Source organism: Mustela erminea, chromosome 16 (assembly GCF_009829155.1).
Source record: "Mustela erminea isolate mMusErm1 chromosome 16, mMusErm1.Pri, whole genome shotgun sequence".
In the NCBI taxonomy this organism is placed as follows: domain Eukaryota; kingdom Metazoa; phylum Chordata; class Mammalia; order Carnivora; family Mustelidae; genus Mustela; species Mustela erminea.
Genome location: NC_045629.1, coordinates 62,321,921 through 62,466,099, shown reverse-complemented (window position 1 = coordinate 62,466,099; position 144,179 = coordinate 62,321,921). Strand labels below are relative to the sequence as shown.

Here is a 144,179-nt window from a genome sequence, read left to right as displayed (position 1 = left end):
ATCTCAAATAAGCCTCATTAAAGGGATAAGCAATATCATTGCCCCATCTCCCAGGTGGGGAAAGTACAGTTCAGTGAGAAGAAGTAATTTGCCCAAGGTCACATAACTGGGAGATCCCAGGGCCAAGGTATGAACTCAGCTCTCTCTGGCAACAAAGCCATACTGAATACTTAATAGGTTCTCAGCATACTTGCTGATGTCTAGACAGAAAAGGAAATTATTTTCTCTCTTTTTTTTTCATTCTTTCCTACTTTTGTTTTTCTCTTTCTTTTCTAAAGACTAGTAAAACCTCTCTTTCAAGTTTTATAAATACATTTTGTTTCCCTTTTTATATCTGGGTATTTATTTTGCTTGTGAGCACTGTGCTATCTCTGATGATGATCCAATCCTGTCTTAGATACAGGAACTTTCATTGAAAATGAAATGTCCACAGTGATTCATCTTTGCAGCAAATGGGTAATGTGTACTTTGGGGTTTAAAAATAGAGATGAGTCAAGAAAATCATATGTTTCCTGCTTTAAAAAAAACTTTTCAAAGATTTGGGTGCCCCTCCACCCCTTACCATCATATTAAACACGATGACCATAATTGGGGTACACATCCAAAGAGAACCTAAAATAACTCCTTCCTTTCCAGTTTTAACATTTAGAAATACTATTTATCAAAATAATAATTTCAGCTATTTCTAGCTACATTTTGTGTTAGCTCAGGGACTCCAGTGTGTCAACAGACACCATGTGGAACCTGCCACCCCATGGAATGTCCTGGGGGATTGGCTGATGTTGTCAAACTCTCTCTCTCTCTCTCACTCTCTCTCTCTGGAAATGGGTATCTGAGTGAGGCATGAGGGTCCCGGACAAGGGCTGCCTTCCTGCTAAATGACTCCTGTGTTATGGTTTTCTCAGGACTCTGCCTGTGTGTGTTTACATGTGCTCCTTCAGAGTGGGTGTGGCAGATGAACAGCAGGCAGGCTGGTTAGGCTGCAATCTGGAAACTTGGAGGAAAAACCCTTTCTTTTGCTCCTCCTAAATCAGTGCTTCCGCGGTTTGGCCATCCCGTCCGCTGTTAAGCTCCGCGTCCTCGGCTCATGCTGACCGCAGTGAGGTGCGGATTTTCAGGTTGATTGGCAGTAGTATTCCCCTTATGATGAAATCTCATCAAAGTTCACCCTGAAAGAACACACTGGGCAAAAACTTTATGCTTTTTAGGTGAAGGGAAAAAAGAGGAAGTTTTTAGAGAATTCTTTGAACTAAGAAATATTCTTTGTATTTGCAATTGGATTCTTGTTTAGAGAGAAGATTCCGTGTCCAGGGATCTTACATGTCTACTTTGTGAACAATAACTATATCAAAACAAGAGGAGAAGGAAGGGGGTAAAGAAGGAAAAATGGATGAAAGTTGATATGACTGAATGACCCTAAAGACATACGAAACTACAGGGGCATCCCTAGGGGCTTAGTCTCCTCTGAGGATGGGCCTTCACCACACTGGGGGCTCTGGCAGGTCCTCTTGGTTCCATGTGCGTCCCTGTCTCCTTCTGTGCTCAGGCTGACTGCGAGATTTTGCACGTCATACTTCCAAGTCAAGGTTCCCAGATCGGCTCTTCCTTCCATTCCAGGATCTATACCTGGCATGTTCAAGCAGGTGTGTCACATTGCAGGATGGCTGTCACCACATGATGTGGTGGTGTAGTCATGCATTTATTCTCATCCCATGATAAAAGTTCTTGAGGATGGTCTGTCAGCTGCCAAAACTGTCTAGAGAAGAGACAGGCAGTGTTGTCTCTACTCTGCTCCTCCCTCACATGGAGAAAATATAATCTTGTCTCTGTCTTCACCCTGCCAAGTCCCTATATGTATTTTGCACATTTAATATGTTAACTATCAGGTAACAACATGAATGCTCCTGGATTCCCTGCTTCACACATATCACACTTAAACACACCAAGAAAACACCAAATTTTCAATTGTGAGCAATCAGTTCTGGGAGAAATACACTAATATTTAAGGGTGCAGATACTTCAAAAGGCTGATTTAGAGATGATACAACCTTGCTTTGCTTCAGGAGAAAATGAACACTGTTGGAGAAGGTTCGAGAGATCAGCAGAGAGCCAGACACTCATAGCAGTTAATGTTTTCACAAGCAGTAGCATCTCACACTGACCCTGAATCTGCTCTTTATTTTCCTGTCACTGCATCTTTGCTGCATCTTTCTCTTTTATCTTCACTTCCCCGTAGAGACTCAGCAGATCTGGTCAGTTTCCCCTGAGATGTTCTCCTCATGGTCATGGTCTTTCCCTTCTCTGATCCAACACTGAATTTTGGGCTTCTGTGGGAATCATGATGCTCTTCTCTGGGTTTTTTTGTGTACTTGACACCTTCACCTTGAGTTAAGGACTTCGTCTCACTTGCTTCTCATGGAATCACGTTGCCTCGCACAGCACTGCGAATATTCATGGCTGCTCAATAAATGTTTATGGAATGAATGGAATGAGTGATTTGACATTATTTTGTAAATGCAAGAGATGGGGCTGTAGGTAAAGAACGCAAATATTGACACTCAGAAGATTTGGATTCAAGTTTATGCTCTGCCTTGTATCACCTCTGTGAATTAGGACAGGGGAAGATCATTTAAATCTTTCCCCAGTAAAACTGAGGATAATAATGCCTACTGTGACCTCCTTAGGATTATTATATATCATAAGAGTTGATGCAGGTATTGGAGTTTTGAATTGTACATTGTGAAGAGATTTTAGTTAATACTTGAGTAGTAACCTACTTGGTAGGTCTCCTTGTATTCCAGTTTTCTCTTCCTCCTTATGTAATACTCTAATGCTAAGAAGACTTCTGTCTTTGGCATCAGAAAGTACTGTGGGTCTCCCATCCAACAAGTGCATGATGGATCTGTGAAGACTTGGATCAGTGCTTGTTTTCCCACTCTGGCTCACAACTGCACTATGACCACCTGAGTGTCAGAGTAGAAATTAGGTCTGTGGGTACATGAAGTGACTCTGTTAAAGAAGATTTAAAAAAACCTGGTATGTGTAAATAGGGCTAGAACTTGCAATGTTGGGTTTCAAATGTACTACATTTTTCACACAAATGAATTAACCAGTCATATAGTTCCATAGTTCTACTGGGACCTCAATATGGGTTAATCAGTCATTAAACCTATGAAATAATCCTTTTTTTTGCTATTGCTAAAGTATTGGTGGTGTTTTCTGGTTTGGGCAAGGCTAAGTACAGCTTTTCCACAGGGTGTTTTGAGATGTAAGAGGACTAATTGAATAAGTGTTAAAAATAATTGTTGAATGAATGAACTCCTGATTAGCAAAAGCATCAGGGTCTTCTCTTCACCCCTGGGAAGAATATTCACTGGCATCTTTTTTCAAGGGTAATACTGGTAATCTCTAAGTTGAAATGGGAAAGGGGAGAACTCAGAAGTAGATATCTTCAAAGAATACACATAACCAGGATTTTTCAGTGTACAGTAGGTCTTATCAGTACTGTTATATTTTGTGATATTTACAGCAGTGATTTTTTTTAAATTGAGTTTTAAAAATAGAAATCCAAATACAGAGGACAGAGAAAAACTCTCCATTGCATCAGTATGAGCATTTTATAAGATTTTTTTTTTTTCTTTTGGCATCCTGATCTCTTTGAAAATGCTCTCTTCTCTACTTATGGGGAAAAAATACACCTACTAACAGCCTGGAGGAATTATGCAATGTACTTTGCACAACTCTCATGGCCTCAGGTAACAATGTAAATGAACCTTATTAGACAATTTTTTTTTCACTGTGCATGTGAGAAAATTATTTTTAAATGAGTTTTTTTTTTCTTTTGGATTCAGTAAAACTGCTCTCCTTGAATGAAGAAGAGCCACATGAGAAGGAATTAGGGCATGTTACAATTCAGCTGTTTGAGTCAGATGTAAAAAGAAAAAAAAAAAATTGGCATTTCTGAGGTGGAAAAAGCTAGGTCTTCCTTCTCAGGAATCACAAAAATAACTGCTGAAAACCCTCACACTTTCCAAGAGAAACTTCTTTAAAAGTTATGTGTAACTAAAAATAGGGGGATTATAATGGAAATCAGTGTGCATGCGTGAGAGTCCCAGAGCAGCAGAAGAGGCCCGGAGTGGAAGCTCAGGGTTTGTGATTTTCAGTCTGTCCGCCCGATTTAAATCTGTTGGCCGGGAAGAGTGTTTAACCCTGGGAGTCACCTGTAAGGTGGTGATCTCAAAGAAGTCTCAGTGAAATGAACTTTAGGTTTATCTTTGGGTTTTGAAGAAACCCACTACCCACACAAAGGAATGATGGTAATTGTTTTAAAGACTTGTCAAAAGCTTGGCTCCTGACTGTCCAGACTTGGAACAGCATAATACATTCCTGGAGTGGCGGAGACATCAACTTTGAGAGCATTTGTTTCAAGACCTGAGATCTTCATTGTGATCAAATCTTGAGAAAGATCTTAACCCAACATGACTGGTTTTCTAATGGGAATAGAAATACTTACTCTACCACAACGAAGAATGCGTGAACAGTCTTCTAAAATACAGTAATGTCAGGGTTTGAGGGAGGGAGTACGAAGAATAACAGCTTAACGGGGAGAGGGTTTCCTTTTTGGGAGATTAAAAACCTTTTGAAACTAGATAGAGGTGTGGTTGCACAATATTGTGAATGCAGCAAATACCACTTTGAAATGGTTAATTTTATGTTACGTGAATTTCACCTCAATAAAAGAAAAATACATTTGTAATTCAAGATAGAAGGTAATCTCTCACTTAGTGCAAGCATCATTGCATCATTGCTGGCAGATATGTGGAAGGGTTTTTTAATGATTTTGGATGGAATAGCTGCTATTTATAATTCCATTTTTTTTTTCCCAGAAAGAAGGCATTAACAGCTTTCATTGAAAAAGATAAGTGGCTGAAATAAAAGTGACATCTACACATTTAGAAGAGGAGTCATTATTTTGAAAAACTGAGTTTTTTTTTTAAATAAACTAATATAGTAATTATTTTTGTATTGATTTTCACTTGAAGAAATAGGTTTAGTAAAAAGAGGCACAAATAGGTGAGTTGCAGCATTATTGCACAGGGATTAAAACTTGACCTTCGTTGTGTTGATGACACACAGTCCTTCTGAGGCATCTTGACTCATCCACATTTCAAAAAGCACTCCGTTGAAAGGAGTGTGGACTCAGGAAGAATTCAGCATGACTGAAAATTGATAAAAGAGAGCTCAAATCAGCTTGCCCTGTATATCAGGACATAATCACCTTATTCCAAAATGCCCCTTTCCTGGGGCAACACACAAGCCTTTTTCATTTCCCAGTTCCCCTCTTTTCTCAAGTCCACCCCCAAGCCCTTCAGTAAAACTGCTAATCTCCCTCTTGAACCTCTTCCTTATTTCTTGCTTCCCCTGAACTTCCATGCTTCGGTAAAAGCATTCCAGACATGAAATGTCAGACCAGGTCAGGACCAGAGAAGGACCCAATTTTGCAAGTACATCATTTGTTTCTAATCTAATGATGAGGCTCACACCCAGATCCCTCTCAGTTGTGTGTCTCTCCAGGTGGAGCTCCAGACTCTTGGGTGCCAGATGATTAAGCCCTGCTTCTAGCAGGGTTTGGAAGCAGCTGCTCCCATATCAAACCTCTTTTTCTCTCAGCCAGTTGCGGCAGAGTCTACACCCAGCTGTGATTCGAGGTGCTCGCTGGCAGCTCTCATCTCCACCGACAATCTTTCATCTCGATTCTCTATAAACTTTTCTTAATATCTGCTTGTTAAACCTGACAGAATGGCATTAGAACAAAGCTAACCTGGCTGCTGAAATGCTGGCAGCATCATGTGTCAGGCCTTTTTGCTTCTTCCTTTGATAAAGTTTTGCCCAGCTATTATTGTGGAGGCCTTGCTGGATGGTTCTGAGGCCTCGAAGCAGAAAGGCATCCATCTGCTGCAGAAAGCTCAAAGGGTGATGTGGTCCTGGGGCGGACCCAGAGTTGAGTCATGTATTTCTTCCCCCAAATTATTCCCTGTGAATACCAAATCAAAACGCCCCATCTCAGGTTATGTAAGTACTTTTAAATCCTTTTGAAATAAAACTCTTAAACTTGGCTGTTCCACTTAAAAATCCCAGAGGCGAGGCAGTGCTAGGCAATTTGATACAATGGTCTCAAGGACAGTTGCTTTCTAGAGGTCTTAGAGTAAGTTAGTATTGGCGTGAAGAGAAGTGGGATCTTCTAGAGAAAAAAACAACCTTGTTTGTGGCATGATATGAAGTCTCTGTCCCTCCCTGAAACCCCTCTGGTGCTTAAAGGAACATGATCAGAGATTAGAGTGCTATCTGGACAGTTGGGAGAGCAAGGTTTGCAAATTCACATTGCTAGGAAGAGACCACCCTGTCTTCAGACTGGTCAAGAACCCTTTCTATTCTTAGAATAGAATGCCCACTGCTGCATGCCCACTGCAGCTGAGTCCAAGCTCTGAGGCTTTCTCTTTGGGAATGGCTTTCCACCTGAGGTCTTCATACAGATCTGTTGAAGGTTGAGTAAGAGCCATGGGAACTGCTGTCTAACACTTAAATAGTATAGCCCTTGCCAGAAGAGTAGGTGCTCCACAAATGGGCTTTGTCATTTGACTTGGAGGTATGGTTGACAAGGTGAGTTAGAGGGAATGGTCAAAGTGTTCTTCCCTGAAAAGAGTATCAGTAATTTAGCTTGACAGATTTAGCCCTTAAACTCTGGAGTAGCTTCCTCCCCATCCACCCCAATTCCCACCACTGGCCAGGAAAGGACTACATGGTAGTGTTTATATGCTGTCCGTTAGCATGGTCTTCTCTCTCTGCTTTATAGCTGAGTTTTTCATATTCACTTATTTTAACAAATGTGAAGGCACATACTAGATTTGAAATATTTTTGTGATCATTCCTGCCTTCACCAGAACCCAACTGGTCTAGATCACAGTGAAACCTCTATGAAAGTGGTTGGCATTACATCCCTGGCTGTGGGTATCATTTGAAGCTAAAAACTCAGAACACTCTTTTTATCTCAAGTGCTTCTTAATATGTGTTATGTATTTTAAAGCAAGAAAAGGACATTTTCTCAGAGCCGTGGGTCAACACTTTGGAAACAGTGCTATGGCATAATACTAGTTAAACTCAGTTAATGTCAGTTTCAAGTTCAAGAACAAACAAATGAGATGCCTGGTTCTTCACTCCCCCCACACCCCATGCTCTCCTCCTTACAAGCTATGCCAGGGAGAATTCCCATCCCCAGACTTTTCTCCTTATAAGGTGTGGTTTCTGCCATTAAGAAGTCTGCTTGGACATGGAAGACTTCAAGCACTAAATTATGTCTTCTGCTCCCTGCTCACTGGCAGCAACTGTGCCAAGGTCCAGAAGGGAACTGGGTAGGTGTGTCCTAATAGGAGACTGTGTTCCTCCTTTAATTGCTGTAAAAGCTTTTGAAGCCATTGTCTGGTGGATCTAAGGAGATTGATCCTGGAGGTGTGAGCTCCGACGGCAAGTCAGGAGCTCAGAGTTATAATTCTTGGGCTGGCAATGACTCACTGTAGGGCCTGCGGCAAACTCACTCATCTTCTTTATGCACCAATTTACTCATCTGCAAAACCTAGGGAAATTAACACACAATTTCCTGATGGGATATTATATGGTTTAGGCATTAATAATCATGGCAAATAAGTTTGATGGCAAGCACCCCCAGAGGTTTTACCTGCTAGAAGCCTCTATGAATTTTTAGTAGGCTTTGTTGGTTTTGTTTCCGAGTCTGGACTTCCGTCCTTGGAGGTCTTTAAATCTACAGTAAGGAAACCCAAGTTCCCTTGAAGTTTTGTTCTAATCCTGGTAAGCACAGATGATTTCCTTTAGGATTGTGTCACATGGTAGTTTGCAAAAGAGATCTTCTCACCTACCACAAAGACCCCCCACTGCTACCCTTCAGGCAGGCCCAGATGCCATGCAGGATGGGAACCAACTTCTGTGGTGGGACCACGTTGTTTCAGAGACCATCTGTATGAAAGCCTCCTCGTGGTCTTGGCAGAGCTATTGCGTCAACCAAGAAGCATCATAAAGACGTCCTCCTTTGTTGATAGTCTTCTTCCCTGTCTGATGAAACAGCCCTTTTGGGGATTCAAAAAACTCAACATGAAAAACAATGTGTCAATAAATGGAAATTAAATGAATGTGTTAGCATTAATTTGTTACATTCTACATGTGCTCCTCTGAAGAAGTGGTGTTTATATTCAGGGCCAGATGTAGGCTTCCAGTACGGTAAAGTAAGAAAGGACCCAGGAGAAACGGATCCAGCAGCCCTCACATGGCGTCCATCTCAGCTGCATCCTCCTGTACTTAGTTCACGTACTTCTCTCCTTGGAAAGGAGTGCAGTTCCTAAATGTTCAAGCCTCTGGGTGGACTGGCCTCTGCTCTTTGTCTTGCATATTTCAGGTCTCTTGGGTCTGAAGCATATTTCTGTCTCATCTACTTAACTCTGCTGTTAAATCTCTGCCACCATGCCTGTCTCTTCAGCTCACCAGATTTCACACTCATTTGCCAGTGGCTGTGAAAGGAAATGACAGCAGAATTTCTCATGGACTTGGCTCCTATCCAGTGTGGAAAACTTACTGAGTTGATGTCTCCCAGAGCCCGTCTTTAACTCAGGTGTCCCTGTTTCATTGGGCTCAGCAGATTTCCTACATCTGTGGTGTATGACATTGTAAAGAGTTCAATCTGGACTCTTTTCCCCCTTATGTGTCCCCATTCCATGTTTAAGCCAAGGAGCCTCCCCATAGGTTTGAGACTGAAAAAGTGCAGATTGTATCAGTCCTGCTTTTAGCAGTGCCCTGTGGAATAAGACACCTCCTGCTCAATGTTCCCTCTACTGCTTTTAAGGTGTGAACAGACGAGCAGGATCCATAAGCTGACAACCATGCTGTGGGAGCACTAGAGATGGTGAGCAGAGCTCGGGGCTTAGGGCCCTGGAAGAAGACGACGGAATGCAGGCATTTCATGCTCATTCATTCATTTACTCCTTCTTTCATTCGTCCAGCAAATAGTTACCGAGCTGTCTCGTGCTGTGCACCAGGTTGGCCATCGAGACATGACAGCTGACACCTACGGAATAACTACTGCAGAGTGGCCCAGGGCTAAGTGTGAGTCTTCCGTAATGCTGAAGGACCGGGCTGTGGTTATCTCCCCGTTAAGGGGAGGAAATCGGCACTCCAAAGTGTTAAGTAATGACACACAGCCCGCAAGTGATGGAGTCTGCATTCAAATGTAGATAGTCTCACTCAACGTCCTGAGTTCTTAACAGCCGCTCCACACTGCTAGAATACACGACTCTTTACCGGACACTTTCGGGGATATCAGGACAAAGAGGACATATTTCCTGTTCCCTGGGAGTTAGTGGTAATAAAGGGAACAGATATTCATCGTGCTGCCACTTGCGTAGTTTGATCTTGGACACATTACTTCCATGTGCCTCGGTTTTCTCATCCCTCAGTGCTATAATGTTTCCTATTTCTTATGGTTATTTTGAGGATTAAATGTGTTAAGATATGTATAACACCTAAGGCAATGTTTTAGTCACCCAAGAATTACTGGTTATTATTGCTTTTGTTATTAACTGTTAATAATCACCAGAATAACAGTATTCAGTGTGCAGCTACTGTGTATCAGACACTGTTAATCACTTAGTGATCGGTCTGTGGTGAATAGGCTGTATTGTTGATGTCCCTTTCTATTCTTTCAGTGAAGTGAAGGTAGCCTAAAGAATAGTTCTAACAGCAAGGAAATGAGAGAGCCTGGTAAGACATACTCTTTCCTCCTTAAGACAAAGAACACAATGTTGAGATAAACCTTAACTCCCCTCTCAGTCCCCCAAGAACAGAGTATCTTGGATATTGGCTTAAGGAGAAGGGGGTTAGAGAAAATGCCATAGTTGATATAGGGGAAGTTATTTGAGAGCAGCTGGGGCAGTGAAGGGAAACAGAGATGAGCAGTTGGCCGCCCATGAGCTCCCCAGGCCACTGCCTCTCCCCATTTCTCTAGTGGATCACCCCAAAGATGTCCTCAAAGCTCACTGATAGGTTTGCCTGTCTGTGTGGCTGGAAATAAGGACAGAGTAGAAGACATTGGGGCTCTCAGGGAAGGGCAGCCCAGCCCTTTCATTTTGCATTTTGTGTCAACTCAGTTGACTAAAGGGCAGACTTCAGTTTTCTCTTTCAACACATAGAGTCTGTGTATGAACAAGGGGGAAACAGTAAGACCTGTTTTGCAGGAAACGGGGTACCTTCACATTTATTGCACTGTTCTAGAAATGTCCAGGTATATAAATGCAAGAAGGAACAGTCTCTGTTCTCATGGAATTTGAATCCTTTTCTTCCCTACCACATTCAGCCTAGAGATGCACTTATTCAACTCTTTGGCCTTATAGATAATATTTCCATGACATTATCTAGTTTCTGCCTCCACCCCCAAATTCAATTACCTGAAGACTGCGACTTATGTAACTACTTTGATTGAGAAAGAAGAGCTTTTGAGCAGGAGATAGGAGTGGGATTTGAAAGCACCTTTAAAGATCTTGTAACTGATTTTCCTGTTTTGCTGGTGGTGAGAATCCTGGAGTGTGACTGAGTTGCCCAGAAATGATGAGCTGACCGTGTACTCTTACTACATTCGCCACAGTGACATGTCCCTTTGGTTTCTGCAAAGAGCAACTGAAGGTCCAGGGCCACAGAGTCTGAGGCAGACTGCGATCCCAGCCATGCTCTGCCTCTTTCTCCTCACTTCCTCTTCACCCTGAAAATGGGCTTCCTTTTAATATTGCAAAATAACAGGGGATATCCCCCTTTTTCATGCAAGAGCACCATTTCCACCTCCTACAGCTTTCTTTGTTTCAAATTGTTCATTCTTGGCAGTGATATTCTTAAACCAGGGAAGAATGAGGAAATTTCACTGTCTTGGTGAAATTACCTCATTTAGGAATAATTGGTATTCACAGAAGAGATGCACATTTTCATCCACCTAGTAATGAACAAATTAACAAGACACCTACTGAGTTGTGTTAACAAAATTACCAAATGTAAAAGGAACTAATTACTATCCACTTCATCCAGACGAACTCAAAACTGCATTCATAATGGGCTTTGTGGCTGACTTGATGTAGACTGTGGGGAAAGGAAATGAACAGGTGCCTGGTGATCAAAGACTCTGTGCTTGGTGATTGTTTTGGAAGTGGTCCCTGCTTCTCAAGAAAGCTGAGATTACTTCTAGGGACCTTTCTTTCTTGCTAGTGAAGACATGCACAATATGCACACTTTATTTTCAGAGAAAACTGATTGTTACCATAAAATAGGAACCCAAACCTACAGAGATGAATATTTAGAAATAGTAATCTTCTATGAAGAGATAATAGCCAGCAAACTGACGAGGAGTTTATGGAGTCAATTAGCCAAATTCAGAAGGAACCCCTGGCCTGGTGCCTGAAAGAATTTAGAATTGGGGAAGATTTCTGAGAAAAAAATGAAAGTAGGACTCTCATATGTATATTGGAATTTTGTTATTTACTCATATTGAATATTTCCTTTTTTGAGGTGTTCAGGATAAGCTGATGGCAATATTACAGATTAGACAATTCAATTAATTAATTAATTAGGCTTAATTGCATATGATAAAATATATATATTTCAAATTTAAAATACAGTTCCAGAGGAATCTGAAGTAACTTCTGGACTATTTAGTTTCAACTAAATATCTCAGCAATTCAAGTGGGAAGTAAAAGAACAAAATAGGTTATTAGAGATGTTAAGATGAGGTCGAGGAATAAGAGGGGGCTTTAGTTTCTTCATGCATTCACTCATCCATTCATCCATCCAATAAGTCTTATTGATTGACTACTATGTGCTAGTGAAGTTCTAATGCTGGGGACAACACAAGAAATAAGACAAGTGAAATCTCTATACTAAAACAACATAAACTCTGGAGAATAAGAGAGATTTAAAAAAAAGAAAGAAAAGGAAGAAAAAGATGATTTTGGAGAATGAGAACTAGTATAAAGTAAACAGATGATGTGATAAAGTCAGAGGGTGGAGGATGAGACAACAACATGAGGTAGAGTGGTCAGGGAAGAAGTGGAGGTATGTTCTTCTGGTCAGTCTAGTGTTTGCTAGTGTAGATTTCAAATGGGAACAAGTTTGAGGAGTTCATTAACCAAATCCTTACCAAGCATAGATTTTTTGATTAGATTTTCTGCACCTATCATATTTTCATGGCTCAGTTACACGTACGCGGACACTGATTACACTTCCGTGCTCTGTAGCAAATTCCACTGCTCTCCCCAATGCCCTGGCCCTCCACGAGGGGAGGGCAGGGCACTCTGCATTTGCCTATGGAGAACCAATGAGGTAACTTTACTGAGAGTCTCCCTGCTTTGCTAAATGACAACATATTGAGTGGATCTCACCACTAAGACAAACATAGTTAAGCAGATCACTCAGTGTAACTGCAGGAACAGGATCTCAAGTTCTAGGAAGAAACCCCTCAATCGGAGTTCCTACCACATGAACACATACACTCAGGGAAGCTGGTGGAGCTGCAGGCTGGGATCAAGCCCCCTGCACTGAGTTAGGGCTCAGCGAATTTTGGTTGGATGCATTAGTAAGTGAATGAATGATTGAGTGAATAAATGGAATAAATCTCTAGCTCTTGGAAATGATCTCAGACATGGGTATATGGAATCAAAATATGCCAGTGGAAGAGCCACCATCACACACACACATGCACATGTACACACAGATCTTATACTGGTAAGTTCCCCAAAGTGAAGCTGGGAAAAGGTGCGGGGGGCCTTCTCTGGATTGGTCTGTCATAGAAGGTTTGATATTAACATTTTTCTTCAGAGGAAGATGGATTTGAGACTTATGTTGAAGAGTTTAACATCCTACTTCTGAAAATATGTAAAATGTCTTTTCTTTTATAGGTGGAGCCATCTCAAAGTAGGGCAAGTATGGGCACATTAGATCTTCTTTTTCAATAAAGCATAGAGATGAAAACAGGAGAAGAGGGGTGTCATCAAAAACAGAGACCCAGTTAGTAGTTTGGTGACCATTGTGTGGCAATGGGAAGAACAACAGACCAGGATCCAAAGAGCTGGCTGGTGGCTTTGGACAAGTGACATAACCACCCTGAACTGCAGTTTTTAAAATATAGGTAGTATATCACATCAATGTTCAAAGTACGGTCTTTTGAGAGTGGAATTATATTGCATCTTCATACTTCTCTTGCAAATGTTCATAATCACCTTGGCCTTCAGTGTCTGAAAGTCTTCTAATAGAGACATCTCCTTCACTTTATTTAAAAGAAAATGTTCAAAACTTTTTCATTTTGATCACTATTGACGTATTACGGACCTGTTTTTCCAATAAATGCAACCCCAGGATGTTGCTGCAGACCCTCTGATATGTGCACACATGACACACACGTGCCCTACATACATGCTGCATATCCACATCTCCGTTTCAAGCAGAAGAGGTCAGTTTCTTCCCCGTTCCTCCTACTTTACTGAACCATTATGATTGATGCCCACTCTAAGGTCAATTCATCTCTTCTTTAAAGCTCTTGTAAGAGAAATTTAGCCCCATTAAATCTCTTGGCAAGAGTCACAGCTTCCTAAATGTTCTAAGGAGCAGTTGTCTTCAAGCGCAAAATCAGGTTTTTAGGTAAAAGCCTCAGGCATAGAAGAAGCTGTTATTATCCATAGGTCTTTTTGTTTCTTTTTCTGAAATGGAGTTATCTTATCTTGGATAATTCTTTTTATGCGTATGTAGAGGGATGTCAGTCTAAGGGGTGTGTGTAAATAGGTGCCATCTGCTAATTGCAGAGCCCAGCTGAGGGTGACACAGCTTTTTAAGGCTCTCCACGAGTTCTGTCGGCTTTATGATCTCTAAAGGAATAGAATGGTTTTCACCTTCTTCCTCATCGTTTTTTGACTTGGTTACCACTGGATTTTCAGTTCTAAACACAGTTTCTGGCATAGAATTGATAGATGTTCAGTAAAACAACTGTGGAATCAGTAAGTGAGGCTGAGGAGGGAAAAGAAGGGAGGGAGAAAGGGGGAAGGAAGAGTGGAAAAGAGAAAATCATGGTCTTTTGTATCCCCTGCTATTATCATCTGAGTGGTTCATGCCTGTTTTCCCTATTTTATATTGTGCTGTGCTCTACCCCAAAAGATTTCTACCATCACCCCACTGAATGCTTATTTAACTTCCAATTATCTTACAGCATCTGCTTTTTAAGCTGATGGTGGCCCCTTATTACCAGAGACACTGTGGAAGTAGCTAAAGGCCAATCAATAACATGTTGATACTTGTGGAGAGATTCTGCTCCAAAAACATAATTTTCGGAAATTTTTTTCTATCATTTGGCTTGAAGCACAGCATGAAGTTGTCACAAGAGGACATTTGCTCTGGGGGTGAGTATGACATTGATAGGATCTAATTTCACACCCAATACAACAGGTTGAAGAGCATCACTACCACTTTGCAAACCTTGAGTTTTGTCTGCTGCCTGGTGCCTTTTTGTTGCCAGACTCTATTTCCTAGTTTGCTCTGCCAAAACTGGCAGGCTAGCAGCTTTTCAAAAAAATTAGGCAGAAGATAGAATTTGCTGTAGCATATGATGAAAGATGGGGAAAAAAATGAAAGTACTGAAATGTCTTTATACAAATGCAGGGACTATAGGAGGTTGGCAAGAAGATAACTGTGCATCTGAGTGAAGGAGGCTATGACTACATTTAGATAAACAAAATCTGCTGAGATCATGTTCATTGCTAAGATGCCATCCTTAAAAGATAAATACCTAGGGGGATTGGATAAAGAGAAAAATAAAGTTGAAGAGGTACCATCTACATCAAAGTGCTTTTACAAATATTAATGGGGCTTAGCTTGAGATAATCACAAAATTGAATTGTGGCTTATGAGGCAATAGTATATAAAAGCTTTACAATACAATTGTCTGTTTCCAAGATGCTTCTGGTTTTGTGGTAGATGCCACCTTCTTCAAAGACTATCTAACATCAGGCTTTATTTATTGTATTTAAAGTTATTTGAATGCATTTACTTATCAAGCATATAAATCGAGGATCCAAAAATGCGAAGAACAGATGTAGTTTCAGTTTTAAGGGATTTTGTAAACTATTGGAAGATTCATAGACAACCCTCACACAAGGCAGAAAGTACTCCTTACCAAGTGAATTGTACCAGCAAACTTACTAGGAGTTCAGTGGAGGTAAGTATCACTTCTCCCTCGTACAATCAAGGGAAGTCCTTTTGTAGAAGGTGGCATTTGAACGGGGGCCTGGGACGCTTGGTAGGATTTCAGGAAGAGGAGATAATATCTGGGGGATTAATGGCAAAAGGAAGCGAATGAGCAAAAGTGAGAGGACAGAAAAGAATGTCTTCTCCACAAGTTTGCTTCTTTGCTTATTTCTTTGTCTCAGCTGTTGGCATCCTCATCCCTATCCGGACACCAGGGTGGGGAATCTATGAGTCACCGATGATTTTTAATTTTCTTTCCCTCTCAAAATCTAAGGAGTCTTTGAGTCCTACTGATTTCCCTGCTCCTACTGGCAAAAATTTGACCCTCTTCCTCCATTATCACTGAACTGGCCTTAGAGAGATGGTTATCACCTTGTTACTTAGATCAGTGTAGATGCCTTTCTCTATTCTTTTTGTTTTCAGATTGTATCATCGTAATCAACCCTTTAGAGGACTTTCTACTAAAGACACGGTTCTGTAACTAATCCCATGATGTTGCTTCTGTTTAAAATCTCTCAGTGATGCTCCATTGCTCACAGGATGAAGTCTAAACTCCTTAGCTGTCATGTGTGTCCTCCTTGAATTGGTTCCTGCCTACCTCTTCAGCTTCATCTGTCCCCTTTCCCTTCACAATGGTCTTTTCTTAGTAAGTACTGGGAGGTTAGCATCATTCTTTTTAGAGGGAAATAATATACAAGAGAAAGTTTAAGTTAGTTATTCTTTGCAGGAAAGATCGAAGAACGTAATGATCATAGACGTAATGTGAAGTCAGTAGACCTGGATTTGGATTCTAAATTTACCACCTAGTGGTTGTGTGACTCTGGGTAATATACATGACTGCTGTAAATCGTACACATTCCTCATGAGGATTAAACTCAGTAATGCAGGCAAAGTACTTAACAACATTGCTAGGACGTAGTACACTTATACGTATCTAATAAGTATTCGTTTATTGTCTTTATCTCTCCTTTTTTCATTTCCCTCCTTCCTTCCCAGTTTCCTTTTCCCCTCCCTCTTCTCTTCCTTTTTTTCTCTCCCTTTCCCTACCTTCTATTCCTGCTTCCTTACTTTCTCCCTATCCCCATACCTTTCTTCTTTCTCTTTCTTACTTTTCCCCCTTTTCTTAGAAGCTTCTTAAATAGAAGCTAGAGAGACTCTCTTTAGAGGAAAGAGGACCCCGTATCAGTGTGTGAAAAAGGATTTTTGAAATAGATTCCAGATCCATGTCTGAGTGAAATGTATTACAGAATCTTAGGACATCATGGAAGAAACAAAATCAAAAGTAAAACTGCATGAATGAAATACAACATGGATGCAAAAAGAATGGAAATACCTTTATAACAGATGTCTTTATAACAGATAGAGTGAATTATCACTGTGGTGTATGATTAAATATTCCTCTCTACTATGAGTGTTTAGGGTTGTTTCTGTTAAAATTAACGCATCAACAGTACATTTATTAAGGTTCTAATATTTCCAACATAGAGCTCATGGGCTGTCATATTTATTGGATGCAATGTGTATAATAAGGCCTAGGGCCCATGCAAGAAGTTTATAATCTTGGAAACTAATACATTCACACAAAAATAATTAAACTTCCAGTAAGACTTAATGCATGAAAAGTTAATATGACTGAAATTTGGGAGAGAACTGATATAAGAAGTATGAGTTTGTGGTGTTTTAGGTATTTTCAGCACTGCCTAGACAGAGTGTAAGAATCCAAAGAAGTAAGGTCAACTTATAGGTAATGTCTGAATGATTGATTGTTCAGGCAGAATCTGCTTTGGGGAATATGTATAGATGCAGACTTTTTTTTTTTTTTTTGAAAGTTTTTATTAAAACCAAAATTACATTTTGTCAAAATGATTTTTCTGCATATAACTAGACTTCAAAGAAGAGAAAGACAGAGAGTACAAAATCATTCATTTTTTAAAAAAGGTTTTATTTATTTATTTGACAAAGAAACATAGCGAGAGAGGGAATACAAGCAAGGGGGGTGGGAGAGGGAGAAACTGGCTTCCCATTGAGCAGGGAGCTCAATGCAGGGCTCGATATGGGACTCGATGCGGGGCTCGAAGTGGGGCTCGAAGCGGGGCTCGAAGCGGGGCTCGATGTTGGATTTGATCCCAGGACCCTGGGATCATGACCTGAGCCAAGGGCAGCTGCTTAATGACCGAGCCACCCAGGCGCCCCTATAATTTCATTCTTATAACAGCCCTTTGAGGCATATACCATTGTGTTTGTCCTAGTTTGTAGAGATCATTCTTTGTCTCTCTCTTTTATTTATATGCCTATTAAAAACTTTTCTTAATATATGTTCATTATAGTTTGTTGTAATAGGTATGCATTACTTTTTAAGTTTTAGAATGGAAATTTTAAGTTAAGAAATATGAGCCATGCAAAAGTGGAGAAACAATCTAAGTATTAGAAGAGAAGTATTTTGGTTAAATAAAATAGTTGTAATTTCTCGAGAAATGAATTAAGGAAAATAGAAGATGTCTCAGATGAAGAAATGATTTAAATTATCGTTAGCTAAAAAATTATCTGAGTAGGATAAAAAGGTGCATATTTAAAATAAGTGGGGAAAGGACGCAAGGGCTGAATGAGTGAACTTTAGTGGCGTTGGGTTAACCGTTACTAAGGAGGAAGAAATTCTCTAAGAAAATACCTTCTTAAAGTCAAAGAAGAAAGGCCATGGCAATATGATGAATATAAAATGGCAAAATTCCCAAACATTTTTATTTCTAATTTTATTTAAACAAGAGAAGTGGAGATAAGAAAGTCTGCAATTAGAAATTAATGAAGACCTTTTGGGAAAAAGAAAAAGTAATTGGCAGAAATTCTCAGCCAAGACTTGAAATATGGAAAGTTTAGAAACCACATGAATCCAAGGGTGAAAGGGAATTGGTATCACTTATAAAGCTACTTATAATTACTTGTGAAACATGCCAGAAGATTAGAAGCTTCCTAAGATGAGTGGGGAATGCAAAAGTAGCTATGTTAATATTGGGCTTTCCCTATAGGTGTGACATCAGTGCTTAGTAAAATGGAGAGAGGGTCACAAACATTTTCAAATAGGTGCAAATCCTTTAGAAGTCAGCATGATGGAAACTACCCTTTGGAAGTAAATAAGGCATTTGTTAAGAGGGCTGTACTGATTATTAGCCTTTGTAAGTCTTTAGAGTCTTATGGTAAATAATAATAATGATAGCCAACATTTATTGCCTGTGTGCTGTGTGCCAGGTACTGCTTTATAAGCACTACTTATGTATACATTTATTTAATTTTCAAATAGTCCTATGAGGCATAAGAAGTGTCACTAAATGAGGTAGAAGATTTCATTCACTCATTTGGCAACTGTTTAGCTCCCACCTTGTTTATGTTTGGCACCATACTTAATAATGGACATATCCTGGTATTGATGAAAAAAGATAAAACTTCTGCTCTTTTGATACTGGAATCTACTTCCAAATATTAGGGCTAGTGCTATTAGAGCCAAATGTAATGGCCAGCTGCACGTTGCTTAGAATGTACCCCTGACATGCCTCAGACATCTGTCAGGCGTCTGTTTAGGTCATTAGGTCTTATTATCTGATGGGAGGCCATTGCTGATCTCCATGTTTAAACATTCTCCAATGAGCTTAAGAATCTTATAGCCAGAAAATTAAGATGAGATCCAAGATGTGGATGTAACTATCTTATTTCCTTATGGATCTTGGAGGACACACTAAAAAGAGCTCTTTAGGGGTATTATATACTGAAATGGCCAATTTTGGAGTCAGACTGTTTAGGTTTGAATCCCAGCTCTGCCAGTGACTTTGAACAAGTTACTTAATCTCTCTGTAAGTGAGGAAAAATAATAAGCACCATTGTAGAGAGTTGTGATAAAAATTACATGAGATGTTACAGGTGCAGAGCAAGTGTGGGAGAAGTGTTAGGGATGACATAAGGATGTCATTAATGATGATGATAATGATGGAGACAATGATAGAGAACAAGGAATATAGAATAAAGAAGTTTGTCCATTGTTGGCCCACTCATTCTCTCTCTTCTTCCTTCCCTAAAGCCAACTGCTTGATTTTTGGGGTTGCTATACTACACAGTTTTCCACTTGTTCCAGTTCATTGTGCTTATCATCCTTGAGCAGAGGTGATAACATGTTAAAAAGCAATAAGAATCGCCACTATCCATTGAGTCCATTATGGTCCAGCCACCACCCTCACTCCAAATCATTCATTAAATGTGTTTAATTCTCTCAACAATCCTACCAAAGAACCAAGATTGAGACAATTTAAGAAACATCTAGAGAGAGATGAGAGCAAGAATTTGAAATCTTGTCTGAGTCAAAGTCCACACGTTTTCATTTTACTCTGCAGTAGAATACTGAAAAGATAGAACTGTGTAAAATTTATTAAGTGCACAGTGGTTACTAGATGTGATAAATCAGAATATTAGAGACTCCACTGTCCCTCTCTACAGGAACAGAGAGAAAGAAGATGTGAATGCACCAATGAGTAAAAATGTAAAATCTCTAAACATACAAAATAATCTTTTCCCTCTTTCTTTTGATGTGTTATTCATTCTTTTTTCCTAAAATGACACTAAATTTAAAGATCTGGTACAGTACTTCTTAATTATTAACCCTTAAAGTGCCTAGATTTCCACTTTTTATTAATTTGTATATTCCCGTACTCCCTCCATGGGAAAACTTCTATGTGAGGTATCTTTTTCTTGAATTGGTAGAATCTGTTGAGTGTCTTTTCCCCAAGTTAGTGGAATCTAGAGAACCATAGAGAAAGATAGGAAAGATCAAGATGCTTCCTTGGATGTTTCCACATTAAATGTGGATTACAAACACATATTCAGTTTGAGAGAGTATCTGTAAGAATTCTCAAGTGTCATACCTATTTTCCACCACAGCTAGGAGAAGAGGTCTAAAAATAAAACACTGAAAAATGATCTGAAGTAAGAAAATAAACAATTTGTTTTGAATAATTTCAAATTTATATCTCGTGGTTTTGATTTACATTTCCTTGATGATTAGTGATATAGAGCATCTTTTTATGTGTCTGTTGGCCATTTGTAAAAATGTCTGTTCAGGTCCCCTGCTCTTTTTAAATTAGATTACTTGGGGTTTTGGTGTTGAGTTGTGTAGTTCTTGACATATTTTGGATATTAACCCTTTATTTGCAATCATTTGCAAATATTATCTCCCATTCAGTAGGTTGGCTTTTTATTTTGTTGATGGTTTCCTTTTCTGTCCAAAATATTTTTATTTTGGTGTAATCTCAATAGTTCAGTTTTTCTTTGATTTCCCTGGCCTGTGGAGATATATTTAGAAAAATGTTTCTACAGCTGATCTCAAAGAAATTACTGCCTGCATTTTCTTCTAGGAGTTTTGTGGTTTCAAGTCTCACATTTAGGTCTTTTTTTTTTTTTTTTTTTTTTTAAATATTTTGTTTATTTATTTGACAGAGAGAAATCACAAGTAGATGGAGAGGCAGGCAGAGAGAGAGAGGGAAGCAGGCTCCCTGCTGAGCAGAGAGCCCGATGCGGGCCTCGATCCCAGGACCCTGAGATCATGACCTGAGCCGAAGGCAGCGGCTTAACCCACTGAGCCACCCAGGCGCCCTCACATTTAGGTCTTTAAACCATTTTGAGTTTATTTGTATGTATAGTGTAAGAAAGTGGTTCAGTTTTACTTCACACTTGTCAGAATGGTTAAAATAAAAAAACACAAGAAAGAACAAGTGTTGGCGAAGATGTGGAGAGAAAAGAAACCTCATGTCCTGTTGGTGGGAATGCATGCTGGTGCACCTACTGTAGAAAGCAGTATGAAAGCTTCTCAAAAAATTAAAAATAGAATTATTATATGATCCAGCAATTCCACTACTGGATATTTATCCATAGAAAATGGAAACAATCAAATAGGTATATGTACCCATATGTTTATTGCAGCATTACTTACAATAACCAAGATATGGGAGCAGTCTGTGTCCATCCATAGATAAATGGGTAAAGAAGATGTGAGATATATATATATCACACATGATATATATATTCACAATAGAATTGTGCTCAGCCATAAAAGAGAATGAAGTCTTACCATGTGCGGCAACATGGATGGACATAGAGGATAGAATGTTAAGTGAAACAAGTCAGTCAGAGACATAAATACCATATGATTTCACCCATATATGGAACTTTTTTTTTTCCATATATGGAACTTAAGAAACAAAACAAATGAACAAACAAAATAAAAGATAGACCCCCCCCAAAAAACCCACAACACCCCAAAACAGACTCTTAAAAATACAGAGAACAAACAGAGGGTTACCAGAGGGGAGGTGGTTGGGGGGATGGGTGAAATAGGTGATGAGGCTTAAGAATATACTTGTCCTGATGAGCACTGAGTAATGTATAGAATTGCTGAATCATATGATATACCCAAAACTAATATAACACTCTATGTTAATTATACTTCAATAAAATAATAATTTCAAATTGATAGAAGAGTTAAAAGAAACTTACAAAGCTCTCCATATTTCCTTTAACCAGAGTCCCTCAACTGTTATTTAAGCATTTGCTCCATCATCTTTCTGTCTGTCTCTGTCTCTGTTATTGTTATTCTCTCTCCAGGACAATCACACACACAGACACACACACACACGGAGTATATCTCCATGTATAACACTGGTACTCTAAACTATTTGAGAGCATATTCAAACTACAAAGCCCTAATAATTCTAAAAACTCTGGTGCATATTTCCCGAAGTCAAGGATGCTCTGCTACGTAGCATCATACAAACCTCCAAATCAGGAAATCAACTGATATGACACTACCATCCAATTAACAGATTCAATCAAATTTGGCAATTGTCCCAATAAAGTTCTGCCTTGCTGGTTCAGGATCCAATCCAGGAACACTCACTGCATTGAGTTGTCACATCTCTTTGTTCTCCTCCAAACTGGAAGAGTTCTATGGTCTTTCCTCTTTTATGTCCTTGATCAATTCTCAAAGAGTACAATTCTTAACATTCTTAAGTTGTTTCCTCATGACCAGACTCAGGTCACACTCTCTTGGCAGAAACACTGCGGGAAAGATGCTGTGTTCTTTGCAGTACATCATATCAGGGGCACATAATACCCATCCATCACATCTCTGGTGATGTTAACCTTGAGCATCTGGCCATAGTGGTATCTGGCAAATTTCCCCATTGTAATGTCAACATCCTGCTTTGTAATTGGCTAGCATTTTTCAGTAAAGTATTCTGAGAGTACACACTAGTCTGGCTTCATCAGTCCTCCGCCCCTGCCTGAATAAATGCCATTGTGAGAGTTATCTAATGTTATCTTTCTTCCACATTTATTTGTTGGTGTTTTATTTTAAGAAACACCTTTTGCTTTTCTTGCAGATATATTAGTATGGACCCATATGTTCCAACTTAACCTAATAGGTTATATTTCATTATTATCATTATTTTGATGCTCAACCTTTTCCTCATACGGCCAGTGGCAGTCCTTTCTTGTGTCTTTTTGACATCTTTCCATCATTCTTTGAGCATTTCTTCACTTTTTTTTTCTTTCAAGATTTTATTTAAATTTTATTTAAATTTAAACTCAATTTAGTTAACATATGGTATAGTATTAGTTTTAGGGGTAGAATTTAGTGACTCATCACTTGCATATAACACCCAGTACTCATTACAAGTGCCCTCCTCAAGGCCCTTTACGCGTTTACCCCATCCCCCCACCCACAAGCCCTCCTAAAATAAATCTTAACCTTTACCACCAAATGATACCAGTTTTAAATTTTATTTAAATTTAAACTCAATTTAGTTAACATATGGTATAGTATTAGTTTTAGGGACTCATCACTTGCATATAACACCCAGTACTCATTACAAGTGCCCTCCTCAAGGCCCTTTACGCGTTTACCCCATCACCCCACCCACAAGCCCTCCTAAAATAAACCTTAACCTTTACCACCAAATGATACCAGTTTTTCAGTTCTGAATTACATGCTTTGCCTGAGTTTGTTCTGAGCATAGCTTGGCCCCTCCTCTGCTTTATTTTTAAAGTGTTCTGATGTTATACTCTATATTCCATTAATTTTTGAGGAGGAGGTAGCAGAGTGCAGTTGCTTAGAGCAGTCTTAGAACAAAGAAAACTTGAGTTTTTAGTATGGATTTGTAATTTATTAGTTTAGCACTTTGATCCATTGTCTCATCAAATTTTTGGCCAAAGGGGCCACTGAAGGTAGGGGTGGCCTCAGCGGGACATGCAGGTTTCTCCCACTCGGAGGGTTCCACGCAGCTCCAAACAGCGTGGTTTCCTCCTGGGTGGAAGGCAGAGTCCTGGGGTGTGGCTCAGGGGTCCCCAGCCAGTCTGGAGGGCTTGGCCTCTGGGGACAGAAGCCTAAAAACCCAACCTAGGGTTAGGGTTAGGGCCTAGGGGCATGGCAGGCCCAACCTGCCAGCACAGAGGCAGGCTCCCATTTTGTATTCCTTGACCGACATCTTCTAGCTCCCCCACCCCACCCCCCAGCCCCTGGTAACTATCATTCATTCTACTCTAGTATGTGTCGTTTCGCCGGGTTTACTGAGTTTTCTTTTCAGTTCCCAAACTGTATCATTTCTTGCCTCCTAGCTTTGTGGTTAGCATTTCCACTATCAGGAATACTCTTCCCCTTTACAGATCTTTCCCCATTAACCTTTGTTTTTTCATTTGTATCTCAGCTGAAACATCACTTACTCTGGGAAGCCTTCCCTGTATACCTACATCAGGGTTCGTTTCTTTTCTGCATGGTCCCACATCATCCTACGTCTCCTAGAATTGCCCTTATGGTACAGTCTTTGGCTATTCATTTGCTATATCCTCCATCATAATTACAAAATCCTTAAGGGCTTGCCTACCTATGGTCTTAGCACAAAACATGTTGGATCATAGTAGGATGTGAGTAAAAATTTCTTCACTTTATCACTGGGTGTTTTAGGTTCATTTCGTCCTTTCCCTGCCTTATCTCTGACATCATTGATCTCCCAAAGAACCCACGTTCCTTTTTGTGGAGAGGAATATTTAGAAACCAAGAAGTGGGTATTTAGTGTGATCAGTGTTATCAGAGTGTTGTTAATTCCTGGCTCTTTCAGTGGACAGGGCTAGAAATTTATTTTTATATGTATATATGCATATATATGTACATTTGTATTATAAAATGAGGAAGCAAAGGAAGGTAAAGAAAAGGAAGGGGAAGGAAAAACAGGATTTTAAAATATAGATAATAACCAGTTTGGGTCACACACTTGTGAAACTTGAATTGCACAGAGGGAAAACCATTAAGAAAATAATAGGGACAAAAACATGATCTTTTAGTGTAAGGGCTCTAATGGCAAAGAAATATCAGGAAGAAGACTTTTGGTATACAGAGAAAAATATCCATTTGGATAAAACCTAATACTGAATATACACATTAGACCAAATTTTTTAAAGGGATGAGAATTTTTTCTGTTAATTTGGATTTTCCAAATCCTCAAAGTAGTCGTGTGCCCAGTTTGAGCAACTCCTTAGAAAGAATTCAACAATTTTTTAATTGGATGCATTTGATGGGTACATTTTCTGAAAGAGATATATAAAATCTCCGTGAAATATGATGGCAGTGTTAATCTGCAGCAGAAGTCAGGGCTTTCTAGGGTCTTTATCTAGGTGACACAGGTCATGGCAAATTAGAAGGGGCTACAAGATGAATTCCTAGGGTAAAAGGTAAAGCCATGCAGAGGAAGCCATATGGTCTGCCAGGAAAAGGCCCCATAACAAAAATATTAATAATAACACAGCAACAACTGTTTTGTGTATGCATGTGTTTTAGAAAGATGTATGCAAATGTAAACAAAACACATTAATTTATTTTCTCTAAAGCATAAACAAACATTGCCTTGTTTGGCAGAATCTGCAAAATGCATATTGCTCCCTTTGGCTTTTTTCTTTGCTACAATAGAAGTATGTTTTGTATTAAATCCATTGTTACTAGGAAATTAATCCCAAAATATGCCAGTGTGGCTTTCCATAGTATTGAAAATGCAGTCTCAGCTAAACACAGCAGCCCCAAGAAATTAAAAAAAAAAAAAAAAAAAAAAAGGTAGAGTTTTCCCCTTAAGTTGAATGCAGTGGGACATGTAAGAAGATGCTGGACGGGGAGAGTTTGAGCATCATAACCTTGTGGGGAGCTGTTGGTTAACAAGGGTATCAAACCACATGTATATCTAGGAGACCTCATACAATGAGGCATCCCAAAAAGGATAGTTTGTCTTTAGAGTTGTAGGAAGGAGGAATGTTGGGATGCTGAGGTTAGCTACTAAAGTCTCCAGCAATACATCCTCGTAGACATACTTATTTTTTTTCCTTTTATTAAAAAGAGTCAATGAATCAGTAGATAAAGGGAGGGCGAATGACATAATCAATCTTGACTTTAGGCGAAGAGTTGATGAAGTGTTTACAAGAACTGGAGTAATCATTAAGCCTGAATGTGCCAAGGCAGTCACCTGCTGCATGGCCTTGGTGACAGAGTTGTGAAGACACAGGGAAGAAGTACAGACTCCGAGGGAGGGTCTTCCAGTGTCTGGGCCATGACATGCTTTCCATTAACTTCATAACCAAGTGCTGTACGAGCTTCTATCTTTAGGCGTCCTTGGGCAGACTTTCAACAGAAATGTTTTTGGATACTTCTCTGTTAGAACAGTGAGGCTGCGATGAAAGTCAAGGAGAATTACAGCTATTGTCCAGAGAACACAGGCTGAAACACCCAGACTTTTATTATTGAGAAGTTGCGGTACATTTGGACTAAATTGTTTGATACTGGCCAATTGTTCTTATGGTGTTCTGAGGACACTTTTCATCCTTCCCCAGTGCAAAACTGTAAGTTCCGTGAGGGCAGGTCTTTAGTTATTTTCCTTGCTGAAGTATCGTCATTTTGAGAAAGGCATATCGTAGGGGCTCATCGGGATTTGTTGACCGATTGGCTCATCATCAGAAACATCAGTGGAATGTTGTTTATTTATTTGGCACCAACTCACGTGCCACTTTCCTTTTCTGTATGACAAGGGCAGAGGTAAAAATCAGCATGTAAACTCAGCTCAATGTGGTGGTGCCTTCTTGGCCAAGCACATATGATTTCTGCCTGTTTTCCATAGCGAGCAGTGGGTAGGACAAAAAACCCTTCTGCTCTCATGTGGGGCCAAAGCTCCTTGCATGGTAGGGCCTGACACCTGCCTTAGCAAATGTTACGAGGTGGAATTATTAATGGCTGCAGCCTTAGCCTGCACATCACCCCTCATACGATACATATTCCTAAACTCCTGTAATGGGAAATAGGAGCTTCAGTGACTCAAGACCAGACCAGAAATTGATGGACCTTACAAATATTGCCGGGCTGCATAACACGGAGCCAAAATGATTGGATATTGTGCAATGAGATAAATAATTCAAACAGACCTGAAGGCTGACAAGAAGGATTTCAGAGGTTACGGTTGCAGACGTCTTCCAAATGAATGAAAAGAGAAACTCTTCTCTCATTGATGATGTGGAAAATAGGAAGAAGAATCAAAACTGAAAATGAGCTAGAATCTCTGTGAGAGCAAAACAAGAAGATAGATTTTTTTTTCTTTTTTTTAACGTTCCAGACTCCAGACTCCTGTGAGGTTCTTGCATTGTTTGTTTGCCTTCACACAAAGACATTCCCTCAAGTGAGAAAAGCTATAAAGAAAATGCTAGTCCTGGGGTCCTTTGTTAATTATGCCCTAATAGGAATCCAGTACCAACTGTAACCCAGAAAGAAATCAGATCACAAACATCAGGATTCCATTGTCCAAGTATTTCCAGACAGTATCTTAGCATTGACCAAATTCTGAATTTTGGTTAGAATTAAGAGAAAAAATTTAATAGAAGGAGGTCTCCCTTTGGGGAGACAGAGTTGGGGGCACCTCTATTATGATACCAGATTTGATTCTTCCTTAGCACCTTTTATGTGAACATCTTGAAGAATCTTGCAAGTGCTGCTTAACTAATTCTTCACACAGTCCTGTGAGTTAGTAATTTGGCCTCCCAAATCTCAGGTTGAATGAGTGAGGAATAAGAAGAAATGCATCTTATCACCTGAGAGAGAAATTTTTCTTGTTACCAATTCTCTAAAAAAGTGTTTGGGCAGGGGAAAAACAAAACAAAACAAAAAATAAAACAAAACACACACAAAAACAAGGAAATCCCTAAACTTTTGTAGTCAGATTGCAAGAAAAAGTTGTTACCATTCTTGTCCTTGTGTTTAAATCCGTAGAAGAATAAGCTTGGGACATAATTTTTAAGAACCATAGAACTCTCCTTCTGTTCTTGATAAATTCATCTGTGAATCTCTTTTTTATATTAGTTTTGCTTCTCCTGATCATTTATTTACATGTCTTTGACCAAAAAGAAAAAAAAAAAGTCTGGTAATTTAATATATTCTGTTGTGTAGCCACATCTGATGCCACAGGGTTAAAATCTGGACTTAACTTCTTGAAGAAGGAAAAGTTGTGTTCACCGGGCTGTGCTCCAATCAGGACTTTTTTTTTTTTTTTTTTCCTTTCTGTGGCCATGTGTGCTTTGTCCATCTACAGGATTTTAGACCCAAGTAAGTAAACATGGTTTGGAATAATTTATGTAGAGCATGTTTGGTAAATGTCTGAAATTCACTCCAGATTGGAGAGATTTCTTAGGAAGACAACAGCCACTCCCTGCCCAGTGAGTCCTACATACGGTAAAACCCATTTGCCATCACACATTCCACTGATCTGGAGCCAAAGTCCCCAGTGTGGTGCTGGGGGCTGGTTCAGTAAGGCTGCTGAAGCTTGCTAGGGGAATTTAAACCTCAGACCGGGGTATGGGTTTTTCTCTTATAATGCTTAGGCCCTCACTCTGTGGGCATGCCAAGTTCTTGAATGCATAGGGATCATTGATTGGCCTATGCTTGACACCTGTCCCACAAAGTGGTCGCATTTGAAAATGTAGTCATATGCTCTCACTAAGTGTGAGAAATCATGGTCCTCATGTAGTCCTCAACACTAGTTCCCAAGAGGAACTTCCTTGGTAAAAATTTATATTTAAATGGTATTTCTTTCTTCTGCGTTCTCTGTTTCTTCTCTCATTCCTTCTGTTTCTGGGTCTCTGCCACACAGACAGACAGATAGACACACAGACATGTACATACGCACACACATACACATCCAGGAACCAGCCTGAGATGCTGCAAGAACCCATCAGAATGAATTCCTTCCCTAAGATGGAAGCCAAGCAGGTCTGTCTTAGAAACCAGCCTTGGTTTTGGTTGCCTCCTTCCAATCTTAGTGATTCTTTGAAAGCCTACAGCTCTGCCTCTCTTTCTCAAACCCTACCTTCATTGGGATCTCCAGGAAATCAGGCAGAAGCCCTTCCACTGGCCCAGAGGACTTTCATAGAATCTGAAAGCCTTGGTTGTAGAACAAACTCTCAGGATTTTCATGACCCGAATTTTATAATTATCTACATAGTTGTGCTTTAGTTAAAATCCTCGAAGGCTACCTTTGTAATTGCACGGAGAGTTCAGATTTTTCTGCCAGTGCTTAAATATTTCCACCCTACCTGGAAAAGATTAAAGAGTTAAATATATGATCACGCTACAGATATTTTAATTCAAACTCACTAATGTGAGTGGATAAGCTCTTTATATTTAGAAGAATTTCTATCAAAGTTTCCTGTTCTCTGGGTAGCATGCTAGAATTTATGCACCAAAATCTTGTTGTATCAGTTTTAAACCTTGTACTTTGGCAATTATTTTAAGAGAATATGAGGAAAACTCACAAAGACAGTCGTCTTAAATTCATTTGCATTTTATTTGTTCTTATTTTGTTTGTTCTTTCATTTGAACTGTTTTATTTTTCACTCCGATGTGTACAATTAGTTCCATTGTCCAACTTTCTTTGAGTAAGACCAGCCAAATTTCATTATTATGCTATACAAAAGCATTTGTCACTGGCCCCAAAATATCTTGTTTCACTCAGAGACAGCATAGATAGCAAACAGTCTTTCCCGACGTCAGAGGGAGAGGTTTAAAACGCCCAAGCTGAGGCTGCCTGAGGGTCTGACATGCTTTTGAAGGTGTAGAAGCCAGCTCTGCTCAGGCTGGTAAAACAGAAAAATATCCCCAAAGACCCAGTCAGCTCACTTCTTCTCTTCTCCCTCCAAAGGGTGAAACTGAACACATTCCGAAACCAGGGAGGCAAGAATGCACTTCTTCCATGACTCCTCCAGCAGGGAGGACGTGCGTTCTGTTATCAGAACTCATGAAGGGAAGGCACAGGTCAGAGACTAGAATATATTTCTACTTTCACTGGACTTGTGCTTAGGAAATCAAAGACCCCAGCCCTCCCCACAGTAAGAGGAACCACAGTGTCAAGCGTCCAGATTTTGAAAGAAATATGACTTGGTTCAAATTGTAGTCCTGGCGCTTCCTATCTTGTATCATGAATGAGTTATTTAATCCCTCTCTCAGTTTCCCCGTTAGTAAAATGAAGATAATTATAGGACCTCCTCCGCACCATGGTTCTGAGAATCAAATGAATTAAGTGGGTGCAGACATTTTTTTTAAATATAAAGTGACATAGATATATGAGTATTCACTAGCATCTTTCCAGATAGTTTGAGAAATTTGTCCAAGGTTTGGTTTTGATAAAAGTTCAGATTGTGTAATGCTTCATAGGTTTGTTAATTCCCATGTCACTCAGTTTGTCTTACAGTCCTTTATAGTATCTTCTAGCAATATTTTTTACCTGCCTCACTTGTAATTCAGCTAAAATTTAACAGAAACACATACTAATAGAAGAGTCTCATATTAGAGTATTATGGATTGCTAGAACATTTTCAGATTTTGCTCCCTTTGAAGTCTGATAAAAGATTTTATTGTAGTCACTGACTATAAATATACTGCATTTTGCATTCTGCAGGGTCAATGCATAAAGCACAAACATTGATAGCAACAATAAAGGAGAATGTTCCTATTTCCTTTTATGTTAAAAAAAATTCCTCAATACCCTTCCCAAGTTACCTTGACAACTGCTACATATTATTATTTAAAATGCCTAGTTCTGAGTCCCTCAATTATGCAATTCACTGTGCAGCTTCAAACACATATTAACACGAAATGAAGGGAAAACACAGGTTCCCCTGATACTGTCTGAATACAAGAATAGTTTCTGATTGCTTTCCTTTTGCAGTTGGATTTTATTTTAGTGACCGACTGGAAATATATCATGCTTTGCATTGATTTTTAGGGTCAACATAAACACAAAAGATATCAGAAATGTTTCCTCAAAACTTTATTTCCTAGCAACCAAGTCTGAATTTTAGCACAGCATCTTCAGCAATTAGAAACCAAAGTTGTGACAGTCACTGAAGTTTTAAATTTGAAATTGGCCACAGCTGAGAGGGTAGTAATAATAGTGGGCACTTGGTGTTAAGAAAGTTTATAACACAGTATTCACAGTCAAACTATTTCTGGAGGAAGGGACGAAAATTCATTGTAACACAAATATAACATAAATTTCATTCTAGAAATGACATTGTTACTTTATCAATATGACAAAACAAAACAAAAGAAATTTCCCCTAAGTCTTATGCCTTTTTCTAATGGAAAAGATCATGGACTAGAATTCCCACCCCCAACATACACATACACTTAAATAAGACAAAAATCCTGGTGGTTTACTGATCCTATTCTAAATAAATATCCTATTTAGAATGCAATCAGTAAATGAAAATCATTTAGAATAGGATCAGTAAAATATGAACACATTTTATACCTTGAGAGCCTTTTTTTTTTTTTTTTTGGAGGGGGGATATTCTTACCAAATTTTAAATTAATTACTTTTTTCCCCCCTATTTTTCTATGGAAAGAAGAAAACTGGTTTACTTATTAAATTATGATGATAATGACAGCATAATAATAATAGCATTAGCTACTTCTGAGTGCTTATTATATATTAAACAAGATGGTAAGCTGTTTATTCATCAACAAATTTGATTCTCAGATTAATCCTATAATGAAGTACTATTATTACAGTTTCACGGAAGTGAAACTGAGACTTGGGGGTTATTTAGTGACTTAAAGATTAGAGAGTTAGACATCTGACAATGCTAGAATCAGGATTTGACTAGCTCCAAAGACTCTTCACCTTTCATTCTCTTTCTCTCTCCACACACATGCTTAAGAGATACTAAACTATCATGTACGCATGCATGCTTAAGAGGCATTAAACACACATCCCCTTGATTTTTTTCTTTAATAAAATTTAATTATACTCAGGCCACATTTTATCCATACTTATGTTTCACAAGATTTATCTTGAGAAAGAGCAAAAAAGTGGATTCTGGATACAAAAAGTACATTCTTCCCTTATGGTTTATTCTCCAAGTAGACTTTAAAATGCCCATATAGGGCACCTGGGTGGCATGGTGGGTTAAGCCGCTGCCTTCAGCTCAGGTCATGATCTCAGGGTCCTGGGATCGAGTCCCGCAACGGGCTCTCTGCTCTGCAGGGAGACTGCTTCCTTCTCTCCCTCTCTCTGCTTGCCTGTCTGCCTACTTGTGATCTCTGTCTGTCAAATAAATAAATAAAATCTTTAAAAAATAAAAAATAAAAAAATGCCCATATAACTGGCTAGATTTAACATGTGTTGGAACTCGAAACTAATTGTTAATCATACCTCTATCTCCTCCAGATGTTGAACCAGCTGATAAATATACATGGAATTTGATAGAGATCAACATATTAGAATTATTTCACATAGCTTAGAACCAAGGCCAAATCCTAGTTTCTGACTCTTCTTGAGTGGAACTTACTCACCTGGTCACAGAGCAGCAGGGCAGTGACAGTCCTGCCTGGCCGGGATGCATTATCAACAAGCCCAGTCTATACCGCCATTCAAAGCTCAAAGAGCTCAGAAAAAGCCAGAGCTCTTCTTTAAGGGATAAGCAGTATTCTTGGGGGAGTGAAAACATCTTCCCTAATAGAAAACAGATTAAAAAGTTGTAATCTTACTAGATTCAGAAGTTTGCAATTGTTTGTTTCACTAGGAAATAGTTTGCATTACAGTTCATTGTAAAATTGCTGGAGTGAGACAGTAAGTTTAAATGCTGTCTCTTCTGTTTCCTAGCTCAGGCAAATAAATACCACAAAGTCTCAGTTTCTTCGTTGCTACCCTTCAGAGTTGCTGTGGATCTGAAGATTAATGAGAACATTCATGGAATATGGTATTTTTTATATTGATGCACAGTCAATATTCAATACATGTGTGCTATTATTATTAATAAATAAAAGATTATTTTGGAAACATGAGTCATGCTGAATCAAATTCAACTTCCTCTAACTTGTTTTGAATTCCTACTTTATAAAAGTCTTAATATTATTTTATGTAATCTTTCTCAAACCCTGAATTTCTAATCTCAGTACCTGAATTGGAAGTTCAAAGAAACTAGATATCTCATTTATGTTCACCTGGTTAACAAGGAGAGCTGGGATTTATACTCATTTCTTCTAACTCGATCTACTTGCACTATCCAATCCTATCCAACTCAGATCATATTTCAGCTTTTCAGTCCTTGAGTCAATTTTGTAAGAGAAACATGACATACGGTAAGTGCTTGTAAAAATCCTTGTGACTTAGGAACATATTTCTAAATAAGAAGCACAAATTCAAAGTATTTTGTTCTACTCAGGATATGTCTGTGATCCTGTATCAACAACTTTATTGCTTCCAGGGGACAGAGGTAACTACAACAGTCTTTATCCTTGATGACTTTTAAGTTTAGTAGATTTAATGGGCAAAAATGATGTTTCTTGCCACAAAACCCATCATAAATGCTACTCTTTCTCTAAGAGTTTCCTAATTCTGCAAAATGAATATATTCAAAGGAAACCTTAAATCTCCTAAGATTTTAGTTATATACAAATACATGAGTGATCTTTCTTTCTAGATTCAAAATCTATGGCGTCAAGGGATTAGTGTTATTATCTCTAGCTTTGCTATAACACTATCTCATAGAGTGGTTTTACTCTATCTCTCTAATGAGACCCTCTAAAATACTTGTTGAATTCAGTATAAGAGACTTCACTCATAATGTAATTTTAGAACAAAGAAAACAACTATAAAAAGATAAAACCGTAATTCAAGACAAATTTGGGTTAACACAGTCTAAACTAACATCAAACTAGGAAGGAAGTGACTACAACAAATAAAATGTTTCATCTTAGATAAAATATTCAACAAATGAAAATTATTGGAGTTTGGGGAATTAGCTATGACTCTCTTTTCTTCTATGGTCTTAGTCTGAAGCCATCTCATTTTGTATCTGGTGCAGGGAGTGCATTTATCAAGAAACTGTTGATAGGTTTAGCTATGGGGAATGGGGTGGTGATCTCAGTCACTCCCATCGGGACTGAGATTGCTTCATGAAAGCTAAAGTGAAAATGGGATGATGTTGGATTGAGGGAGAACAGCCAATAGAGAAAGTCAAGAGTATTGCTCCCCGGGTTCCATGAGGTCCAGCTGCTTTGATAACACCAGGGGAAAGCTATAACCCTCAGACTTGATGGGGAATTCAGGTGGAAGCAACAACTCTTGGGATCATGAATAAATTTTTGAAATAGGAAGATTTATTTATACTCTAATGATTCATGCTTTTTGAGGGTGAAAATGCTTGTTGTAGCATTCATTTTCATTGTGGCTATTAAAGGGATACTCACATATGGAGTTGTTATGTAGTAGGTCATCATGCGTACCTCTTACTGCAGAAGACTCCTAAGGCGCATCTCAGGCACTCATTTTAAAAGATAGCTGGGGTTATCCTTTAATTGGGTGAGTGATTGTTTCCCAAGTATCTTCGCAGCCATGGTGACTAGTCCCTTTACCTGAGTATTACATAAGTATTTCTTCATGATATTTATATTAATTAATTGATTTGTTCATTTGTTCATATAGTCACACAATCACTGTAACACCAGCCTGAATTTGTTTTTTTTTAAGTTTTTTATTTGACTATAATTGACACACAATGATACATTAGAATCAGATATAGGACATAGTGATTCCGTACATCTGTAATGTTATGTTGTGTTCACCACAAGTGTAGCTATCATCTGTCACCATACAACACTGTTGCAATATCATTGACTATATTCTCTATGTTGTACCTTTTATTCTCATGACTTATTTATTCCATAACTGGAAGCCTGTATCTCCCATTCTCCTTCATCATTTTACTCATCCCTTCACCCTTCTTTCTGGCAATCCTCAGTTTGTTCTCTGTATTTATAGATCTGATTCTGCTTTTTGTTAATTCATTTGTTTTTTTTTTATGGTGTTGTATGGTATTCGTCTTTTTTGATTTGACATATTTCACTTAGTGTAATACCTTATAGGCCTATCCATGTTGTGAAAAATGGCAAGATTTCATCCTCTTTGATAGCTGCATAATATTCCATTATATATGTGTATACCACATCTTCTTTATCCATTCATCTATCAGTAATACTTAGGTTGATTCTAAATCCTGGCTATTGTAAATAATGCTGCAATAAACATAGGGATACATTTATCTTTTGAAGTTAGTATTTTCATTTTCTTTGAGTAAATGCCCAGTAATGGAATTATTAGATCATATGGTACTTCTATTTTTAATTTTTGAGAAATTGCCATTCTGTTTTCCACAGTGACTGTACCAATTTATATTCCTACCAATAGTGCATTAGGGTTCCTCTTTCTCTACATCCTTGTCAACACTTGACAACCCTACACCCTTGTCAACACTTGCTATTTCTTATCTTTTTGACTTTAGCCATTGTGACAGGTGTGAGGTGATATCTCATTGTAGTTTTGATTTGTATTTCCCTGATGACAAGTGATGTTGAGTATCTTTTCATGCTTCTGTTGTGCTATCTGTATGTCTTCGTTGGAAAAAAAATCTTTATTCATGTCTTCTGCCTATTTTTTAATTGTAATATTTCTTGGGGGGATATTGAGTTTTATAAGTTTTTTAAAGATTATGGATACTAACCCTTTATCAGATATGTCATTTGCAAATATCTTCTCCCATTCTGTAGATTGCTTTTTAATTTTGTTGATTATTTCCTTTAGGTGCAAGAACTTTTTTTTCTGATGTAGTCCCAGCAGTTACTTTTGCTTCTGTTCCCTTGCCTCAGGAGACGTATCTATAAAAATGTTGCTGTGGTTGATGTCAGAGAAATTACTGCCTGGGTTCTCTTCTAGGATTTTTATGGAAAATATTTTCAGCATAATAGTATTCATTATTTTTTCACCACACCCAGTGCTCCATGCAATCCGTGCCCTCTATAATACCCACCACCTGGTACCCCAACCTCCCACCTCCCGCCCCTTCAAACCCCTCAGATTGATTTTCAGAGTCCGTAGTCTCTCATGATTCACCTCCCCTTCCAATTTACCCCAACTCCCTTCTCCTCTCTAACACCCCTTGTCCTCCATGCTATTTGTTGTGCTCCACAAATACGTGAAACCATATGATAATTGACTCTCTCTGCTTGACTTATTTCACTCAGCATAATCTCTTCCAGTCCCGTCCATGTTGCTACAAAAGTTGGGTATTCATCCTTCCTGATGGAGGCATAATACTCCATAGTGTATATGGACCACATCTTCCTTATCCATTCGTCCGTTGTAGGGCACAGTTTGGCGACCGTGGCCATTGCTGCTATAAACATTGGGGTACAGGGCCCTTCTTTTCACTACATCTGTATCTTTGGGGTAAATACCGAGGAATGCAATTGCAAGGTCATAGGGCAGTTCTATTTTTAATTTCTTGAGGCATCTCCACACTGTTCTCCAAAGAGGCTGCACCAACTTGCATTCCCACTGACTGTGTAAGAGGGTTCCCCTTTCTCCACATCCCCTCCAACACATGTTGTTTCCTGTCTTGTTAATTTTGGCCATTCTAACTGGTGTAAGGTGATATCTCATGTGGTTTTAATTTGAATCTTCCCGATGGCTAGTGATGATGAACATTTTTTCATGTGTCTGATAGCCATTTGTATGTCTTCATTGGAGAAGTGTCTGTTCATATCTTCCGCCCATTTTTTGATATGATTGTCTGTTTTGTATGTGTTGAGTTTGAGGAGTTCATTATAGATCCTGGATATCAACCTTTTGTCTGTACTGTCATTTGCAAATATCTTCTCCCATTCCGTGGGTTGCCTCTTTGTTTTTTTGACTGTTTCTTTTGCTGTGCAGAAGCTTTTGATTTTGATGAAGTCCCAAAAGTTTATTTTCGCTTTTGTTTCCTTTGCCTTTGGAGACACATCTTGAAAGAAGTTGCTGTGGCTGATATCGAAGAGATTACTGCCTATGTTCTCCTCTAGGACTCTGATGGATTCCTGTCTCACGTTGAGGTCTTTTATCCATTTTGGGTTTATCTTTGTGTACGGTGTAAGAGAATGGTCGAGTTTCATTCTTCTACATATGGCTGTCCAGTTTTCCCAGCACCATTTATTGAAGAGACTGTCTTTTTTCCACTGTGTATTTTTTCCTGTTTTGTCAAAGATTAATTGACCATAGAGTTAAGGGTCCGTATCTGGGGTCTTTAATCCATTTTCATTTTATGTTTTTGTATGTTAGAAAGTGGTTCAGTTTCATTTTTTTTGCATGTTGCTGTCCAGTTTTCCTGATACCATTTATTAAAGACACTGTCTTCTCCATCGTAAGTAGAATACGTGTGTGTGTGTGTGTGTGTGTGTGTGTGTGTGTGTGTGTGTGTACATTCTAGCTTCTAGTAGATACAGCATATTGTATATATATACTTTAGGGAGCTGATGATGGGGTGGGATGCAACATAGTCCTGTGTTCCTCATGGGCCTAGTTCAAATGGATTCATTAATTACATTTTCCAACCCATTCCATTGACCATGTAATCCATGATAATTTGTCCAAGAAATTATGGCAACAGATTTGCTGACAGTCTTAGTTTTAAGTTTTTTTTTTTCTGCTTTTATGTTTTGTCCTTTTTTGAATTATAACAATTATATTATTGAGAAATCTGGAGCTGTTTCAATGGAATGTTAGTAGATGGCATTTTAAAATCAGAAATATCTTGTGAGATTTCAAAAAAATCATTGAGATCACCTTTCCCTCACAAGTTCAAAGCAAATGACCTGGTCCCATGCATGCATGTACATTTCTTTTTAAAAATATATATTATAACATAATAGTAATATAATATAGTTTTTTGACTCACTTGACTTAAAATGTATTAGTACCAGGCAGTTTTTAAATGTTTGTCATGTCCTTTTAAAGTGTCTTAAAATTTATACTCTGGTACCAGTTAAGATGAATATTTAAAGTCTTTCGTCAGCCAATCTCTATCAGATTTTCTAAAGATAATTGAATAAAAATATATACTGGTCTTTTTCTTCTATTCCTCAAAACAAACGAACAAACTTTGGATACATGTTTGGACTGTAAACAGGGAAACCACCAGTCATACAGCAGTTGCAAATTTTAACAGTAGACTAAATATCTAGGAGGAAGTAAATGTACAAAGTGAAAGTGTACAAAGAGAAATTGTGTGCCAAAAAGGGCATTAAGTGTACACACAGAGTATCTAGAAGAAAGAGAAAGAGGTTGACAGGGTGCAAGGAGCACTAGCTTTGGAATTTGAAGACCTGAATTTATACATTTGTGTCTCTTTTTAATTAGGTACACTGAATGAGCCATTTAATCTCTCTGACCCTCACATTCTCAATCCTTGAAATGAGTTCATTATAATATTTATCCCTAACAGTTATCACAATGAAAATATATCATAAAATGACATAATTAAATGTTATAAAAATGTCAAAATGAAATATAATATGATAATATGGATGAACCTTGAAATTGGAATAAGCCAGACACAGAAAGACAAATGTTATATGATTCAATTTTTTTAAGCTTTTATTTAAATTCCAGTTAGTTAACATATAGTGTGATATTTAGATTCAGGTATACAATATCGTGATTCAGCAATTTCATACATCATTCAGTGCTCATCGCAAGTGCACTCCTCAATCCCCATCATCTATTTCACCCACCCTCCCTACCCTTCCGGTATCCATCAGTTTGTTCTCTATAGTTAAGGGTCTGTTTCTTGGTATGCCTCCCCCCACCTTTTTCACCCTTATGCTCATTTGTTATCCCTCAAATTCCACATAAGAGTGAAATCACATGGTATTTGTCTTTCTCTGACTGACTTTGCTTAGCATAATGCTCTCTGGATCCATCCATGTTGTTGCAAATGGCAAGATTTCTTTTTTTATGCTGAGTAATATTTCCTCGTATGTATATATACCACATCTTCTTTATCCATTCATTCATCAATGGCTACTTGGGCACATGTCCATAACTTGGCTATTGTAGATAATGCTGCTATAAATATTGGGGTGCATGTATCTCTTTGAATTAGTATTTTCGTGTTCTTTGGGTAAATATCTAGTACTGCAATTACTGGGTCATATGGTAATTATATTGTTAACTTTTTGAAGAACCTCCATTGGCTGTACCAGTTTGCATGCCCACCAACAGTGCAAAGGGTTTCCCTTTCTCCGCATCCTCACCAGCACCTGTTATTTCTTGTGTTGTTGATTTTAACCATTCTGACAGATATGAGGTGATATCTCATTGTATTTTTGATTTGTATTTCCCTGATGGTAAGTGATGTTGAGCATCTTTTCATATGTCTTTTGGACATCTGTATATTTTCTTTGGAAAAATGTCTATTCATGTCCTCTGCCCATTTTTTTTTTAAGATTTATTTAGAGAGAGGGAGAGAGAGAGAGAGAGAGAGAGAGAGAGAGTATGAGTGGGAGGGGCAGAGGGAGAGAGAGACAGAGTCTGATGCAAACTGGGCTGATCATGGAGCCCAGTGTGGGGCTCACTCTCATGATCCTGAGATCATGACCTGAGCCAAAACAAAGGGTCAGGTGCTTAACCAAATGCACCACCCAGGCACCCCTGCCCATTTTGTAATTGTAGTATTTCTTGGGGGATGTTGAGTTTTATAAGTTCTTTATAAATTTTGGATACTAATCCTTTATCAGATATGTCATTTGCAAATATATTGTCCTATTCTGTAGGTTGCCTTTTAATTTTGTTGATTGCTTCCTTCAATGTGCAGAACCTTTTTATTTTGATGTAGTCATAATAGTTTATTTTTGCTTTTGTTTCCCTCACCTCTGGAGAAATATCTAGAAGGAAGTTGCTATGGCCAATGTCAGAAATTACTGCCTCTGTTTTCTTTTAGGATTTTATGGTTTCCTTTTCTAATATTTAGGTCTTTTATCCATTTTGAATTTATTTTTGTGTATGGTGTTATAAGTGGAGTAATTTCATTGTCCAGTTTTCCTAACACAATTTGCTGAAGGTATTCTTTTTCCCACAGGGTATTCTTTCCTGCTTTGTTGAAGTTAATTGACCCTTGTAACTGTGGATTAATTTTTGGGCTTTCTATTCCATTCTATTGACCTATGTGTCTTTTTTTTTTTTTTTTTTTTTGCCAGTACCATATTGTTTTGATTACTACAGCTTTGTAATATAATTTGAGGTCTGGAATTGTAATGCCTGCAGTTACATTTTTCTTTTTGAAGGTTGCTTTGGCTCTTTGGGTTCTTTTTTCTTTAAAGATTTTATTCAGTTATTTGACAGCCAGAGAGACAGTGAGAAAGGGGACACAAGCAGAGGGAGTGGGAGAGGGAGAAGCAGGCTTCCCACTAAACCGGGAGCCTGATGCGGAGCTCGATCCCAGGACCTTGGGATCGTGACCTGAGCCAAAGGCAGACACTTGACAACTGAGCCACCCAGGTGCCCTTATTCGGGTCTTTTGTGGTTCCATTTTAGGATTTGTTTTGTTCTAGCTCTGTAAAAAATGATGTTGGTATTTTGATAGGGATTGCATTAAATGTGTAGATTGCTTTGGATAATATAGACATTTTAGAAGTGTTTGTTCTTCCAGTTCAGGGGTATGAAATGTCTTTCTATTTATTTGTGTCCCTTCAGTTTCTTTCATCAGCGTTTTATTGTGTTCAGAGTTCAGGGCTTTCACCTCTTTGGCTGGGTTTATTTCTAGGTATCTTATTGTTTTTGGTGCAGTTGTAAATGGGATTGTTTTCTTAATTTCTCTTTCTGCTGCTTCATTATTAGTGTATAGAAATGCAACAGATTTCTGTACATTGATTTTGGCATCCTGAAACTTTACTGAATTCGTTTATCTGTTTATAGCACTTATTTGGTGGAGTCTTTCAGGTTTTCTACAGATAGTATCCTGTCATCTGCAAATAGTGAAAGTTTCGTTTCTTCCTTACCAATTTGGATGCCTTTTATTTCTTTTTGTTGTCTGATTGCTGTGGCTAGGACTATGTTGAATAAAAGTGTTAAGAGTGGACATCCCAGTCTTGTTTCTGACCATAGAGGATAAACTCTATTTTTTCTCATTTAGGATGATATTATCTGTGGGTTTTCATATATGGCCTTTATTTTGTTGAGCTATGTTCCCTCTAAACCAGCTTTGTTGAGGGTTTTTAATCCTGAATGGATGCTGTACTTTGTCAAATGCTTTTTCTGCATCTATTGAAATGGTCATAATGTTCTTATCCTTTCTTTTATTAATATGGTATATCACACTGATTGATTTGTGAAAATTGAATCACCATTGCAACCCCAGAATAAATCCCACTTGATCATGATGAATGATTTTTTTTTAATGTATTGTTGGATTTGGCTTGTTAGTATTTTATTGAAAATTTTTGTACCAGGGATATTGGCCTGTGGTTCTCTTTTTTAGTGGTATCTTTATCTTTTTGGTATTAGGGTAATGCTGGCCACATAGAGTGAATTTGGAAGTTTTCTTCTTTTTCTATTTTTTGTAATAGTTTGAGAAGACTAGGTATTAACTCTTCTTTAAATGTTTGGTAGAGGGATGCCTGGGTGGGCTCAGTCAGTTAAGCATCTGCCTTTGGCTCAGGTCATGATCCCAGGGTCCTGGGATTGAGTCCTACATTAGACTCCTTGCTCAGTGGAGAGCTGCTTCTCCCTATGCCTGCCTCTCCCCCTGCTTGTGTTCCCCACCACTGCCCCCTACCCCCGACAAATAAATAAAAGCTTTAAAAACAAAACAAAAAATAAAAAATTAATTAAAAAAAACAAAACAAAACAAAACAAAATATTTCGTAGAATTCACCTGTGAAGCCATCTGATCATACACTTTTGTTTCTTGGGAGTTTTTTGATTTTTGACTCAGTTTATGCTGGTTATTGGTCTGTTCACATTTTTATTTCTTCCTGTTTCAGTTTTGACAATTTAAATGTTTCTAGGAATTTATCCATTTCTTCTAGGTTGTTCAGTTTGTTGGCATATAGTTTTTTATAATGTTCTCTTATAATTATTTGTATTTCTGTGGTGTTTGTTGTTATTTCTCCTCTCTCAGTTGTGATTTTATTTATTTGGGTCCTTTCTCTTTTCTTTTTGATAAGTATATCAAATTTCATAAGTTTGTCAATTTTATTTATTTTTTAAAGAATATTTTATTTATTTGACAGACAGAGAGACAGCGAGAGAGGGAACAGAAGCTGGGAGAGTGAGAGAGGGAGAAGCAAGCTCCCTGCTGAGCTGGGAGCCTGATGTGGGACTTGATCCCAGGACCTTGGAATCATGACCTGAGCTGAAGGCAGATGCTTAATGACTTCTCTATGTATGATTCCATTTGTATGAAATATCTACAATAAGAAAAGTTGTAGGGACAGAAACTAGAATAAGGTTTACTAGGTCTTGGGGGAGAAGGAAATGGGGAACAATAGCTTAATGTTTACAAAGTCTCTGGTGTGATTAAAAAAATTGGAAATAAAACCTGGTGATGGTATTCAATACTGAATGTAGTTAATGTTATTCAGTGTTACACCTAAACATAGCTAAAATGGAAATTTTTATGTATCTATTTAAACATAATTTTTAACTATTAGGTTTAATTTTGTTAATTTATATGTATTCTTTATTTTTTCTTTAAAAAACTATTTATTTATGACAGAGAAAGAGAGAGTGAGAGAGGGAACACAAGCACAGGGGAACTTGAGAGGGAGAAGCAGGATCTCGGCTGAGCAGGGAGCCTGATATGGGGCTCAATCCTAGGATGTTGGGATGATGACCTGAGCTGAAGGCAGATGCCTAGCAACTAAGCCGCCCAGGCACCCCTCTTTTTTTTTTCTTCAAGATTTTATTTATTATTCATGAGAGACAGAGAGAGAGAGGAAGAGGGGGAAGAATGCTCCCCAAGGAGCAGGGAACCTGATGCAGGACCCAATCCCAGAACCCCTGAACCATGACCTGAGCTAAAGGCAGACACTTGACCATCTTAGCCACCTAGGTGCCCTATATGTACTCATTAAACCAGCTGTGATACGACCTGTTTAATACTAATTGTTAGGGATGCCTGGGTGGCTCAACTGGCTAAGCATCTATCTTTGGCTCGGGTCATAATCTCAGGGTCCTGGGATGGCCTGCACTGGGCTCTCTGCTCAGCAGGGAGTCTGCTTCTCCCTTTCTCTCTTTCTTTCCACCCCCCCCAGCTCATGTTCTCTCTCTCTCTCAAATAAATAAAAAAAAATTCTTTAAAAACCTAATTGTTAAATTTACACTGGCATTACAGAGATTGTGTGACTTGTTCCACTTAGCATAATGCTTCCTAAATTAGTACCTCCATTTCTACATCCAGTTGGTGATTTTAAGTCCTTAAAAATGGTATAAACTTAATGTACTTTCCTTTTCTTTAAACTTTTCATATTTTCTGTATTTTATCCAAGAGCATTTATTACACTTGTAATTAGAAAAGTCAATAGACAGTATTTGAAATGCTTTTAAAAGACAACTTCAGAGAGAAAGGAAGAACTTTCTAAGCAGAAGGGATGAGTCAAGAAGAGCTTGGTCTATTCAAGGATCTGCACATAAGCTCATAAGTGTGTTCCAGAAGAAAGCTAAAGAGTGGCCCCCAAAGAGGCTGTGGGGCCGCAGCCAGATCACATAAGACCTTGAATGCCGCACTGAAGATTTTGCTTTTGGTCTAAAAAAAAAAAAAAAAAAAAAAAAGCCATTGAAAATGCACAGGAAGTTTTGTGTTAAAGAGATCATTATTCTATCCATTGACACAAACACCAGGATTGTGTCAATCAGGGTGCTGATCATTTCTTTCTTGATCATGTAGAGCCACCTTTAAAAAGCAGCCAAAGGAGTACTGTGATGACTCTGATTCCCAGAAAATAAAAGGAACTTAGTAGTGTGTGTGTGTGTGTGTGCGCGCGCGCGTGCACATGTGTGGTGAAGCATGTGGGATGGGAGGTAATATTGAACATTTGAAAGACAAGACTTGAAAAGTATTCGTAAAATATTAGATAGCAAACTTGCTTTTTCTACAGAATGTTCATATTCACTAACCATAAGTTAACCATTATTTCACCTTCCTCCTCCTGTCATTTTAAAAAAGAAATGGCTGTTTGCATCAGAGTTATGTAGACTACAATCATGTGGCCTGATCATTGGGAGTAGTTTATTTATTTCTGTTATGACAGCCTTTTTGTGGGCTCTTCATCTTCAGAGCCATAAATAGTGGGATGACTTGGATAAGCAAACTGAAATGGAACAGAGAAAGCACAGAACAGAAAAGCACAGCTCTTACATGTCTTCTGGACACCTTGTTTTCACTCTGGTATGCTTGGGGTTCTGGGATGTTATCCTCAGAGGTGAATAATTTATAAGATCAAAATGGATTACTTTCTATGTCTTAGACTCTTTGGTTTCATTTTTCTCTCTTATTCCAAAAATGGTTTGTAGGTAAATCATCACTTCCATGGCTAAATAATAGCAAATTGCCACCAAGGCCCATTCCTACCACTGGCAGCATAGCCCCAGGGTTTCACAACTCAATCAGCTATCTCTAAATCAACAGAACTCAGCTCTGGAGGAGAGTGATCTGGGAAGCTTTTCTTTTCAATTCTCTCATATGTTTTGTTTTAGCTTAATGTGTTTGTCTGGATACTTAGACACCATGGTGATAGGCGTCATAGAAATAAATAGAAATAGACAGAAAAGAGCTAAAAAATAAAATGAAAACTTGGGAAGACTAGAAATGACACTTGTATCTGTGCACTCTTTTTTTTTTTTTTTTAAAGAACTCAGTGAGGGGGAAATTAAAAAGGGACTTTGTGTCAGACAGACGAGTTAGTGAATAATTTTTCTAACAGTGTTATTTTGCTGACACTAGACTAAGGGAGCTCATTAGCATGCTGAGACTATTTAACTCTAAAAAATAGTGCTTTAGCTTTTGCTTTGCTGGATATTCTTTCTATCTCAGCTCAGCTCAGCATTAAAATAGTGGTAAGCCAGTAAAATTGGGCAGTGTGATGTGGTGGAAACAGAAGAGTCTTTGGAGTTAGAAAGAGAATAGTGTTTGAATTTTGGCACCAGCCTTTATTACCTAGGTTATTAATCTTCCATTAGGCTTACTCTTCTTATCTCTAAAATGTTCATACTAATACCTACCTCAGCCATTTGTGGCAGGTCAAAACACCAAATTAAAGCTTGGGTACATAAAAGTTGCATAAGTGTTCATTTATGTGTTCATTTTAAGTGTTCGTTCTGTTTCCCATGGTCTACAACCATATAAGTTGTTCAGTTTGTTTAGAAAAGTGAGTGGCATGAAAGAAGGAATAAGACACCTTACCTTCTTTGTGTCTGCTGAATGAATGGTTGCCTTACAAATGTAAGAATTACTATTGTTTGCCACCCTGTCCCCTGTCTCTCCAAGACCAAAACCAAGACCAAGACCAGTTTCCAAGGCTAAGAGTCCAGAGTGGGAATCTTTCCATCTGAGTTTTCACAGATGCAGCCTGGTGTATCTGTATGAAACACATACTTAGAACTGAGGCATCAGATCAGTCAGCTTGGGGAAAGCAGGAGTTCAAGAGCTCAGAAGTTAAAAGAGCCACACTATGCTCTCCAGTAAAACAAAATAATAGAAATGCCTGGAGAAGATCCAGTTGAAGGTTTGGACCCTGACATTTGGGGCAGGGCGTGGATAGGTGTTTCCCCTTCATGATGTTAAACGTGAGTCCAGAACTATATGCAATTGCATGATTTTGTGGCTTTAGAGATAACCAATAAAATATTAAACTGTTTTCATTATTCTATTTCTGAGTGACACTGAATCCTTGAAGAATGGCGAGTAGTAAACTTATTTCTTCTTATTAGTCTACCAATGCTCTCACCGGCCCTGGGGGAGAGGAGGACTAGAAGAGTTTCTAAGGAAGGTTCAGAAAGCCAACAGCAATATAGCTCGGTCTCTCCCCCAGCCCATACACCAGAAAGAAGTCTTTCATTTTGTGACAGTATCTTCTGACTGCTGTGATTTACTCAAAAAATATGGAAGAGGGTTTTCTTTTTTCTGACATTATTATAAATGATTTAAATTGGTAAAAGTCCAGATTTCTTGGGGGTCATATGATAAATGGAGCTTGAACCCCCTTGTAGATGCTAAACTTATTCATAGGAAGCTAGAATCAGTTCAGAATCCAGCATGGTATAGAAGTAGTTTTCATTGCTTTTTTTTATACTTCTTACATCTCTTAAGCATCCTGTATTGCTGAATTTCCTAATATTTTTGTTGAGAAAACAAACAAATTTAGATGTCCTATTTTAGCTTTGTACATAAACTTAAATCTAAATCCTCAAGTATCATGTCTTCTTATTCCTAATCAAAATAAAGCTCTGGGAGTAATTGGTGGGAACAACATGCAAGCAAATGGAATGTCAGAAAAGTCTTTTCTGTAAGCTTGGGCTGATGCCGTTAGCCCCAGGGAAGAAGTAGCCTATTCCAGAATGAGAAGGCATGTGGCCATACAGATTCCTGGTACTGATGTCCAAAACCAAACTGAATGCATAATGACAACAGTTTGTATCTTTGGATGAGCCAAGGCTGCTTTCTAAACATTAGGCAAATTCTCTTGGTTGAAAAGGAAGAATCCAACTTGGGAGAACTCCATCAGTCAACTTATATGTGTCGACTGCCTACAATGTTTTTTTTTTTTTTTTTCTTCCTGTTCTCAGGAATGTTGTGGGGGTTTTCAAAGGAGAATAGCATGGTTTTATCCAAAGTAACTTACACTAGTGAGGAAAACAGAACAAATATCCATGAAAAATTAGAGAATAGTCGAATGCTAATGTATGTGCTGCTGACTTTAAGTTTAATAGGAATTCTTAGAAGGGGAAGATCAATGTATTTAGAAAGAATTGAGGGAACTTTTCTTGGGAGAGACTGGAGCTGAGATTTTAACAGAGTGAATACTTGCATTGGGCTGTAATGCATGTGGCAGAGAGGGGTCAGTGAGATGAGTGCCAGGAAGGAATTGAAGTAAAGATGCAAATGGAAGGTGGATCAGACTATTTGGGTTTGATGTGGAAAGCTATTAAACAGTTTTGAGCTGAGGACTGATCTGATAAAAATTATACTCTTTTGAAAATACGTTCTAGTAACTGAGTATAGAATGAAGTTAAGTTGATGTTGATCTCAAAGAGACTTTTAATAAAAATGAAATTAGTCCTCTGAAAGTAAGAAAACTGGGGTGCCTGGGTGGCTCAGTCTGCTAAACCTCTGCCTTCAGCTCAGGTCATGACCCCAGAGTCCTGGATTGAGACCCACATCAGGCTCCCTGCTCAGTGGGGAGTCTGTTTCTCCCTCTTCCTATTCCTTGGCTTGTGTACACACACTCACTCTCTCATTCACTCTCTTTCTCAAATAAATATATAACATTTTTAGAAATAATAAAAGTGAACTGGTAGGAAGGGGTAAAGAGTCATATATTTGAACTTTATTATCAAAGCTGTGGTTCCTCTGGGTCAGAAAAAAATCATAGTGGTTAATATCAGGCTTAGTTTTGATCCTGGGCTGTGCACTTCATATATGTTTCGCCTTGCCTGAATGACCTAAGTTCTCTAACTAGGTTCCTTACTAGTTGTGGTAGGCAGAATTAGAAGATGACCCTCAATGACCCTTACTCTTACGTAGTTCTTTCCTGTTGAGTGTGGACAGATCCTGTGAATAGAATGAGGAATCCCTTGATTATGTTACATTGTATGGCACAGGAGATTTTACGATGTAATTAAGGTTATTGATCAGTTGATCTTGAGTTAAAGTGAAATTATGCAGATGGGATAGACCTAATCATTTTAACTCTTTAAGTGTGGAGTTAGAGGTCAGAGACAGAGAAATCAGAGAGACTGAAAGTGCCAGAGGGGTTCTCCTGCTGTCCTTCATGAGTTCTGCTGTTTCAAAGACATGAGCTTGGAAGAGGAACTTGAGCCTCAGACGAGACCGCTGTTCATGTTGATACCTCAACTGCAACTTTAGGAGACATTGAAAATGGAACTCAGCCACATTTTGCCCAGAATTCTGACTTATACAGTTAGTGTTATTTTAAGCCACTGAGTTTGTGGCAATTTGTTATACAGCAATAGAACATCAATACACAGGGTGAACAAGGATAATGAGAATACTCCGTCATGTTGAGAGAATTCAGTGAAATAATACTGAATGTAAAATGTTTAGTGCTATGCCTGGCATGTAGTAGGTATACAGTAAATATTAGTTATTAATCTTGTTGTTTTTATCATTAACTTATGAGTATCAATAGGATTATCAGAAATATGTTCTCAAATTAATAGTTATCTTAAAGGAATGAGTGATGGAGTATGTAGATCGTAATGATTGTGTTTCTGATCTCCTTGAGTACATCTGCTGGTCAGATTGGTTAACCAGTTCTCTTCCTCATGCTACCAAACTGTTAATTATTCCACTAGAGTAAACTCTAGCTGATTGTTATAGTTGAAATAATAGAGCACAATCCTGACTGCATTAAAATCACACATCCATAGGCCTAATGTGTTTGGCATCATCAAGAATCAATCACTGGGACTGGCTATTAATACAAGTTGTTAATACATGCCATTAGCAATCTTGCATGTCAAACAACATGTACAGGGGTAATATCCATGTACTAAGGAGTGTTATTCAAAATTTTTAGCAACTGGTATAACACAGGCATTGTAGACAACCAGCATGGCTATGCTGCAAAGCTAAATACCAACTCTGAACGCACCATAAAAACATTAGTTGCACTCAGCTTTCGATGACAATGAGTCTCCATGCTGAATCCGCCACCATGCTGGATGATGGGTGCTAAAGATGGACTCCCACTATTAAGGACTTTACAGTCTATTAGAAGAAAGAGAAAGGAAAGAAAGTCATTGATGACAATACAGTGATAAGTCATACAGTACAAGCACACACTGAAAGTTCCAAGCTTAGACAAAAACGCACCAGGGAAGAAGTCCCTTAACTTAGCCTTAGCTGGAGTCATAAAACAAAGTGCTGCTTGGAACTTGAATTCAGTCTTGCATTTAGATCAGTGGGAATTATTCAGACTTGGTTGGAGGGGAGGGTATTCCATGCAGAGTGGAATACCTGAGTATTCCACCTAACTGGGTTAATTGGCATGAGTGAGAATGGTATACTTGGAAAACTTTTGTAGAGAATGGCTGGAGTGAAAATCACAGAGGCCATATTAAGGAGTATTTTTTTATCTGAGGATGTGGAGAATATTTTAAATATGGTTTAGACAAGTTAAGATTTTTATTTTCCAAAACAAAGCTAGCATTAATGTGGATAGTTTAGAGACAGACAAAATCAAAAGCAGAAATGCCTGTTAGGGTGACCCTGTGATAATAGACAGGGAAGCAATGATGGCTTGAATCAAAAAAATCCTGGTGGGACTATTAAAAAAAAAAGAGGATAATTCAAAGAATTACTTGGAAATAGAACCAAATGGAGTTAGTAATTTCTTAGATGTAGAGGTAGCAGGCATCCAAAGAATTAGGATGTCTTTCAATTTTGGATGTTGGTTGATTTTGTGGATGGTTGTGCTATTTACAAGAGAGATAGTTCATAAAAAAGAAGAGATTGAGGAGAGGCATACCAAATTTCAGGTGCCAATAGGATAGCCCAATGGAGATGTCCATGGAACAATTGCAAGTCCTGGTTTGTAACGCAAGTATAGTCAAGGGTCTTTCCTTTGTAGCAATACTCAAGCTTTACTTCAGGTGGCCACCTCTTCCTCATTTAGGCCATGTCTTCTGGAGAAAGTTGACCCTTCATTCTCTAGAAGTAGGACCTGATTAATGTAAACCAGTCTGGCACATTCTGTGAAGACTGTTCTACTCCTCTCTTCCCCTTCCTCCCTTTCTCCCTCCCTCTCTCCCTTCCTTCTTTCCTTCCTTCCTTCCTCCCTTCCCCTCTCTCTCTCTCTCTCTCCTTGTCAAAAGAAGATATATTCTTTTGTTCTTTCATTTCTTCTTTCTTCTATTCACAATCTTTGATATTCTAACTGGTACAAAAAGTTGTTAAGAACTGTGAAAGGTCTGATATTTTATTCTACTTTGAAATTAACAAGTTAGCTTGCCACAGTTTCATGGATCATGGATGATGCTAGAAGATGTGAAACTCTTGGATACAAATGAAGGACAGTTCATTACTCATAGCAGTAGCAGTAGCCAGAGTATCATCATGGTTTATACTGTTTTCCACATGGTTCCAGTTTCCACAAGGCGATATGAAGAAGTCACCTATTTCTCCGTGGGTTGCATTATAGGAGTGGAAATCTGAGCTTAGGAAACTCCAACCTTTTGTAACAGGCAGTGTGCATGGCTGCCTTTTTTTTTTAGGAGGAGACACTATGTGTATGTTTCAAGGCTGGTCTCTATTAAGATGATAGTTTCAGACAAAGGGTAGTCAGCACCTTACTTCACGGGACATGAAAGAATGTGAGAGACCCATGGAGAATGTTCTTCCAATAGGATCGTCAGCACTGAGGTGATAACCGTAGGTTGAGTATATAGAACATATACACAGTCTAGGAAATGAAACTCAGGAGCCGGTAGCATTTTAGGAGTAGATAGATAAAGAGGTGCCTATTAGGAAAGCTGAGAAAGGGCAGCGAGAGAGGAAGGAGGAAAGCCAGAAACCAATGGAGAAACCAGTGGTTTCATGAAGCAGGAATGGGTGTCAGTGCCAAATGTTACAGAGAGGCCAAGTAAGATGTACCAGTTGGTTTTGGCAATTAGAAAATGACTTCAGCAAGTGGGGGTAGAGTTCAGATTGCAAGGAGTTGAGAAATGAGGAGGTGGAGGCAGTGAGAAGAGAAGCTACTTTCAGTAAGTTTGGCTCATCGAGAGGCTGACCCTCTGCCAGGCACATTAAAGGAAGGATGACAACATAAGGGTTAGTTTTTTTTTTCCCCCCAAGGTTTTCATTTCCCTTTATGAAAGAAAACACATCATGACTCTGTACCTGTGGCTGTAAGTGTCATCTATATGGATGCAAAACACAACACTCCATCAAGGCAAGCATATGTTTCACACTCCTCAGCATTCAGGTACAGAATGACGATACGAGGCAGAACACAGAAATGATTTCCTATCATTTGGATACAGTCTCAGTTGTGGAGAGGGTGTGGGGCTGTGGGGTCTAACTGACGTATGTTCAAATATAGATTCCGTACATTATTAGCTGTGGGATTGTTAGCCTGGACCTACATGTCTTCATTGTTAAAACAGAGCTAGTAATAAATAAATGTGGGGTTCTTCAGAGCAGGTAAAGCGCTGAGCCCTGGGCCTGTCACATTCGTAGTAATTATTTTATTATTATTTTTTATGTCTGATTCTTTTTTTTTTAATCTTTTATTTTTTATTTTTTATAAACATATAATATATTTTTATCCCCAGGGTTATTTTTAAAAAGTGGAACCCCTTAAACTACTTTGAGGACAAAGACTAACACCGGGATAGAATTAGTTATATTACCTTTTGGAGACGGGGTAGGGGCATTTTGGGACTTGAGATTTAACTCCTAGGCGGCAGTTTTCCCCAGGCAGTACCTAAGGGAGGGAAAAAGAAATCTCCTTCCCATCAGCCTTCTCCATCTCTGCCTGCGACCCTCAGGCAAGCTTGTGAGCCCGTCCTGTGAGGCTTGGGTATCAGTTAATTTAACTTCAGTTTCACGACAAAATTATTTCATTTTTAAATTCATTAGACAAACTCTATTATTTTTTTCACCTTGGATAAATCATCCTTCATACAGAGAAAACATTTGTAGCTCTGTTACTGGAAGTATAGTAGTAATGCTTGCTATGCTAGTTTTATGTTTCCACAATGATTTTTTTTTTTTTTTCTTTCCCTCAGACTGGTAAGTGCAAGGATGGGGAACAAAATTGACAATTTAGAGACCTTATGTAGGCAATGGATTCGTTTTTTTCACTATTTAACATACAAAAGTGATTTTATTAAATTGACGTTAAATGCATTGTTACGGGGCATTTATGACATCTCATTTAAAGAATTGCTGTGAATCCTTAGAGAGTGCTGATTTGCAACCACCAGGCTGTGTCATGAATGGGACCTCCAGAATGGTACTTAGCAACTAATTAAACTAAAAAGACAAATATGAGGCTTTTACATTTTTAATTTAAAAGCTTCTAAATATAATTGTTGCTACAATGCTATCAAAGTGCGGTACAACAGTCTGCATTTTAAACCTCTAAATCTCATTGTCATAATTAATTTTGTAAATAAAAAGGTCTGTGCTGGGGATAGGGGAAACATTGTTTGTTTTTTAACACAAGCATGGTACTGGTTGTCTCTGCAATTCAGTAATGTTTTAGTGTGATTTTTCAGATGAATTATTAATTTACTTATGTCAGTAATTTTGTCCACATATGATTTAGACTTTAAAAAGTTCAATTTGGAGCACTTTGCCAGCTACAATTTAAAATCCCCTTTTATTTCTGCCTTATAATCTTTAAAGATGATAAAATTAGAATTCATGCAGGCTTGAGTCTTACTGAGTTATTTGTGGATGCTGTTACTCATCAATCTGAATGCATCATTTCTTTCAGGCCACTATTTCACTGGAGAGGAATCACGAGTTAAGTATTAGCAGTCATGTCTTCAAAGCCTGGTTGTATATGCTCTTGCTAGTCCCTTAGACTCTGACGATGAAGAGGTGGCTATGGTTCCTTCTCTACTTACTAGAAGTGCTATAGTTAGTATCAGAACCAATGACTGCTGGAACAGAAAGCAAGGAGGGCGAACACCTAATCCAATGGCTTAGTCTATTTTACAGGTTAGTAAACTGGCATCCAGAAGTAATGAATCACCCATGCCTTCCCTTAGGGCAGAAAAATGTATTTGCTAATGTATTTGAACTCCAAGTTCAGTGCAAATGCTACTATATTAAAGATATTTATGCAATATCTAAGGATATATTGAAATCACAGCACAGTGTGTCTTTGAAAAACAACGGGAGAGTAATTAAATCATCTAGAATTTTTGTCATCTTCTTTGCTTTAACACTGGGTGTTTAGAGACACTGAGTTTTTAATTTATTCTTCATTTAGATGTTTGCTGTCACTTAGAATCAGTGTATGATGTATAAAGGGACAAATAATAAAGTGTTTAATAAACTAATAGCCAGAGCAAGTAAATCAGGATGACGTCTTTATTGGGTTTTTAAAAATCCCATTAACGTGAATGAAGTTTTAAATAACCCTCTTAAAACTTAGTTCATTTCTTAACACTAAGGCTATTTTGGAAGAAAAGAAATTCCCTCAAGTTCTCCACAGCATATACTGCAAAGATCTTTTAAAGCTGATGAAGAGTTGATGAAATAACATCCCAGTTTGCAAGATTGCAATAATGTCCCAGATTGCAAGTCTTCCAATGGCTGAGGTTCACATACTTTTCCTGAGAAAGCCCAGCATAACATGACTGCATTTATAGACCGCATGACGTCTGTACTATTTAGGAATTACTTATTTTAACACAGTGAATGGGCAACAGCAAGTTAAATATTAAACAATATTTAAATTAGAACATAAATATAACATGCATTATTCAGCACTAAGATAAGCTGATATTCAGATCAGACAGAAGGTCACTGCCCCTTGATGATCTTCCTCTCAAATTCAGGCAGTACCAGTTCTTTATAATGAAATCAGCTTTTTGCAGGAGCAATTTGCATCCAGTTAGGGAAAAGGGACACATCATCTGTTTGCAACACAAGCACTTTGTGCTGGTTTGATCCCTTCCACTGTGCAAGGTGATGATTAACCATGCTGCCTCTCCATATGCATATTCAGTTTTTTTGTTGTTGTTGGTTTTTTTGTTTTTTTGTTTTTTCCGGGAATTTCCCTAGATGAGGGGACCATAGAGGCATTTCCCACTTGGCTCCCAAATCGTGACCCCTCCACGGTGCCGGTGCAAATAGATCAGGAATTTGCCTCCTCTTACCTGACCTCTCATATTTTGCTTTGCCTTTGCTTGACGGGGAGTCGGAGCCCTAATCAAAATTAACAGCCCGTCCTGAAGTTGGGCATGTTGACACCGTTCAGCAGAGGTGGGAGCCCGGGAGGTACAATCTTCATGGCTTGCTGCTCACACGGTTTTCAATCAGTTTCTAAACATACCCCAGGTGCACAGTAGTTCCCCTCAGCTCTGATTGATTGAGTGCCATGCATTTGTTTGCAGCTCTCTGTGCCCTACTTTGTAACAATGCTAGCTGGAATGATTAAGGTGATTATTGCCAGTCTTTGTGACTTTAGTAGTTAGATTAACTTTAAGACATGGAATTAAGTTATTTTTCCTCAAGGGTGTTTAGGTAGATGGATTTAAGAAAAATAAATTATAGGCTACAGAACTTTTGTTCTATTGGGTGATATACTCAGTGAATTTGAATATTAGAGTCCAGGAGTGCCACCCCTAAAAATTGCAATACTTGCAGGAATTCCCAAAAGAAGTTGATATCGTATGGCCAGTCTCATGTCTTTGGAATTGTTTTTTCTCTCTCTTTCCTCCTACAGGAGCAATTATGTGAATTGCTTGTCCCCCAGGGGTAATATGAGAGGTGAATCACTTCTCTCTTTCCTTCTTCCCCACAGAGATGATGAAGCATTTGCCAACTGCCAGCTCTATTAAGCCCAGAAACTTGGGGGAACTTGCCAGTCGGACAGTATCAACACTACCACTTCCTCTTAATTTGAATAGTGGTTGAAGAGATAAAGGCCAATAGATCAAGAAGAGGCTACATTTATAAAACATTTCTTTCCCAGTTTACAGAAGACTTTTATTTTGTTACTTTTTTCTTTTTTTTGTCAAGTCACAAAATTATGGGATGAGTTTATTTATCAACTCTTATGGAATGAGTTTATTTATTTATCAACAAATATTATTGAGCTACTGAGCAGGAAGGTGCTAGGGGTATAGTCAACACCCTTATAGCATTTTCAGTCTGGTAGGAAATAATGGTATTAATCAAGGAATTACACTTAAAAATGTCAGCCGAGTGTGAGGGAACAGTCAGAATATTGCACATCATATGGTGAGGGGGATCACATATTACCTGGAGGGAGCATATCAAGGAAGAGAGAGAATACCAGCTCCCAAGAGATTAAATATTGGGTAGAATATCACCATGGACTCCCTTTATTGAGTCATAACCGGACTTCCCAAGCATGAAAAGCAAATAGTAAATATGACATGGTGATGCAATTTCTTTCTTTTATGGTGATATTTTTAACTGGTACAAATTGCTAAAGAAAAAAAGCATTACCATTTCACAAAATAATCTGTAATGCTGAATTTGTTGGGATGAGATTGCATCTTCAAGTTTTCTTAGAGACTCAGAATGTCAATTCAGAGAGGTAGTTTCATTTGGGTAGCGATTTAAGTGGAACTTTTTGAAGTATAGTGAAGTATCTTCAGGTATAGAGGTATAACATGCAATCGCATTTCACGATAATGCTATTGTAGAAAATTTTCTGATAGTACTTTTTACTACTCAATTTGTGTTTAGACCAATTCCAAAATGCACATTGCAAATTACTGTGTACATAACCATTTCATAGTGAACTCATGAGGAAAATTTGAATTTTAAATGGTCTCAAGTGGAAGACCATGAGCCCACACAGTTCCTTGATTTGTTCCCCTGATATTGGCTGCCAGCTTGTATTGTGTGTGTGTGTGTGTGTGTGTGTGTGTGTGTGTGTGTGTGTTGAAGTCTTTTCTGTTGAAGCAGAAAGAAAGAGTCTAATGAACAAGAGTATAGGAACCGAAGTGTATCTTAATCCTGGTCTCAGTTTCTGGCTTTGTGAATCTGGACAAGTTTATCTCTTTGCTTCTGCATCTGTAAAAGTGTTAATCATTGGTTGTTACAATGATTAAGTCATAGATGCATTTTTAAAAACTTAGTTTATTCTCTATCTTAATGATAGATCAAAAGAGAAGGCATTTCCCCATACCATATCAGTTTTATAGTAACCCATTATGAATTTAGCATTCATTACTTTATCTAAACTATTTTTTACCAAGTCATTGGCTGAACTACCCTGGGACTAATGAATCATATAAAATCATCATTAGATGTGGCTTTTTTCCTGCCACTTTTTTCTTTTCTTTTTTTTTTTTTTTTTTTAAAGATTTATATTGATTTATTTGAGAGAGAGAGAGTGAGAGAGAGAGCATGAAAGGGGGGAGAGTCCGAAGGAGAAGCAGACTCTCTGGTGAGCAGGTAGCCAGATGTGGGGCTCTATCCAGGGACTCTGGTATCATGACCTGAGCCAAAGGCAGTCACTTAACCAACGGAACCACCCAGTTGCCCTGCCGGGCAACATTTTAAGAATAAAATTTTATGGATGAGGTGGCATTTGACAGGTCTGGTTGAGGAAGATGTAGATGTTAGGCCCTTGGTCAGGGTCTTTCCTCCGCCCTTGGAAGTCCTCAGGAGAGTTGCGATGAATCCTCTCCTCTGCCTCTCTCACTAAGAGACAACAGGAATCTGTGGAAAGAAGTTGAGAGACTTTGAAAGCCTAAGTCACAAGCGTCGTACCTGATTTCATCCTATTTTCTCCCACCAGACCTTTATCTGTTCACCTAAAGTGAGCCCTGCCTCCACCATGGGCTCTGTCTCACGCTGTGTGAGCTAACTGATTATACCTTGCTTTGAAGTCAAAGAAGTCACATGTCCAAGGCATGGAATCCTGAGGCCATTCTTATCTTGAATTCTAATGTACTAGAATTCTAATGTCCCCTGATTTTTCCTTCATTGCTGATGTTTAGCATCTTGGCCTTTTTAGCCCCAGATTTGAAATGGTATAATGGAAGGGGCATTGGGTTTAGACCCAGAAGACCATTTTGCCGAATTACATTATGGGAAAATTATTTTACTTCTCTGTGTCCACCTCTTTTTCTTCTCAGTTTTAATGTCTTCTTCTTCTTCTTCTTCTTCTTCTTCTTTTTTTAAAGTAAGCCCTATGACCAGCATCATAGGTACTTGAACTCATGACCTTGAGATCAAGGGTTGTATGCTTTCTTGACTGAGCCAGCGAGGCACCCCTTCTTCTCAGCTTCAGTATGGAGATAATATTGCATAGCTTCTAAGACTGTCTTGAGGATTAAATGCTAGAGAGCTGTGCATGTGGAGGAAAACAGTAGACACTCCTGAGCATTTAACTGAATCTGAATTTTAAGTGACCTCCCAATAAGCAGTCAGACTTTCCCAGGCTGACTACTTAGTATTTTCTCTGCTTATGAAATCTTGTGTTATTTCCCCTTAAAATCATCATCTCAAAATAACCCTTATTAGATAATATTTTTAAAATAACCTAAGTAAAAATGTTTTAAAAGTCAATCCAGAGAAGATTTTACTGAAATTCTTCCTTATCTCCTCGCAATTCTAATTATTTATTCCCTAATCAAATGTCTTTTTTTAAAATAGCAGATTTTCAAGGCCATAGGTATTCCATACAGAAACTAACTTATTATTTCTTACCATAACCTTTCATAATAAATAAGGATCTGGTAGAATTTCCCTTGGAGTGTAATGGGAAACACCGAGCTGTGAAGATTTATAGTAATAGTTTGTTCCTGTATGAAAGATACTTATTGCATAAACAATGAATTCTGGAACACTGAAAAGAAATTTAAAAAAAGATTAAAAAAAAGAAAGGGACTTATTTAAAAGTGGGATAATCCAGCAAAAACTTATATATCCACAAAAAGTTGTCATATTTAAGATAGTTGCTTTATAAAAACCTGAACTTATTTCAAACTGTATTGCTTTGAGATCTCTTCTTGATTTTTTTTCTTTTAAAAAAAAAAAGGTTTTTAACCTGCATCCCCAAAATTGTAATGCTTTATGGTCACAGGCCAGGTTTATCAAGGCAAATGAATCAGTGAGCAATGTTACTCTGACAAACCATTTACTACCATTGACAGCCCTTATTATGATTTTGACTATTCTAAAAGATCAAATTCATTTTCAAAAGACAGTGATTTGCCAGTAATGACAGAATCCAAATGAACGTGTAAGGGACAATACTAAAATGAACATTCCAAAACTATTTTGAGCAATGCCATCATTTGTGGAGTAAGAGCCTAGTTTCCAAATTAGACTACCCTGAAGTGGACAGCACTCATGGGATTATATGAATCATGCTGTTCTTGTTGTTTCATAGAAATTAATCACTTTAAAGTTACAGCTCACATAACACTTGATTTCCAGTGTCTTCACAAAAAAATTCAATCAGTGATGTAATTGATCATTTTGGAGAATTGAATGCCAAGGAGTCCTGAAGAATCCATCAAGCCTAATTCTCCAGAGTGGTTGGAGGTAGTGATGGGGATCTGGTGTTGGGGAGGGCCTGTGGCATCTTCCCAATCAGACTTCACCAAAGCAGTTCCAATTTTACTAATTACTTTGTTTGACTTTTGGGGCCTTAGTAAGAAAATTTCATGTTAGTACAGAGTTTTGTGCTATAGAAGCTTAAAAAGTAGATGAGTTTTATCAGGACCCCATTTAAACAGTTCCTTATGTCATTGAATGCCAGAATGCCAGGTTTACAGAGATCACTTTAAGTTGGTTGTTTATCCTTCACATGGAAGAAATACAATGTAATAATAACACAAACGAATGTCTTCACTTATTTATTAGCATCTCAGTGGGTTAGAATAAGATAGTCAGCTATTTGACTTTCAGTTTGACTACCAAGAACTGTTGACAGATTGTTCACCAACTGGTAAATGACCACTAACTAAATACCAATAATAATAATGGCTTTATGTTGGACCTATAAATAGGAGATCTCTTAGACGAGATTTCCCCATTATAGATAATGGTGTATCTCTCAGCTTTTCATATGGTGTTTTGTTGTTTTGTTTGTTTCTGATTTTGGTCATCTTTGTCAGAAAATGGAGAAACGTCATCTTATAGCCATTGCTTACCAAGAGCCACCATTTCTAGGGCTACCATCTGTGAAATGCTGGCTTCATCTGACCCTGGTCTTTGCTTTGTATGTTTATAAGAAAACCCACCACAATGGGCATAATGGCAGCAAAGAGAAAGGCAGGGTTTGTTTGTTCCGTGTTCACTTCATCACCCCAGAAATTAATCAGAAATACCTGGTTATCATCAGAATCCATCTTCAACAAGTAGCCGTAGTTCAGTCTTCTCCCACCTTTTCCTTCCTGGGTGAGTGAGTCTGAACTCTAACAGGAAAGGCATGGGAACGGTAAGCCATGCGTATTCTTATCCCTCTGTCAGTGGCTTAGACGTCATTCCACTTCGTGAAAAGAACGAAGGATTTGGAGCGAGAAAGATGTGGGTTCATCCATCTTGTAGAGTTAGGGTGGGAATTAAATATCATTAAGGACAGACTGAAACAAATGGCTGCTGATACTATTTCATTAGTAAAAAATCCTCTCAAGCACTCAGGACGATCATGTAAAATATGTGAAATCTAGGTAAATGTATCCCTATTTGTAGGTTTTAAATAAGCTACTTTAATGTCAGGCTGACAAAACCTATGATTCCTAGTAGTTGTTTTAGTTACTAGACTATTTTGCTGCTTGTGATGGGTACAGAAAGTCCTTGCAGGAGGAGGGTGAATGGGCATTATGGAAAGCCAATGCCAGAACAACTTCTCACTGTCTCACAACATTTTGTAGTTCCATTTTTGCCTAAAACAACAGATTACTTAACAAAGTCATTTATGAAAACTCAATTGATAGCCACCCTCTCCCTAATTTGACCGTTTTCAACATTGTCTTGTTCTAACTTTACCAACAACTGTTATATTCATCAACAAAAGCAAACAGGCCTGAATGCACGATGTCGTCCCGCTGGGTTTATTTAATGCAAATATAGATCCATTTATAAGTGAATTTTCTCTAAACCTGTGCCTACTATCAATCTGATCTTATAAAAGATCAACAATATGAGACATATTTCTTATATCTTGTATTTATCTGATGTTCTGAAGATACAACCCAGCGCTGAAATAGAAAAACATTTCATCACCTTTGGTAGTTTCTTTTCCCTACTCTGTGATGCTTCAGTTTTAAGGCTTATTTTATAAGTTCTGTTTGGACACTACGTTAACCCTCAGGCCACAGAGTATTGGCAAAGGGCTGATTTCGCGTTTCCCATTGGCACAGCTGCCGTTCACAGCAGCTCTCCCTCCCTCTCTTTTGTTTAAATTGGCTCCAGCGTTTCTTGCTTAAGGGATTTACCAGAATGTGGCCATACCTGGGACCGAGCTAAACTCAGGATAAAGAACTGGAATGGGAAGGCTATAAACTGACCACTGGAAGGGTAACATCATTCTTTCAACTATTCCGAAAAACACATGCATACCACGAGCCCTGACTTTTAGAGGTGGAAAACGAACTGAACATATGGTAAAGTTAAAATTAATATTAATACATGGAAAAGCGATTTCCCCAAAAGACATTTCATTTTAAGATTGTCCTCTACTGGAATGATTTATTTGACTCTCTAATCTACTTGGAATGGGCAATAGGTGGAAAATGGTAAAGAACACTTAAAACAGAAGCAAGAACGCAATGACTCTTGTAACTAAGAAGTATATAGATTCAGATTCTTCTTTGAAGGCTATTTACACAGTTGGCTATACAACAGCAAAAAAGAAACCTTTGATTTCTCCCTCTTTTGAGTCTCAGATTAAATAACGTAAGAAAAATGCTTAGCAATTCATGGCTTTATTATAGTTTATTTATGGCTTTATTTGCATATTTATTAGTCAAAACGAACTTGAGATGGAAAAGGAAACAGATCTGACTTGTGGAGAAACTAGGTAAACCAAGACAATTCTGCATCTGAAGGAGTCTTAAGAGACGGTGTCAAATGCGGCACTTAACAATGAAATACTGTAAACTTAACAATGAATACTGTAACTAGACCGATGTAGACTCTTTTCTATATCTGGATGACATTTCATTATGGTATCAGTATGAAAACTGATTAACTGGAATTGTTAATTCAGTGGTTGTCATATTGTATAATTTGAGCCTTTACCAAATCCACCAAAGTGTCCCTCTCTCTCCAGCTTTTTCCATCTGTCTCTGTTTACATCATTATAAACAAAGATTTTATTTTATTTTATTTTATTTTATTTTATTTTATTTTATTTTAAAGAGTATTTATTTATTTATTTGACAGACAGAGATCACAAGTAGGCAGAGAGGCAGGCAGAGAGAGAGAGAGAAGGAAGCAGGCTCCCTACTGAGCAGAGAGCCCGATGCGGGACTCGATCCCAGGACCCTGAGATCATGACCTAAGCCGAAGGCAGTGGCTTAACCCACTGAGCCACCCAGGCGCCCATAAACAAAGATTTTAAACAAAGCTGATAATTGTCCTTCAGTAACATATTTTTTTTCTTGTCCTAAGGTTTTTGATATGATAGTCTATTGGCTAGTAACCAAAATTGATCAGTACAACAATAAAACTGCAAAAGCAAGCAGACTCTGATCATGATTCAGTAAAGATAGTTGCGTAAATGTAACATTGGCAGTAAATATTGGCTACAAACTGACGCTATCACTAATTTAAATAACAAACTTGTTTATTTACACCTTATGAGCTATGCCAGCAGTACACAAAGGGTGGCCCAGAGTACCCTCGAAGTCCCCAAGATCCTTTCAGGGGATCTGCTATGTTGAAATTACCTTTATAATAATACTAAAAGTGATGTTCATTTTTTTGCTCTCCCACAAGTGTACAGTGGAGTTTTCCAGAAACTGCCCAAGATTTAATGGCTTCATCTTTCTGATGGCCAATAACAATATGTGTGCTTGTGGATTCTTGTGTTTAAAATTTCTGTTTTGGGGTGCCTAAGTGTTTTCTGTTTGTAGGCACCATGGTTAAGCGTCTGCCTCCAGCTCAGGTCATGAACCAAGGGTACTGGGATGGAGCCCCATGTCAGGCTCCCAGCTCAGTGGGGAGCTTACTTCTCCCTCTGCCTCTCACTGAACTCGTGCTTGCTCTTTTGCTCTCTCTCTCTTTCTCTCTCCCAAAGAAATAAATAAACCCTTAACAACTGTTTTTGTTTTTATTTTGGTTACAGTAAATAGTTATGGATAACTATAATCAACATAAAATCTCTTTGGAGTTCCTCAGTGATTTAAAACATGTACAGGAGTTCTGAAATCAAATACTTTGAGAATTTGTGTTAAAGCAACATAATGGTAAAAAAGGGGTAAGATGCAGATGTTACCTAGGCTTTGTCTTAGTGTTTTTCTGTATAGTACCTAAGACAGGAAGAGAAATTCTTGTCTGTTATTTCTAGTGATCCAATCAGTCCATTCATCATCCTTTGGGTTTGATGGCTGTGTTTTTGGAGCTAAGTTCTCTCTGCGCTCAGTGCTTTAGAACCAACAGTTTTGTGTAAATGAAAGTGCTGGCCTTGGGATGCATTATGCCAAATTCGTCTCTCTCAAGAGTTGTGTAAAGAGGAAATGTCTGCATTTGTATTTATGAGAATATGCTACTTGATGGTGTTGATAATTGGCCTGTTGGAGGTGGCAAGATAAACATTCTTACTCCTATGGCATGTACTGTGATAGAAAACCAGCAAAGGAATCAGGGAAATACAGAGATTATCACTTTGTAATATGTATTTATGTAACTTGGTTATGTAATTTAAAAACTGGTGATCTCAAAAGAAAGAACATAAAAATACGGTCCTAATGACGGGGTTTTATTTTTTAATTGATGAGCATTGAGGTTTTAAAATACATTTTATAAATGAAACTTAAATCTTTCACTTAAGGCCTCAGTTATATCTTGCTTTCAACAAACATTTATCAGGCATCTACTGTATATGCTCTGCATTTCAAATGCACAGATAAGTACTATATGGCCCCTCAGAGAGTGTACAATTTACAATCCCAGATGCAAAGTGACATAGAGGCAGAGATGAGAGTCTTTTCTTCTGCCCAGCATCACTAAGGAAGATGTTGCAGAGAATGTGTAATAGGTGTGGAAGATGAGATCTGTGTTTCAGGTAAGGGAACATTATCCATGAAGACATAGATGCATTAGGATTCTAGGTATGTACAAGGATCATTAGCCAGTTTAAGCAGGTTATATGGTTAGGAAGGAAATGGGTTGGGAATTTAGGTTGGGACCAGATTATGAAGAGATTTATAGGCTATTTTAAGTGGCTTGAATTTTACTTGATCATCCACAAGAATTGCACACCCAAAGGTCTTGCATGGGCCAGGCAAAAGAAGTGATAGAAGGGTGCACTATGATCCCCATCCTTTTGTTGTTTTGTTTTCTAATTTTGAAACACATTTTCTTTGTCTTTATTATAGGGATGTGCTGAAGCAGGTATGAAAGGCCATTGTTGATTCTCAACTTTGAGTTCAGTGATTTTATATCGGTATCTTCAAATCTAACACAGTCACAGTATTTATACCATGGAAATTGGCAAATATGACAAATCAGAGTATTTTCTCTTCCTCTCTCTTTTTGTTTTTTATTTTTTTTGCTGTCTACCAGCACACCACTCTTTTCCACTTGATGAATGTGGAGAGAAGTACTTACTTCTCTATCTTTCTAAAATTGAACAAGTAGCCCAGTAGGAGTAACTGTCAAGTGCAAATTTGAGAAGACCACGTGGACTGCGGTGAACATCAGTGGGAGTACCCTTCCTTGAGTAGAAAAGCAACTTCTCCACTCTAGTCTAGATACAGAAAAGGGCCAGTATTTCCAGCATCCCAATTTATAAGTAAAGACAGAAATCTACAGATACTGAGATAAACTCTCCCAAGTTTTCAATATTAGAAACTAATTAAAGAAACGTAGTTATAATTACCAATAAACTAAATTTCATTCTGTCTTTGCTGGAGGTAAGGAGAAATCGTTAAAGGTTTTTAAGTGGTGTGAGAACACAGTGGGTTTTCATTTCAGAAAGGCAAGTCTGGAGAATATGTGGAGGACAAATTGAAAAGAATAGAGGCTAATAATAGGAACTCCAGTCATGGAGATGGTGAAGACAGATTCTGTAGTGCCAGGGAGAACCCTCTTGAGGGCAAAGTCAAGGGTTCCATCCCTGCATAAACCAGTTACATTGCTCTTTTCCAGCAATGGCCTATACATTTCATCTGGACAAGCTTTTACCACAGGCACACTAAGATTTAGTCAACAGAGTGATTGAGGACCAGTTTTCTGCAGAGACACTCTGAAAGCAGACAGCTAAATGGTGGTGGGTCAGTAGATTTATCCTCATAAAGGACAGCATTAATATTGATTCCACTGCTTGGGGTACCTTTGGAAACAGCAGAGCATATGCTAGTGTGAAAGATGTTACCTAGATCACGTTCACGGACTTATTTGCTTTTCAGATTTAAGCCCGGATATTGGCAGATGAGTTTATCTGTGCTGCATACCTGATGACTGCATTTCAACAGAATGAAAGATTTAAAACAAAACAAAAGTGCTTTTGAGTGTTCTGCAAAGCCAGTGAAAATGGGCCTTGGCAAGGATTTCCTCCAAAAGATGCCCAAATTCCCCTTCATTTCTACTTTCCTTACTGGTTTGGGTAAATAAAATATTTATGATTTCGTTATAAAACCTCCCAAATACTAAGCTCTTTCATATGTCCACAAGGTGTGGGAATTTTCAGAAGGACTAGAAATACCAAGACTTAACCAAGGCCCTTAAATGGAAATGTGCTACTCTTGAGTCCCTCCTGATGTTCTCAGTTTCCCAGAAGCCTAAATTATTACCTGATTAGAACAGTGCAGTCAAGGACATATATGGTCTCCTGTTGAGTTTTCCCTTTGGAAAATACCTAGATCGTGTCCTTGCAAAGAAGAATCTCCATATTAAAAATTATTTGATGTTTTGTTTCCAAATTTATAATGACTGGATTCTGTTGACTACATGGTTGATTTAATTAGCTATATTGTATGTTTTAATGATACATTTATATGGCAGTTACTTTGCCACTACTAATATTCTTCGTCATTACTTATTCTGGTCCTAACTCTTTCTCAGCTGAACACAACGAGCATCACATCAACTGCCAGGCATCTCACACTTCTCTGGACTCCAGTTGCCCCCAGCCTTTCAGACTCTCAAGTGCTTATTTCCATGCCTTCATTTTTTGCTAGGTAAATTGGGGCAACATAGTAGATGCCTGATGCTGCCGTTGTGGCAATTAGTTGAGAAAATGCACATAAAATGGTTGGCTGGCACACCGGAAATATTCTACAATGTGGACTATGTCGGTATTCCCTGAGAGCATCGTACTCAAGATAGCACTTTGGTTATAGGAGATACACATAGGACAGGGTCTGGCAGAGCCCTTCCATGCATCCTCTATCCTCTCGCCCTGTGTCGTCGGAACACATCACTCTCTTAGCACATTAGTGTGTTCTCCAACCTGGGAGCGTTTCCAAGCCTTCATGTTGCAGGTTTTTATTACATATGCAAGACTGATTAAATCATTGGCCATGTGAGTGAATTCAACCTCCAGCCCATCAGCTCCTTGGAGATCAGAGATTGGTGAGGCCCAAAGTTCCAACCCTCTGATTACATGGTTGGTGTTTCTGGTGACCAGTCCACATTTTGAGGCAATTTAGGGGCCCACCGTGTGTCACCTCATTAATATAACAAAGATGCTCCTATCACTCTAGAAATTCTAAGGGTTTTTGAAACTCTGTGCCAGGAGCCAGGGTCAAAGACCAGACATGTTCTTTATGACACAGAGAGAACATTTAAATTTTACCATTCATTGGACTTTCAGCCTAAATAAACATACTGGACCAGTTTCCCCACTATGGAGCCTCAGGAATACTTTTTCTAACTTTAGGTGAGTTCCAAGCCCCAAAATGCACATCCTGATCTGCCTCCTCTACTCAAGATTGTTGAGCTTAGTTTTCCAGGATACTAACCATCAGACCCCAAATTCTTGTTTACTGTCTCTTCTATGAGGACTATTGGATTCTCTTCGGAATGGGACACATGGTGGACTCTTGATCATGGTTCTTCAAACACAGGTAGATTAGGATCCTTTTGGGGAGTCTTCCTACACAGACAGGACTTCTGTCTGGAGGAGACCAGTTCAATTCTCCTATGCCAAGCCATCTTACAGAGCTTTTAGGTAAGACACGGTTGTTCAGAGGAGCAAGATGCCTGCCAGGGAAAACTGACTCAACTCTTGGGGGCTGAGGTGGACTGCTATATACCCACATGTTCGGCCGGTTATACTGTTATGGGATAATAGACATTCTTTGGTCACTTTTCAAAATTTCTTTTGTCTTATTTCTCTCGTGGAGCTAGGAAAAAAAAAATCTATTTTCAGTTTCTAATATCCTGTGCTAATTTCACTAATCCTAGAAAAACTGGCAACATTTTTTGGAAATTAGCATCCCAAAGAAATTTTGATTTCTTTGGAACTTGGGATCTCACTGCAAGTTCTTTTATTCATTTGCACCAATTCATATCTAGTGACATGTGTGAATTTTCCAAGTACATCAGATGTCATTTGCTAAATAAATGGTATTCTCTAACTCCAGAAAAATCAGTAGTCTCATCTGTTTGAACACTTAACTTCAGAAATCCTTTGTTTACTCTGACCTTCCATAGAATCCAGTTGACACATGGATGCTTAATCAAGTACTTAAAACAAGCATAAATAACAGAGACTTCACATGTGTAATATTCATAAACTCCCAGATTTGTTTTTCAAGTTTCTTACACTAGAACATCTAAAAAAAGGTCATTTAGGACATAGTTTAAATTTTAACACTTCAGCCTTAGTTCTTGAAATGGTTTTGGGAAATCATACAAAGAGCATTATGTAACTCTGGGGTGATGTAAGCAGATGTTTTATATATTTGCATAATTCTATCATATATTTGTATAACTCCAGAGTTAAGTAAAATTACCCTGTTAAATTTCAGAAACATTTGTGCAATTCTTTTCTTTCTTTCTGTTTTTTCTTCTTGCTTCTTAAAAGTCAAGAAATTTTAGTGCTTAAAAAAAAATGGATTTTCAAGACTGAGATCATAGTTGTATAACACCAAACACAAATGGAGACATAAAATATATTAGGAATGAACACTTAAAAAATTTCCTGGAGTAGCTAAATCACAGAACTATAAAATTTCTGGATTGGAAGAGTCTCCTTAGCTTTTCACTAAATACAGAAACTGCTTCTACTGCAAGATCAAACCAAGCTCAAACTTCTATTTGCCTCTGATAAGAAGGATGGCAAATGAACACACTGGGATATATTTTTAAATGTCATTTAGGGTAGAAGTGTATTACTGATTCTAGGTTTGCATAGTTGATGAGCCCTTTATTCATCTAGAAAATTTTCATAATATATATTTTTAAATAGCAATTTTTGTTTGGAGAAAGGATGGTTGTCCTATTTGTTTCTGCTTTTATTTTGTTTTCACACTTAAGGTGGCTGCCTTTATCCAGTTTGGCTCTGGTGCGTTTTGAAACTAAACTTTTAAAGAAAGATGTTACCTGTAATCACTCACTATTTATTCCTACATAGAATGAATCAAGTTTGAAAATTTTGAAATCTGACATTTTAGGATATAACATGAATTCAGAATAAAGGCAGTAGATGAATTTCATGTTAAGAATAAAATAATACTTTTATCCGGACTGCTATTTATATATACTTTTTAAGAAACACTATAAAAATGTCATATATGTAGGGCAGATGTAATCTAATAATAAAACATGAGCTAGAGATTTGAAAGCCTCTCTACAGTGATCACAGTTATTTAAAAAAAGTGAAAGTGCCCCCCATCAGTGTAATTTCACCTCATTTCATTTTATATATGATTATTTCATTTTATTATGTGCTTAGAATGTTGTTGGGTGCCGTAGAAATTAAAATATAACTCCAACAGTAGGCAACCAGCAGTTATTTGCCATCTACTGTGAACCAATAAACTGCTAGGTGCATCACATAAATGTCTTATTTTCCCCATGTTAGGCAATTGAGAACCAGGGAGATTAAATCACACAATTGGGCACACAGTTGTGACACGTTATATTTTTAGCCCACGTCTGCAAAGCACTCTTTGCATATTGTTGAAGAATGCCCTGTCCCTGCTCAAAAGAGGCTCACAGTCCTGTTGGTGACATTGCAGTCACACATGAAGCCACCAGAATTGCATTCAGATCGGGTACCAATTTAAATGGTACTGATGAGCATACCATTCATTGAAGAGTTCTCTCTTCAATGAAGACTTTTTATGTTTACCTTCCATTTATGTCTCAAATTCTCTTTTTAAAATCATATGCTCTTTCTAACTTTTTTTTTTTTTAAGATTTTATTTATTTATTTGACAGAGAGAGACACAGCGAGAGAGGGAGCACAAACAGAGGGAGTGGGAGAGGGAGAAGCAGGCTTCCGGCTGAGCAGGGAGCCCAGAGTGGGGCTCAGTCCCAGGACCTTGGGATCATGACCTGAGCCGAAGGCAGACGTCCAACGACTGAGCCACCCAGGTACCCCTCTTCCTAACATTTTTTAATTAAAGTTCTCAGTGGTGAATATTTGACATTTTAGTGGCACACATCTGTTTTGTAGTTATCTTATAATCTTCTGACTTTACTTCCATCCCAGAATGTTTATGGAACAATGTGGAGTATCTTTATCTATCAGAAGTTTTGCAGGAGAAGAGTAGTCAAAGCAACAGAATAATTGTATTTATCGTGGCAACAAAGAGTCCTGGGGTCACAGGTTTTTCTTAGGGTGGCATGGATAGCTTGGAGGATGAGAGAGGAAATTCTAGTCCGAAGAGGGCTATTAGTTAACCCTGCTGCACCATTAGTTGTACGTGACACATGTATGTGTTGTGCTGCAACACATCTGTACTAGTCAGCATTCTCCAGAAAAACAGGACCAATAGGTAAGTGTGTGTGTGTGTGTGTGTGTGTAAGAGAGATCTATTTCAAGGAATTGGCTAACATCATCGTGGGGCTGCCAGTCTGAAGGGCAGGCTTGCAGATGGAGACTCAGGGAAGAGTTGATGTTGCAGTCCTGCATCCAAAGGCAGTCTGGAGGCAGAACTCCTTCTTCTTTAGTCTTCTTCTCTCAAGCCCTTCAACAGATTGGATGAGGCTCACCCATAGAATGGAGAGTAGCCAGGTTTACTCAGAGGCTACTGATGTGAATGTTAATCTCATTTAAAAAGGTACCTTCACAGCCTGACCTAGACCAGCATTTCACCAACTATCTTGCACCTGTGGCTGAGTCAGGTGAACACAAAATTAACCATGATACCCTCTTCCAGATATTCTCTGAGTGATTTAATTTATGTTAGGCACAGTTCTTTCTTTTTATTTGAGGGAGAGAGAGCACATGAGCGGGGGAAGAGGCAGAGGGAGAGGGAGAAGCAGGCTTCCTGTGGAGCAGAGAGCCTGATGTGGGGCTTGATCCCCAAACCCTGGGATCATGACCTGAGCCAAAGTCAGACACTTAACCAACTCAGCCACCGAAGCACCCCTGTTAGGCACAGTATTAGGTGCTGGGATAAGGGCATGTATAAGTGAGAAGAGACTGACCAGCTTTTAAGGTGCTTACATTCTCCAAAAAATAAGTTGACATAAATAAGACAGATTTCAGGGTGTGAGAAGAGCAATGAAACAAATAGCCAAGGCGACAGGATAGAATTTATGGACATGCTCTAAGGGACTAGAACCTTGGTCACTTATCTGATTGTGACCCCGACGACATGCATTTTATATTCCAATGCAGTAGGACACTGATAGTTCACTGAAGCAAAAGTGTCATTAAACTATTTTTTTCTTCTCATGTGTGTGTCTGTGTGTGTGTGTGTGTGTGTGTGTAACACACTCCAGTTATGATTATTAATTTTTTTCCCTCCCGCATGGGTCAGCCTACTCAGTGCTTTATTTGGAGTGGTGAGACATCTCTCTGAGGAGGTGACACCTGAGGTGAGATTTAAGCCTAAAGATACAGCGTGAGCAGGACAGTGGGTGGCTGGAGCAGACTGACAGGGAGAGAAGCCAGCAAAGGAAGATTGGAGGCAGGGCTGGATGGATTGCAGAGATTCACTTTTACTGGAAGTAAAATGAGAGGCAGTCACATGCTGTTGAAAGGTTTTATATTGGTAAGTGACATCATTTAATTTTTATTTTATTTATTTATTTTTTTGGTCAATTATTGTTCTGGCTGTTATTTAGAGAAGGCCTTGTAGCAGGATAAGGATGGAAGCTGGCAGGATCCAAGCGAGAGGATGATATTAGGGATGATCATGAGACGTGAACAAATACAAACATTGTAGGAAATTAGATGGTTTTGAGTGAGAGACTTTGGGAAGGGGAAGAAAAGGAGGTTTTTAAGATATTGGATTATATCTCTTAATTCAATTATGTCTTTTGTCACAAGTGCCAATTGAGGTTAAAATACTAATGAGTTACTACTCTTCAAAGACTCTCTTTGCCCCTTAATCCCCAAATCCTAAATCATAAAAGAAAAGACCTTAATACTTTGGAAAAAATAAAGTAAATTAAGGCTTTTTAGGATAATTCAAATTAGCAAGTGAAGGGAGTTGTTTGGATGGGCAGAAGTTTCAGGACTTCTTAATTGTGAAATCTATGACCCGTGTACTCAATACATATATAATGTTGGCACTGCTGATGATGTTTCATTGAGGAAATGGGGAAATAACTTTCCTTTATATAAATATTTGTGACCATTTTATATTTGGGAGATCTTGATTTTCCGCTTTTCTCTTGAAAAGTCATACATTACATTGCATTACTGATCAGTTTCTCAGTATCAACGGAGAAAAAAAAACCCAGTGTAAAATCATCCTTATGTTGAAATGGTTATCCAGAAAGAAACATTTATGCTTACATGATCATTAAGCTAGTATTTAGTATAGGTGACCGGATGTGTATGTCTGCATGTGCATAGACATTACATTGGAAAATCAGAGAGAAATTCGAGTTTTCAGCAAATACTGGAAAGTGAGATTTTCTTACTGTTTAAAAAGTCAAATGTTGTAAAATGATTCAGAAAATGTGAAATGTAAGGATCCTTATAATTATTCTCCCCAGCCCACTGCCTTCCATCCATCACTACTAGATCACTGAAACAGCCTTTTAGCTGACTTCTCCACCTTGTGTCTCTAAATCCATTCTTTGCACTACTGTCAAAGTTCTTTTCCAAGAAAACAAAACACCTGGTCCTTGCCTTCAGGATAAATTCCAAACATCTTAGAAGAAGAGAACCAACATCTCTTAAACACTGAGTGGAGGATAGGCTTAGGCCTAAGTGGTTTATGTATATTATTGGCCTTCCAGAATGAACCCTGAACCGCATCTCCCAACATGTCCATACACCCTTACCTCTGATCTCTAATTATAAGACAGAATCACACTGTATTGACTATTACATCTTTCTAGACCGCTAGAGGTCTTTGAGGAAAAGGATGATGCTTATTTGTTTTCCACTGTGATTACCAGAGTCGGTGGGAGATAGTAGGAACTCAGTAAATGAAAGAAATTTATACTGTGTTTTACAGACTCCTCCTTCTGTCCAAGAGCAGCCCTTCTGGAAGCTTCAAAAGTAATAGTTGCTAACTTCTTGTCCCCTGCTCAGTGTTTTGTATGTTTCTCTTCAGTTTACTAGCTGTGTGGATATGAACAAGTATCCTTAAATTATGTAACTTGCCCAAATTCTGTCTAGTTTCTGTGTCCATGAAATGGGTAGCAACCAAACTTGAAGAGATCTTGCAAATATTGAAACAGGTAGTGTATATAAAGTTAGTTATATGTTAGTAATATTAATGTGTTAGTAATATCAATGTGCTTAATACTTGATAGATAATATTGTGATTGTTACTTTCTAAAGAATAAATCAATATTTTAGTGCTTCATAAATTTATAAAGGACTTAAGTGATTCTGGCACAAAACATTCAAACCTTTTTTAAAGAAATTAGAATATAGCTACAATGAGTATCCCTTAATGTGTTCTGAGTCTGAAAGAAATTAGGTTGGGCTTTAGAAAAAGCAGGGGGTTAAGAAAAGAAAATAATATTTTAAACTTAATTTGCAAACAGGGCAGGATCCAACCATTCCTATTCATGGCTGTTGCATTGGAAAGTCTGGAACTTTTTTTTTTCAACTGATAGATTTTTCTAAATTTATATGTAAGGTTGCCTCTGAGATCACATTATTTTAATGGTTGTCATTATTATTATCCATTTAAATACAGTGGAATTTAGTTTGAAGAGAAGCTATAACCTTTCTTTATTTTAATTCACATGCTGTACAGGAAAACTATGACTTGCAGGTTCAAAGGAGAAAGTCTTTAAAAGGGCTTGTAAAAGGCCTCATAGTCTTCTTGGACATCAAATAGCTCAGCAAAACAGCATTATGATGATTTAAATGTAAATGAATTAGAAACACATGGATCACATTCCCTTGGAAATACACATGGGTTTGGAAATTAAGGGGAACTGCTTGACAAAATGCACTGCACTTCACTTAGCACAAAATGTTGAATAATGGGTTGAATTTTTTGCCAAATCCTGAAGGCCATGGGTTCGTCCCATGGATTAGTTTCACAAACCCTTGTGGGTCTTGAGGTTCCGTGCCTTTGAGAATTATATTCCCTGTCAAGATCAACTCCTGTCGCTAGCGCTTCTGTCCCCCGTTCCTCACCGTGTACTCGAGTGTGCAGTTATGAAAGAGAGAGCAGTTAGAAGCGCGTGGAAGGAATGGGGTGCGGGGGGAGGGTGTAGTTGGAGTTTCTCCCTTCCCTTTTTTCTTTTCGGGTTTCCTCTTTTTCCTCCGGCACTTTCCCTTCACTCTTTCTATCCTTTCTCCCCTTCTCCCTTATTTTGTCGTCTCTTTCTTCCCACGTTCACCTTTTCTTCTTTCTCTCTGGAGTAGAAGAATGGGTAAAAACAGGATGCTTTTAAGGGAAACCTTGCAGTAGCATGGAGGAATGAATTATCTATTGTCTTAGCATTTCTTTTCTTCAGGATTACTCCCTATAATTAATTGCTCAGTTCCATCAGAGAACAGAAAAATCTGTAGTCTACCTTAGGGATCACTCAGCTTTTAGTATGGCATAAACAGAAGTGTTTGGACTTACTATATTGTGTTTTAAAATATTTTAGTGCCTCATGAAAGTAGCATCGCTCTGATTTAGCTTATTTTGGAAGGCAGTTTGTCATTTATTATATCGATTCCAGGGATAATTAATTAACTTCTATAAAATGAGTTGACACATGGAATATCAGAGAAACTAAGGCTCATGCATTGCTGCCCAGCCTGTGTGAAAGCAGGTGTCCACAGTAACAGGATCCGGCTTTTGTGTGTGTGTGTGTTACCAAAATATACTGCCTCTTGATAAGCAGGCTACAGAATTGATAGTTAAATCTATCCGCGTGGATTTGCTTCCCATATGGAACTAATTGCCTCTGGAATAGCTAAAGCCAAAAGATCTCTACGATTTCAAAAGCTTCTCTTATCTTTCCTCTCGTATGGCTGTTGACAGGAGCGAAACACATCTATCCTTATTTATTATATTGGTCTCATCAAGTGAAGGACGTGTTGATGGGGACTGTTACAGAACCAGATGGTCCAAGTTGGTCTTTTATGTTTCAAGCATTTCCCCTCCTCAGTTTTAAAAGTCCAAACAAAGGCTGTCCTGCACTTGGGCTGATCCCCTAGAATCTCCCTTCTTAAAGGACCCAGTCAGTCTCTTGCTGGTAGCTGAACAGGCCTGCTTGAGGACCCGAGCACTGGGTTTCTGGGTCCTTTCATCCTGTCTCATAAGGCCTCACTCGCTCTATTTCCTTCTGTGTGACTGGACACTAACTAGAGGATAATGAGCTTTTCTGTCTGGACCCTGACAAGAGGTCCTTGTCTCTCACTTCTCAAGTGGCCACCATGGTACTACCTCCCCCTCTTTCCCCAAATGCAAAGGTCAGAGACCTCTACATTTGAAATCTTGACAACTAACAGTATTTTACTCCCCCTCTGTCTTTGATTGCGCTAAGAAGGCAGCGCTTGACCTGGCGTTTCTTTTCTAAACCACTGCAGAAAGTGTAAAGATAAATAGGTAGCAATCATCACTGTGGTACTCATTGTCTTGTCATCTTCTCAGTTCACATTTCTAGAACACATACCTGTGCCAGGAGTAGGTACTTTCGATGTATGAACCCATTTAATTTTCTCAGCCATTTTAGGAAGCAATGGCTATTCTCATCCCCTGCTATAGAGAAGGGAAACAAAGCATGGGAGATGAAACTGTCCCACAGAGTCTTCAAGTCAAGAACAAATGGTATCAAATTTCATAAAGGCCATGGGGCAGGAAGTACATAATACAGCAGGTCCTCACCTACAGCTGAATCTTCAACCCCTTTTTCCCTTTTCCCTGAATAGGTGGAAAAACTTTCAGAAATGGAATATCAGCCATAAAAGCCCAAAATCATGGACATGGGAAATGCTGCTTGAGGAGGGAAGGGAGAATTTGTCTCTGGCGCTGCTCTGTGCTGCACTGGGGAAGTGACTTATACTTTCTTTGGTGCAGTGTTCTCATCGGTGAAATGGAAATAATAGGGTACATTCATGTTAGGATTGTTGTAAAGATTAATACGTGACTGTTGGAAGTATCTGGCACCAAATCATTCCTCTAAAAATATGCAATTATGGTACTATTATTCCACCAAGGAATGTCCCCAAATGCCCCCCTGATGCGATGTGTACTTGTGAGAAAGAAATGGGCTACTGGATAACTCTGGAACTGTGTATTACATTGTCTAGTGAGTTCCTCCCCCTTAGTAGCCTACCTTATACTCAATGTGTCCAAAACATTTTTTTTTTTATCACATCTACCAATTCTTCTGCTTTTCCTATTTTGATTGGTGGCACCAGCATGTTCCAGTATAGTGGTTAAAGTGAGAAACCTTGGAGTGGGCTTTTACTTCTCCTACAAGACCATATTTTTCTCATCAGACCAATCATTAAATCCTCTCGATTCTACTTTTAGAATGTCTTTTAAATCCATCCCCCTTTGTCAGTGACCACCACCCAGACTGAGACCATCTCAGTAACCATCAGGCAGTCTTTCCTATGACCCTTCTCTCCTCCATTCCAAAGTACCATCAGAACATTTAAATATATGTATAAAACTCCAATGATGTTATTCTCATGAATGTCTCCCCATTTCTAGAGACTGAATCTCAAGCCGTTGGTGTGTACAATATTTTTATTTGCCTTAAAGACACCATTCATGTATTTCCATACCACTGGTTCAACAGTCGCACTTTGCCTTCTATTTGAAAGATCTTTCTGAGAGGAGACTAAATCTCTCTAAGCTTAAGGTTCTTAACCTTCTCAAACCCCTACCCTGAAATGTTGTAGTAGCTCAGAAAAATGTAGGAGAATAAAGGGAAAAACAGTCCTGAGGCACTTAGTGTAGTTTTGGCTTCACAGTGTGAACTTGGGCAATTTATTTAACTTCTTTGTGCCTTCTTCCCACTTTCATAAAGTAAAGAGAGTACCTATAGCACAGAAATATCATGAGAATAGAATTAACCAGCAATGTGTAAAATGCTTAGGGCAGTGTTTATTATTCCTGTCTTATTTTTCTTATTAATCCTTTAACTCAGTTATAAAATGCCATTGACGCTAATTTGTGTTACAGACTGAGAAGGGTTTGGGGGGGATTATTATAGTTTACAATGTACATTTTATACCATCTGAGAATACTGTTGCATTGAAATAGCATATGTTGAGGCAGAGACCCAAATGTCATCGCTTCGTGAAGACAGTCCCCATGTTCTCTGTCTTCCAGGAGACTGACCTATTCTTATCTCCTGCTTCCTTAGTAGTTTGCTCATGTTTCTATTATAGCACTTTGCTGGATGATACACGAAGCATCTGAATATGTGTTTGTGTCTCCCGCTAGAATGTGAGACAGGAGTTGATGCCTTGTTCACTTTTTATATCTTCTCAACCCCTGTTATCCTCCCTGCCACCCTGAGATGCCACCTCTGTGCCTGGCAGCCAGTAGGCATTCAGTAAACGTTGACTGAATGCATTCTGAATTGGGTAATGAGCCATTGTCCCACCTTTGTGGCTGCCTTCATAAATACCGAGGGTTTAATTTGGGTCTGTGGCCATGTTGGATGAGCTTCAGAGACCAGAGTGTTGTCACAGCAGTGGGGACTCCACACATTTGGCTTCTAGAACATTTGACAAGAAAAATGTCTGCATTTCAAGATACCTGAGGGCTTATTCCTGTTTTTCTCAAACAGAGTCAGGCTTTCATGTGGTCTTACACTTGCTTATTGATACCCAGTATTTTTCTTTTGGGCCAAATGTGGCAACACATTATTTATTTGACACTGGGTGGTAATCCATTCAATTGGATGGAAAAGAACATATTAGTCAAATGAAACTGATGTCTGGTAGCCATGCACACTCACCCAAATAATCTGCCCCTGGACCTGGTTCTCCAGCTGCTTGACGCCAAGCCATATTCTCGCTCAGGGATTTATTTTCCCTGGCCCTGCTGGGATACTAAAACCAACTTTCCGATTCAGCCTTAGCCTCAGCCTCCAGCCTCTGGACAATAGCAATACTGTGTGATGACTACCGAGGACAGACTAAGAGGGATGACTGTTTTAAACAGCACTTTATGACTCCTCAAGCTGGACTGGAAAACATCACCACAAGGAGAAAAAGGTATTCGCCAAGGAGAGGGGATGTCTCTGTAGTCAGAATCTGAGCTGGAATCAAAACCACAGACAGAAATAGGGCCGAGGTCCTACAGCGTAAATTCCAGGAACTGGGAAGGAAGCTTGAGGACATGGCCATCAGGCTTTCAGAAATGGGCTAATTGCGCAATATTCACAATGAGCCAGAGAGAATGATAAAATAACAATAAGATGAGGGATTTAAATCTGTGAGCTAATGATTTGGGGAACAACCCTCAAAAACTGTGGTAATAAAGGGAAAAAAATCATTCAGCAGCATCATGATGTCTCACTATCTTTCTGTTTTTCTATGTTTTCCCTTCTCAGTCCCTCTCTCTCCCCTCCTGCTCAGAGTAATGAAGCACAGTAAGTGTGCGGAGTGTTTATGGGGGCCACGTGTGCTTTGTGATAGCCTTATCCCTGACGAAAATGCAAAAGATTGGCATGTATACCTAGAAATTCATTGATCTAATTTTGCTTTCAAATTGAGTGTCCAAAAGGTCAACTCCACTCTTGAGTCTTGATTCTGCACTACAAATACCATCTGAAATTCATTTCTAAAATGGCCAGTGAAAGGAGCAGGATCTTGGTAGAAAAATTCTCACTTCTTAGGAGCCAACAAGAAATATCTAGTCATTAGCTAAGGGTCAGCAAGTGACTTTTTCAACCTGTGTTTGGCAGAAATATTAATATTTAGGATTTTTTTGCTTCGTCAGGTCAAGTCCAAGAGGATGTCCTAACGAATATGTGTGGGGAGTTCTGCCATTCCAGAACAGGCTGCCAAAAGTTTAGTATTCATGCAAACCCAAAGGACCTCCTGGAAGAAGCACTGTCAGACTTACCATTATTTCCCAGAACCAAGACTTCTAAACAATGAGAACAAAGGCTGTCTTAATCCTTGGAGCTTTTAACTTTATATGGCAAGGAACTCATTGGAAGGGAGGGTGGAGGAAGGGTATACCATATCTATTTTACCCCACATATCAAAGAGAAAAAAATGGCTGTTACTTTTTAGAGTTGTGTTAAGGAGGATTCAGAGGCTCGATGAAGACTCAGTGAGAAAGAGTAGCATACTCAGTAAGCAACATCTGTCACTTTTGGTGTGGTGCTTGGGTTTCATATTGCTCCGCTGGGGGAAAGAAAAGGACTTTGGGATGTGATGCTATATGGTGCCGCTCCATTAGGATCAGCTCAGTCAGGGAAACTCCAACTTTTATAGGAGAGTAGTCTGTAAAAAACAGCAAATTTCATCATGTTTATACTAAGTATAGTAGTGTAGTAATATATAGTATAGTATGTATTAGTATATATATGTGTGTGTGATATAGTAATGTGTTAGTATGTATATAAATAATACATATGTAATATATAATGTACAACATATGTGTCTCTATATATTATTTATATAGTAATAATGTAGGAAAATCAAAAGAATACCATTTTGGGAGCCTGAGAAGAAAATGTAAAACCAGTGGGGAAAGAGCTCTGCCCATTTTTGTAGGAACACTGTTCTGAGAAACCTAAGCAGGTCAATTCTTGGCTTAAATAAGAGGGAACTGAGCCACAAGTTAGCATCAGAAATAAGTCACCCAAAAGATGTAGTAGAGGCCACCACTGAAAACTTCAAGTTAAAATGATAAATTCAACTCAGGAAACCGTTTCAACTACCTGAGTTCGCTTGGATCACCATAGTATTTATTCCCTGTCTAACATATTTCTGTTTGTTCCTGACGTTTAGACCTGCACTGTCTAATGCAATGGACTTTAGTTATATGTGGGCTTTTTAAATTTAAACTTTTTAAAGTTAAATAAAATTAGAACGTCAGTTCCTCAGTCATATTACCCTCACTACAAGGTTTTAATAGACACGTGTGGCTGATGGCTGCCATACTGGACAGCACAGATATGCTTTTAACTTTATATGGCAAGGGGCTCATTGGAGGGGAGGGTGGAGGAAGGGCATACCATATATATTTTATGCCACATATCAAAGAGAATAAATTGGAAGCACAGATGCTTCCATCATCTGGATAATTCTATTAGACAGTGCTAATCTAGACCATCTAATCTAGAAAGAAAGGGAGTCTGAGTTGATGGAACTACCTTCACAGGACTAAGGATAGTTTGCCCTATTTATTCAGAACCATTCCTCCTTTCTGCTATTGCTTTCTTGGCCATTTCTTGCCCAGTCTCAATGCTGGACACATGTAATTAATACTGAGTTGATGTGGACCTGCTGCTGCTATGTTAGATGTTTGAGGAGGAGGTACAGTATACTATCAGGTGATTTGGGGATTGTCTATGGTTTTTGTAGATGTCAGTAGCTTTAAATCTGGCAGGAATTTGTGATCGGATAGATTCTAAGTGTCGATCTCTCTTAGCTCAGTCTTCATAGCAACCCTTCAAGGCAGGCAATTCCATTCATTTTTAACAAATGAACATGTTAAAATGTTAAGAAACTTAACAAAGACACAGAGCTAGGAAGTGGCAAGCAGTGACATGATCATGAGTTTGTAATTGTGGATGCTTTGTGTTATAGCTTATGGCTTACTGGGGAGAGGAAACATGTACATACAGAGATCATCTTAATAAAAAGTGTCAAAAGGACAGATTCCTTGATGAGGACGCCAATTCTTTTCCTGGTGACACTTCTACCTGATTTAGAGATGGGACAGATGTTCTGTTACTTGTTTAAAATACAGTATTTGCCCCCTAATTATTTGGAAGGTGAATAATCTTCCAGAGTGTTCGATTTAGTACTCAGGAGCCCCTCATCCTATATTAACAGTGACATTGGTGATAAGGAATCTTCTGAATAGGTGGGTTCTGAATTGCATGAAAACTGTTCCTGGTAATTGTCATGAGATTTGCAGATTTTAAAATCTGCCGTGATCCAACACTGGCACTAGGATGTTGAAAAACCAGTGAACCTTTCCAGCGTCGTTAGACAAGAAGCACTGTTCCAAAGAGAGTAGTGAATTTTCTGTGCTTCTTAGAGATTTTCTAGTCGTCTTTATTTCTTGCTTTGCCTAGCAAGACCTTCTCATTTTCCTGTAGCAGTACCCCAAGCTATTCTGACAGCAAAGCTGTTTGCTGATCAAAGGATAGGTTCATTGCCTCTAGAAACTCCTTTTTCCATCTCACCTTCCATGTTGCTTTCCGGGTGTGTGAGAGCTTATATAGCTGAGTATTGGCAGTCTTGCAGAGATGTCCTTCATATGCCTGATAACATAAAATCCTGAACACAAACTGTTTCTCTATGATTTTTTCTATTTTTTTCTTTTTTAAAGACAAGAATGTGTGCCCATGGGTGGGGTGGTGGGGGTTACAGAGGGAGAGGGAGAGAGAGAATCTTAAGCAGGATCCACACCCAGCATAGAGCCAGACCTGAGGCTCAGTCTCATGACCCTGAAATCATGACCTGAACAGAAATCAAGAGGACTCTTACTGAACTGAACCACCCAGTTCTCTGTGATTTGTAATGTCACCTAGAGTTAGCTGGGAAATGGGATGTAGAGAAGAGGAGAAAATTCTTGAGTTTTACACTGAGACTTGAATTTACTCTTGAATTTACATTGACACGGAGAATTTCAAAATCGATTGACTGGATTTGAGCCACTTGCCTAACCCACTGTGGCTTCAGAGTTTCTGTCTTAAAAGTTGTTGAAGTCACATTATGCTATAGCCCTTTGAAAACATGAATGACCCGATGTCATTGTTTTGTGAGATTACATGCTCTTAACTTAGAATTTATTTGTTTACTTTGCCTTTAATTTAAAAACATTCTTCCAATCTGTATTACCATGCTGAAAAATGTGCTTGATAAGTTATTTTCTAATAATTACTCAAGCAAAGAAAGGGTTGTTTCATTTTGAAAAATATATTTTCCTTATTTTAGTTATGGTTTCCACTTTTATTTTCTACCATCTTTGGAAAACTGATCAAGCATCAGAGTGGTATTAGCTTCCTAAATGGTGTCACCAGAACTTTGCATTTGTAGTAGTATTGTCCAAGAAAGAAGAACAGGAGAAAAAAGGATGGTTAAGATTGCCTATGCCAGGCTAACTGAAATCCAGTAGTGTTTTACCATTCAGGTAATAGGAATTCTTGTCTCTCTAGTACTTTCACTATGAATGCATTTATCATTTCCCATTTGCCAACAAAGACCAAACTTCAAATATTAAAGAATAATAGTTGTTGAAATACCAGTAACTTTTCCATTTTGCCTATATAGGTAATAATGTTTCATGTGTGTTAATACATAACTAATGAAATCTTTAAACAAAGTTTCACAGTTCATCTGCCTGTTTAAGGACAGGCTGTGAAGGAGTATTTAAAAATGTCTTTCTTTTTGCAGCTCCTTCATATGTTACCAATCAAATCAAGCATAAAATTTAAAAATATTAGGATATAATCTTTCCCATATATCATATTTTCAGGGAGGGGTTTTTTTTTCTTGACTTATAGATGTTAAACTTTGATCCATCAGAGAAAGACTATACCTCTCTTAACTTCAATGATACATAGGCAATAATATCCATAAAAAACACTTGGAATATTTCCTATTTTGTGTTATAAGTAAATTCTCAATGTAATTATTTGAACAAAATAACTTGTTCTTAGGTATCAATGTCCCTGCTAAATTATTCTCTATTTTTTAAAAATTCCACATTTACCACGTACTATATACATCCTCAGGATTTGGGACATTTTCAAAAACCTCTGTTTTTATTTATAAAACATTTGTTCATAATTTTGTAATTAGAAGCATACGCACTGGAGTTTTTATTTTAAAACGCTTTTCTTTTTTTTTCTTCTTTCTTTCTTTTCTTTTTTTTTTTTTTTAATTCTTTCAGCTCAGAGAAAACTTTCCATCACCTCTCTTTCTTCAAACTGGACAATTTAAAGAACTGCATTTTCCATGTTACCCATATTGCTTATCCCAGAGAAATGTTTTTGTTTCTTTTATTTACCAACTACACAGAGTTGGCTTTTTCATGTAATTTTTCGCAACTCACAGTTAGTGGCCTTGCAGAGAAGCACACATGCGTAGGCTGCTGTCACTGAGGTAGTTTCATTTTTAATCTCTAGCACATCTCTTCCCTGATGTATCCCACTGTTTCCATTTAGATCAAAACAAAAAAAGCATGTTCTTGTACAAAGGAGGGCATCAGTGTGTTCAACTGGTTCTCCGCTGTCACTCAATTTGAAGTCAAGTCTAAGTTAAAAAAAAAAATCTATGGGTTTATAAAAGACATTTCTATGTGTGTATTCTGATGTCATTGCTAGCTGTATAGCCGTAAGACTGAAATCTCCATTTTCCTTCTCAATCTTTCTTTCATCCTTACTTCAGTTTCTATTGCTAGAGTCCGTGTTCTCAATTTCCAAGCTATAAACTAAACAGTCAACTTTGATTTACAAGTCTGATTCTTTCCTAGAATGTCTAGATAGTCTCTATTTTTTACCTTTTGATAGTCTTCTTGCTTTGATTTCTAACTCCACTCACCTCTGCTACCCAGGTACTTACTCTTTCAAGCAAGTACCTTCCGAGGGACTTGCTCTGTCTTTTTTTTTTTTAATTTATTTTCAGAAAAACAGTATTCATTATTTTTTCACCACACCCAGTGCTCCATGCAATCCGTGCCCTCTATAATACCCACCACCTGGTACCCCGACCTCCCACCACCCCCCGCCACTTCAAACCCCTCAGATTGTTTTTCAGAGTCCATAGTATCTCATGGTTCACCTCCCCTTCCAATTTCCCCCAACTCCCTTCTCCTCTCTAACACCCCTTGTCCTGCTTTTAATTCATTTTTCACCCCATCCCAGTCCATTCCACCAATCATTTACATGCAAAGCTATCTGATGAATATTTCTAAAATATCATTGTCCGGTTTCTCCTTTCTCATTCAGAGCTCTTTTGTAATCATTTCAACTCCAAACCCATTAGTCAGTTCCTTCTTCAGACTTTATTTGATACTCTATGTTAAATACTACTAATATTAACACTTATTGTCTTAACCTATTTGGGCTACTACAAGAAAAATACCACAAACTGGTTGGCTTATGAAGAACGAACCTTTATTTCTCCTAGTTCTGGAGGTTGGGAAGTCCAAGATCATGGTGCCAGCGCATATTTGGTGTCTGGTGATTACCCACTTCCAAGATGGCCCTCTTTTCACTATAAGCTCACACAGCAGAAGGGGCCAGGTGGCTCTCTTGAGCTTCTATTGTAAGGGCATTAATCCCATTCCTGAAGGTTCTGCCTCATAACCTAATGACCTTGCAATGGCCCCATCTCTCTCTGTCTCTCTCTCTTTTAAATAATTAACTTTTCTTCTTTTTAAAAAAAGATTTATTTATTTATTATAGAGAGAGAGCGAGAGACAGCGCACAAGCGAGTGCGTAAGTGTGAGTGGAGGGCCAGAGACAGAGAGTGAGAGGGAGAGGGAGAAAGAGGACTTAAGCAGACTCCTCACTGAGTGCAGAGCCTGATGCAGGGCTCCATCTCTCTGAGATCATTATGAGCAGAAACCAAGAGTCAGATGGATAACTGATAGACTGAGCCTCCTAAGCGCCCCCAAGGACTCATCTCTTAATATCACCTTACAGGGGTTAGGATTTTAACATATGAATTTTGGGGTGGGGCGCACAAACATTCAAACAATTACACTATAACTTATAGGAGACTTCTGAATCTTTCAGTCTGCTAGGTATTGAGTTACATGCTTTAGCACCATAATCTAATTTAACCCTTTCCACAAGTACTGGGTATTATGTCCATTTTTCACACAAGGAAATAGCAATTCAGGTAGATTTGAATAGCTCCAACAAGGTTACATGGTGATAGAGGTAGAACTTAACCAAAGCTATATTTGTAACCAACATTCATGCCTCCTACAAATCTTTGCCATGAAGCAAATTATTGTGTAAAATTTTCTTAAGTGTGTCTTGAAGGGTTTTTTTTGCCATTGTTCTTTTTTTTTTTTACACCATTGTACCTCGAATTCCCTTCCTTTCTCCAATGAAATGTCATGTATTTTTCAAGCCTATCACAAGCTTCAATTCCTTTCTATTTTTTTGATATTTTTTTAAATTTAAATTTTTAATATAATTTTATTTATTTTTTTACAGTGTTATGTTTCATGTGTACGATATAGTGATTCAAAATTCCGTACAATACCCAGTGCTTATGACAAGTGTCCTCCTTAATCGCCATCACCTGTTTCACCAACCCCCCCACCTCTCTCCCCTCTGGTAACCATCAGTTTGTTCTCTGTGATTGAAAGTCTGCTTCTTGGTTTGTCTCTCTGTCTCTCCCATCTTTGTTTTCCCTTTGCTCATCTGTTTTGTTTCTTAAATCCCACCCATGAATGAAATGATATGGTATTTGTCTTTTTCTGACTGATTTATTTCACTTAGCATTATAATCTTTTGTTGTTGTTGTTTTTGTAGCATTATAATCTTAAGCTCAATACATGTCATTGCAAATGGCAAGATCTTTTTCTTTTTTATGGCTGAATTATATATTTTGTGTATTTTTATATTATATATTAATATATTTTATATATATATTTTATGTAATCTATATATATCTCACATCATTTTTTTTTAGATTTTATTTATTTATTTGACAGAGATCACAAGTAGGCAGAGAGGCAGGTAGAGAGAGAGAGGGAAGCAGGCTCCCTGCTGAGCAGAGAGCCCAATGTAGGGCTCGATCCCAGGACCCCAAGATCATGACCTGAACAGAAGGCAGAGGCTTAACCCACTGAGCCACCCAGGCACCCCTGTCTCACATCTTCTTTATCTATTCATCCATTGATGGACACTTGGGCTGCTTCCATAATTTGACTATTGTAGATAATGCTGCAGTAAACATCAAGATGCACATATACCTTTCCCTTTCTTTTCTTTTTTTTTTTTTAAAGATTTTATTTATTTATTTATTTGACAGAGAGAAATTACAAGTAGATGGAGAGGCAGGCAGAGAGAGACAGAGGGAAGCAGGCTCCCCGCTGAGCAGAGAGCCCGATGCGGGACTCGATCCCAGCACCCTGAGATCATGACCTGAGCCTAAGGCAGCGGCTTAACCCACTGAGCCACCCAGGCGCCCCTCCCTTTCTTTTTTAAAACCTAACCTAACTACCTTATTCTAAAGGTAGACATGAAATTCTTGGACACATAATTCAGTTTGCAGATGAATTTTCAAAATCTCCATAGAAGATTTATTATTGTCTTGGGCTAGTATTGATACTTTTTTGTTTGAATTTATTTTTTGCATACTTTTATGTTGTAGTATTTATCCAGGCATAACATAAGTAGCTTGACCTCCCTACACTTTCGTAAGCATAGTAAGTGACAAGTATTTGATGATTTGGTTGTTTAAGAAATTCAGTCACATTGGTTGCCCACAGTGGTTGATCTGACTATATTGATCAGTTCTGTCATGGTGGTAAAGTCAGCTGGTTTATATAAAAAACATCATGGCCTTGGGCGCCTGGGTGGCTCAGTGGGTTAAGCCGCTGCCTTCAGCTCAGGTCATGATCTCGGGGTCCTGGGATCGAGTCCCGCATCAGGCTCTCTGCTCAGCAGGAGCCTGCTTCCTCCTCTCTCTCTCTGCCTGCCTCTCTGCCTACTCGTGATCTCTCTCTGTCAAATAAATAAATAAAATCTTTAAAAAAAAAAAAAAAAAACATGGCCTTGACACACTGTGACTTCAGAGGCAATTTAGACATTCATCCAACAGAAAAATTATATTGGGTCATAAAATTTAGGACATAAAGGTGAATTCTGAAATTCATAGTTTTATGGTAATACTAGATTTGTTATACAAGTCAATGAGAATAAAATTATATATAGAAAAAAGTTTTCAAAAAATCTTTTGTGAAAAGGAAGTCAACAAATATTAAGCAATACTTGGTAGACCAAAGAGTGATTTTCTGTGTATTGCTCATAGTCTGTGTTTAATATGTAATGTACAGTAAATCCAGATTGTAAGAAGAAAGCTGATACCTCCTCCCTCTCCCCCCACCCAACATATTCAGCTATTAAATCTCTACACTACTCTCAGATTCCTTAAAAATTCTGAGTCCAACCCATCAGCCAAGGCAGAAAACTAGGAAACATCCTGGCCATGTTGTGATCCTTTCATATTACCATTCAGCTTTTATCCGAACACCGCCAGTAACAGGAAACTCGGCACTTTGGAGCAAGTCCAGCCTTGTGTGAGGCATTTACAATTGCTGAACTGTTCTTTCTGATCCTAAGCCTCAATCTTCCTCTCTATAACATTGCCCCAATGTCCCTTATTCTGAACAATGTTGTTTTATATTTTAGATGAAATAAAACACACTTTCTGGATTTTTCCCAGTGCAACTCCTCTGTTTGATGAGACCTATTCTGTCTCTTCTTAATTGCCCCCCTCCTCTCCCCTCCCCTCCAGGCAAAAGTCTCTAGTTCATTCAACTAGTAGTCATTTGACTTAGTTTCCAGATGTGTTCCCATCCTGGACTTTCTCCTCTGGATATTCTCCTCCATCGCAAGAATACAATAAGCCAGATGTGGCCTGAGGAGGGCAGAAAACCCTGAAACTATAACTTCTCATGCTTTAGAAATGGTATTTCTGTCATTGCAGCCTAAGTTTGCATTAGCTTTTAAAACAGTAGCGTTATACTCATGGCTTTTATTGAACTTGTGGTCTAAAGCCTCAGGCCTTTTATTTTTCCCCAGGAAGTGTAGTCAAGCCATGTATTTCTTATCCTGTCCTATGTAATTGATTTTTTTTAAAAACTGTGTATAAGGATTTTCCTTTATGCTTTTTTGACTTTTATCATGTTGGTCCCCCAGAAGTGCATGATGGGACAACTGAGAGAAAACCACAGGATTCTTGGCTGCTCTAGATGCTGAGAATCTGGAAAGGCTCTAGTGAATTACAATAGGAGTTCCACTCAATAAACCCCAAGCTCTATGGATATTAAAAGCATAAAAACAAGCAAACCCAAAAGAAAGCCCCCAAAGCCTCTTGCTGCTGGGAGCGACATTTTACCTTCAGTAATACCCAAAATGAGAAGACAAGGAGGGAAAATACCTAACTCCTCAGTAATTGAGACCTCCTACTAGGACTTTGCTTTTTAGTCCCAGAAACTTCCAGCCTTCATGAACTTAGTAAGAGACCTAGTAGATGGTGATGTATTTAAAATATGATGTTTCCATGTTTTCTCTTCTTGGGGCCAATTAGTACATATTCAACAGTTTCCCCTTTCCTACATGAGCACATAAATTACCTTTTGCTCCCAAGCCCCCTGGAATGTCAACGACTTCCAACTGTTTGTACTATCAAAGCTCTTGTCTTTTAAAAGCAATTCTCTCTCCCATGGAGGAAGGGGAAGAAATATCTCTCTCTTCCTAATGTCCAGATCATTGATAAAAGTAGCCTTTCCTCCAACAATTATGTGAGTTTCTATATCCACAGTCTCTTCTTCCTTCCCTACATTTACCTCTCTTCTATTCATGATTTTATGGCTTGCTTCACTCCTTCAACATTTAATAGGAACACTGAATGCTACTAAGCATTGCACTTAGTTGATGAGGCCCGTCTAGCATGGGAATGCCAGGAAGGTTGAGAAGCTCCCCTTCAAACTCAGATAATCAATTTTGTCAGATGATAGGGAGCTGCAGGGTGTACGATATCCAAGTTCCCTTGTATCTGGGCAAAATAATGTTTGTGGTACAGTTCTTGCTCTGGAGTCCCCCATGGGATCACGCTGTGGCTAGAATTCTGTAAACCTCTCTGTCTAGCTTCATCCCCTGCCTATCTAGCTTTTTTCACTGAGAGTACTCCCACTTTAAATTATTTGCACACAATTACCATGGCAGACTGTGCTTCTTGGTAGAACAGAGGCTTCAGAATCATAGCACTTCTTTAAAAATTAAACACCGGAAGAGCAGATTCAGTTTAACTCAACAACATTTACAGAGGATGATCTAAAAAGCTAAATTTCTTCTTTAGACTAGAAGCTTTTCGAGGCCAAGGATGATGTCTAATTGACCTTTTCTACCCAGCAGCTAGCCTTTGCCACACTCAACATATATAGCAGAATGTATATTCTCTTATGGAGGCACTGTGATGAACAAGATGTGACCCCAATAAAAATTAAGGTTACAGTTTTAGTGGGAAACAAATATGGCCCAACACATTATAAACAGGTTTGAATGTATAAAGTACATAAAAACCCAAATGCAAAATATTATGGGGCGTGGAGGAACAAAAGAAAAATTTCAGTTGAAAGTAAGGTACAGATTGGGGAATGAAGCTGAATGAAAGATGAAAATGATTTTAACAGAAGAGAAAATAATTATTGCTAAGCAAAGATCAAGTAACGTCTAGATGCAATGTCTTGTGCTAAGTTCTTTACAGGTATTACTTTATTTTATGTTTACAGACTATCTTTGGTGTAGAAATTATTTTTAGCTGTGTTTTACCAAGGAGGTTTTGAGACATGAAGTAATGTCTAAGCCCACCCAGCTAAGAAGTAATGGAGCCTAGATTTAAGCCCATTCCCTTAGGGAAGGATATTGCAAGAAGAGAGAATATGATAACCGCAGATAAAGAATCAGAAAAGTAGTCTACCAAAATGGGCTTAACTAGATACAATAGGAAAAACAGTCTAGTAATTGGGATCAGATTATAGGAGACTTGGAATACTATGGCTAAGAAATTGGACTTTATTCTACAAACTATGGGGGAACATCGGAAGGAGATTTAATAGGAACGTTGAATGATAATACTTAAGAAAATGAGTTCAGAAGGAGGCGAAAAGATGAACAAGTGCCTCAGGTTCTTCAAAGGAATGCAGCTACATCAACAAGTTTAATTGTATGCATGTTCCTGTCTGGCCCCTTTCTACCTGGTTTTACTGGATCTGGTCAAGTGGCTCTTAGATTTATAAATAATTTTGTCAGGAGACTTGATTTTCCACAATTTTGATATTACGGTGCTCTCCAATTTGACTTTATTATCTGTGCTACTTTGTCTTCACCCTCTTCTAAAAATCCATATGGCATCTATTTGTTTATTTTGGTAACTAGTATGAAGTTCTCTTGAAAAAAGGCAAGTGAGTAATGCCTTGCACCATACTAAGCAAAACATTTTAGTGATTGTCTTCCCCGATCTCCCTGAAAGGCTCTTTGAAATAACCTAGCAGTTGTGCCTTGTTTCTGATCTGGTCTTTGCTAGAGTCTTCCAAGTAGCTCTGTAACTTTGGTTTTCTTTCCTCTTCCTTCTCTTTCCAGTCTTTTCATTCTAGTGTTTTCTGTCTCTTTCTGTTTTCCTCCTCATTCATTGTCTAGAACTTTGGAGAAAATACTCAAGTAGGAAGGTGAAGAAGTCTCAACAAGTTATAAGTTTCCTCTCTATTTCTGCTTTTCTCCCTTTCGCTTGCTCTTATTTTGCAATAAGTATTACAGTATTCATAACCCAACTCTTCTTTCAATTGGAGAGACTGGCAACTGGAGAGATTTGCCTTTGCAGGAGGGACAGTTTCCATTGAGCTCCAAGTGACAGGATGAAAGCTGAATGACACTGATTTTTTTTCCTCCTTATTGAGGCCTTACCAATAGATGCAGTCACTTAGGACTACTATATTCTTAAATTTCTTGTTTTAAAAATTAAATATTATTAATTTAAGAGGAAATAAAACATCCCAAGCAAGACTTGCTGCCTGCCTATAATACCTCCAAAGGAAATTTCTGCTTCCAATTTCCATGTATGAGAAGGACTCACACTGCATCTCAGATGGTCGTAAGAGTGTCAATGACTGTGATAAGACTTTCTGTTCTCCCAGCTGAGAAGACAAAGAATTGTAATGGGGCAGCCTGTTTCTGCAAAGAGGAGGCCTGTGGGGAAATTTTTATTCATTTTCTGTACCTTGCATTATTCAGCCAGCCACCTGATGTTCTTGTCATGTAGTAAATCCAGAAAATTACTGTTTGCTGAAATTTCCACTGCCTCCATTTATGTAGAGGCGTAAGACAGTTGTTTCCTGAGTCTGGACTATTTCTGATTACAAGTCTGCCGATGTTTGATTTCAAGTCCATCCAGTCACATTTCTAACCTGACTTTTTTTTTTTTCCTTCAATTTTGTCACTTAATGTATTGGCAACTTTTTAAGTCAGGAAAATAAATAAGCCACAGTTAGCGTGTATTTTTCCTATAGAGAAATGGAGTCTGATGATCCAAGTGGTGTGTGTGAGGTTAGAGAAGAAAGTAGAGCCGTATCCTGGAAGACAATGCAAATAATCTTCTTGCCTGGGATTGAATTTGCTGCTATTTGTTGCCTCATGACCTTAGATTCTTATTATTAATTTTTGCCTTATGGCTTAGAAAGAATTGTACAGACTAATTTTCTGTAAGTTTGTTGCTTTATAGCTAATCAGCCTAAACATAATTTTGTTTATTCAGGACAATTGTCCCTTGATTGAGTTAATCTAACTCTAATCCACATGTAGCAAGTGTTATAGCAAACCAAAATGAGCAAAACTCTCTAACTCTGGTATTTTTTAAAATGTATAATTCCCAGAGTACATTGTTAATGTTTTCATTTTATTATTATTATTAGTTCTATTTTGTTAATATTTTTGTGACTACACACACACAAGACAAGACACCCAGTTGAATTTAAATTTCAGATAATCCATGAATAATTTTAGTATAAGTATGTTCCAAAAATTGCAAAGGAGATACTAATACTTGGAAAATTGTTCATGTTTTATCCGAAATTCAAATTTTAGTGTTCTGTATCTTTGCTAAATATAACGAGCCTGTTTACTGGGAGAATTATAATTTCAGGTAATTTTGTTCTTTTCAATAAGTTCATTTTAATAAATGTACACATTTAACTCTTTTGTAAGTTTTTATACAAATAAATTAACAAGTTAGGGGAAAAATCTTATTTTAAGCTATATATTGTAGTTTGTGATTCTGATAATATAGTCAATATGGTTAAAGATCCTTTGGAAACACACTGTAGTTATCTATTTATCTGCCTGTGACTTCCATTAATCTGTGACATCAAAAAGAGAGGGATCATAGTTCATTTTTTTGTATTATAATGTTCAACATAGAAGGACCTCAGTGAATATTTCTCTAATAGACTGCATGATTACAAAATAGTTGGCTGGCACAGCAACAAAAGTGTGTGTGTGTGTGTGTGTGTGTGTGTTTATGAGAGAGAGAGAGCCTAACATGTAATGGATTCTGACTTTGTACTAGCAGTCCGCTAAGAGCACAGTGCCAAACACTAAGTTGCTATCTTCTTTTTATAGAGAATCTTTTCACTGGAGTGTGGTTCAAAGCCAACCAAAGTCCATCTGTAAGAATACATCAGTCAATTTATGTATCAGCTAGATACTGCATCCTCCGTTTAGAGACTCCAAAAAGGATGAGTTAGCAGAAGTTCTTCATACAGTCCATGTTGGTTTTCTCAAACTAAATCTTCATTTCTAAAAGCCAATTTGTAATATGGTTAGCCGTATAACTACAATACTAGCTCCTGTCCCATACACTATTTTAGAATTCTTCATTCCCCTACTGAGTGTCCCTTTTTCTCGAACCTATGTAGGCCTCCACTAACAGCATTTGACTTAAGTGACAATTTGTGATTTTCCATGCAAATGCCATAAATGTGTACCTTAGTAGAAATTTACGTACCTTTCCTTTTTACAACTCTGACACCATGCTGTGTTCTTAAGCCTAACCAGCCTGTGGAGAGGCTCCCATGGAGAGGAACTGAGGTCCCGCCCGGCACACTGCCCTGTCTGAATTCTCAGCTGACCGCCAGTTCTAACTGACCAGTTGTGTGAAGAGTCATCATGAAACTGCACCTTCTGGCCTCCAGTTTAGCCTTCTCAGCTGATACCATGTGGCACAGAAATGTTCCTTATCCAGATTGCAGATTCATGAGCAAAACATAATTTTTGATATTTTGAGCCAGTAAATTCTGCAGTAGTTTGTTGTGTAGCAATAGATGACAAAGATTTTGGTACCTAGAAGTAAGATGTCTGCTATAACAAAAACCTAAAATATTTTGCTTTGCCTGTAAGACCCAAGTTAACAGGCAGAAGCTTCAAGGATCTTCTTAGTAAAGCCTAAGGGCCTTGAGGAGAGAGTAAACAGAAGCATAAGTGGCCTAAAGGAGACTGATAGCAAAGGCTTTAAAGAAACTAAGGAGAATGTTATTGGAAGTTTGATAAAAGGAAACCTGTGGTCTGTAGTGGCACAAACTTTGGCAACTTGATGGCCTGTAGTGACTTAGAAAATAGGAAAGAAACTCAGTGATATAGTTGAATATTTCCAAGAAGAATACAGAAAGTAGCACCTGGCTTCATCTCACTGCTGGTGATAAAATGTAAGGAAAGAGAAGTTAGCTAAATGAACTTTGAATATAAACTCAAGACTTGGGGTGTTTGAAGAAAAAACTCTTCCTCATCTGACCTCCCTAGACAACAAGTTCAAGTTCTAGTCAACAAGTTCTAAATTAAGGGGGCCTTCAGGCCCAAGGTTAAATTGAGGATGGGACCTTTAAATCCCTTGCTAAGATTTCAGATATATTTAAATATTGATAGAAATTTTCAGATAGAAAACAGCCTCCTTACGGACCTTTCAGGTAGAAAAATAGGCTCCTTAAAGACTGTAAGTGTACAATTTACAAATTCTCTTCTTTAACTAAGAAGGCTTCTAAGAATCTCAAAGATCTTGTTCCATAGAGTCTCTTAGAGAGTACTAGGTAGAGAAGGAATGAACTAAAAAAAGATTTACAGGTTTATAGATAGGACCTTACTCATATGGGTTTTATGAATTGATACATAGGAAACTCACAATATTCTTTTAAAGAATTATATCAGCTTAGTCTGAAAAGAGCAGAGACAGTATGAAATGAAGAGAAGCCTTTGTCTCTGAAATTTCTACGTGTAGGAAATAGGCAAACTGCTAACACAAGCTGGTTTTGTAAAAAAGAAAATATGACTCATAAGGCAGAACGGAGAATCCAGAGGGTATTGCCAGAAGATAGGCAGAATAACTCCTACAGTGTTGGACTGAGTTCCAGTCAAGGAACTGGCAACATGTACTTGGATGGATGTCAGAATTCCAAAGGAGCTATGTCTGCGGTATGCAAATCCTATGCTGATCCTACCATTGTATGTTGGGTATGGAAAGGACAGATAAACTTTCTCTTTAATTTTTAGGTTTTGGGTTGAGAATAATGGTACTTAAAAAGATATGCCTGAGGATGTTGTGCCTGAGGAGCTTGATCCACAGCTGGATTTGATTTGGGTTATGAGATTTTGAACCTCTAGCTTAAGCCTAATGCCCTAAGATGAGACTGGGGATTCTTTGGGGGAAGAGAGATTAGTGTGGGAAAACTCTTAAGTTGTGATCAAATGGGAGACTGTGTCATACTGCATTTTCCAGAGATAGATACACATCTCTTGTATCATGTGTTGTTTTAAAGCCTTAGCACTCCATCATTAAAAGTGGACCCTGTGGCCCCTCGCCTTGAACTTAGGCTTTTGCAACTGTCTTGACCAATGAAGTACAAAGAAATTGCAACATCCAAAGATGAGTCATATAGATACCATATTTTTGTGGGACGCTTATTCAGGGACATAACCACAATGCTGTGCGGGGGTCCTTGGAGTCCATAGATGAAAGTAGATTTTCTGGTGCCGACTCATGCCTTCCCAGCTGATGCTCTTTGGAGCATAAGCAAGTTAATTTCACTGACCCCTGCTCAAATTGCTGATTCATAAGCAAAATAAAATATTTTATTTTTGTTTTGTTTTAAGTTGCTAAATTTTGGGTTGTTTTGTTATGCAGCAATAGAAAAATAATATGCCAGATTATAATTTTGATAAAGTCTGAGTGTTTCCAAGGTCTCCATAGTGACACATTTATCAAACATCTCTTAGAAGGAGTCTGCTTGCTTTTGAAAAAAATGTTGTATATTCATGATTTAAATTCTTTTAAGTTTTTGTATCACATGCCCAATTTTTTAAAAAGTCATGTATTGCCATAAGGCTTTTGAAACAGACTAATATTTACTGCCTCTCTCCCTCTCATCTCATTTAACTTCTCAGTTCAACGTCTTTCAGTGCTGATATTGGGCACTTAAAAACTAATTGGTTAGTACTGTGGGCTTACAGGGCACTCAGGTAGCCCACAAACTTTTAATTGTTTATTTTTCTCTGGGCTAGTTGGTTAGTCAGTAGGGGAGCTTACAGTTTTGAGTCCGAAGGGGCATGTGTGACTGGTACTGTCTTGGAGCTGGAGTCTTTCAGTGAGTACTTTCACTTTATTCTTTTGTTTTCGGTATTGAATTTAAATGATAACCTTGTCCCCGGGCTCTTAAAGCCAGAGCTTCTCTTGTTCAGTTACCCTTAAGCAGTGGTTTTCAAGCATTAGCACATATCAGAATCACCTGGAAGGCTTGCTAAATGACAGATAACTGGACCTCACCTCCGTAGCTTCTGATTCAGTAGGTCTGGAGTGAGGCTGGAGTACATGCACTTCTGATAGGTTCTTAGATCTGAGGCCTGGAGACCACACTTTAAGACACCCTGCTCTCGAGCATAATCCTTTGGTTTTGCGTGGAGGTAAGTGAGATGTCTCTTAACTGCACAGCATGGTGGTCTAACTTATAATGTTTTTAGACAATCTTTCTGTTTCACCATTGCGAACTCAACTCCTGATCTCAGTAATACATGTGGCCTCTAATTCCCGAGACTTTCTGGGATTCTATAGGGGAAATAAGCAAAGTTCTACTTTGGCCTAGCCTCCCCTCCCTCTTTCTAGCCTCCTGTAGGATTATTGGAATAACTGGCTTGCTCTCCATTAGATAGTTTGTCATTTCTCCTCTCTCTTCTACCTACACTTTCCGTCTCTAAATTGTTAGGATAGGGTTACTAATGACCTTATTCTCCGGGATAAACAAAGTCTGAGTGTCTTTTCTTTTTCTTCTTGCTCTTTTGGGGTTTTATTTTGAAGGAAATAAGCAAAAGAAATTTTTTACATTATTATTTTGGTGGAGTGTTATTTTGAGTACATAATGAGAAGAAGAATTCTTATCATTTTGAAACTGTTAAGTATATCCATGATATTTTGATTTGTGCTACGTTTAGGTTTAGAGGGCATTTTTGTGAGAACTATTTATTATTGAGGTAACATCATTTGCAAATGGGAAATCCATGGTATATAGTAACTTTTGGCTAATCAAAATAGTCAATTAACTTGAACAAAATAATTACAGTTGCCTGAGAACTAGTTTGTATTTAAGACGCACTTTGACTTTGCCCTGAAAATTATAGCTAAAACAGATATTTTGCCCTTCTGTTTTCTCACATCAATTTTTATCTTTTATATTGCTAGAATGTTTTTTGTTTAATTTTCATTAATTCCAAATTTCAAAATGTGAAATGCAATCTTAAAAATCTAAAACTGTGCTATCTAACGTGGTTGCCACTAACAACATGGCTATTTAAATTTAAATTAATTAAAATTAAAATTTGGTTTTCCAGTCATATTATCTTCAGTTTTGCTCAAATGTCACATGGCTAGTGGCTACTGTAATAAACATTCAGATTTGGAGTATTTGCGTCATTACAGAAGGTTCTTTTGGACGGCACAAATATCAAGTCTCCCTTATTTACATAATGGGGGGAAGAAAGGAAAAGAATGACTTTGATTTTGAATGAAAACACTCATCTGTCTGTCTTATACATTTTACTCAGGATCTTTTGTTTGAAAATATCAGTGTCTTCAGGATCTGTCCAAAACAGTCAAATAGCACATTTTTGACTTGATAGTGGTAATGTGGAAGATGGAAGTGATTTACTCCAAAGTGAGGGGTGGATTTGTGTTAAATCATTCACATGTTGTTAAGAGGGAGAGATACTCCTGGGACTAGAGGCTTACCTCCCACCCAGCCCTCTCCACCCATTTCCCTACCTGGTTAGCGTCCGGAGGAGATGTGTTGAAAGGCTGAGCCACTGCAGGTGTGCCTTGTCAACTGGGACTCCAGCTCAGTTTCTCAGATCAGCACAGTGTGTGGCGTATGTGCAAAGTGCCTGCTTTCAGCTGGAAGTGTGTGAATGGAGGCTAAATGGCTGGTTCCAAGGCAGAGCAACACACTCATGGATTCTGGCTGTATGTTTGTTGACCTTTGGATCCCAATTTAATTGTTTATTGATCAAATAAACATTAGAGGCTATTCATTGGGTCCCAATGGGGAACTATTATCCCAGGCAAAGAATGATAAATATGTTTGTATTTCTGTGACTAATTTTTTATAATTTTTTTTAAAAGTACTCTTAATCCTGCCAATGCAATTGAAACATTTCTATTAATTATTTGCTCAATAAAAAAATATGTACATAAAAACAAAATTGCCTTATAGAAGTATCACAAAAAAATATTCTTTGGAAATCAGTAGGGAGAAATCAGAGAGAGAGAGGGAGGGAGAGATAATGAAGTGTTGATTTAGGTGTCAGATATGTAATCAACTATATTAATTTTATAAATTATATTAATGACATTTAGTTGTCAAATATTTAAGTTTTCTCTTTCCATTTGCTTGGAAAAATGATCTTAGAACATTCTTTTAAAATAGCTGTAGCTTTTTTTTTTTTTTTAACCATAGAAAACAACCTGAATGCCCTAATTATATTCCTTATTATTGAGTTTGTTGGAAGCTGGTGATATTTACCTGGACTTGTGAATGAATGTCTGGTCTTAACCTAAGCCAAGGTTAGGTGTGGACCATGATGAGTCATTGTTTGAATAGGTAGAAACGGCTTTCCTGATGGATATATCTAAGAAGGTATATCCTCCCCACCCCCGCTGTTTGCTTGTAGACACTATTTTCAGTGAGTGGGGTAATCAGACTGCTTAGCTTTAGGGTTAAAAACAAACAAGTTAGTAAGACCCATTTGGAATCAATTTGGAATGTTACAATTATAGATGCAGGTAAGCTACAAATTAACAAGATAAGTATCATGGCAGAATTACCTCTATGTCTCGGTGAGGATATATTATGCTTTCTGTTTATAACGCTCGTATAGGAATAGACAAATAGCAACAAAATAAGTATAATAACCACTATTGAAGACTTGATTAATATGAACTAGACACAATGTCAAATATTTATATATTATATATTATATGTGTATATAATATATATTTATATATAATGTATTGTCCTTACAACTGTCAACAATTCTGGGGAATAAAGATTGTTATTCCTATTTTACAGGAAAAAAAATTGAAACTTATTTTTAGCACCTTGCCCAAAGTATCAGCTAGAAAGTATGCTGTCTAGGCTCAAACTTGTCTGAGTCTATAACCCACTTTCTTAATCATTGTGCCAAGCATTCAATACAACTAGTGGAATAGAATTTAGGGGTGTTGGGATTATGGATCCTGAAGTATTGTGTGGGCTAGAAGTTAAATGGGTTTTAACAATATATTTTTTAAGTTTTTGAGAAAAACAAATTTTCTAGGAAATACAGTATATCTCTGATATATTCCAAGCACCTATAGTGAGTGTTCAATGAGTAGTTACTGAATTAACGAATTAATAAATTAAATGTTTAGGGTCATTGTATAACTGTTGTGACTTGGGGTGTCCAGGGAGGTCTTTAGGCTGATGTATGAATATTTTCACTTGCATGAGACACATAGCCTGGTATATGTAGTTACTGTGTAACTCAGAATTTCTCTGTGTGTATTTTATATACAAATAATATAATCTTCACTCATTATATGAGCTATAAATTGGTGACTTTAGAGGTTTTTTGGAAGGCAGTGTGTATTGCATTAGAGAACCATTCTATCTCTAATTAGTAGAGACTACTAAATTTAGGGATTGATAATGTTGAATAAAAGCAAAGCAAATTCATTGGTATGAGTCTATTTCCAATATCCTTATTGCCTCAGAATGGCCCTCAGTTAAACTGTGCATGTTAGAATCTTTTGGATCAAGATCATATATCTCCATGAGTAGTTAAAAACTCTTAAACCACTGAAATATTTTAACTGTCAATTTGGATAGTATTTTACTTTCCTTTTGCTGCTTTAACCATTTACCACCACCATCTTTGCTGCTTAAAAGAACATAAATTTATTGTTTCATAGTTCTGGAGATGAGAAGTCCAAAAATGGATCTCACTGGGTTAAATCAAGGTGTGGCAAGGCTGTGTTGATTTCTGAGGGCTCTTGGGAAAATCCATTTTCTTGCTTTTTCTGGTTTCTGGAGGTGCCCACATTCCTTTCCCCATAGCCCCTTTCTGTCTCCAAAGATAATAATGACCAGTGGAGTCTTTCTCAGATTTTATCACCTTGACACTGACTCTTCTGTCTCCCTCTTCTACATTTAAGGATCCTTGTGACTATTGGACCAATGTGGATAATCCAGGGTAATTTCTCTAGTTTCAGGTTAGCTGATTCATGAACTTAATATCATCTTCTACCTTAATTTCCCTTTACAATGTAGCATACCATATTCACATGTTCTAGGAATGGGGGATGAGCATCTATGGAGGACTAGTATTCTGCCTGCCACAGGTAGAAGCAAGAATATGGAGGTATTAAGTAAGAGACTTGCATATAATCCTTAACTCTGCATAGCTATTTGATCTTGAGCAAATTACTTAAATTCCTTGAATTGTTTGGATGGCTAAGTTGAGTTAATAACTACGACTACCCAGGGTGGTAATGGAGATGCTCTACGTGTCAGAGAATTCAGGAATCTTCAATCTGTGAAAGAGAATTCTCTTGTTTGTCATCCTATCATGAGAAAAACTTCTCAAGGCATATGGTAGGTTATAGCATTTTTAGATATCCTTTATTCTTTTCAAGTGAAAAGGGTAACATTCATCCACTTAATACCTTCTTTATAGCTCATTACCCAGTCCTGTCTAAAACAAGATCATTGATTAAACGCTTCTCATCTGGTTGGTTTTTTTTGTTTTTTTTTTTTTGTTTTTTTTTTTTTTGTGCATCAGTTCACCATAAAGGTACCACGTTATGGCATAGTTCTTAAGGAAACAAGATTAATGATCTTGTAACAATTAGAGAAAAATGGATGGATAAATTGTGCTGACCAGGAATACAATTAAAGTTCAAGAAAGAGCTTGATCTGTAAAGAGTGATCTAATTGCTGGAAACCTTAATGCAACTGAAAGAGTGTTGAAATAGGTCTTCAAATAAAAGAAACAGAATTAGCAAAAATCAAAAACAATGGATAAGAAGTTTGTGAGGGAAAGGAAGAGCACTATCTAACAGAATAGAGGCCATGTCTGTTAAAGTCTTAATACTGTTCAACTTGGAATATGGAAATGTGTCATATAGGGACTTGAAAGCCAGGCAAGAAAGGTTAGAAGGAAAAGGGGGACATGAAGGTTCTTGATTAGGAACTGTTGGACACGAGCTTATAGAAACCAAGACAGGCATGGAGTTGAGTAATAATTGCCCCCCCCCAACCAAATATAAACAAGAATTGATATTGACCAATGCATGAATAATCAGAACTAAGTCAATCTCTCTCTCTCTCTTTCTCCTTCTCTTTTTTTCTCTCATGCAAACATTTTTTGCTTATAATAGAAACTTTTAGGGAAAGAAAACAGGACCCATTGACAGACTAAGAGGTGTTCTTAGAGCTATTAACTGATTATGAAAGAGTATAGGGAAGAAAAAAGGGAGATGTGTATTAAACAAAACAAAGCAAAATTCTGCATTTGAGATAACTTTCTTTGTAATCTGATATGGTCTATATTTATGAGTTTTAATTTAATGATCATTTCTGAAAAGAGTATGTGTGTTTAGAATTCTGGTGATCTTTATAAAAATAATAAAATTCAAGGAACCCCAAATTTCATCATCTTTATTACTGGACTCCTATTCCTTACCTAATAGGGATTTTGGGAGGATTAATGTAAATAACCCACCTTCATCAGTGAGTAATTTCTAAACAAATCTATGCAGCAAAAGAGAACTCACTGACAGGATATGGGGTGGAAGAGGGAATGAAGGCAGTCCTGAGATCTAGGAAGAAAGAACCAAAGGGTCACATATTCAAATTGCTACCATTAGTATATCTCATTTCCACATGATTTATGTCCTTGCACTATTTTGTTCAGGATCTAAGTTCCCAGAGGAAACAAAGTGTCTTATGAGCTCAGGGTCACAGTAAAAATTCCACTGGTCAAAATTAAACAGGCAAGGAAGACTTTATTTGATGCTACTGCAGTGGGGGAGAAAGACTGGAACTTACTCTGAACTTAACTCTGCTGAGACAAAGGGAGTAAGGTCTCTAAGTGGTGGGGTGAGGAGTAGATTGCAAGCCATTTGTGTATACTAATTGGCTTTACCCAAAAGAAAACTTTCTTGTATTTTCATGACAAGAGGTAATTTATAACTTGGAACACAGGCTCCCACCAAAATTAATGTCCCAATCTACCACAGAGACTAGGACATGGGGGTGCTCTTTTCCTTGATGATTACATTTCAAAGGGATGGCTCCCAGATCCTTGAGAGTGAGTCTTGGGTTGTAAACTGGCAAGAAGCTTGAAAAAGATTTCCATCTCATAGCGTTAGAGAAAGCATTTTTAATTATAAGCTTAATAAGGAAAATGCTCTGAGGGAAGCATTAATGCCATCTTGGTCACCAGTAGAGGCCATGAACCTACCTTGGTCATAGTGGTGAGAAGGAAGGTGTGAGGAGGCATCTTGAATTTATATTCCAATCAAGACCACATGGAATGAGGAAAAGAGACATTTTCACAGCATTGTGTTCAGAGGAAGTAAAATCTTACCATCGCACACAATTTAAATCTTTAGTGTGGCCCTTTAAACTTGCCAGATGGAACATTGTATTGCATGATCCACAGCAACCGATCTTAAAAAGCCTTTTTATTCATCAGTCTCCCTCACGGTGATGCTCCCGGGCTCCCAAGATTCCCCAAATTGCTCCCGTTAATCTCTCCTCTTATCCCACTCTCCCCCTCATTTCCAGATCTATCTGTTTTTCTTCAAAGGACACTTTTCTTCTCCTCATGCAATATTTCAGACCTTCCTGCCTTCTCCAATTCTGTTTTCCCATCATTTATTCTTTTTTTAAAAAATTTTATTAATTTTATTTACATGTAATGTCTGATTAGCCCCAGGGGTACAGGTCTGTGAATTGTCAGGTTTACACACCTCACAACACTCACCCTTTCGCATACCCTCCCCAATTCTAATGAACAAGCGTTATTTATTCTAATGAACAAGCAACACTGCTGCTTCCTTAGAGTCAGAGCAGGCACATTAGGATACGGGTACTTGGCCTTTTATGCTTCGATCCCACAAATCTAGAGACCATCCTATGGTTAGTATATATGTTTGTTGAGGAAAGTCAAGATGAGAAGTTCTACCTTGTTCATTATATCTCCTCAGCACCTACTTATATGGGATCTGACTCAGAGTTAGTATCTTACTTTTTTTTTTAAATTGAGCTCTTGAGAAACAGAATTTCAAGGTTTTAAGGAATCTGTGATTCTTTAGCAGGAACAAACAGGAAATGTTCTATGAATGTGTTCAGCAGCTGTCCAGCACGACTCAGGTGTCCCCCAAAACTTTCCAAAATAATGATGAAGAATGAAAGCATTACTTGAGTACCTTTAGTAGTACCCTTACTATCCAGTTTCCCAGCTGGGAGGGAGTATTCAAGGAGCTGTCAGGAGAAGAGAAGAGAGAGGAATTGGAAGTGAAAGAAAGGGGAAGAAAGAGGGTTTGAACATGGCTGCCACTGGCACCGTCACCCTCCCAGACTTTCCTTTCCTCTCAGGCACCAGACCAGGTCATTGGATTCCAGACTGTCTGGGAAAATACCAGATGTGTGGTGCTAAGGTGCCCCCTCTACCTTTATGTATCCATAAAAACTGTTATAATAACAATACCATCTTGTTTCCAAAAAAGTATTGAGTGGTTTAGCTAACTACATTTATATGGCAATCTAATTATAGTGTTTCTTTTCAGTAAAACTCTTTTAACATGTTTTTCAAGAGATCAGATACTAAAATCCTTTCCACAGGTTCAAAGGAAATCCCTATATTGGGAAATGGAGAAACACATAGAGTGAATATAAAATGTAAAAGATTTGCAAAGAGAAATTTCTGAGCAACTCTTTAAGATATTTGTGTGCTATGTAAATAAGAAAATTGCCCTCAGAGTACACATATATATAATATAAACCTCTGATAACTAAGAGTTGTGGAGCAAGATGCTTTTCTTTCTGGAGCACTGTAAATACCCCTCAGAGTATGAGGACTGCCACAGTGGCCAAACTGTGGAAAGAGCCAAGATGCCCTTCAACAGACGAATGAATAAAGAAGATATGGTCCAGATAGACAATGGAATATCACGCCTCTATCAGAAAGGATGAATACCGACCTTTTGTATCAGCATGGATGGGACTAGAGGAGATTATACTGAGTGAAGCAGAGAGAGTCAATTATCATATGGTTTCGCTTGCTTGTGGAGCATAAGGAATAACACAGAGGATATTAGGAGAAGAAAAGGAAAAGTGAATTGGGGTAAATCGGAGGGGGAGATGAACCATGAGAGACTGTGGACTCTGAGAAACAAACTGAGGGTTTTGGAGGGGAGGGGGCCGGGGGGATAGGCGAGCCAGGTGGTGGGTATTAAGGAGGGCACAGATTGCATGGAGCACTGGGTGTGGTGCATAAACAATGAATCTTGGAACACCGAAAAAAAAAAAAATTTAAAAAAATTTTTAAAAGAACTGCAAGATCAGTGGGGAACACATTACCGTGGCAGAAGTGCAAAAGAACCATGGCTGGGAGCCACTGTTTGACTTTTCCAGTAGTTGTTCGAAGCTTTTGTGTGTTCCCGTCCCTGCATCAAAAGCTTGAAATCTATGAGCTCTAATGATAGATTTACACTGGGATTCAAAGGACAGCCAAAATGCAACAATGTTCTCAGGTTGCTAATCACAAACGCTAATTTAATACAATGAGAGCCAAGATCAAGATTTTAAGTGTTTAAGCCTCTAGCTAGAGCCCATAGGACGAGTTAACACAGTTCCAATTTTGTTCACATTCAGGCTCAGGAAACTATGTCTCATCCATTTGAAAACATCACCTTGGAAACACTAAATAAAGGGCAGGAAACCATATACCAGCTGGAGAAAAAAAAAAAAAGTTCCTAAGCAAGGTCTGTGTAAAGGTGCCATCTGACTTAGTGATGTCCACAAGCTCACTCACCAGAGGAGGGGGGCGGATAATCTGCAGACTAATGTTAAGATGAGAGACCGAGGGACTTCATTTCCAGCCCATGTTCTGAGTTGGTATGATTCTACTTTTGCATAAATTAATCACAGAACTATAATATAATTTCCTGCTTGGGTTCCAAATTTAGAACCTGATTCTGCCTTCTAGTCTGTACTACAGATCTTTCTAACGCAAGTCAAGTATTTAAAGGAGCTGACAGCACTAACCTCAACCCATAATGTTTGATCTGCTTCTTGTTTCTCATCTTAAAAGCATTGCTCTCCGATTTTCCCTTTCTTGCCTGCTCAGTGGTAGATCTCCCAAAAGATGGATAGTTTGGGTGGCTTTGGCAAAATGCTTTTATGCTTTCCCTCTTACATGATAGCCTGAAATGGTTAGATCTGGATTCAGTTTAAAGCGCACAATTTAAAAAAAAAAAAAAAAAGCCAGAAAGAATTATTTTGATTCTCTCAGACTTCATTATACATATCAACAGTACATTTAAGGAAAAAGGCCACTCTCTTGATCATTTTTATAAATAAATGTTTTGAAACACGAAAATCTGTCTTATAAAAGGAACTCATAAATTGCTAGTTATGTCTGAAGGGGCTGAGTCTAAACCTTCAACAACAAATTTTTTATAATGCTTTATTTCTTTATGGCAGGATCAGGGCCCGTCATCTCAGGGTCTCAAAAACCTCTCAAGACGTTCTCCACGTCCCCACTATTGCAATTTTAGTTTACGGTTTTATTTCTTGCTGGGGCTTTGGCAGTAGCTTTCTGATGAACGCTCTAGACTGTGGTACTGCATCTTCCACGTTACCTATAGAGTGCTTTTTTTCCTTAAATGTAAGAATCTCATTGTGTCCTGACCTTCTGGAAACCTTCCCATAAATCCCCATCCTTCCCAGGATGCATTCCAAATCCTTGGTGTGGCACACCTTTTGGGGTGCTTTCCTTGCCCATTTTCTCATCTCCACTGCCTACAAATATGGCTGCTGTCATCAGCTCTGCCACCATGCTACAGCCTCTCATGCCTTGATCTTGGCTCTCATGCCTGAAGCAACCTCTGATAGGATGCCATCTTGCCAGATCTCTGCTAACTCTTGCAGATCCCTCAGGGTCTACTGTAGTAAATCACCTGTTCACAGTCAGTGAAGAAAAAATGGCTAAAGTTAATGGATGAATATTTAGGTCAGTGATAATTGATATTAGCCTGTTTCATATAGTAAGATATACTTTAATTCTCCTTTTGTACTAAGCTTCTTCTGAAAGTTCAAGTTTTGTGTCATTTTGGACCGATAGATGGGGTTAAATGGGAGAGAGCTATGACAGAAATTATAGACACAGAGTTAAAGGCCAAAACAATAATAATGAAGAAAGTGAGTGAGAAGGAGAACTGTAAACCCCTAACAGTTCTCAGAAAAGGGGGTAACCTTAGGATTTTCTTATAGTACATGGTATAGAAATACAAGCCTTGCTATCTATAAAGAGTGACCCCTACATGTGGTGGACTTGGGGATACATAATGGCAGACATTTGACTCATGTGCCAATCTGTCTATCGACTCCTCAGCCACCTCTCATTTAGCTATGATTATCTTTAGTTGATAGTTGCAGGGAGGGGCTTGTGGAAGAATCTGCTTTTTCTCCTGATAGTTAGTAGTAATTGTTGAAAAGAGCAGTTCTCAGTGATGAGGCCATCATCCTTGGCAATTTCAAAACTCTTCGTGTTGACTCCATGAAGTCTTCCTACTTAAACCCACAGAGACCGTGTTTTCTCTCTCTGTCCTGGATTTGACCCTCTCATGTTCCCAGTTCCCCCAGATCATGAGAATGTCTGATTCTGAAATTTTCTTCTTAGCCAAAACCAGACCAACCTAAAAAATTCTTACGTGATTTTCTTCTGAGTGAAAGAAATGGCTTAAGATAATGTTTATTTTTGTTGTGTTTTTGTTTGATTTTTAAAATACTATTAACCAGCATTGTCAAGAGGACAAGCAAATAGACATCCTTAGACACCACTGTTAGGGTAAATTGGTATAAGCTTTTTGGAAGAAAATTACAGTATGCTAAAGCACTTCCACTCTGCTGAATTTATCTTAATTAGAAATTAAGAATGTCCACAACAGTTAGCTCATACATTTATTTTTTGCCATGTTGATTTTTAATCATAAAAACTGCACATTACCTAAATGTTGAAGTTGGAGATTAGTGTGATCAATTTTGATACATCTATACAATGGGAAAATTTTCAACTATTTTTTTTAATTTTTTATTTTTTTATAAACATATATTTTTATCCCCAGGGGTACAGGTCTGTGAATCACCAGGTTTACACACTTCACAGCACTCACCAAAGCACATACCCTCCCCAATGTCCATAACCCCACCCCCTTCTCCCAAACCCCCTCCCCCCAGCAACCCTCAGTTTGTTTTGTGAGATTAAGAGTCACTTATGGTTTGTCTCCCTCCCAGTCCCATCTTGTTTCAACTATTTTTAAATGTTAAATGACAGAAAAACTCTGAAACGATATATGCCAGTAAAGAATATGAAATTCTTTATTGCTTTTTGATGAAGTTCATGTCCTATTTATTTACTTATGTGGATGTGTATTTCTTAACTTTTCCAAAATGAACCTATGTTAATTATCTAAAAATACCTAAAATTTGCCGAAGCCATCTACAGGAAGTAGGATTCTCAGTGGGGATGGGTTGTATAAGCCACAGCCAGTTAAAAGCAAACCTTGGAATGGGAAAAGGGCTGATTTTTGTTTCCCTGCTAACTTTTTCATCTGCATTCATATTCACAAGACATGACACCATTAGGCCAGATTTATACATCACAACGTGAAGTGGAAAGTAAGCAGTAACTAATTAATCTGTTTTATAAAGACAGAGAAGAGAGGAAGTGGTTTACCCAAAGCCCCTTCAGTGCTGATAATAGTCTTCATGAGTAGAGTGCTAATCTATAATTCAGTATTTTCTCAGTTTTATGTTCTTCACATAACAAGAGTTTATTTTTTTATGGTCACCAAATTGAAGATTTGCAATCTTCTATCTGTACATGGCTTATGGAAATTTTGCTCTGTCACGATTTATTAAAAACATATACCAAATATCTTGACCAAATGTTGTATCAGTATAACCAGACTAATAATAATGCTTAAGATTTAGGGGTTTTATGAAATTTGGAGAATTAAGGTTGAGTTTAAAGAACGTCTTAAGATTGCACTCTATGATATGTTACAAACTAAACACTTGACTATCGTATGCAAAGTTACTATCTACTCTCACATAAAATATGAGACTACAAAAACAATAATTCCACTAAAAGAATAGACTACACATGTCCCATTCAATGAACCTGAGTGATAATATGGAATAGTTTTTAGTGGTAAATACTATGAAGGATGCGTGCCTGAAGCTACTATTGGAATTTTTTTAGCAAAAAATGGAAACTTTTGTACATGAGAAATCACTCCATTAAAAAATCTTGAAGTTTGAATCTTAATGGTAGCTTTTGTCAAAGAGATTTAAAATTGAAACAATCTTTTAAAGTGGCTAATCATTGACAGTTTAGATTATCAGTGCTTACGAGTGAATCTTGGTTGTGAAATTTAGTCTATCAGATGAAATTCACTTGATAATGGCAAGTACTCTGTTCTGCCTCAAGTTGCATTAGCTTGATCTCAGAAAACTAGCAGATGAACTTATATATAGAAAACACACACACACAGAGCTCAGCTCCACATGTGACATTTTGACAGCGTACAAATATAGCATGTTTCAGTGTCAAGTCTGCACTTAACCTCAGTTTATTAACTTAAGCAAATTTGTAAAGGATCCAAGCAGATAATGTCTTGGCAAAACTTAGAATGGAATATCTGGGTCAAAACCTCATAAACCTATTTCATCTGATTTCACACCTATGAAACATTGATCCAGAAAACACACAACCACCAGAGATCAGCTGTGCCTTCGAGATAAGTTTTCAGCAGTTGCTAATAAACGTGTGATGCCCCTGGCTTGCAGTATGCTTACTGGGAAAAGCTGAGCACAAAGAGGAAGGGGGGAATATTTTCTGTGTTGTCCTCTCCTGTTTCTTTAGAACTCTGGGCACATTTCACGGTCTTTTTTGGTCTGTCTTTCTTTGAGATATATGAAAAAGTTTTCTTGCTGCTGGAGCCTTGTGTTTATTACCTTGGCTGGTGGCAAACGGAGGGGATGAAAGACAGGAAGGCTCATTTAAAAGAAAACCCACCTCTTCTTTTGAGAGTGACTTATTTGGAACTTTTAAGATCAACTTGTGATAAGTGCTAGAGTGGTCAAATAAATAATACATAGTCAGGGACACCTTGTTATTCAAGAAGGCTTGTTTTTGTTCCCCTATTATATAATCTTGATATAAGCACAATGACATGCAAAAGATATAATAAAATAATGGTTGTAAAACTGCACTTGGATGCTTATCCAATAAGCATAATAAATAAATAAATAAATAAGGATAAATGCTTATCCTTTATTCATGAGAACTAAAGTCTCTGTTGTAAATAATCACCCTCAAATCTCACACTATAGAGAAGACAAGACCCGTGTGAATAGAGCCATTTTAAAACCTGACAGAAGGGGAGTCAAGTGTCCATTTGATATAAAACGTTTGTATATTTCTCAACAACCTGAGATTGGCAGTTTTTTTTTTCCCCCTTGGCTTTACAAAATAATGGAAATGGCTGTATGCAAAACCTATCTGAATTTTACTTACGTCTTTGTCTTTCTGTGTTCTTTTTTAGCATCCTGACTTCCTCCCAGCCCTACCACAAATCAATGCAAGCAAACTTACATTTAGACCGGAGTAGGGAACATTTCTGTTCCCACACTCGGAAAAGGGAAGCATTTGTTGTTTCTACCCACTCCCTCCTCCTCAGATTTGTTATATAGTTATTGTTTTGTTTTGTTTTTTTAAGATTGGGTGAGGGTATGTGTGTGTTAAGTCAGGGGAATCTTAAAAGTGAGGCATCTGGTTACTCTAAGATCAAAACCAAATCTTCCTTTGGTCTCACGTGAAGAACTGTGCAGTTTGGGATTCACTGTTCTTAATTCAATTACAGTCCCCTTTTATTTATTTTTTTCTTAAATCGAAGGCAGAATACAACACGAGACAGGGGAAAAAATAACAAAGGGAAGATCGTACTCTGTAGGCTCTCAAGACATTTCCCTAGGCTTCAAATCAAGCCCTACTCTTGCTACATGCCAACAGCTGAAGTCAATTTCACCCAGTTACTGGGAATGGGATTCTTTGTTACTAAGGATTCATCCTAAACTGCTAAATCTGATGCCTGAAGGCTTGCTCCACCTACTTTAAATTGTCCAGTGTCCCCAGCACTGGGCGAACCTAAACCCTTGTTTATTTCCTCATTTGTTTGTATCCCCAAAGTACATAAGCCTCTATTTGTTCTCAACCACCTGACTCCTGAGGTTGAGAATAGGTATGCTTTTTGAAGCCTTTCTAACACCTACCCCAGAAGAACATGCTTAAGGTGTACTCCTTGAATTGTTTTCCTTTTAGTTTTAAAGACACAGCTACAAAATCCTAATCATCCATGCTAAACTCTTATTACTTGTGTTTGTCTTTCTTTCTTTCTTTCTTTCTTTCTTCTCCTTCCTCTTCTTTTTTTCTGGGAATAGAACTCATTTAAAAGTATGTATGCAGACACAAGGGATTTTATTTAAATATTGATCACTTAGTCTCCTCTCTACCTAGGGTTTCCAAACCTTTTTTGATTGGCTACTTCACAAGTGAAAAGATTTGACATCTTATAATAGACATTTATTTTTATGCTCTATACATGTACTTCTGTATAAAATACTGTAAAAAATTTTCATAAAAATAGACTGGAAACTGATACTATATATGTATGTAATATATGTTACACTCTGTGTGTGTGTGTGTGTGTGTGTGTGTGTATTATGCATATATATATAATATAACAAATTCTAGTCTTTGTTGGTACCTATCCCTCAAGTAATGACACACCACTTTGGTGACGAATACTTGAGCAGTTTTAAACTCTAGCACTTATAAACCTTGTTCAAATACAGATTCCTAAGCCTATTGCAGACCTTCTGAGTCTGGTGCTCTGAGATAGCACCCATAAATTTCTATAAAGCTTCCAGAAGATGGGCCTCACTTTGAATAATACACCTCTGATCTATATAGAACAATTTCTTGATCAGTTCATTCCAAGTCTAGGTTTAAGATTTTATTTATTTATTTGTCAGAGAGAGAGAGCACAAGCAGGCGGAGTGGCAGGCAGAGGCAGAGAGAGAAGCAGGCTCCCTGCTGGACAAGGAGCCCGATGCGGGACTTGATTCCAGGATGTTGGGATCATGACTTGAGCCAAAGGTAGCGGCTTAACTGACTGAGCCACCCAGGAGTCCCTTTAGGTTCATTTTTAATGTTGTCTTTTATAGAGACCCAAAAATGTATGACTTGGATCCATTTGGCCCAGATTATATATATATATATATCAGCCACCATGATTGTTTGTTCTTTCCCCTCTTCCTTTTGAAAGTTATTTTCACATATCTAAATATATACACATTAAAACTTTCCTCAGACCAACCGAAGAAAAGGCCATTTGAATTCAGTGAAAGGTGGTTCTTGAGATGCAACTTTGCTACTCTTTACCCTGAAAAAAACTAAAGGCAAATACTATGGAAGGGTTATCTGGAAATAGCCTACAGATTTATGAATTAGATTAAAGTGTAATGAATAGCATAATATTTAAATTCAGTTTGATGTCTTCCAAGTAATTTGAAAAGATTTTGACCTTAATAAGTTGAACATTCTGTGAAATACTGTTTACATTTCCTGGAAACTTGCTCATACAATCAATTTGCTTAGCAAACTTTCAGGTCAAGGACAATGCAAAGAAAAATGAAAGCCTGAGGTGTGCAGGGATTCCCAGTATGTCCTGGGCTAGTGAAATTTTCTATTATTTTTGATGAAGTGAACATACTCACATTTTATAAGCCTCAAGATCTAGTAGAAGAGCATTTCTGCACTAAAAATCATCTCCTTGATGATCAGTTTGTTATTTATTCAGCACTTTATTGTATGCCCATAGTTAAATCAGATACTGTGCTATGCAACTGTGAGATAGCCATTACTTACTTAGTAAAGAATGATACAAATACATTTAAAATCATAATTATTAGCTGGGCTGCAAGGAAAGGTAAATGATGCTATGAAGGTGCCTGGGGGGATGACTTAATTGTCTTTCATTCTAACCTAGTGACTTGCTCTTATGTATTTGCTTTATGAATATATGAAAGGTTATCAGTGTATGATTGAAGGGCAGACCATCAGATTCAGCAGACACACAGTGGCTATTCAAGACCACTGGGTATTTTAGTTCTTAACTGGTTTCAGAAAGACAGCAGGAATAAATAAGATGGCAGTAGGATAGGCTGATAGAATGGCTGGAAACTTTGGGCCAGCAACTGAGTGGTTGTATTTAGTTTAAATATTAAATAAAATCGTTTAAGAATGGTGTTGAACAACTTCTTTGCCAGGCAGATCCTGATTCTTATGGCTGTTATTGCCAGATCTGCCAAATATTTTTCTGTGTGACTGTGCCCTGCCAGTTTCCCAAGTAAGCAACCTGTCCTTGTCATTTTTTTTTTTAAGATTTTATTTATTTATCAGAGAGAGAGGTGGGGAGAGAGTAAGCACAGGCAGACGGAGTGGCAGGCAGAGGCAGAGGGAGAAGCAGGCTCCCTGCTGAGCAAGGAGCCTGACGTGGGACTCGATCCCAGGACGCTGGGATCATGACCTGAGCCGAAGGCAGCTGCTTAACCAACTGAGCCACCCAGGCGTCCCTGTCCTTGTCATTTTGAGGGGTCCTGTTCTTAGCATCCTTTTTCTAGTCCTTATACTGATGAAGTTCTTACCTTACACACAAACAACCTCTTGAGGATCCTTCAGATTTTAGCCTGCTATGTGCACAGAAGACATTATTATTCTTAATAACAGAGTAACATTTTCATACTAATCAGAGACTTGCTGGCTTTAATTACTACATATTATTCCGTGGGAAGGGAAAAAAAAATACACTCAAACAAATTTTAAAATAAGATGTTAGCAGGAGTGTGATAAGTGTTTCATGCTTAGCTGCTGGTCTGCTAATGAAATAGGTTAGTTGTGGATATCCTAACGATATTTTCATTTGTATTTTAAACCATACTCAGTTTGGGACTTTTTCTGTTGAAATACTCATTGAAATAGATTCTCTTTTCCATCTTCTTGTAAAAAGAAAAATAGATTAACATTACTTTGCTTAAGGAAACCACCTTTTAAAAAGTTATTTGCAGAATGTGGTTTATCCTTTAAAATGTGTCTCTGATTCGTAAGCCTATCTCACTTTCTTATGATAACTTACCAGGTTTGGTAACATCCATCATGAGAGAGATTAGCAAGTTTATGCAAAACAAAGAAAATATAAAGCCTGATTAATAAATAGGCAGACTTCTCCTTTCTTTCAGTGTAGTTTGGGAAGGTAAAAAGTGACATTTTCTTTGTGGAAAAGTTACTAGAAAAAAAATGTACAAATTTGAGGTGTGTGTTTCTGCTGAATTGTTTTTCACATAACTACTATATCATTTAGCTAATTTTTCTGTTTTACCTCTAAAAAGGATAAAACTTTCTGGCTAGTGGTTTTACTCTGATAGATTTTTTAATACAATCTGTAAGAATTTGTGGTAGAAATCTAAGCTCTTACAGATTTTAGTCAGTGGAGCCATTCTTTACTCTCCAAACTATATGGCAATTAACGTTGTGGCTCAAGATTCCAAAACTGTTGAGCTGGGTGATGCTATCCCATAGTACTTAAAAATGAACCTTGAATGCTACTTATTAGAACAAGGTGGTAAAGAAAGAAGAAAAAAATGATAATGCTTTTTATTTGCTGATCTCCTATCTTTGAACAAGTACTATACCATCTCTGATGACTGAAACTTTTTTGAAATATTTTCACTCGAAACCTCTCTATGTACTTCATTCTCTTTCAAACGTAGAAGCTCCATTTCAAAACAACACGAAACTACTATATTCTTAGAACTCTGCTGAAGTATAGAAAAGGGAAGAAAGTATCACTGATGAAACTACCTATAAACCCACACAGAAAAACTGTTAAAAAACCTTCAGTAATTTGAGGAACAAATATTAAGTTACACAAGCATATGAATAATAACCATATTAAAATTCACTTAATGCTCTACGGACTCCTAACTATAGGTCATTAGCCTATTGTTGCTGGTGTGTGGGGCGTGTGTTACGTTGCATGTTTCATTGAGATGTGAGGGTATTCTTGAGCGGCCATCTGTCGGACCTTTGATTGCCGGGATCAAGTCTGCTGACCTAAATGACTAGGAAGATGCCTACTTCTTTCTCTTCCAGTTCCAGCTTTGTTTCTGTTGAGACTGGTTATTTCACAGCCTTATCTCATAAAGGAAAATTATTTTTCAGTCAATGGAAGCAAGTAGGTGTACTTGCCTAGCAGGACATAAAATTCTAAAAATTTTTATTGAGCTACTCTCTTGGAAAAGTTTGGATTTGGAACTAAAAGGAGCCCTTTTCTTCTTTATTCTCTTTATGTTGAAAATGAGGCCATTGCTAAGAGACCAAGTGAAAAACAGTGATTCAGGTAGATTACCCCTCCTGATAAGGAATTCTTTTCTTGTCCTTGTTGTGGTTTCAAAATGTATAGTTGGATCAAACCCAGTTGTCCTATTAGCTCAAGGTACAGTGTTGCATGTCTTTCCACCCATGTGTTAGGTAGAAGACTCAAGACTGTACTTATGGGATGGATTGTGGCATGAAAACTCCTAATGGACTGTAACAGACAGGAAGAAGAGTGGGGAGACATACAAATAATATAGGGACTGCATGAGAGGAGCCATTTTTAATCCCAAGTTATGTAAATGAAAAAGCACATTCTTCAAAGATAATAATTACATATATGCTCACTCTAGAGCTAGATTGGCCTTTGTTCTCTCACCAAAGTAGACCTCAGTTTATGGCCTCATGACACTAACATGATTCAGACAATTGACTCAGTTTTTTAAGTTTTCATCTAATTTTGGCTTCCCCTAGATATGAATTATGTTAACACATGCTACAGAGTAGCAGTTATAGCACCATTTAGTAGAGATAATTTCTGGTCAGAGCTTCTCCACAGATACTGATGAGAGTTCTGAGAATAAGGTGAATTTAAGTCTGTCCATTAAAGAAACAAACTTTTGGTGGTAGGCTCACCTGGAAGATTTAATTAATATGATTCCATAAGCGCATTTTTTCAGTCATACAGAAACAGATACAATCTAGGTCTTCTGATTTTATCCATATATATAACATAGGCTCAGCTGCTTCCTTGCAGCTGTTGATCATTTCATGCTTGACCGTGAACCTGGAAAAATCAGCATTTTAATTTCATTTGAAAAGTTCACTTATGTCCCCCAATATCTGATCTAGCTTACGTTCATAACACTTAGAGTTTCAGGAGCTTTTTAAAGTTTAGATTTAATTGTAAAATTCATCATACAATAGCTAGAATATGGCAATTTTCCATTTTTGATTATGATTTTAGTTCTATATATACAAGACATTTATATGTGGAAATGCAAAGTACATTTCAACTCTTCAAAAACTGTAGTAGGATTGCTAGTTAGGTTTGTGGCCTCAAAAATCAATCTCAATATTTATGATGAGTTTGATTGATTTTTAGTTTAAATAAAAGATTCCATTTGAAAATGATCAAAAAGGCCAACCTTCATGGAACTAAATTATTCCTTATGGAGAACTCAAATATAATTACTGAGAATGAATGTCTTTTTAAAGTTACTTTTATAGAATTTTATAGAGATACAAACATGAGTAGATTTTTCAGCTAACTCCTAGAATCTACCATGTCAAAATGTCTCCCCAGAAAAATAATTACTTGTACTACTCACTTGGATGGCACAATGATGGTCTGAGGAGACCCCCATTTAATATATAAGAGGATAAGCCTATAGCTGTAACCCCTAATTTGAATAACGTAAGGGGGCATATGAGTGACACAATCAGTTCAGTCTCTGACTCTTGGTTTCAGCTCAGGTCATGATCTCAGAGTCATGAGATACAGTCCTGCATCAGGCTCCACACTCAGCATGGGATCTGCTTAAGACTTTCTCTCCCTCTCTCTCTCCCCCTCCACCTCATGTTTGTGGTGTCTCTTGAATAAATATATAAATCTTTTTTTAAAGATTTTATTTATTATCTATTTGAGAGAGAAAAAGAGAGTGTATACAAGTGTGGAAGGAAGGGGAGAGGGAGGGTGACAAGCAGACACCCTGCTGAGCTCTATCCCAGGGATCATGAACTAAGCCGAAGGCAGACACTTAACCATCTGAGCCACCCAGGTGAGCCTAAAAATATAAATCTTTTAAGAAATAATGTCAAATTTAGTTTATTACAGTGTGTGACTTTAGTCATATGTATTTTACAATGAAATGACAATGCAATGTATAATGGGTTTTTTAAGGAATCTACTCATTGGGGTGTAAATATAAAATGTTTTACATTCTCTCCTGTATCTGTCTGTGTACTGGACACAGAAAAGCTTGGCTCCATTTAAGTTTTTCTCAGTAATTTCGGTTACAAAACAACTTCATGCAGTAATTAATACTTAGTTCTCTTTACTTCAAAATATTTCATTAAAAAATATCTCCAGTTTAATGTAATGCTTCTCTCCTCCATAGTGTTGCTACTTAGAGAGAAGAAGAAAATGGGGTCTTATACCTCATCATTCTCTTAGAAGAGACTTTAACAAGCATCTTTTCAAGTAGTTCCACTGAAATCAATGTGGTACTTTCTGGCTTCCTGAGGGCCACAGTTTGCTCTATTTTATCTTAGGCTACACTGCAGTCCTTTCAAATTTAGAAATGGTCTGACAATAGACCTAGGCAAGAAATAGGTAAGAATTTTTACATTCAGTTCATCTCCCAACTTCTGGGGACATATGTGAAGTATCCCCCTATTTTCTCTTGTGGGGTTGGAAGATCTGAGAACAATGATGTGCTATCTTCCCAATTTCTCAGCTTACTCTTTCAAGAACTGCCTCTCAATGTTCCACTCCAGGGTTTCACAGAATGAAACCCACTGTTCAGCCAGGGACTAACATGCTGGTGCCCTTCCTTGTAGGAACTTGTGTTCTTTATGAGTGACTCTTAGAGTCTTGCTCATTTGGCCTTCATACAGCTCACCCCTTTTTCAGTTTTCCCAGTGTTCCTGGAGTATTGACTTGGGCAGGAGAAGAAGAGTATGTCCTCCAAAGCAATGGCCTCCCTAACTCTCTTAGAGAGTTAACCTTTAACTTTGACCTTAGACTTTTTCTTAGCTTTGATATTTAACTGTAATTCCTCGACAATACAGAAAGTCACAGTCAGGATTTGATTCTTCAAGTTTCTATAAATCAAACATAAAAGAAATTCCAGGAATTTCTGGAAATTACATTTCCAGAGACTAACAGAAACTTAAGTGTATGTAGACATAAATCCAGTCAATCAACTGAAAAAATGTTAGAGTCGATGGTTTTTATGAAATTCTTTTTGCTCTTTGTTGTCGTCGTTGTTTTCTGAAAGGAGTTGTTGCCTGCTTTCACTATAAGAAAGATTTTTTAAAAATATATTTTAGCTCTCATCTTTAGTTCTTTCAGTGCTCTTAAATTAGAAAGGACTTGAGTTGTTTTGTACATATGCAATTGTTTCAATACCATTTATGGCAAAATTGTTCTTTCTTCATTGAATTACTTCAGTGCCTTTGTCAAATATCAACTGATCACGTAAGGGTGGGTCTGTTTCCAAATTTTCCTTATTTCATTAATGTATTTGTCTCTTCTTATGTCACTCTCCTGATTACTACAATTTTATAATAACTTAAAATCAGATCTTCTATCTGAGAACTTGTCAAATTTACTATTCTCCTGATTCCTTAGGATTTTACACATAAACAACTATGTTTTCTGCAAATTAAAAAATATCTATCTCTTTAAATTGTTTTTTTTTTTGTCCCATTGCATTAATTAGGGCCTAAAAATGTTGAATATAAGTGAAAAGAGCAGATTATTATTGTCATGTTCACAGTCTTCAATATTTTATCATTAATATAATGTTAACTGTAGTTTTTTTTTTAAATGCTCTTTATCAAATTGAGGATGTTCACTTGTATTCTTTTTTTTTTTTTTAAGATTTTATTTATTTATAAGAGAGAGTGCGAGAGAGCAAGCACAGGCAGGCAGAATGGCAGGCAGAGGCAGAGGGAGAAGCAGGCTCCCTGCGGAGCAAGGAGCCCGATGCGGGACTCGATCCCAGGACGCTGGGATCATGACCTGAGCCGAAGGCAGCTGCTCAACCAACTGAGCCACCCAGGTGTACCTTCACTTGTATTCTTAATTGTAAAACATTTTTATCATGAAAGGCTGGTGAATTTTGTCCTGAGAATTGCTTAGCTTAGTTCCCTAAATTTTGATATTTTTTTTATTATTCAGTTAAGGTTTTTAAATTTTCCTTGTGATATCTTCTTTGAGCGATGAGCCATCTTAGTTATTATATTATAAACACTTGGGTGTTTTCTTGATATATGATTACTAATTTTTAATTTTATTCTGTTTTGGTCAAAGAATATAGTCTATAAGATTCTAATCCTTTAAAGTTTATTAAAACATGTTTTATGATCCAGGATATATATTTTCTGTTGATGATTTATGCATGTGTACATGTATATTCTGTTAGTTACTGCAGGTCAAATTGATTGATAATGTTAAAGTCTTCTGTATCTCTTTTTTGGTCTACCTTTTTTTTTTTTAAGATTTTATTTATTTATTTGACAGACAGAGATCACAAGTAGGCAGAAAACAGGCAGAGAGAGAGAGGGGGAAGCAGGCTCCTTGCTGAGCAGAGAGCCCTATGCGGGCCTCGATTGCAGGACCCTGGGATCATGACCTCGATCCCAGGACCCTGGGATCATGACCTGAGCCGAGGGCAGAGGCTTTAACCCACTGAGCCACCCAGGCGCCCCTGGTCTACTTTTTTGATCAATTATTGAAAAAGGACTGTTAGAGTTTTCAGCTATAATCATGGCTTTGTATAGTTTTACCTTTTGTTATGTCAGTTTGTGCTTTGTGTAATTTAATGCCTTGCTATCAGAAGTATACACAGTTAGGTTTATATTATCTTCTTGATAAATTTATCATTTATTATTATGAAATTACCTGATCTCTGGTAATTTTGTTTTGAATTGTTTCTTTTTTAAATATTAAAAGAGCCACACACACTTTTCATTCTTACTGTTTGCATAATATACAATTTTCAACCTCTACTTCCAATCTGGTTGTGTCTTGCAATTTAAAATATAGCTTTTATAAATATCATATAGTTTGTTCTGGTGTTTTTGAGCTGACATGACAATATTCACCTTTTAAGTGGAATATTTAGCCCATTTACATTTATTGTGGACATTGATATTGCCTTTGTCTATCACTTTGAATTTTATTTGTAACGCAAATTATTTTTTCTGTTCCTTATTTCCTTCTTATTTTGGGTTAACCAAGGATGTACTTCTGTCTTTTTTTTAATTGGATTTTACCTATATTTATTTGTATTGAAGAGTGGGAAAAGGGAAAGAAAGAGAAAGGGGGAAAATAGGGAGAGATTTTTCTTTAACAGTTTAAGATCTGTTTGAAGATATATATTAGAGAAGTCTTAAAAGAGGTGAGAAATCTCATTTCACAAAATTATTGAGCATCCTGGAGGGAGTTTAGAAGATATGAAAAGGAAAGGAGCTAGGGGAAGTTAGCTGGAGTGGAAAGAGGAAGAAGGTTGGTCAGAAGAGACTGAGAGCAGGAAGGAAAAGAGGAAAGAGAAGGAGAGGGAGCTCTCATCCCTGGAAAATGAATCAGCTGGCTTTTTTTCTTTCATATTTGTCTAAGAAGTATACCGTAGCCATTAAGAGACCGTGTCTACTTATAGATTATCTAGATTGGAAATCTAGGTTTTACATAACCTTTCTAAGGCTTAATTTTTCACATCAATAAAGTGCTGTTTGTAGTACCTAATTCATGGTTATTTAGAAGATTAGATGAGTTAATGAATGTAGAGGACTTGAAAAATGCCTGCCATATGGAGAACACTGCATAAGCTTTAAATTTAATTATTATTTTTACTTTATAATTGTTCTTGTTGCCAAAACAAGCGGGAGCGAGAGGGAAGTCATGAGATTGGGTGCATACGTTGTGGAAAATTTTAGTAATCTTCTTGTTTCCTCCGTATTTTAAATCTGTTTGTTATTTGCTCTCAGTAAACAACAAGAATAAGCCACTTTGTTGAAGTTTCAAATTGTTTTAAGCCAGCAGAATTCTGAGAGCACAGCTTCTCACATTCTACATTGACAAAACATACTAGATCAATTCTGGGAGGGATTAGAAATACACATTTAAGGTAATCTCAGGGATAAGAAGTTATGGAAAGACTGCATACACTAAATAATTTATGATGGGTGGGGAATTTTGACAATACGGTACTTCTGTGATACTTGACGATAACTTTTTATGGTTTTTCTTATGGATTAGCTAAGAAACAAGGGTAAGAACAAGGATAAGCATGGAGTATTTTATCCAATTTTTAACTTGCAGAACTAACCTATGTGAAATAAAATGGACAATATTTTAAACTGTTCAGTATAAAATATACTATTAACTGAAAACTCAGAAATCAACTCTTATTGACAAAATGTCGTTTTGCAGAATTTGGCCTGGAAAATAACTGAATTCATAAAGATAATTACTGCAAAACAAATTTCAGATTAGCTAAATTTATGACCATAATGGTTTGATTTAGAAAAAATAAAAGTTTTTATTGACCAAGCAAAAAGCATTGTATTACTCCCAGTGATATTAAAGTCAATAGTAAAAGACTTAAGTGTAATGTATAAAAAAATGTATCGAGAAATTAAATTGATATAATATAGTTTGCTGTAGAAACTGTTATTGATTAAAAATTCATCTATGATATAATTTTGGTTTAAAAGTTTATATTCACAAATGTAGAGTCACACTATTGTGGTGTTCATATAATGGGGTCAAAATCTCTGGACTCTCCTTATCTATAAAAAAAGAATAATGTAGGTGTGCTTTCATCACAAAGATTTTACAAAGTGGTTCTCAAACCATAATATACAGTAGAGTCACCTGGAGGGCTTGTAATTTGGAGAATTAGGGTATTTCTATTTCCAAAAATTCCCAGGCAATTCTGATACTTCCAGTCTGGGGACCACATTTTGGGTTCCCCTTCCTTATGTCATTTTTGTGAACACTGGCTTTTGTACTCTCATCTAACAGCCAACACCTACATTACTTTGTAAAAAGACTGACCTCAAGGTTCAGCGCCCCACTTTGCCTCTCACAGAGCGAGCCAGTAATGCCCAGGAGTTTATATCTCCCCACCCTCCCCTAGACGGCCTTTAACCACTGCTGCAGGTGCCAGAGTATAAATACTACACATCTCTGAGCAAGACTGCATTAGATTGTGCCTAGGCTGTCTTTAGATGTGCTCTGTGGGATAGCTTCAAAGTTATTTTTACCGGACACTTGGCAAGAGAAGTTTGGGTAGTGTTGGGGACAAAAGCTTGTTTGGAGCACGTTCAAGAGAGATTGGGTGGTGACAAAATGAGAAACAGTCCTAGACAACTCACACAAGACCTTTGACTAGAAGAGGAAGCAGAGAAATCAAGCAGTGCTTGGGGGGAAAAGAAGAGTAGAAAGGTTTTGTTTGTTTGTTTGTTTGTTTTGTTTGTTTTTAAGATAAGAGCTATTGTAGCTGTTTGTGTGCTGATAGGAATGTTTCCGTAAAGGGAGATAAAATAAGGATAGAGAGGTTGTATACTCAGAGAAGCAAAGTCCTTGAGTATGTGAGAGGAAAGTGGATTTGATATACAGGTGGATAGCCAGCTTTATATTGGAGGGTCAACATAGTCTCTATTAATTATGAAAGACTCTTCTGTCATCTCTCACATTTTATTAGTCCCGAAGCTCTGCCAGTTCTCTCTTCCTAACATTTTCCCAAACTGCCTGTCCTTTCTCTTCATTCCCACTGTCACATTCTCAGTTGGGGCACTCCGTAATTTGTCACCCCGACTTCTGCACACGCTCTTGCTTCCAGCCTTGCCCCTTTCCCATCCATTCTCCTACACCACCACCAGCCATTTCTGTAAGGTCCAAAGCAGAGCATCTCCCACTCTGGTTCAGAATCCTTCATCCACTCTCCTACTGGATGAAATGTTGCATTCATTGGCTCAATACCCATCGTCTTTGATGATCTGTCCCCTACGTATCCAGTTTCATCCTTGACACTCATCTTGTGGCCCTTTGCGATCATCTAATAATGAGCTTCATGTAGTTTCTAGAAATGTGCCGCACGCTTCTACACTCTGCATATTTTGTGTTCCTTTTTTTTCCCAAAACATTTCACCTGCCTGCCTGGCCAGTTCCTCTCTCCCCATCGTATTTCACTGCAAACATTACTCTTCCCATTGATTAAATGAAGACAATTATGATTGAATGCATAATTGGTATTAATTATGACATGTTGTCCAAATGCTCAATTTCCGGTGGTGAAACCGCATTTCCCAATTTGGGGATTGAAGAATTTGCCTCAGATTGGTAGGTGACCATGTCATGCCAAGGAGTGCATCAGACTTCAGCTTGCCAGCAATCAATTTACATTGAAAAGTAAACACAAAAGTATATGGAGGAAGCTCTCCTTAACTTTCTGCCAATGGGTAAAATCCATGGACTCAGTAATTCTGCAAAGACTCCCCTTACCTTTGCCAAGTCAGCCTGCTTCCTGCCCCCACCCAGTCGCTAAGAGGAAGAGAGAGTGACCACTAGAGAGAATGGGGATGGCATAATGCCTGAAAACACTTGAAATTAAGATTGTGAGGGAAGGGGAAAAGAAAAAGATTGTGAGGGGAGGTGGAGATTTTGCTATAATTTCTCCTGACTTACTTTCGTATGCATTGTAACAGGGAAGGTTCTACCTGTTAATATAAGCATCCCCAAAAACAGTGTTATGTGAGATCTGGAATAATAATTATCATGACAAAAAGGAAGTGCTGTGTAGCTTAAAAGAGCACACTCAGAACAGATCCCTTTGTGCAAATGATGTGCACCTTCAGATTCCCTGAAGGTTCTTGGGGTGGTGGGTGCGGACATCCAGGACTGCTGCCCTGCAGATGCCATGATAATGGAGCTATAGAAAGGGAAAACTGGTGCATAGCTGTGGAGGTAACTGGAGAATCAGAAGAGCATGCAAAGAGTTGGGAAAGCAAGACCAGAGAAGAGCCCTGTCTGGGGAAGCACCCAGACCACTGCAGAACTTGCCAGCTGCCACCAAAAGTGACAGCTATACTACGTGAGCTTGTAAATGTCATAGGGGGAAGCAAGATTTATTTGAAAGCCTTTGCAGGAGTCTCTTTTGCTGAATGGTAACATTTTTATAAAAAGATTATGAAGCTACCCTCTGTCATGATTGTACTTTCTTGGAAAAAAAAAATTTTTTTTTATAAGTTTTTAAGGTTTGGTTTTTCAGCTTCTTTGTCTTTTATGGTTAGCTGTGACTGCCACTTTAAGAAATGTTTTTGCCGTTACTGCTCCATTTTAATCTTTCACTTTGTATTAACAAAATCAAAACCAGCACAATTAGATACCTCCTGATTCTGATTTGTTTTAATACTAAGGGAATGTTTGAAATGGCACAAGCGGTGGGGGAAATACTTCAAGCCGTGGTGGCTACAACATTGGAGTTCTAGAGGCAAACATCAAAAGATAGCTTGAAAGACAGACCAAAAACATTTAAACCAATAATTCTTTACATTTGTGTTTTTATTTTATTGTAGTCTTCACAATGAAAGCAAGAGGATTGGGAAGAGAGAAAAAGATGCTTGTATGCCCCTTTTAGTTGTGCAATTCAAAATGAAATCAAAAGGACTTTCTCCTTAGCTTTCAAAATCAACAAGCAAGCAAGCCGTAGATCTGTAACTCAAAAAAGGTAGTGACTAGAATATACGTGTGACAGTAAGTACCCAACAGTCCTGTGTTGTTGGAATAAATGAAAAAGAAAGTGACCAAGATTTAAGAGGCAGGATTATAATTAAACTACATTGATCCTAACATCCACCTCTTCTGTTTATATACTGGACATGATTGAAATGCAAAACCGAGGAGAGAGATCCACAAGTGAGTAATTTGGCCACAGAGGGAGATAAATGAACACATGGGCCTTTGAAACATCACAGCGGTCAGAATTAGCAAGAAATGGTGGCAGTCGTACACATGTGGATTGCAGTATCAGAGTTACGGAACATCTAATGACTTGATTACTCATTCCTTTTATTATTAGCATTATTTTTAAGTCTCCTAGCAATACCATTTCGTAGCCTGGAAATGTTACCTTTGTTCTTATTTCATTTTGAGTCTGGCAGTTAAGTAGGGATTCCACTGTGTTGCACAGCCCCCATGGCTTCGAGGAAGAATTTGTTTACATGAAATTTGGGTGCCTACGGTATATTAGGTTTTTCTCTCACCATTCGTTTAGGTAGATTTTCAGTTCATTGAAACACATAAGTGCTGGTTTCCTATAAAAGCCTCTTAGATTCCTTTTATGGAAAAAAATAAAAAAGAGAGAGAGAGTAACCTCTGGACATGATGAGAAATCTTGGAATTCCGTTCTCTGGGCAATAAAATCTCCTATTGAACTGATGTATCACATATCAGCCACCCCACTCTCCTGCCTTTCCCTACATCACTATCCGTTCTGTGTCTTTTGGACCACATCTTCATATATGGGGGTGCAGAGAGGACAGAGAGAGATTTAAAAACAAAGTCCACTAGGGGATATGTTGCCTTAGTCATTGAATTCATAGTGGCCCTGGAAATAGTGTTTTATATCCAAGGACACCTTTATACTGTATGTACTGTAGAGAGATTCAAGAATTGCCCTGCCAGAGCTACCTCATATTATTTTTCTGAGGTCTTAAAGAGTCAAAGGAGGCCCCTGAATTTTCAGAGATGTAACAGGACAAATCCCTACACTTCCCCCACCCCAACCCCTAGCCCCTACCATGCAACCAGTATCTGAACAAGATAGCTGGAAGTTTTTGGGTAAATGGAATATATATATATTTTAAAGATTTTATTTATTTATTTGACAGACAGACATCACAAGTAGGCAGAGAGGCAGGCAGAAAGAGAGGGAAGCAGGCTCCCTGCTGAGCAGAGAGCCCAATGCAGGGCTCCATCCCAGGACCCTGAGATCATGACCTGACAGCGGAAGGCAGAGGCTCTAGCCCACTGAGCCACCCAGGCGCCCTGTAAATGGAATAATTTTTATGTTTCATATTATTAAATCCAGAACCTTTTCATTTGAATTTTATTCAAAGACTGGAGTGAGCATTTCCTTTAAAAATTTCCAGAATGGGCCAGTTTGAAGGTCAAAACCTTTCTCTGCTTATCAAGCATTTAACCATGATAAAGAAAGGGTTGGCTTTTAAGTTCCTGGGCCAGCATACCTCAGTGACACACAGGAACTTCAAATAGCAGGAAAGTCATCTTCCAGTTCCACTGAGACAAAATTTCTGAGAGAGAGAGAATGGGATTTTGAGCTACTGGGCTGCTTGGAGAGGGATAGAATCACTCACAATAGAAGCATAGGACCAGAGAGAAGGCTAGCTTCCTCTCCAGGAGGAAAGACTATAGCCAGAAAGCATTTTGGCTTGAAATTTCCAAAGGTTAAACTACTGTGTTGCCTTTTCTGTCCTGTAGCTTTGTGAAATGTGAAATATCGCTTAAGAGATTTTTCTATCTTTAATCCTAGCCTGACCACATGGTTTAGGATGGGGTGGTGTCTACTTCATAATACTGGGGGATTTAAATCAATCTTGCTTTTAAAGTGATTTCCTGAATGTGCACTCAGATCACCTTTCATCCAGAGTGTTTGTGAAAATGATTGTTGTCAAGGAAAGCATTTGATTTCTAACCAAGCAAAGCAACATGTATAGAGTTTAGCAGCCACTAAAATTAGATAGTGCTGGAATTTCACAGGCTTAGAAATTTAAATACTTTTAAATATCCTACAGCTTTTCTCCTAAAATGTCATGTCTTCTCCATGATGGAGTGAAATACAGAGAAAACTTTAAAACAGCATTAGATTATCTTATATATTTTTGTTTAAATGTTGAATATTATCCTTTACAAGGGCGAGAATAACAAAAGCTGCACTCACTTACAGGGTTTCCTACATGCATGGCAGCGTGCTTTGCACTTTAATACCTTATTAAACAATTGCCGTAGGTAAATATTACTCTACCCATTTTACAAACGAGCAACTGAGATTTGCAATGTTTGAGCAACTTGTCCAGCCTAAAGGATTCCAAAACTAAACTGATCTGTCCCTGTGATTCTGCCAGAGTTTCACTCACTTATAGCTAGGAGATTCACCTTAATGGATCCTTGAGAAAACTTCACCTCCCCTGGCAACCTCCCGCCACCCACCCCTCGCCATTTGTCTTGATTTGCTTAGCCATGAAGAACTGAAACAGAAATGCCAAGAGAACAGTGTCTAGGTCATTTATTGGCAGCTCTGGTTTTGGTTTACTGCTTCCTGCTACTCACCCTTCCGCTTCTCCAAAGACAGCCAGTGGGTTCTGGCACTTACTCTTCTTTCCTAGTTGCTCTGATGCTCTGTGATTGAAAACTAGCAGCTCCATGGCGACCAGGAAAAACAAATGAGCCCCATAGCCCATACCAGCCCTGGGAGCACTTACCGAACAGATTTTGAAAAGCAGTGAACTCAGTTTAGCTCCAGAGTTCCATCTGGAAATTGGCATTGATAGTAATATTCGCCGCATGTCCTGCCTGCCTTCCACCCAAGTATTCTGCAGCACCGGCAAATGTTCAATCACTCTGGATTTCTCTCAGAAACATGTGAGCATTATGATATTATGATGCTTATTTTACTGACAGGGACTCCCAGGCTCACAAGGAGAAATTACGATGCACACATTTCCATCTCAGGGTCAGTTGACTACAGAACAGAATTGGAAGGGCATTCTTGCTTCAAAAATATACCTAGTTAAAGAGTATGTTAAGGATCTAGGTTTGGTTTTAACACAATTTTGAAGTACTGCTAGAAGAACAAGGAAATATGAAAGCCTGTCTAAAATATTCTATGAATTTGGGTCCATGCTCAACCAAGAAAAGTGATTCCTCAGAATAGAAATACCAGTGTATCTTATTTTTATTTAACAATATCCTTCCCATTAGCCTAGAGGCACATGAACACAAAACATATGCAACTATGCAAAGCCTTCTGAATTTTCTTAGAGAGAGAATGAATAAGTTGCTCTGGAAGTAGATTTGAAAGGGAATGAGCTAGGATCCCTCTTTTATATCTATATCTATATCTATATCTATATCTATATATGAAATATTATATATATAATCTATATAGATGTATAATAATCTGTATAGATTGATCACCTCCTAGCTATATGGGAGTTGTGGAATATTGAGGAATCCAACAATGTATTGTCCTGGTACTATTTTATGAAGGCAATCTTTATTTTCCCATGCTGTTTCTTGAATTTTATAGAGATAAGTTCAGGCTCTAAGATCAGGGTTTTTCCTGGGCTCTAGAGAGCTTCCCAGTAACCTGGCATAAGGTGGGTAGAAAGATAAAATGCTCCTGTGACACCTTTGGGAGCTAGACATAAATGACTAAGTTCTAGAAGGTGGGGGAGAAGTAAATAAAAATGCTATGCTTTTTGAGTGTTGACTGTATTTAATAACTAATTGAATAAAATCAAATGAAATATTCATGATTCCTTTTCTTTTACCTGGGAATAAATATTCATATTTAGTATCAAAACAGGATCAAAATTTGAAATTTTCTCCAGGTTCAACTGAAATTGTTTTCTTCTTCCTGCCATTAAATTAAAGATTTCTGAAATGCAAGGAACTCATGCACTCAGTGAAATGGTTTCCAAACATTTTTCATTAAGTGCTGCATCCTAAAAAATTTTTAAGACTACACCCCTAATGTTTGAATATTTATGAAGTACATTCAGAACAACAGAAAAATTAAAGGAAGAGATGACAAACATTTTAAGATAAATTTTATTTCACTTAGTAGTGATGCATTGTTAATGAGAGTAGATGTCAGTTTCCGATAGACGGTTTCTTTTGCTGATGCCCTCTTATCAGCCATTACTGTTTTAATGACTTTGTGTGGCAGACAAGGAGTTCATCTAAAGAATAGCAAACATGCCAGTGCTGGTATTTTCTTATTTTCGTAAATTTATGTGTTTTTAATACCACATTCATTTCATAGTTTCTGTTTAGGAATTCTTTCAAGGTGCTTGTTTTTTTATGAGTTCTTTTTGAAAATGAAATTACATAGTTCATGGTCACAGTATACAGAGGGCAAACAAGGGAGGCACTACATCAGCCCGTCCACACATGGATACCCCTTTTTGTCTCAAGAGACACAGAGTGATTTTTTTCCTATGAGATGAATGAATAGCAAAACAGAGATCAATGAGGATCATGAATGTCAATCCATACTTTAAATATTAGTAAAGCTTAATTTCTTTTTTTTAAAATTAGGTCTTTTTTTTTTTTTTAAGATTTTATTTACTCATTTGAGAGACAGAGAGCACAAGCAGGGGAAGTGGGAGAAGCAGTTTCCCTGCTGAGCTGGGAGCCCTGCATAGAGCTCCATCCTAGAACCCTAGGATCATAATCTGAGCCAAAGGCAGACACTCAACCATCTGAGCCACCCAAGTGCCCGTTAATTAGATTTTATGTGTACACACACACACACACACACACACAGTGTAAGTATGTATGTTTTCATCTCACATCTCAACAATTAGTAACGTTCACACGCATCCTGAGTAGTGACATTCCACTTTGGAGACTACTCACTAAATGTAAGGACAATAATGATGTCAATAACAACAGTATGTATTAAACAACTACTATTTAATGAATACTTCCTAATTGCCAAGAACTGAGCTAGGTAATTATAAATTCAGTTCTTAGAATATCCTCAGGAAGTGGTTTTATTATTTATTTTTCAGAGATTTTATTTATTTATTTGAGAGAGGGAATGAGCATGAACAGGGTGAAGGGCAGAGAAGAGACTCCTCGCCAAGCAGGGATCCCGACGTGGGCTTTGATCCCAGGAGTCTGGGATCATGACCTAAGCAGAAGGCAGATGTTTAATGACTGAGCCACTCAGGTACCCCAGGAAGTGGTTTTACTACTGAGGCTTAAAAAGAGAATAATTAGGCCCAGAGTGGTTGAGTGACTTACCCAAAGTCATATAATATTTATTGTCTGAGCAGTACCATAATATGTAATCCATGAGAATATATTTGTTCGGAGAAATAGATTTTAGCTGAGCATATGTCTCTTCCCTACACAAAGTTCTCTCCAATGGAGGGTCACCTTCTAAATTTGCCCAACTCCTCTTTCAGTTGGAATTCCTTTTTACTTTCACTGTTAAAGAAATGGTAACATCCAGAGGAACTCATTGACATTCCCGTGTGAACAAGAAATACCTGATTCCTTCCTCCACTGAGAACAGAGGAGAATGTAGGATCAGAGGCTTTGGGGTACTGAAGGTTGGAGGAAGTGCCGGAGAGCCTGAAGGGGGCACAAGATGGAAGATTTGGATACTTGAATGCAATCTATGCCTATTTCTCACTTTTGCCTCAAGCCAGATCTACAAAGCAAATAAGTCGCAAATTCTGTGACCTTTGATATCCGTTTTCTTGTGCTATGTTATTTGCCTTTCTGTGTAAACCCCTGGTCACCCTGGAATCTTGATTCTTCTTTTTATCAAATGGCCATCAGCCTGCTAGCTTCTGTGGTTCTGTGGTTTCTCCACTGTTTTCATCAAATTCCTCTTGCCCTTTTTGTCCTGTTGTCATCTATCTATGGGAAGGGTTCTTCTAATTTTAGATCCAAATTAATTTACATTTCCCACAAACCTGATATTTGTCTCCCTTCTCTTATAAATTATTTACACTGGAAAGGCTGAATCATGAAACCAAAACTAAAAATAATGTTACTTTTATGAGTTGATTTTTAAATGGATGCATAGATTATTTTACTCCCTACATATTTTTTTTCCCTCCATTTTCTTTTGTGATTGTGGCTCCCTGGGCTTCATATTATGATTGTGAGGGTATGGCATTCTTCACATTCATCTGCCAGGCATAGTTACTTTTTTCATTCCACAACTAGTATTCAAAGGATCTACTGAGGACCATTACCTGGTAGACTCAGAAGGAATATATATATTAGAAAGGCAAAACTTGCTGCAGTGTAGAACTTTTCTAGAGGCAGATAGACAAGTCTATCACACAAAGCAAAGTTCACTGAGTGCCCTAGGAGGGGATGGAGTCCATGGTTTCTGGGGAGGGAACAGTCACATTTGATTGGGAAGACTGGATGAAGGTAGGATAGATCCACTAGAGGTACTTCTTGTCATGGCTGCTTAGGTCTCCACAAAGCCCCCCAAACAAAGGGCCACCATTTTCTACATACTAACCTGGGACCCTTGTCTTAGAAAGTTGGTCCAAACAAAGGTGGATACTTGATCCAAGCTAGAGCTATAAGCTTCTTTTTCTCCAAATTATGTTATTTCAAACTGAGCAGCAGAAACTAGGAGTTGTTTGAAGAACCATGCTGTCCTGCTATTAATTACTCAGGTTCTCATACCAGTATGAGTTCAGTGCCTAGCTCTGCTACTGACTAGCACTGTAGTCTTGTGAAATTTATTTAACCTCTTTGTCTTTAGTTTTTTAATTTGGAAAACAGAAAAAATAATGTGAACTTTCTCTAACAGCTGGTATGAAATGTAGATAAGGGAATTCATTTAAAGTGCGACATATTGTATATTCAATAGATGTTAAGTTTAAAGATTATTTTGACTGTCATTGTTATTATTAAAGAAATGTCTCCTGACCACCACAGCTAGGTCTCTGAAGCAGCCCATGCACCCCCCTTCCTCAAGGGTTGGTCAGTCATCAACTTCTTTCAAGATCTCTCAGTATTCTTCTCCGTGGAGGGGGTGGAGGGAAGAAAAGTAACTTTATCTGCTGAAGTTATTTTGGATTGACTTTGTTGCTTGAAACTAAAAAAAAAAAAAAAAAAAAAAAAAAACTAGATCAACTAAGGCAGTGCAGTATATTTTGAATTCTCCTTTTTTATTTTCTTTTTAGTTATTGCTCCTATTGTTCCTTGTAGTCATTTTCAGGACATTAAATTTTTTTTTCAATTTTCTCCACATTTTGGGTGTATATCCACATACATTAGCAAAATGTGCTAACTTTATAAACTTTGTGACACAGATGGCAAAATAAAATAAAAAACAAAAAAAACAAACAGATGGCTGCAGATGACCTAAATCTGCAACAGAAACTTATGCATGTGTATGTATATGGTGACCACATTCTGTATATCACTCAAAATTAGAAGATTCCTTATGCTGCACTCCATGGAAGCCATCCATTATGCAGGAAGGAGAATACATATGATGTTCGGAGTGATACACAAAGGACTGCCTCTGAAAAGTGGTAAGGAGATATGGCTATAGGATGAAAAATAGCAGATAAAAAATAGTTGATTTACATACACACACCTGCCAACATGCACAAATCATCAAATTAAATCAACTTCAGAGTTATTCTAATGAAGTTATATCAAAATGAGTGGTTATTGTGTTCAGGATTTTTGTCCTTTAAAATATACCTTCAATAGTTAAATAGTTACACAAGGTGCTATTAAGTAGAAACAGTAGTTTCTGGTTGGGAATGTATATGAAATAACTGGAAGAACCACTTTTTATTATCTTAATTGCATATTAGCATATCATTCATAAAGGAATCATTCCTTCATAATTTTGAAATTCCTTTAAGAAGTAGTCCAGAACTGGTCTTTTCATACTCTAGCCCACAATTTTGGGTTTTTTTTTTTTCTTAGTCATTTATTTGTCTAGATCTGGCTTCAGGATTTATCAAACAGCAAATGATAACCAAAACAAAATAAGAAAAGCATAGAGTTTTTTTTTAAAAAAAGCAAGTTTACACTTATCAATACATAATTCTTAAGTACAGATACTCCAGAAGACCCATTATATTTTGTGAATCCTGGTTGTTTAAAAAACAAACAGTAGAAACAAAACCAAGCTCAGTCATTGTAGTTGTATTAGGACTTCTTCCCACATTTTGCTAATGTATGTGGATATACACCCAACTTAAGGATCATTAAAATAAAAATGAGATTTATTGGTGTTAGTGATTATAAAGCCCATAAGGCTGCCTTGCACTCCAGCTGGACTGAGATGGTGAACGTAATCACCAAGGTCACCTCACACCTGCTCTTCTGTCTCCTGCCAGAGTTACCCTGACTCCATGCAGTTATTCCAGCCCCCTAGGTTTCTGATGTATGGGCCACAGTGAGATGTCTGAAAAGGGTTGGGCAGAGAGAGCATTTCAGCCCTTAGCCTCTATGATAGAGACCAATGACTTATACCTTAAGTTTCCTTTTGTCTATTCTTTTTTTTTTTTTTTCTTTTTTGGTTCCATATATATGTGGAGACGATGCAGTAAAAATAGCTGCCATTTGTCAAAGGCTGAGCCCCCAGCATGATGCCAGATCTGTGGGGACACATATGGGAGTTCATGAATATGAAAAGGTAATCTGTGCCATTAAAGGAATTCAAGTGGAGAAGCCAGAAGGTCAACCCTTCCTCTGAACCTGGAAACCCAAGTCATATCTTAATGTAGCCACAAGTTTCCATAGAAATACCAAATAGAGAAACCAGTAAGTATATATTGAACAAAATAATAATTAACATTCTATTTTTTAATAATTAACATTTTAAGTTCCCATCTGAAAAAGGATGCTTATTGACAGTAATAGGTCTATATGATGTTAGAGTTCATCAGCTCGCACATGCTTTAATTACCCTACAGTTTTTAACATTTCATGCTTTATTATTAAACAAGTGAGATTTATTTTTAAAAACAAATTTATTTCATACTGGCCAAGTGCTCAACTTACTGCATTAAAAGTTCTACAAGTTATATATAATTAAAAGAAAATAAATCCTTCCACAATGCATTTTAAACAGAATGTTAGAACAATTTCAACAAATATGACGTACCATGTTGCTGCTAAAAAATAAAAATATTTTGACTCTGTAAGGATGTGGTTACCCTGGAATACACAAAATCCAGTCTTAGACAATAACTTACTCATAAGGAAAATTTAGAGAGAGATCTTTTACTCATGGGAAAAAAAAAAAAAAAGCCAGATTTAAATAACTTCAATCAAAGGAAGTTTCTTCAAGTTAGCCAAACTCAAAGCATTAAGCTCATCAGATGGGTTAATTTTCTAAAGGAAACCACTTTTCTTTATATGGAATTCCTTTTGCATACACATTCTGAGCTTCAAAGAACAGTTTCAACTCCCTGAACCCATCAGTAGCATTTACTCTGTTTGAATATATCTTCATGCTAGAAAAAAACTTATGCCCTCCCCCCCCAAAGGAATGTAGAGCTACATTTAAATTGTACAATTCTTGATTTAGGACTGTCAAACTTTTTTTGATAAAACTGCCAAATATTTCTTACCTTAAAATAGCAATGTGATATATGAGGAAGATGAAAGCCAGACCAACAGCAGCCTTGCTATGCAGAAATTTAAATATTTAGCATCGTTACACAGTTACAATCCGTCTGGCTGGTCTACTGTCCTATACACGCTAGGGCCTCTTGGGTTGGGCTGCAGTTACATAGAGTAAAACTCTGGAAGGCTGGCTTTCCTGCAAGGGATGTTGACTCACTAAGGTACAAATTGTATGGGCAGAGAGATTTCAGGAGCCTGTGATATTTTAACCTGATAGGAATTAAAAAAATGCTATATTAGCATGTTCAAATATTCATGAGTTTCCTAAATTTATATCCTGGTCGTAAGTTTCAAGTGTTAGATCATCTGAATCGTTCCATTTATAATTTATTCTGGATTTATTCTATATTCCTCCCCACCCACCGTGAAATCCTCACACTCCACCCCCAACAGACCAACCACAGGACGTTTAGATTTGCTATAAATACAATGCCAGTCATAGCTGAGTACATGCAGGGCTTGTTGGCTGTCCTCTACTTTCATGCTGTGTAATACTGAGGGTGTATTAGCCACGATATATTGGTGAAATAAAAATTATTCGTGTGTGCTCTGCATTTGTAGCTCCTCTTTGAGTAGCTCTCTTAACGAGTGGCCACTTTAGTAAGTTAGAAGAGACTAATATAAATATTAGTTGGCTCAGTGTTCCTAAATTCATAAACATTAGAATGCAAGCTCTCACAGGGTAGGAATTTTCACCTCTTTTGCAACTCCCACATCTCCAAAGTACAGTGCCTGGCACATAGTAGGTGCCCCATAAATGTAGGTTGAAGAAATGAGTAAATGAATTGCATATAAGAATTCTTTTTTTTTTTTTGTAAGATCCAAATGGAAAAGAATTAAGAGATGATGCTAACAAAGTGTCTTCCCTAAATGTCATTTACACACTATGCTAAATTGACGATAAAACACAGATTTCATTTCATTTACCAAAACTGATGGGTTAATAGTGACTTTCTTGGCCACTGTGTTGAGAAAAATTCCACGTCTCATCCAAACTCAGTGGGAAAGAGTGCTGTAATCAGTTGATGGCATCCGCTGTAGGGAAAGGGTAGCCCACATGAAAAATACTTGCTGTTCCTAAGATACTTTCCCACCTTGCTGGGCCTATACTATTCAGACTTTGCCATTCTTAGGATACCTCCTTATCTGATTCAATGAATACCACTTATTACAGACGTAGGTTGATCCTAAAGGTTTATATAGATATCAATTCAGTGTCCTTCTCCCTGTCATGTTTACAAATTCTGTCATGTTTACATATTACCAGAACAGAAATCTCTAAGAAACCCTAACTGCCATAGAAACCTACTTTCTATTTGAGTGTGCAAGGGGCCGTAAGATTCTGTTCTGTGTTACCAGTTCCAGGAGAATATTTTTTTTTTAAGATTTTATTTATTTATCAGAGAGAGAGAGCGGGGAGAGAGCGAGCACAGGAAGACAGAATGGCAGGCAGAGGCAGAGGGAGAAGCAGGCTCCCTGCTGAGCAAGGAGCCGGATGTGGGACTCGATCCCAGGACGCTGGGATCATGGCCTGAGCTGAAGGCAGCTGCTTAACCAACCGAGCCACCCAGGTATCCCTTCCAGGAGAATATTAATGCAACACTCATTTGCCTGTAACATAGTCCTAGGGCCCCAGCCTCATGCAGCATAATTTCAGGGTTTCAGGGTAGTTGTCCAAGTCCGTTGAAACCCACTTTCTTATAGTGCATTTTGTCTACTTTCTCTGTTTTTGCTAGAATGAACACAACTGATTTTTTGTCAGTTGTCACATGGGACAAGATGGTAGGGGGGAAAAATGTTTTCCATACTTTTGATTCTTATAAAAAATACACAGGTGATCAGGCCATTGCTTGTGTACTTGAGGAGAGGTTTATGTTTCCAATACTGCATAGCACACTTGTATCTCAGCAGACCGGAAACGGTGCTAAGGTCAACAGGAAGGTGGGCAATTATGCTTAATTCAGATGGAGCCAATAAGCTATTGGCACCTTGGGAACATCCATCTGAAAATCCTAAAGCCTTTAGAAGTATGACCTCCCTTTTAGGTGGTATTGAGTGATTCTCACAGGCTTTCTTGGCATTCTGGATGTGCTGCTGTAAAATTCTCAGGTCATGTTTGTGAGTGTGTAGCACTGATATGGCCCATCTATGGCACTGCAAGCTAGTTCTGCCAACACATCTTAGCTTTGACCTGCTAAGTGATTCAGACTATTTATTCAGTCACAGGGTTGAGTCTCTAAGTTAGAAAACTACCACTTAGGCAAAATATGGTAGGTCACAGAATGGTTTATAGCCATCTTAGCCTGTAAATTCAAACCGGTATTTTTTTTTTTTTATCGGAATTAGATCAGTCCTGCCAGCTCAATTTTCCTCTAGCAAATGTTATTTCTATGACACTCTAGTGTTTTTGTTTCCACTGACATTGACTCAGACTACATAAAGCTATAGTACATCTGCACACTTTTGATATGAAGAACATTTTTTCCTTTCTTTTTAAGGACCTAAATTTAATTTGTGTTTTAATTATGCCACATATAAATGTGGCTTCGGGTTCCAGAATAGCCTCCTTCCCTTCACCACCCACAAGAACAAAAATGGCCTGTGGGGAATTTAATGGGTCCAACTGGTGAAAAGATTAACCGGGGAACAAAGTTTTCCTGATCTATTGCTATTTCCCTGGCTTGTATTTGCAACAACTCATGATGTTTATCTCACAAAAATGGGCTCCTCAGATCCCACCAATCAGATATATAGACTGTGAAACTCATGCCTTTTATGGTCCTAGTAAGGTAGCCCCAGACACTGGGGCTTGTGGTGTATAAGTAAATAGTCCTTGTGTATCAGCCCAAAGTCAGATGTTTTATTGACATTGGAAGGGTGGCCTTCATTCTGCTCTGTTCTTACAGCTGAAAACAGCACCCAGCTAACTTTCTCGACCATCGCTATTATGCTGCTGTGTTTCAGAATCATCTGGGGTGCTTATTTATTATAAATTCTTGATCCTCACTATACCCCAGTATTGCATTACAGGTATATATCTGCTGTCTCCAGCACAGCTGCCTTGGCCCACAGCTGTAGAAAGCACAAAGAGGAAGATGTGGCTGCTCCTTTACCTGATATAAACCAACACTTGGTCTTATTTTATACTTGGGATTGACACTGAGACTTCCTGCAGAGATATAGCTAAACAAGCTATTAAAACATATTTCCAGGCAAGTTGCTAAACAGCCACTTCCTAGAGCCCTGTGAGGACCCTGTTTCCATACCAATCTGTCCTCTGGAAGCTCTCAGGCCACTCTCCAACCCCTACTCCAGCAACTAAAGGGCATTGCCAGGCATAACAGTGTCCTCTGCACTCTCAGATTTTCTCACTCTGGGCCCTGGTAGGAGACACTTCCCATGGCTGTAACAATCAAGTCTTTGGTGGCTAATCACCAGTTCTCATCTTCTGGTCATTTCTTTTTCTGAACTTAGAGCTCAGCTCCAAATATCTAACTGTCTGCCTGGTGGGTGTTTCACTGGGCAGTCCATAGCCAACAAAACCATAACTGTGTCAAAAAACAAATTCATCATCTTTCCGTCTAAATTCAGCTCCTCCTCCCAACTTCTATCCTGATCCTTGATTATTATTCACTCAGCCACCCTTTGCCCAGTCAGCTAAGCGTGAAGCTGAGTCATCCCTGAGCCCTTGCTGTCTCCATTCAATTAGTCATCCAATTCATTGAATTTTACTCTAAAATTTGTCTTGCATCCATCATTTCCTTTCCATTCCCACTGCCACCACTTTATGCAAACCCATTGCTTCACTTTTAGATAAACAATAATTTCCCTACCCCAATCTTCTCCTTCATGCCACCTCCAGATAGAAGCTCTTAAAACATCATTTTGATCATCCCAAGTTTCTATTCAAATGCCCTCAATTGGTCACTTCCTCAAAGAAAAAAACAAAAACAAAAACAAAAAAACCCAGTGGTCTTAGTTTGGCACATAAAACTTGTATAATTCCCCCCAAAATATTTTACCCATCCAGCCTAGTCTTTTGTGGCAGACATTTTATTAGGTATTATAAAATTAACTACAGTCCTTGCAATACATATAATAAACTCCAACAGGGAAGTGCTCAAGTGATGAAACCAGGATAATAACCCAATTTCTGTGACTACTACCACTACAACACATTTTCACTAAGTCTTCCGTAGAAACTCCAGATATCTTGACCAATTATCCCCTTTGTTTCTGACTCCACACTGCATCTCTGTTACGGACGCTGCATTGACCTTTCTTTTCCCTCCTCTCTTTATTTTTCTGGAGACTTCTTCGGATTCGATTCTGTCCCAATCTTTCTTTCTCTCTACATCAGAGATGTCATATCGCTCATAGTTGCCCAGTTGAAATTAGATTTGTGTCTTTTGTATATCATCCCCAACAATATTTTCTCCTAGCTGAAGAGTTTGTTTCCCATTTTATTGAAAAACATTGGAGCAGTCATAAAAGGACTTCTGTGTTACAGTGGTTCTCAATCTGGGGGTATGCCTAGAATCTGCCTCATTCTGAACGAGCAAAATTAAAAAGGAACAATAGCTTGTCTGGAACCCAAAACAATTAAATAATAAACTCAGGGTGTTGAGTAGAGGAGAAACTAGGCATTCATGTTTTAGAATATTATACAGGGGAGAACCACTGTTCTACAAATGCCCATCACCATATTTATCTGCCTACATCTATTCTCATATGCTCTGCCTCTCTTTGGATGAACTCTGTGCTCATAGTTGAGGTCAGCCTTTCCACTTGTATGCAAGATTTATCCTCTCTCATCTACCCATGGATGTCACCTCAATATCTATCCACACACTCTCATTCTTACTAACATGCAAACAAGCTATGTTTTCTATTACTTGGAAAATAATAAATGAACTAAAACTCTCCTGATTCTCACACCTCCTAGCTACCACCTTATTTCTCTGCTCTATTTTACCACAAGACTCCTTCCCACCCCTACATGAGAATCATTCTTTTCATTGTCTGCAGTGATTTTCATGTTCTTAATTCCTATGATCATTTTCAGCTCTAACTTATCATCAGTATTTCAGTTTATCATGCTTCTTGCCTTGATAGACTTGCTATCTTTGGATTATGATCCCCTCACTCATTGCCAGATTTTCTCTTATCTTATTGGTTGTTCCTTTTCAGCCGCTTTTGGTCCTTGCTCCTCATCTCCCCATCTCTAAATATTGAGTACATTGGGGACCAGTCTTGGACTTTTGCTCTTCTTTATTCCCTTGGTGATCTCATCCATTTCTTTTTAAAACTCTTTTGGAGTTCAATTGAAATAAAATAAACTACATATACTTAAAGTGTACAATTTTTATCAGTTTTGACATAAGTGTACACTGTAAAATGATCACCATCACAATCTAGGTTACAAACATTTCCATCTCCTCTCAAAAATGTCATTTCCCTTTGTAGTCTCTGCTTTCATTCACTGTAATCCACAGGTAACCATTCATTTGATTTCTGTCACTAGAATCATATGATATGTACTTCTTTTTCTTTTTCTTTTTTTTTTTTTTAAAGCCTGGCTTCTTTCATTCAAATTAATGATTTTGGGATTCACCAATGTTGTTGTATATTTTGATAATTTGTTACCATTTATTGCCAGGTGATATTCCATTGTACTGGATATGCCATAATATATCCATTTAGCTGTTGTTAGATCTTCCGGTTGCTTCTGGTTTGGGGCTATTACAAATAAAACTGCTATGAACATGTTGTGTACAAGTCTTTGTCTGAACCTGTGCTTTTATTTCTCTCAATAAATTCCTAAAAGTGGAATGATTGGGTTTTATGTTAGATGTATGCTTGACTTTTTAAGAAACTGCCCAACTATTTTCAAAATGAAAGTACCATTTATTATTCCCATTAACAGTGTATAAGAATTCCAGTCACTTACGTCCATGCCAAGACTTTATATTCAGGCAGCCTATGCCCTGAGATTTAACTCTGGCTGCCACTTGTTTGTTTGTTTGTTTGGTGGGTTTCATTTTATTTTTGAAACAATAAAGCTATGCCTACTAACTTATTTATCATCTGTGATTGCTTTCATACTGTGACTATAGAGTTTGAACAGTTTTGACAAAGGGCATATGGTTAGTGAAGCATAAAATATCTGGGATCCTTATTCAAAAAAAGTATGCTGACCCCTGCTTTATATGGTCTCTGTTTTTTTAAAAAAACTGTTCTAATGGGTTATAGTGGTTTCTAATTGTGGTTTTAATTTGTATTTTCTTGATGACTAATAAGATTGAACATCTTTCTATGTGCTTGTTTGCCATTCACTTATTTCCTTTTTTGAATCTCTTTCAATCTTTTTCCATTTGCATTTTGTCACTTTGTTTCATTGTGCTTATTTCTTATTGAAGTATAAGAGTTTCCTGTGTGCTTGTGAAACAAGTCCTTTGTCTGATATATATAATGTGAAGTTTTTCCCCATTTGGTGGCTTGCATTTTAATTTTCTTAATGACATTTTTTGCAGGATAAAGCTTTTAATCTTAAGGAAATCCAATTTATTAAATTTCCTTTTTATGGTTAATGGGTTTTTTATTTCTATCTAAAAAAATCTTTGACTATGCTAAGGTTACAAAGGTTATATCCTCTGTTTTCATCTATTTGTTTTTTCTATTTGGGCTCTACTTCCGGCCTAATGTCTGTTTAGAGTACATTTTTGCCTATGATTTGAGGTAAGGGTCAATGATTACTTTTTTTCCATATGGATATCCAGTTGATCTGGCAAGATTTGTTGAAACATCTTTCCTTTCCCAATTGAATTGATTTAGCAACCTGTCAAAATGTAATAGACATATGTGTGTTTCCTGACCTCTATCCACTCCATTGATATATAGATCTACCTCCTGATCATTACCAAACTGTCCTGACCGTGGTAGTTTCATAATAAGCCTTGAAATCAAGCGTTGTTGTTGTTTCCTCTATAATTGTTTTCCTCTTCTATATCCTTTTGGATTTCCATGTGTATTTTGGAATATTCTGTGATTTTTTTTTTTTTTTTAAATCATGCTGGGTTTCTGACTAGTATTATGTTGACTCCACATGCAAATTTTGGAGGAATTGCCTTCTTAACTTTGAATCTTCTAATTCATAAACTAGATATAAATTTCCATTTATTTAGGCCATCTTTAATTTCTTTCAGTAACATTTTTTGTTTGTTTAATGTAAAGATCATTGATGTTCTTATTAGCCTAATGCTAAGTAAAGAGCATAAGCATATTTTTTGGCATTGCTGTAAATTATTTATGAAATTTCACTTTTTTTTTTTAAGATTTTTATTTATTTGACAGACAGAGATCACAAGCAGGTAGAGAGGCAGGCAGAGAGAGAGAGAGGAGGAAGCAGGCTCCCTGCCGAGCAGAGAGCCCGATGCGGGACTCGATCCCAGGACCCTGAGATCATGACCTGAGCCGAAGGCAGAGGCTTAACCCTCTGAGCCACCCAGGTGCCCTGAAATTTCACTTTTCAGTTGCTTACTGCTAATATGTAGGAATGTAATTTATTTTTGCATATTAACCTTGTGTTTTATGAACTTTATATTCACTTATTTGTTCTAGTTTTGGTTTGTTTTTATTTAAATTCCAGTTCGGTTTTGGGCACCTGGGGGTTCAGTTGGTTAAGCAACTGCCTTCAGCTCAGATCATGATCCTGGAGTCCCAGGATCCAGTCCCATGTTGGGCTTCCTGCTTAGCAGGGAGTCTGCTTCTCCTTCTGATCTCTCCCTTCTCATGTTCTCTCTCTCTCTCTCATTCTCTCTCTCTCAAATAAATAAATAAAATAAAAATAAAACCTTTGAAATAAATAAATAAATTAATAAATTCCAGTTAGTTTTAACATACAGTGCAATATCACTTTCAGGAGACTAGTTCTAATTTTAGTTTTAAGGATTCCTTGGGATTTTCTATTTATACAATCATATCACCTATAGATAAAGTTTTACTTCTTAATTTCTGATCTTTATTATTGGAATGATATCATTTCTTATTTTTTTGTCCTGGTTAGGATTGCCAGTACAGTGTTAGATAGAAGTGATAAAGTGAGCATCTAGGGTTTTTTTCTTGATATCAGGGAGGAAAATATTGAATTTTTAAACATTAGCTATGATATTACTGTATGTTTTTTATAGCTTCTCTTTAGAGAACTTTCCCTGGTATTCCTAGTTTGCTTAGAGTTTGTTCATGAATGAATGTTAAATTTTATCAACTGCTTTTTCTACATCTATGGAAGAGATTTTATTTGCCCTTTATTGTCTTGATATGGTAAATTACATCAATTGATTTTCAAATATGAAACAATCTTGTATTCCTGGAATAGATTCTGCTTGATTACATTCATTTCAATTTTTGAACTTGTATGTAATGTGGCATTTTTCCTTAGCTGCTTTCAACATTTATTTCTTTATCTCTGATTTTCTACAGTTTGATTATGATGTAGCCAGGCATAACTTTCTTTGAGTTTATACTGTTTGAGATTTGCTACAGTTTTTTGAATCTGTAAATGTATGTGTTTTGCTAACCTTGGGAGTTTTCAGCAATTATTTGCTCACATATTTTTTTTTTTTCATCCATCTCTTTCTCCTTTCTTTATGGGACTACATCATTCCTGTTAGATCAGTAAATACTGTCATAATTCTCTTAGGCTCTGTTTATTTTTGTTTACCTCCGTACATTTTGCTTCTCCAGCTTTTGACTCCTTTCCATCTGCTGCCTGCTTTTGTGTGTGTCTTATTGTCCTCAGGTGGCTGTTTGTAACATTTTCTCTGGAGTTTTTAGTTGTAATCAGAAAAAATGTTGAATTGTCGTAGATTTTTGCTGTCATAGCAGAATCAGATTTCTAATATCCAGTTCTATGGCTTTAAATACCACCCTATATCTGATGTCTCTATTTTCAAAATACTTGAGTATTTATGTCCCCCTCCCCTTGCTAACCTGCTTTGCCTGTGCCTTTACCACATCTCGCCTGCATTATTGCAGCTGTAGTCAGACTGATCTTCTGCTCATAAATGTTGAATTAATAGTCCACCAGCCCTAGATGCCTGAGACATTTGCACAATATTTAATTGCTAGGACTTACCTTACAATGTTGACAAGTAAATGACTGAAAAGTTGAGCATCACTTTCAGCAAATTGGATCTGTGGTTATAAATCAGGAAGCTAAAAATCCACAAATCTTACTCAAATGGGTGGGACTTTCTCCTAGGGCTCAACCTAAGTGATTGCTGAATTAAAAAATTCTTTAGCAAAGATATATTTGTATAAATCATGCATTGTATTTGTTTTACTTGCAACTGGACCACACCCATAAACTGGGAGTATGTGCTATTACTAAGAGGTAAGATTATATAATCAGAGTCTCATTATCAAATCTCTTTCAGCTTTGCATAGCGTTTGAGAGATTTTGGGTTGTTTGATTGATTAGTGGACTTATTAGCAACTCTTCTTAAAAATATCTACCAGAATTATCAATCAGATGTTAGAAGAATCACATGGAATTTTTTGAACTCATAAATGCCCATTTTCCTACTTTCTCCCTCTCCCTCTCACCAGCATTCCAGCATGTTCCCCAGAGGGTATGTCTTAATCTCTGAGAGAGGCATTAGGAAAACTTGCCCAAATAATTTTTATAACTGTAAAACCCTTCGTCCCCTACCTTAAATTGAGTGCCATTGGTGATAATGCTGATTTTTAATGGCTCTTATTAAGCTGCATATATCTATATATGTGCATATATATATGCACATATATTGTCAGAAGACCTCTTCTAGAGTAACTCTTTCTCTCCAATTCCTCTTCCTATTCTGTGTCCTTCTATCATTTCCCAGCACTTTTCTGAACTAACTTTTTCTGTCAGAACAAACTCAGCCCAAGTCCTTAGGCTGCCCATCCATGTTTCAGTCAGCAACTTTTAGGATCCAAATTAGGTGTAATTTTGTCTCCTCTAGAAGCTTAAACACTCCAGTGACTCAGTTAGTTTAAGGCTTTTGTTGTACTAGATTATCCCACATAAAGACTGTATTGTAACTAAATCAACAAAGACTTCTTTGAAGTTTTTTGTGGGAGAATTTGATGGGAAACCATAACTCTTCTATTACTAGGAAGAGTTCTATATAATAAAGCTTCTCCCAAAATCTATTATAATATCACTTTGTTCTAGTAACAGAACTTTTCTCATTTCTTTACCACTTAGCTATTCTAGGCTTATAATTTCCAGAAAAGACCAATGTCACAATTTCCAAAGATCAATTTCCGTAAGATCTATGTTCACACAATTTCCAAATGGTTGTTTCAAAGTATTTGAAATCCATTTTCATATCTAGATAAGCTCAAGATAATAAGTATCTATGGGAGTATAGTAACAAAGAAAAGCAGTAAAAATACTATGGCTTCCTTAGCTAATCCCTCCTTTTTATTGAAAATAAGAAAATTGTAGAACTGGGTATTGGGATCAAAGATGAATCACCATATGGGGCTGGTTTCTTTAGAATGTAGGATTGTGGATTCCTCCATACTATAACCTACAAATCATTTTGAACCTTTATATACATATAGCCCATGTTATAGTAATTAAATGCACTTCTGATAGATACTTAAAGGCAAAAGGCCTGGCTACTGTAAACAATTCAGTCTAATACTGTTGCTTTATTTTAGGTCAAGTACTTAAAAAAATAATATGCTATATAGTTACATTTAAATAAGATGAAATAAAGGGTATATTATAATCAAGATTTTATGAGTCTAATGTTTGATGTTTACTATTTTTAATTCAGAGATTTAATTTTACATACATATATATATTCTGGTTTGCATTTTGAAATATTATCTTGAAACTATAAGAGATTACCATGAAGACCTCTGAATATTTTTTTAATGGCATATATTAGGCACACTGTGTAGTTATTGTATTATAAACTATGAATATTTTATTTTAAAAGTTGTATTAGTGATGGTGTTGGAGATGTGTAAATAGAATCAGTTACATTTTGGAGATAGAATTATAAGTTTTGCAATGGATTATATCTAGAAGGAGGTAATAGAGAAGATTTATAAAGAATGACAATTTAGGTTTTGGCTTAAACATTCCAGCGGATGATGATATCCATTTAATTAGATGCAAAGAACAAGGAAGAACGGTTTACTAGGGAAGGTAGAGAATAATTTAATAAAACTAAAGAAAGATCAAGAAATGAACTTACATATAATTTTTTAAATGATTTTATTTATTTGTAAGAAAGAGAGAATGAATGGGGGAGGCAAGGGGGAGAAGCAGACTCCCCACTGAGTGGGGACTCCAATGCCGGGCCTGGATCCCAGGACTCTGGGATCTTGACCTGGGCCAAAGGCAGATGCTTAACTGACTGAGCCTTCCAGGCACCCCATATGTAGGCTATCTCTCACTCATCATGCACTTGTGCTGAGCATTTTGCATCCATTTTATTTTTCAGGGACATCAGTAATTCTTTAAGCTTGATGGTGCTCATTTTAGGGACATGTAAAATAAGTTGCCTGAGCAGGATTCACATTCAAATTTGGTTAACACCAAAACCCATCCTCTTTATGATTAAGCTGTTACAGATACCACACAGTGAAAAAGATAATGTGTTGCTCATCTATATTATTTTAGTTTAGAGTTCGTGATAAATGTAGTAACTAGTTTATGGAAATGTAAAGAAATTTATTTTGTAAAAAAAAGGATTTTCATGGTAATTCTGGGCAGGGAGTTACCACCACCAACTAGTTCAATACATAAAGAGAACTTAATTGATGTCAGTTAAGGATCCTGTGTTACCACTAGTAGTAAGAAACAAAACAAACAAACAAAAAACATAAAAACTAGAACATAGAGTCAAAGTATTATCTTGGCTACCCTTCGATTGGATCAACAGTCATTGTTATGCATTATGATTATTCACTAACATTTAATTTTAACATGTCCCTTAAAGTTCTAACTAAGTATTTTGAGTACAGTTCTGAGACATTCAGAAAATAATTATTTCAAAATCCACTGGAATGGAGTCATAAAGCCAGATTGACAGCTCTCCAGCCAACAGATTTGACATTTTGTTCTTTGCTAAAACTAATAAACAAATTTGCTAAAACTAATAAAAAAAAAACATGGAACATTGAGAAGCATCTTGACCTGATGAAATGATAGGCCCGAGTTTTCTCCTAAATCTGTTGTGGCCTGTGAGACTTTGAACAATTAATTTAAGCTCTTTGAACCGCTACTCAATTATAAAATAGGATGCTAACTTTTGCAGGTACCCATGAGGGTTAAAGAGTATGTGTATAGTGAGTGGCAAGATAATTAGAATTAACTCTTATTTTTGTGACAACG

The 144,179-nt window shown here is 37.7% G+C and overlaps 1 long non-coding RNA gene across 2 annotated transcripts; it reads right to left on the bottom strand.

The window, feature by feature from the left end:
• Positions 1 to 56,223: 56,223 nt before the first annotated feature.
• LOC116574816 lies at positions 56,224 to 131,828 on the bottom strand. Of its 2 annotated transcripts, none has more exons than XR_004279501.1 (3): positions 131,728 to 131,828; positions 58,989 to 59,201; positions 56,224 to 56,367 (listed from the first exon to the last, which is right to left on the bottom strand). It is a non-coding gene; the product is annotated as an uncharacterized LOC116574816 (long non-coding RNA). The 2 variants fall into 2 exon arrangements; XR_004279502.1 differs by lacking the exon at positions 131,728 to 131,828 and adding an exon at positions 113,248 to 113,365.
• Between the last annotated feature and the right edge of the window lie 12,351 nt (positions 131,829 to 144,179).